Here is a 141,679-nt window from a genome sequence, read left to right on the forward strand (position 1 = left end):
ATGATACCTTAAAATGAGATAATGTATGTGAAGAGTCTAGCACAATATCTAACACATAGTAAGTGTGTTAGGTTAAAAAAATGTTCAATAGGGGCCGGCCCAGTGGCATAGTGGTTAAGATCATGTGCTCCGCTTTGTTGGCCCGGGGTTCGCAGGTTCGGATCCCAAGTGCGGACGGATGCACCACTTGTCGAGCCATGCTGTGGCGGCATCCCATATAAAGTAGAGGAAGATGGGCAGGGATACTAGCCCAGGGCCAATCTTCCTCAGCAAAAAAAGAGGATTGGCAATGAATGATAGCTCAGGGCTAATCTTCCTCCCAGAAAAAAAAAAAATGTTCAATAACTGTTACTTTTCCTTGCCTCCAATGGTTCCAAGTGTCATGTCTCCCAAGCTCTTTGTTTATGGACTGTACCACACAATTTAGTACCCAAGTACACACTGGCTGATTTGCTTCAATTGAGTTTTTTGTGGTTTTATTTCTTCTACTAAATTGGAAGCTCTTTGAAAGCAAGTATCATTTCTTATAATTCTCCATTCCACATAGCAGAACTAGTTCATATTTATAAGTCGGTTGATATTGAGATGCTCAATACTTATTGGCTGGTTAATTTGCAGGAAAGAGTGAAATGATGACAAGGGTAGGAAATATGAGGTTAGGTGCCCACAGTCAGTGGCACAAGGGTCAAAGATCACCTTCCCTATTTGTGGATGCATGCCTCTGCGTTCTTCCAGCCACCAAAAGTAGGAGCTTCAGATATCTCCAATCCTAACATGTTCAGTAACTAAAAGGATACAGGTTCAAATGATCAAGTAATGTTTATGCAAAAGCATAGTGTCTTTTGGAACTAGGGGAGGACTGAAAACTATGCATAGTGTTGAGATTTTACTTTGGAATAATGAGACCTGGGCTTGAATTCCTAAACCGGATAACCTCCCTAAACCTGTTTTCCCATCTGTAAAATCAGGATTATACATGTGCCTCTGGGGTGGTTGTAAGAAAAGTAAAAGAGAAATATATGTAAAATGCTTAGCATAGGGCCTGACTCATTGCAAGCCTCAATAAACAATAGCTATTTTTATAGTGGGCAATCTAGGCAGCTTCAAAGCCTGTTTCAATGCTAAAGGTGGGGTAGCTAAAAATATAATTGTTATCAAATTTTTAGTTAAATCTTGTTTCTAGTGTCAATGACGAGCTATAATTCTTTATTTGTTCTTTCATTCAACCATTTATTCTTTTGTTCATTCATTCATTTATTCTATGCCGGGCACACATTAAATGCTCATTAAATGTTGTTGAATGATTAATAGAGTAGTAATAAGTAACTTGGGGGAGATTAAGACATTTTTGGGGGTATGCCCTCAATGATATCTCTGGATGAACATGAAATGCCCTGTGACTAGAGCCAGGAGATCATGCTGAATGCTGACGCTGCAAATCCAGCTGCCTCATCTATGGAGAACACAGCCAAGAATATATAGCATTCCTTCAAGACTTCTAACCTATTACCTACTCGCAGCAGCTGACTGCCTCATACTTCATGGACAAAGTCAAGGTCATAGAGCTCAGTGTTCCTCAATTTCCCTTCTCCATCTCTAGACTCATCTTCCACAGAGCCTAGCCTTATGTCCTTCCCTGACATCTGTTCCCTCCAGTACCCCAGGCAGGGTGAAGCACCCCCACCTCTGTGCCACCATTGTGTAAATTTCTATTGCTGTGCAAATCACTCGGTATCAGAGTTAATTTGGTCGTAGATGTGCCCTCCACAAGGACTGAATCTATGCCTTATTCATCTTTGTATGTCCAGCACCTAGCACATGGCCTGGTATTTGGTCTGTGCTCAGTAAATGTTTATTGAATGGGCTCTTGAGTCAACTGCACATTCCCTTTAGACTCTCCTTTAAAAAGAATTCTTTCTGGGGCTGTCCCAGTGGCATAGTGGTTAAGTTTGCGTGCTGCGCTTCAGCAGCCGGGGGTTTGCTGGTTCAGATCCTGGGCGTGGACCTATGCACTGCTCATCAAGCCATGCTGTGGTGGTGTCCCACATACAAAATAGAGGAAGATGGGCACAGATGTTAGCTCAGGGCCAATCTTCCTCAAGCAAAAAGAGGAAGATTGGCAACGGATCTTAGATCAGGGCCAATAGTCCTCACCAGGAAAAAAAAAAGAAGGATTCTTCCAAAAGACCTGCACATTATCTCAATCTCTGCTTCCTCACCCTAGATCTTTCCCTCATCTTCCATATCCAACCCATCACCAAGTCCTATGAGTTCAACCTCTAAAATATTTTCTGCATCTGTCCACTCTTTATTACCCCATTGCCTCCACCCTCATCCAAACAGAACTATCTTTTGTTGGCCTGTTTACTGCTGTAGTATCCTAACTTAGGCTCCCTATGTGCTCCTTCTTGCTTTGCCCCAACCTATTTTCCACACAGCCTTAGTGATATTTTTTAATGTAAATGAGAGCATCACTTCCCTGCATTTTCACTAGCTTCCCAATGAGCTGAGAATATGCTCCAAATTCCCTGCCGTGGTCTACAAGAACCTACATGATCTGAGTCTTCCCTACCCCTCCTACTTCAGCACATGCCACTCTCCTAGTGGCTCCTTCTGTTCTAGCCACAGTGGCCCTTGGAAGTTCTTGGATCAGCTAAACTCTTTTCCACCTCAGGACCTTTGATCTTACTGTTTCCTCTATCTGAAGCACTCCTCTCCTCCCCTCACACAGCTGGCTCCTTCTCATTCTTCACATCTCCAAGAAAATGTCATTTCTCAAAGACCCCCCCCCTTCCCCCCCACACACACCCTGTCCTTTATCACAGGATCTGGTTTATTTTCTTCATAATCCTTATCAGAGCTCTAATTACTTTATTTCTTTGTTTGCTAATTTGTTTACTGTTTGTCATCCCTGTTAGAATACAAGCGTCAAGAGAGCAGGGACCATGTGTATTGTGTTCCTCATTGAATCCCAAGTGCCAGTACAGTCCTTAGAGCAAAGAATATACCAAAGAAACATTTACAAGTGAATACATGAATGAGTACCCTCACTATCTTTAATTGCAAACTGTCTAGCTCTTCTCATCCCTTCCTTTTAACTTGCAAATAGGTATAAGACTCCCCAGACTAAAGACAGCCTTCCCTAGACTTTGTCTTCCCCCCCTGCAGCTGCTGCCCTGTTTCTTCTTCCCTCACACTACCAAAGAGTAGGTTGTCTGGCTAGACTTCATCAACTCCCACTCTATGAAACAGCTCTCACTAGTATCGTCAATGACCTCTTTATTGTTAAATCCGAGGACATATGCTCCAGTTCTCAGCCTACTTGACCTTTCCACAGGCACAATTCCTCAATTTTGTTGTGCAGAACACTAGACCCTTGAGCTGCTTTGGTGAAAAAGTGTGTTCATGTTCCTCCTGTTAGACACTGTTGTAGTACCCTGTGCTTCAATGCTGTAGCATTTCGCACAATTGCAGTTAATTTGTTTAATTAGTTAATGTTTGACTTCCCTGAGAAATGTAAGATCTTGAAGGCAGGAACCCTCTCAGTTTTGTTACTAAATCGCCCCATAATTCCAGCACGTAAAAGATGTTTAATATGTGTTGAACTGAATGAACGAATGCATGTTTCCCTCTGGGAAACTCACAATGTGGACATATTAAATGTAAAATCCTACACAAAAGAAATTTGTTCAAATTTGTTTAGCGCAGGATTCTCCAAACTTGATTGCTTGTAGCTCTCTTTGTTCTCTCACTCCCAGCAGAATACTACCAAACATCCTGAGGGGTTTTATAAAACACACATTAGAACATTTTTCTCTCCAGCATTTGATTTTGTTGAGTATTTCTCCATATTTTTTCTTCCTTGGCTCCTAGGAGTCCACTTTTCCTGGTTCTCTTTCTTCCTTTGAAGATTATCTCACCCATAATAATGGGGTCACCAGCCATTAGTGTGTTGACAACCATCAAGTCGCATAGCTACCAGGCTTGTTTCCCCATATAGTGACTAGTGACTATCTGTTCTGGCTGTCTCACTAGCCCTTCATTCTGACCATGTCCAAACCCTCTTACCCTGCTGCCCTTCTTGTATTGTGTATCCTGGTTAATGGTGTCACCAGCCATCTAAGCCAGAAACCAAGAGGTCTTATCCTTGATTCCTCTCATTATCTTACCCCTCTGAATTAAATTGATCAACTTTATTTCAGAAATATTATTTACAGGGCCGGCCCCGTGGCTTAGCGGTTAAGTGCGCGCCCTCCGCTGCTGGCGGCCCGGGTTTGGATCCCGGGCGGGCACCGATGCACCACTTCTCTGGCCATGCTGAGGCCGCGTCCCACATGCAGCAGCTGGAGGGATGTGCAGCTATGACATGCAACTGTCTACTGGGGCTTTGGGGGAAAAATAAATAAATAAAATCTTTAAAAAAAAAAAAAGAAATATTATTTACAGCTTGGCTCTTTTGTCTATATCCACTACCATTTTCTTGATGTACACATTTTTTATCTATTCCCTGCATTATTACAACAGCCCTCAGAATGTTCTCTCACACACTAGTCTTCTCCCCATTCCAATCTACTCTTCGTATGGCTATTAGAACTGGCTTCTTAGAACAAATTTTTCCATATCATTCCCCAGCTTGAAGACCCTGTTGGTTCCAGTTTTTCATAGGGTAAAATCTAAGCTTCATAGATTGGCATACATGGTGCCTTCTCCCAACCTCTCCAACCTTAGATCCTGCCTCCCTTCTCTCTAATCTCCTCTCTCCCTCCCTCCCTCATGCCTCACTTGTACAGAACTTCAGTCGAGTTTAATAAATATTAACTGGGTACCAAACTTATAGAAAAAGAGATCAGATTTGTGGTTACCAGAGGCGGGGGGTGAGGAGAGGGGGAATTGGAGGATGGTGGTCAAAAGGTACAAACTTCCAGTTATAAGGTAAATAAGTACTAGGGATGTGATGTACAAGATGATGACTATAGTTAACACTGCTGTATGGTATATATGAAAGTTGTTACGCGAGTAAATCCTAAGGGTTCTCATCACAAGGAAAAGTTTCTTTTTCTTTTCCTTTTTTTTGTACCTATATGAGATGATGGATGTTAACTAAACTTATTGTGGTAATCATTTCATGACATTTGTAAGTCAAATCATTGTGCTGTACACCTTAAACTTATGCAGTACTGTATGTCATTTATATCTCAATAAAACTGGGGGGAAAAAACCCCCAAAACACATTAACTGGACATCCACTGTGTGCCAGGCATCATATTTGACTCTAGGGGAGCAAATATGAATGAAAACAGATTGCTGACCTCAAGGAGCTAACACTCCAGTAGTAGCAAAGGTAGCCATGTAAACAAATATAACATAATAATGCATTCTATAATAAAAATATGTATTAAACTTTTTTTTTTAAAGAAAGTATGTACTAAGCCTAGAAAGAGTACTGAGGAGGGAGTAATTAATTCTGCAGAGGGCAGGGGTTCTGTGTTTCAGGGAAGGTATCCAGATGAAATTCTGAGCAGGATTTTGGGTGAGGAAGATCAGCCCTGAGCTAACATCTGCCAATCCTCCTCTTTTTTTTTTTTTTTTTTTTTGCTGAGGAAGACTGGCCCTGGGCTAACATCCGTGCCCATCTTCCTCCACTTTATATGGGACACCGCCACAGCATGGCTTGACAAGCAATGTGTCGGTGCATGCCCGGGATCCGAACCGGCGAACCCTGGGCTGCCGCAGCGGAGCATGCGCACTTAACCACCTCTGAGCAGGATTTTGAAGGTTGAGTGGGAATTGATCAGGTGGACCAAGGACGGAAGAGCATTACTGGCAGAGTCAACAGCAGGCTGACTAGGATGAGGAGTAGGGTCCTACAAGTAGCCTAGGTGTGTCTGTGTGTGTTGGGGAGAGAAGTGGCAATAGCTGAGGTTGGAGAGCCAGTCAGGAGTCATTCTACAAGCGGCTTGTGTGTTAGGCATTGAAGTTTGTATATTACCCTATAGGTGAGGGGGAACCATTGAAGATTTTGGAGATGAGGGTAACTTAATGGGACTTTAGGAATATCACTCTGACCGCTGAAAAGAGATGGATTTTAGAATGGCCAAGGAGATCAGTTTGGAGATCCCTCATCATCTCTCACTTAGACTATTGAAAACACCTTCTTTCTTTCTTTCTTTCTTTCTTTCTTTCTTTTTTTCTTTTCCCCCAAAGCCCCAGTAGATAGTTGTATGTCATAGTTGCACAGCCTTCTAGTTGCTGTATGTGGGACGCCGCCTCAGCATGGCTGGAGAAGTGGTGCATCAGTGCACGCCCTGGATCCGAACCCGGGCCACCAGCAGCGGAGCGTGTGCACTTAACTGCTAAGCCACGGGGCCGGCCCATGAAAACACCTTCTAACTGATCTCCTTGGTCCCTTTAATGCATTCTCTACCCAGCATGAAGGTTGAAGAAGAGAGAGCAGATGTAGGAGATCACCAGTAAGTTAAATGACAGGACATGGGATAGATTGGATTTGGGCAGGAAAGGTGAAGAAGGTGGAAAGAATGATGTCTAGGTTTTTAGGCCTGTGGAGTTGGTGACTGGAGGCAACGGCAACTGTCAGAGAGACTCTAAGAGGAAGATCAGGTTTCATGGTGTGGATGGTAAGTAATACTTTCAGAGATGGATAAGTTGAGTACTGAGTTTGAGATGCCTCGTGGGCGTTGTCTTAATCAGTTCAGGCTACTATAACAAAATAGCATAGACCAGGGGGCTCATCAACAACAGAAATTTATTTCTCACATTTTTGGAGACTGGAGGAGTCTGAGATTAGGGTGCCAGCATGGTCAGGTTCTGGTGAGGGCCCTCTTCTGGGTTGCAGATGGTTGACTTCTCATTGTATCTTCACATGGTGGAAAAGAGAGCTAGCTAGCTCCCTGGCATCTTCTTATAAGGGCACTAATCCCATTCATGAGAGCTCCACCTTCATGACCTAATCACCTCCCAAAGGCCCCACCTCCTAACACCATCACATTAGTAGTAGAGTTTCAACACATGAATTTTGTGGGGACACGAACATTCAGTCTATTGTAAGCATCCAGTTGGAGACATGGGGCAGAAGTGGAGATAGGAAAGATGTTCTCTTCATAGAGATGACAGTTAAAACAACAGGAGTGGAGATAATCTCCCAGGAAAGGTGGGTGGAACTGAGGCAGGAGGAGAAAGGATGAAGTCAAGGAAGAGCACATCAAGGGAGTCAGGCAGAGGAAGAGGATGTGGCAAAAGAGGCTGAGAAGGAAGAGACAGGCTGAGGATAACAAGAAGAAAGGGGGGATCTAGCAGCTAAAGGGAGAAGGAACTTTAAGGAAGAAGTAGTGTCAAGTGTCACAAGAGTCCAGTAAGATGAAGACTGAAAACTACCCTTGGATGTGGCAACTATAAGGTCATTGATAATCTTGGTTAGAGCATTTTCAGTAGAGTCTGCGCAGAATATAGATTTAGTGGGATGATACTAATGTTTTTTGAATGCTTATTATGTACCAGGCATATGCTAAGTGTTTTCTATGAATAATCTAATCTAATCTTCACAGCAATCCTCCAAAGGGAGGCAGGCACAGTTATCTCCTTTTACAGGCAAGGAAATTGATGCTTAAAGAGATCAAGCACTTTGGGTTACTGATAGCAAGAGTCAGTTTGGATGTACACTCAGGTACGTCTGACAACAAAATCCATACTCTTTTTGTTTTGTTTTGTTTATCGTGGTAACATTGGTTTATAACGTTGTATAAATTTCAGGTGTACATCATTATACTTCTATTTCTGCATGGATTACATCATGTTCTCATGTTCACCACCCAAATACTAATGACAATCCATCACCACACACATGTGCCTAATTATCCCTTTCACCCTCCTCCCTCTCCCCTTCCTCTCTGGTAACCACCAATCCAATCTCTGTCTCTATGTGTTTGTTTGTTGTTGTTGTTATCTACTACTTAATGAGTGAGATCATATGGTATTTGACCTTCTCCCTTTGACTTATTTCACTTTGCATAATACCCTCAATGTCCATCCATGTTGTCACAAATGGCTGGATTTCATCATTTCTTATGGCTGAGTAGTATTCCATTGTGTATATATACCACATCTTCTTTATCCATTCATCCCTTGATGGGCACTTAGGTTGCTTCCAAGTCTTGGCTATTGTGAATAACGCTGCAATGCAGGGGTGCATGTATCTTTACGCATTAGTGTTTTCAAGTTCTTTGGATAAATACCCAGCAGTGGAATAACTGGATCGTATAGTAGTTCTATCCTTAATTTTTTGAGGAATCTCCATACTGTTTTCCATAGTGGCTGCACCAGTTTGCACTCCCACCAGCAGTGTATGAGAGTTCCCTTCTCTCCACATCCTCTCCAAAAATCCATACTCTTAATCACTGTTCTTTATCTCATCTTTCAAATGAATGGAAGATGAGGAAGTAGGGACAAACTCTTTTAAGAATTGGCTGAGTAGAGGAGAAAAATGGGGTGATTCTGAGAAGCGAGAATAGTGTCGACAATAGTTTTAAAGCCATGGAAGGCTAGAGCATGTTTTTGTGCTCCGAGTAGTGTGTATAAAAAAATTATAAGAGGACTAAGTACTTATAAGGAAACGATTTCTCTGTATTCCCTGTAGGGAATGTGTTGTATCACAGCACATCGCTTAGTACCTGGCCTTTTACTATGCGTTGAATGAATAATCAACAGATGGCAGCAAGCAGGATGGTTTGAAAGTAGAGGGCCTTTCAGAGACGGTAGAAGGGCAATGGTACAGAGTGGCCAGATAAAATACGGGACACACAGTTAAATTAGAACTTCAGATAAACAAAGAATAACTTTTTAGTATAAATATGTCTCAAATATTGCATTGGGGCATACTTACACACAAAAAAATTTGTTGTTCACCGGAAATTCAAATTTAACTGGGCTTCCTGTATTTTTATTTGCTAAATCTGACAAGCTACCTGAGAGAAGCTGTGGGATGCTACAAGAATGCTGCCCAGCCTCCAGGCCTTGTGCACAACAGGGCATGAAAGAATGAGTGGTCTTCTTGCAAGGGGCCAGGGAGAGAGCAAGTGCCTGGGGCAGGCCAGGTCTCGGTCCAGGAAGGAGAGGATGGTTGTTTCCTGAACTAGATTAAAGCAGCTGTAACCTAAATGGTTGGGAGCACAGCTTTCAGGGTCAGACAGACTTCTATTTGAATCCTGGATCTGTTGCTTAATAGCTATCTGATTTGGGTCAAGTTGCTTTATATTTCTGTGACTTGATTTTCTCACATAGGAAATGTATATTATAATAATAGTACCTATGTCCAGAGTTATCGTGAGGACAAAAGGAGATAATGTATTTGTGTAAAGCTTATGCCAGGGTCTGACCTATCATAAGCTATTTAATAAATGTATTTACTAATTCAAAAATATTTATTGAGGGTCTCCTATGTGTCCAATTCTGAGGTATGTTCTGGGGATATAGTAATAAAACAGTAATCAGGTAATTATAATATTGTGTGATAAGCACTACTACAGAGGAAGTATAAAGAGTACCCAAGGTGAGCCAGCAGGAGGGGCACAGAACTGTCATGGCTTCCCAAAGGAAACTGTGCTCAACTGAGACCTGCAGAGTGAGTCAGAATTAGCCAGATGAATGGGAGGGGGAGAATGAGAATAGCAACACAAAAAGCCCTGAGGTGAGATGGAGTTTGGTAAATTTGAAGTAAAACTAGTTCAGGTTGGCTGGAGAACAGTTATGGGGAAAGATGAGGCTGAAGAGAGGTGAGCAGGTGCCAGATCATGAAGGCTGTGGTGGGTGAGTTAAGGAGTTTGTACTTTACCCTATGGCAATGGAAAGTCACTAATGCAGGCAGTCAAAAGCTCAGATGCCTTCAGGGGCAAGGCAAGTAACCTAAATGAATGTAATACAAGAGGGAGTGGTGGCCCTGCAAAGACTGCAAGAGTACACACTCTCTTGAAAGCATTCAAATTCAAATTTTAAAACCAGGACCCTGGGAGAAGGGTTTTAAGCAGTAGAGCGTCAGGATCACATTTGTATTTTAGAAAAACAAATTAGAATGCACAGAATAGAGCTAGACTAGGGGCAGGAAGACCAGAAGGTAATCTAGGTGAGAAATGAAGGTTTGAGCTAGGATCAAGTGTGGAGAGAAGTGGCCGATTCTAGAGATATTAAGGAGGAAGTATCAATAGGCCTTGGAGATAAATTTGATGTGAGGCTAAGGAAGAAGTCAAGATTTCCTTATAATTGTTGTTATCGTTGTCATTGCAATGAGGATTCTACAGGACACAGTGAAAGAGATGGCTAAGAGGTTAATGATAAGAGGAGCCAAATAGAAGGAAACACAAAGTAAAAGGATGAGGGATTAAAAGAATACGTGACTCAAAAGAATTGCATTTGGGTCCTTGACCCTGGATGCTGAGAGCCATGGAGGCAAATTAAAAACCTGAAAGTTCAAATTGGAGTTCTAGTAAGAGATATCAGATTAAATACACATTTAATTCTACTCCCTTTCAAAACTCCACTAAAATGACCAAAAAGAGACTTTTCAGAAACATTTAAAGACAAAGAGAACAGGAGAGGGGAATGAATGGTAACCCAGTTTGCAGAACCAGGAAATCTCCATCCTACGCTGACAGAGAGAAAGCCAAGAAGCAACTTGATTTTCACCATGGAACTTCCACAGGCTCAGGAACTGATGGCACAGGTACCTCTGGAAGTCATGGTGAGAAGGGACTACAAAAAGGAGATTGGTTGAAAGTCTGCTTAATATGCAGTTAGATGCCCAGACCCCCTCACTGGCTCCAAGCAGCTGGGCAACTGCTCCTCCCGCTTCCCTCATTCCAGCAGAAAACTGGAGGTCTAGTTTCTGGAGAAGGTAAAACAGATGAAGTACCTAAAGATACTGCTGTTGGATGTTCTTCGATGAAATAGCCCAGCCAGATCAGTAAAGTGCCCAAACGATAAGCAAACACCCCACTCCATGCAGTCACCCACACACAGACAACAAGCAATCACTAGGAATCTGAAGAAATCCTCTTATATGAAGGAGACATGAAAACAAAAAGAAAAAGGCTATTTAAAGAAAGACTAGGTAGAAACCTACTTGCTGTCTTCCTTCCTCCTTTCCCTTCCTCTTGCCTAATTTAGTCCCAAAGCCGTAAAGTGGATATGGAGCAAGGTAGGTCTCTATGTAGGGGTGGGTGGGGGTTATCAGAGCAGGGTGAGCAGGACTTCTGTGGGGTGGGGGTAGGGGTTAGTGACACTGGCAGCCAGGTGTGGAGGGTTGGAGACTAAGGAGGGTGACTAGGAATCCACACAGCTATTGAGCCCAAATGGAGTAAAGAGGGCATGTGCTGAGGGAGTGGGGCTGGTAACAGGAGCCGCCTGGCAAGGTATTCTAGTCCAGATGAGTCAAAGGGGCCATCGAGCACTGAGGGGTGTGTGGCAATAGCCCTAAGCTTGGTGTCAGAAGCTGAGCAGGGCAAGGAGGGTGTTGGTCCAGAGGAGACAGAGGCAGCCATAGCTTGGGAGGTAAGACTATGAGCAGAGTAAGGAGTCATCCCTACAGCCAACGTGGTATATTGGAGCCCAATGGAGGGAAGATAGCATCTGTGTGGGGTGGGGGCCAGTATGTGACAGTGGCTCCAAACAGGTCACGGGTGCCTAAGCAGAATGAGAAAAGCGACTGGGGTGAAGGGGAGGCAAGTGTCTGCAAGTGGGGTTTTGGAGCTTAATGAGGTGAGGCAGTCATCAGTGTCAGGCCAGGTTGAGGCAGCAAAAGCAGGAGATTGGTAAAATACAGGGGGATTGATCAAATAAATACATATATTGAGGGCAATGGGAGCCAGGTTTCTCACTGAACAAGAAGGAATTTGCAAACGTGGAAAGGGGGGAAATTGTGGTGTTGGGTAGATAAAGAAATAAATATAGATGTAAATGTGTGTGTATGTACGTACAAATGTATCCACATACACATATTACCTAGATTTCTTCATCGAGAAAGCTTGGAAACAACAACACTCCAATATCAATTAACATCCCTAGTGCCCACATCTTGGTCTCTAAATATCATTCTCCTCTAAAAGAAACCAGGGATCCTTAGAGAAATAATTGGTTCCAGGGCTGAGATATGGAAAGTACAAGATAAACCTGGACCATTTTTCTCTGCCAGAAAGTAAAGAAGTGCTTAAAGAAAGATGAAGACATGTCAAAAGGATGTAGAAGGGCCTTGAATAGGGCTCCCACTAATCAAATCTGAGCATCAAAATAATGAGAGTCATTGAATAAAATAGGAATCTATATGTCCACACTGATATAAATAAATGAATAAATAAATGAAGAGAAGAGAAAATTCTTCCTTACAGTAGAATGACAACTAATAAATTTAGAAGGAAAAATGAATTGGAAAATCACCATTTGGCAATCATCATAGTAATAATTCATTCAGCCAAAAAAACTAAAATTAGTGAGTAAAAGTTTGATAAGGAACAGGATACATACATAGTCTCAAAGTATCTCCCCACAAAATACTTACTAATTACAAAAGGCAAAAGAATGACTTCACAATAGAGAAACCCAGCAGACACCACCTTAATCAAGCAATCAAAGTTAACATTCTCAATAACGGGACAAATTGAAATCAGGTACCACCCAACAGGAGGCAACAGAAAGAACACAGCATCACTTCTGTGCTATTCCTGCCAAAAAATGCTTAACCTGAATTCAATCATGAGGAAACTCAAACTAAGGGACATTCTTCAAAATAACTGGCCTGTAAAAAATTGTCAAGGTCATGAAAGTCAAAAAAACACTGAGAAATCATTGTTCCAGATTGAAAGAGACCAAAGAGACATGACAATAAGTGCAACCTATGGTCCCGAATTGGATCCCTAAATTATAAAGTACAGTATCGGGACAATTGGAGAAATTTGATTGGGATCTGTGGATTAGATGGAAGTCATGTATCAGTATTAATTTGTTGATTTTAATGATTTTGTTAAGTAAAAGAATGTCCCCATTTGAGGAAATACACACCAGTATTGGGGATGATGGGTATCATGTTGGCAATTTACTCTCAATGATTCAGGAAAAGATTTCTTTAAACTATTCTTGCAATTTTTTTGAAATTTAAACTTCTTTCATAATAAAAAGAAAAATTAAATTAAAAATCTATCACTAATATCCTCAGAGAAATAAGAGAAGCTATCAAATTAATGAAACAAGGACAGCACACTATAAAAAGATACATTCTTAAATGTTCATAAACAAATAATTGCAAAATAAAAATATGACAGCAGAAATTTAAAAAAAATATTCAACAGAAAGTTTGCAGGATAAAGTTGAGGAAATCTTACAGAGTAAAAGACAAAGATAGAAAAGAAAGGAGAGGGGCCGGCTCTGTGGCTTGGCGGTTAAGTGCGCGCGCTCTGATGCTGGCGGCCCGGGTTCGGATCCCGGGAGCGCCCGGAGGCACCACTTCTCCGTCCAACGCGAGGCCGAGTCCCGCGTACAGCAACTAGAAGGATGTGAACCTATGACATACAACTGTCTACTGGGGCTTTGGGGGGAAAAAGCTGAATAAATAAAATCTTTAAAAAAAAAAAAAAAAAAAGAAAAGAAAGGAGAAAACAGAAAGAAAAACAAAATAAGCCCCAAGATGATTAGATTAGACCGGGAGATTCAGCATCTAAATAGGTACTCAAGAGAAAGAGAACAGAGAAATGAGAGATGAGGAAATCACCAAATGAGTAATTAAAGAACATCCCAGAATTGAAGGACAGAAGTTTCCAGATTGAAATGTCGCATCTAGTGCCAGCACAGTGAATGAAAACACACCCACAACAAGGCACATCATCAAGATACATCAGAAAATTAGCGATAAAGAGAAAAAGAGGCCCCCAAAAGGAATAAACAAAGGGCTTAGGAATCAAAATGACTTCCAAGCTATTAGCAGTCACACTGGAAGCTGGAAGACAATGAAGGGACACCTTGGAGATTCTGAGGGAAAATTATTTACACCTAGAATCCCAAGTATAGCCAAACTATCAATGAAGTATGAAAGCAAAGACATTTTCAAGCATACAAGATCTCCAAAAATTTATTTCCCAACTATACTTTATTCAGGAAGCTACTGAGAGATATACTTCACCAAAACGAAGAAGTAAACCAAGGAGGAAAATGTGGGATGAGAAGATGCAACAGGGAAAAAGGCCAAGGGAATCTCAGGATCATGGTGAAAGGAGATCCTGGGAAGATAGCTGTGCACCAGGGGTCATAGCAACCAGTCCAGATGGGAGCGGGTCAGATGGCTCCTGGAGAGATGGTTCCAAAATGAAAACACTAGAAAACCCAAAGCACTTAATGTATTGAGTGAGGATTTCATAGTTGGGCGAGAGTTGGGGCTGAATTAATAAGTACGTAGAAAACTAAGCATTAAAACAAACAAACAAAAAGAATCATTATTAACATCGGGGAAGCAAAAAGTTTTGCAAGAAAGGAAAAGTAATCATAGTATACTATATGACTTACTTGTGAAGAGCATTTACACAGCCTTAATGACATAATAACCTTAATAAGACTAGATAACCAAAATTATGATAAAATTATATTGAGGCCTGGGGGCTGGGACATAAAAATGTGTGGTGGTGGCGGTGGCGGTGGTGTGTAGGAAGGAGAGATAAATCTTCATCTCCCGTAATCGGGAAGCCAATAGATAATATCTAAAACAGAAAACTCAGTAAGTAGTAATTAACTACGTTATCCAAGATATGCTAAAAAATGCAAAGGAATCAGTTAAAAGAGTAGAAAGTGAAGCAGGAAAGTGAGGTGCAGAGAGCAAGAGACTACTATTTTTGCTTTTTGTAATAAGTCTTGTAGACTCTTCAAACATAGAAGGAAAACCGAAAAAAGAAAAAGAAAGATAGAAAGAAAAATTTTACCCGTTGGGAAAAATGTTCACATTCAAACTCTGTTGAAAACTTGTTTTGAGGGTCTTTGTTTTAGAAAATCTGTCCCCCAGGCTGTCCTGGGGCCCCTACTGGCTGTAATCTTTCACTGAGTGTTGAAAGTTTCCGGCATGCTATGGGGTGAAGAGGATGCAGGCTGGCCCCAGCAAATCTGTTCCCCAAGTGTTCACAAAGCATTGAGTATTTAGACCCCATGATGTCTTACCTGTCGACCCTTTCTCAGAGCACAATTTCTCTTGTTTTATGAGCAATTTTAACACATTTGGTTATTTGAAAAGCAATGTAGTATAGTTCTAGATTAAGAAATGTGAGACCTGGGTTGAAGTTCTTTTTCTATTTACAACGGAGGGTATTCAGTCATTACTTTCTCAATCTGTAAAACCAATAATAATATCCCTGTTATCGCAAAGATGTGAAGTTTGTATTTGTCAGAACTCTTTTGGTTACAAATGACAGAAACACAACTCAAACTCGATTAAGCACAATAAAAATATAAACAAAAAAATTGATGTTTGTGGTGGGGTGAGTGCAGGAGCTCATTCAAGCTGAAAGGTCCAGGATTCAGATATTCAAATGATGTTGTCAGGTGTGTCTCCATTTCTCAGCTGTTTTCCTGTATGTTAGACTCTTTTCCTGTGGCAGTAGGATGGACTTGGGCAGCTCCAGGTTTATCTGTTTTTATAGCATTAAGATAAACTGCAGAAGAACTGCTTTCCTGATCACTCTGACAAAAATCCTAGGATACATTCTGATAGGCCCAGCTTGGGTCATGTGCCCATCCCTGAACCAGTCTTTGGTAAGGGAGATGGGATATTCTGATTGGTCAGCCCAGGCCCTAGGACTATGACTGACAGACAAAGATGTCACCTGTAAAGGTCAGATGAGCACTTTATAACTGGTGAAGTGTGGTGCAAATGTAAGTAACAATTATCATCTGCCCCTAGTAGATTAGAAACTGTATTAGAAGGGAAGAGGGTCTGTAATAAGTAAGCTCTACCCTAAGAGCAAAGAGGAGTAGGAACTGATAAAGGGAAAAGTGATGAGAAAAACTATAAAAATCCTAGATAAAAACTTTAGAAGTGCGGCATTCTGCGATTTTTGGTGTGTAGACAAGTAGTTTTACAAATTTTATTACATCCTATTGTTATCAATTTAGAAAAATTTTAAAAAATTAGTGCTTGCCTATGTGTTTAACTTGTCTACCCAGAATGATGTTTCTCAAAGTTCCCAGACAGCTGGTAATTTAACATGGACTCTGTCCTAGTGGAAAGTTAATCTAACAGGGCAGATGGTGTAGATTTATTACAAGAAAGTGTATAATGAGAACTAAATTAGTCGTTTATATGATAAGATCTACATAATTAAGTTTTCAGTTCCACTCTCAAAGACAGAATAATGAACTGGGTGGGTCTGTTGAAGTAGAGCAATACTCATGTTTTCATGTTAAGCTTGCTTGGCCAGAACTTGCTACCCTAAAAATATACTCACTCTACCTTCATATAGGATGTAAACACATCTCTCACTGTAGATCTGTGTTTAATCTTCTGAATTCTCTTTTGCAGTTTCCTCATTAACAGGGCGTGTGTTGGTGAAACTTGCTCCTGGCAACACAAACACAAACAGGTACTTAACACATGGATTTTTGTGCTGATAGTGCTTATTACAGAAGACGAAATGTTTCACCCATTTCCCATCTCACAAACAGCACTGACATTAGATCTACCTGTTACTTCAGGACATTCCAGGGGCTTCTGTTCAGAGAGTCAGTCTCCTCCTCAGCTGATCTGTGTTGCACCCCGTTAAGAATGTCACCACACTTCATGCAGTGTGTGTGAAAACACCTTGTCCCAAGTTATGACTATATTAGGAAGAAGACAGAGAAGGAGGAGAAAGAAAGAGAAAGAATGGTTAATACATAGTTCATGTATGAACTTTCCAGGATTTGATTGTTCCCCCTAATCCATTTCCTTTGTATTTGAGTTGTAAGGTAACCTAATTCTTAATTTTACCTAGGTCACTCATTGTTTTGGATCACTATTTTCTACCAATTTGTATACATCTCACTACTTCCTTGAAGGTCTGTGCTGTTTATATTCCTACTCATAAAAATTAATTACTATTTCCTTATACAGCTATTTAATAGGAAACAAAATGTCAATAATTCTAATTATTGACAAGGTAGTCCTAATTCTAATGATCAATCAATATAGTTCCATTAAAAAAATGGAGTCTTTGCAAGAGTTACTCCCACTGGTGGAAGGTTAGTTTGCACACAGGATTTATAAGTTGCAAGGCAAATACCCAAAGCTATCCACACACTCAAGTGTGCTACCACACCAGGAGAGGGAGACTGGTGAGAAAATTGGGAGTGAAGGGAGTAGGTAAGCTAAGTGGAAAAAAGCAAAGATTGATTAAGGTGTAGTGGGGAGTTGCCATGAGAGAGAAAGCAGAGGGGCAGAGCTCAGGGTGAAATTCATCAGTCCAATTAGAGGAAACTAGTTGTATGTGTTTATGTTTCCATGGCAACCAAAGTACCTTAGAAACAGGAAATAGGCCAGGTGGCGAAATAAAGAGAAGTGCAAATCCCCAAATTACAACATCCTTAACTGGGCCTTAGGAGAGCCGGTTGCAGAGTTTCTTTGAATTAGCTTTATAGAAATCACTTGTTTTTAGATTTAATACTTTAAATCTTTTTTTTTTCCCCTGCAAAACATACATTTGTTTGGGAGAAGTTGAGAACTATCTCTGAAGGAAGGTGCCTCTACAGTGACTCCATTTCCACCCAGTCTTGGAATACTAGAAAATAGATATAACTCAAAATGGAGATACCCGGAACACCCTTCTTCATCTTTTTTACTTCCATCTTGTAACAGGTCAGGATCTACCTCCTCTAACAAGTGTATCCAGACCAGAGAAAAGTTGGTCATAGCCATGTTACTGCTGACATGTTAATATGAATACACCCTTATCAACTCAGGATTAAACTGTAATCTCCTAATAACCAACCATATATTTTCACTGGGCCTGCACCCTTTCTGTGTCATCCCTCCTTCACACTGCCACTGGAGTTATCTTATACAAGCTCTTAAACAGCACTCTTTCACCTGCCAAATAAGGGACCAAACTCTTTAAATGCATCCAGAACCCTCCTCAATCTACCTTTATGTTCTCATCTGCCATTATATTCTTCATCCTTCTTCTCCATCTACTTATCCTCAAAGCCTCAGCTCAAAGCCACCACCTCCATGAGGTCTTCCGTTTAGTTGTTTGTGTGCCTGTTTCCCTCATTAGAATGGAAGTTCCATGAAGGCTGCTTCCTGTGTGACCCAATTTTTAAACCTATCCCTCTTCCATCTTTTCCCTGTTTCTATCATTCATTCAATGAATATTTATTGATTGCTTACTCTATGCCAGGCAAAGAAGGTAAATGAGTAATTCTCTTGTTAGAATAATAATAATGACAATAATTAAAAAGAGAATAATGGTTGATGTTTATTGAGTACTTACTATGTATCACATGCTGTGAGAAGTATTTTACATTTTTAAAACATTTTCTTTTGAAATAATTATAGACTCACAGAAAGCTGAAACAATAGGACATAGAGTCCTGTTTGCCCTTCACCCAGCTTCCCCTTAGTGACATCTTATGTAATTATAGTACAATACGAAAACCAGGAAACTGACGTGGAACAATACTTTTAACTAGACTACAGACCTTATTCAGTTTTTGCCATTTTTTCTATGCATTCATTTTTGTGTGTGTAGTTCTATGCAATTGTAAACCATGTATAGATTTGTGGAACCACTGCCACATCAAGATAAAGAACTGTTCTGGGCTGGCCCCGTGGCTTAGCAGTTAATTGCGCGTGCTCTGCTACTGGCGGCCTGGGTTCGGATCCCGGGCGCGCACCGACGCACTGCTTCTCCGGCCATGCTGAGGCCGCGTCCCACATACAGCAACTAGAAGGACGTGCAGCTATAACACACAACTATCTACTGGGGCTTTGGGGGAAAAATAAATTAAAAAAAAAAATTAAAAAAAAAAAAGATAAAAAACTGTTCTGTCACCACAACAGAATTCCTTTGTGCTATCCCTTTACATTTGTGAGCAACGCACACTCACACACACGTGCACACATAGTTCCTGTCCCCTAACAACCACTGATTACTTCTCCATTGCTACAGTTTTGTCATTTCAAGAATGTCATATAAATGGAATCATCAGTGATTGACTTTTTTCGCATTTTATGTTTAAATTCATGGTCCATTTTGAATTAAGCTTTGTGTAAGATGTGAGGTTTAGGTCAAGGTACTTTTTTTTTCTTTTGCCTATGGCTGTCTGATTTCTCTAGTACCATTTATTGAAAAGACTACCATTCCTCTGTTGAATTGCTTTTTTTCCTTTGTGAAAATTCAGTTGGGTATATTTGGGTGAGTCTATTCCTGGGTTCTGTGGTGTGATCCATTGATCTATGTGTCTATCAGTTCTTATTGTCCTTTTTTTTTTTTTTTTTGCTAAATGGATTCACAAAAATTTATTTCCCATAGATTAAAATACTGACATTATTGTATTTTATTTCTCATTTATTTTATAATCTATTTCTGGATTTTTATTTTGTTTCACAGAACTTTTCATTTGCATTTATGCTAATAACACATTAATTTGTTTTTAGGGATCTTATGGTATGTTGTGATATTTGGTAAGGCAAGTGCTCACTCAACTGTTTCCTTTTTTGTGTGTGTGTGTGAGGAAGATTAGCCCTGAGCTAACATCCGTTGCCAATCCTCCTCTTTTTGCTGAGGAAGATTGGCCCTGGGCTAACATCCGTGCCCATCTTCCTCTGCTTTATATGGGACACCACCACAGCATGGCTTTGATAAGCAGTGCATAGGTCTGTGCCTGGGATCCAAACCTACGAACCCTGGGCTGCTGAAGTGGAGCAAGCGAACTTAACCACTATGCCACCAGGCTGACCCCGCTGTTTCCTTTTTAAAAATATCTTGTCTAATCTCAGACATTTATTTTTTAATATAAAGCGTAAGACCATTTTATCCTGTTCAAATAATCCTATTGGGATTCAAATTGGAATTACATTACTTACTGTCTCGATTACTGTAGCTTCATAGTGAGTCCGTAGGTATATTGTAAGCCTTAACATGAAATAGAGTGGCTCCTCCCACTTTACTCTTCTTTTTCAAAATTATTTTAGCTATTCTAGCTCCTTTGCCTTTTCATATAAATTTTAGAATAAGCTTGTCTACCCTAATAGCCAAAGGAATCCTGAGAAGAAAGGCAAAGCTGGCGTCACAGTCCCTGATTTCAAAATATACTACAAAGCTTTGGTAATCAAAACAGCATGGTACTGGCACAAAAACAGACACACAGATCAATGAAATAGAATCAAGAGCCCAGAAATAAACCCACACATCTATGGACAGCTAATTTTTGACAAGGGAGCCAAGAACATACAATGGAGAAAGGAAAGTCTCTTCAATAAATGGAGTTGGGAAAACTGGACAGCCACAGGCAAAAAAATGAAAGTAGACTATTATCTTACACCATACACAAAAATTAATTCAAAATGGATTAAAGACTTGAAAGACACGAAACTTCTAAAAGAAAACATAGGCAGTATGCTCTTCAACATCGGTCTTAGCAGCATATTTTCAAGTACTGTGACTGGGCAAGGGAAACAATAGAAAAAATAAACAAATGGGACTACATCAGACTAAAAAGCTTTTGCACAGCAAAGGAAACCATCAACAAAATGAAAAGACAACCTAACAACTGGAAGAATATTTGCAAACCATATATCTGACAAGGGGTTAATACCCAAAATTTACAAAGAACTCATACATCTCAACAATGAAAAAAACTAACAACCCAATTAAAAAACGGGCAAAAGATCTGAACAGACACTTTTCCAAAGAAGATATACAGATGGCCAACAGGCACATGAAAAGATGTTCAACATCACTAATTATTAGGGAGATGCAAATCAAAACTACAATGAGATATCATCTCACTCCCGTCAGGATGGCTATAATTAACAAGACAGGAAATAACAAGTGTTGGAGAGCATGTGGAGAAAAGGGAACTCTCATACACTGCTGGTAGGAGTGCAAACTAGTGTAGCTACTATGCAAAACAGTATAGAGATTCCTCAGAAAATTAAGAATAGAACTACATACAATCCAGCTATTCAACTGTTGGGTATTTATCCAAAGAACATGAAAACACAAATGTGTAAAGATATATGCACCCCTATGTTCCTTGCAGCATTATTCACAATAGCCTAGACTTGGAAGCAACCTAGATGCCCATCAAGGGATGAATGGATAAAGAAGATGTGGTATATATACACAATGGAAACTACTCAGCCATAAAAAAGGATGAAATCTGGGCATTTGTGACAACATGGGTGGACCTTGAGGGTATTATGCTAAGTGAAATAAGTCGGAGGGTTAAAGTCAAATACCACACGATCTCATTCATAAATAGAAGATAAAAACAACAACAAACAAACACATAAAGGCAGAGATTGGATTGGTGCTTACCAGAGGCAAAGAGGGGAGGGAGGAGAGTGAAAGGGATGACTGGGCACATGTGTATGGTGATGGATGGTAATTAGTTTTTGTGTGGTGAACATGATGTAATCTGCACAGAAATCGAAATATAACGATGTACACCTGACATTTATATAATGTTATAAACTAACGTTACCTCAACAAAAAAAAAAAAAAAGGAAAAAATATCTACTCATATGACCAAACAAACAAACAAACAAACAAAAAGAATAAGCTTGTCTATACCTACAAAAATTCTTTCCGGGATCTTGAATTTTAATAATTTTAAAGGTTTTTTTCATTTCATTTATTTTCTCTTTATTAACATTTATTTTTATTATTTATTCTATTGTATGTCACAGAGATGGTCAGAAGACTTCCATTTTCCTGCATTTCTAAGAGATAGGACAAGCCCACTTTTGGCATGGTAGTCACCAACCTGTTCCATGCATTACCTTTACAAGTGTTCTTTAAACTTCAGAGTAACCCTAAGAGGAAGATACTAGTATTATCTCCATTTTACAGATGAGGAAACTGAGGCATGGGTAGATCAAATAATTTATCCAGCATCTCATAGGTAGCAGGTGGCAGAGCTGGGATTTGAACCTAAGCAGTCTAACTCCAGAACACACACTCTTATCCTCCATGCTGTGCTGTTTTTCTTTGAAAATAATTATTTCATTCAAGAAATATTTATTGAGTGCCTATTATGTGCCAGGGACTGTTCTAGGTGTGGGGCCTATAGTGGCCCTGAGAAAAATAAAATAAAGCAATGAATAAAACAAAACCCCTCTTCTTGTGGAGCTTATGTTATAAAAGGGGGGAGAACTTATGGAATGAGTGCAATAATTATTGTTTTGTTTAAGTATTATTTTATTACTGGGTTTATATCAGGGGCATAGTCACTCTAAGATACAAGGGCTAGGATCTCACCCAAAAGATATGCCTATTCACTGAATCATTCACCAATGATACCGATCTTCTGGGATGTGGAAAATCTCTCAGTTGGGAGACAGGAACTGGCTGGGAGACCCAGGGAGGTGGTGAGCTAAGTCACCGAGGGGACAAAGCTCTCTTGACGTTTGCTCTTATGTGGTGGAAGATAAGATTACACCTGCTCCCACTATGTGTTCAAGGGCCTGGGACCACAGGCACATAGGCAAAGTGCTTGGGCATTTGTTCAGTCTGGAGAGTGGGCTGCAGATCATTCAAACCAAGATCACAAGTGAGTGAGTTAGAGAAAGATCAGGAAATCAGACCATTCCACACTATTTTCTAGAAAATATTTTATTGAAGTATACTATCCATGTAGAAAAGTGTATATCTCAATGAATTTTCTCCCGTATAACCAGCACCCAAATCAAAGAAACAGAACATTACTAGCCCCCAGAAGTGCCAGTGCCCCTTTTAGTCATTAGCCCCAATGACAATCACTATCTTGACTTCAAACACCACAGATTAGTTTTGCCTGCTTTGAAACTTTAGATAAGTAGAACTGTACAGTATATCACCTTTTGTGTCTGTCTGGTTTCCTTCATTCAACGTTACATTGGAGAGACTCACTCATTTGTTGCCTGTAGTTGTAGTTTGTTCATTGTTGTGCTGTGTAGTACTCTGTTATGTGAAGCTACCCTAATTTGACCATTCTATTGGACAAGGACATTTAGGTTGTTTCCAATACAAATAGTACCACCATTAACATCCTAGTATATGGTTTTAGTGAACAAATGTACACAAAAAAATTCACGTTCCTAGAAATGAAATGCCTGGGTCATTGCATATATATATGATTATGATCATTTATAGTAAATACTGCCAAAGAATTTTCCAAAGTCATATCATTGTTTCATACTGCTTTCAAGAATGTTCTTTTGCTCTCCCTTAATATTTGGTAAAGTATTTTGTTGAGGACTCCAACCCATTTCATCTACAAACAAAAGTTTGAAAATCTATGCTTGGGCCAGAGGGCTAGAAAGGGGACAGCAAAGACATAGGAAACCTGAGGGAGGGGGAACTGGGACGGAGTAAGACCCTTTGGTCAGTCATTTCTTCCTATCTTGATATTCTCCTTCAAGAGCTATGCTTTGGAGGTTCTGGTTTTGTTTAATAAAGCACAATGTTCCCTTATGTAGTTAAATTGCTTTCCAATGAATATTAATTAAATTCTCATTATTTCTTTAGGTTAAATAATTAAATTGTAAACTTAGGTGGAAAGAGACCTTGTACGTTTTTCAACATGGTAGCCTCAGGTATAATAGATGTTCAATAAATGTTTGGGTGAATAAAGGAATAAATAAATGAATTGAGTTTCCTAAAACTTCACAGCTACGTATCACGGCCTGATGTAGCATGCTTGGTTCATTATGCGGATATTAGTCCTGTGTCTCAAAATCAGTGACGAGGCCTTTCTCCTGAGTCTACCCTAATACCATGAGACTGTAGCTGAGCTCTTCTTGGTATCATGCACATAGGATCAGTCAGCTGGACAACTCCACTCCCTCAGGTGGGACAGCCTGGCACTGCCCTCATACAGATCACAAAAAAAGCAGAGGCGCACAGAGAGAACATGCGAAAGAATATGGACGCAGGGAATGACCCCTAACTGTTCGTGAGCGTGAGCAGGGGGCTCATTTACATAACCCCCTCAAGAGCCCTGTGAAGCATGTTATTATGATCCTTTTAAGATAAGGTGGTTTAGAAAAGTGAAGTGAATTGTTCAAGGTCACAGCTAACAAGTGGTAAAACCTAGAGTTAAACTTAGGTCTGTCTAAATCAAGACCCTGAGATTTTAATAATTGTGCGTGCATAAATAATTTAAAAATTAAAATTGCTTTGGCTTTCAAGTACATGTGGTGTTTCGCACCTGATTTCAATTAAGTTAAATACATTCGGTGCCCACTATGTACTGAAAACATATGTGTAACTTAAGCTAATATTAAAATTAATTTACTTTCTCTAAACACTCCTTCAGCTTCCCTGGTTAGGAGGAAGCTGGGCCTAGACTGAAAAATTCTTTTTTGATGATCACAGCAGAGATGAACAGGAGTTGAGTAAGTCTTAGTTAGGGTTAAGAAAGGCTTTCCAGCAGGGGAGTGTAAGAGAAGCGAGGAAGATGACTTAGCAGAAAAAAGGCAGGAAAGTTACTTCAAGCAGGAAGCCTGAGTTTTTTCCCATCAGAGCTTTCTTTGCTTTGTTTTCATGACAGCTATTCACTTCTTGAGGGCCCAAGAAAGCAGAACAAGCTTGAGGATCATTGGCAGATCCTTACATCGCCAGACTGCAGAGAACACAAGCACTCTGGATTGCAGATGACGTGGCGGGCCACCTCAGCCACAATTCTGCCCTCTGGATCTGGGTAATGCCAGCTCCTTGGCAACGCCACAGGCTGCTGTGACCCTGGGCTGGGATGGGGGAGGGGCAGAGCACCAGGTGATGTGGCAACACTGCAGTACAAGGGAAAGCAGTGCTAAAAGCCGGCTGTCCTGAAGTCCTGCGGCAGGCCAAGGGACTGCAGGAATCCTGGGGCACAGGGGAGACAGAGAGAGAAAGAGAGAGAAAATATTACTGTTGCGTGGCTCTAGCCAGGAAGAAAATGCTGTAAAATTCTGCTTCTTGGCCCGGCTCCCAGCACAGCTAATGCTTGGAACTGTCCAGTGCCCTGGAGAGTTTCAATTTTTTTATCATATGCAGCTCATGCCTTGGTGTTCGGTTTTCTTTTGCCCCTTAGTTTCAGACGGCCCACTGTGGGCCCTGCTCATGATTCAGACTGAAATAGCGGCCTGCTTTGCATGCCAGTTCAAGCTACATTTCAGTTCTTGTTTCTTTGAAAAGGTCCTGCCAGGGAAGCAATATGAAATGTCAGGTCTGGTCTGGTATTCCCCGCTTACCTTCAACCTTGTAGCGTGACTTTTGTGGGATTCCCACTCATGCCCATATCCCTGCATGTTAATGGACTTCTTTAATTCAGAAATGGCTGGATGATGTGATGCTGTCATGGCCTGATGAGATCATACTTTCACCTTACATCATCTTCCATGGACCAGCTGGAATCCAAATTAGTTAGCCCATCCCATTCTCTATTAGGACATGCCTATTATATACAAAGAGTTATCAAGGAATTATCAATTTCTTTCTACAAAGTAACTGAAGAAACCTGTATAGATTTTACAATTATCTGTTCTGGAGAGTCACACCTCCCACAGTTGGTTAGTCCTTATTGATGTCTAACCCATATCTGTCCTAAGACAGTTCAACGACAGTCTTTCTTTTCCTGTCTTGGGCATAAAGAGATAATGGCTTCACATCACCTTTGCAGTGCTCCCCTGACCCAAAGGTTTTTCCAAATACAAGACCACTTAGATCTTTATCACAATCCTGAGGAGCTTAAGTTAAGGTTATATGTAAGACATTGGGAACTTAAACTTGGGGATTTTTAAGTATGGAAATTCTTAAGACCTTCGTGCTTTGCCCAGGGCTACAGTTGTCAATTTTTCTGGCTATTGGAGCTGGTCAGAGAGGGTTAATATCCCTTTCAGAAATGGATAGTTTTACTCTAACCCCATTTTTTCATCCCTCCACTTTCTGAAGAAAAGCCTCTTTCCAGATTTCTACATGTTCTTTAATATCTATCCTCTTTATTCAGAAAGCCCTTTTCTGTATGTTCTGACCAAACTATCCAGGTGTGTTAAGAGTTGGTTAGTGACAGGAAAGCTAGGATATAGAGTAATTAGTCAGAATTGATCAAGGACCCCACTGAAAAATAAATGAACTTGAACAGTTCATAAAAGAGGAAATATATAGGGCTAAAAGACACGTGGGAAAATGTTCAACTTCACTAATAACAAGAGAAATGCAAATTTAAAAAACCAGGTACCATTTTTCATCTATCAAACCTGCAAAAGTTAAAAAAAGAAAAAAAAAAAAGACTATCCAGTGCTGGCAAGCATGCAGTTCGGTGGCTATTCTTATGCCCTGCCAGTGGTCGTATAAATGGATACCACTTTTAGAGGAAATCTAGTGATGCATATCAATTATATTTCTGTTAAGATATCCTAATAAAATTATCCAAAATATATACAAAGATTTATTCACAAAGATGCAGTGTTATACATAAGACTGAAAAAAACGGAAATAACTTGGATGTCAAAAAATAAGAGACTGGTTAAATAAATTTTAGTATGTTCCCACAGTAGACCATTAATGCCACATTAGAAAAGATGTTTTCAAAAGTTTCTAGTAACATGAGGAAATGCTTTTATTTCAATGTTAAGTAAAAAGAGCAAAATGCAAAATTGTATATACATTATAATCTCAGATACATGAAGAAATAAAATCCAAAAACATAGAAACAAGGAAAGGATAAAATATACTAATTTATTAAATTTAGGAAAAGTGGTTGTCTTAGGGTATTGGAATCATTGGTAATTTTTCTCTTTTCCCCTTTTTCCTCTAATTTTCTATAATGATAATATATTGTGTGTATAATAAAAACTTTATTTAGGAATAATAAGTGGCTACAGTAATAAAGACCATGAAATACTGGCATAAGAATAGACATATCGATGGAACAGATTGAGAGTCCAGATATAAACTGTTACCTTTATGGTCAATTAATTTTCAACAAGGGTGCTAAGACAATTCAATGGCGAAAGAATAGTCCTTTCAATAAATGGTTCTGAGACAATTGGATATCCACAGGCAAAAGAATGAAAGTTGAATCCCTTCCTTACACGAGACACAAAAATTAACTAAACTGGATCGTAGACCTAAATGTAAAAGCTAAAACTATAAAATTCTTAGAAGAAAACATAGGAGTAAATCTTCATGACCTTAGGTTAGACAAAACCTTCTTAAATATGACACCAAAAGCACAAATAACAAAAGAGAAATGCATACATTGGATTTCATCAAAATTAAATATTTTTGTGCCTCAAAGGACATGACCAAGAAAGCAAAAAGCCAACCCAACAATGTGGGAAAATACTTGCAAGTCATGTATCTGATAAGAGACTTGTATCAAGAAAATGTAAAGAACTCTTACAACTCAACAATAAAAAGGTAAATAATCCAATTGAAAAATGAGCAAAGATTTGAATAGAAATTCTCCAAAGGAGATATACAAATGTCTAATAAGCACCTGTTTATTCATTTCCTATTACTGCCATAATTAAATTACCACAAACTTAGTGGCTTAAAACGATACAAATTTATTATCTTAGAGTTCTGAAACTCAGAAGTCCAACATGGGTAGAAATGAATAGTGACTGCTAATGGGTACAGGGTTTCTTTTTGGGGTGATGAAAATATTCTAAAATTGATTTTGGTGATGGTTGCACAACTCTGTGAATATACTAAAAATCATTGATTTGTATGTATACTTTAAATGGACGGATTGTATGTATGTAAATTATATTTCAACAAAGCGGTTAAAAAATGATAAATGGATCCTAAGTAGGGTCCCATATCCGTTTAACAAAAAATCCAACTCAAACTGGCTTAAAGAACAAAAGAAACTTATTGGCTCATTTAGCTGAAAAGCACAGAAAAAGTAAAGATTTCGAGTGCAGCTTAGTCAGAACCTCTCCTCCCCAGGATCTGGAGCTCCAACTAGACATGTTGCTACCTAAGTGGGGGAGAGCGGGATGGATTTGTGGAGACAAAATCCACTATATTCCTAAAGAAAGCAAAGAAGGGCAAGTTTAAAGCTATGTATCAGAGAATGTACGCACCAGCCATAGGAGCAGTTGTGGGGAGACTGAAGCTAGGGATGAAGACCCTCCCTGGACTGAGCCTTGAGAAAAGCAGGTAAGGACAGTAATAAAGACACTAACAGTGTTTAGGATTAACTGCCAATGGGTATGGGATTTCTTTATTGGGGGACAAAAATGTTCTAAAACTAGATTGTCATGAAGGTTGCACGACTCTGTAGATATACTAAAAAACATTGAATTATACACTTTAAATAAGTGAACACTGTAAATGGTATGTGAATTATATTTCAATAAAATTGTTTTAAAAAAAGAAGTGTTTAGAGCATGAAGATAATTGTTAATCTAGCGCTTGGGCCTATGGTGCCAAATTTACAAGTGACAGAGAAAACCATGCCTCTCCCCTTCAGGGCTCCATTAGAGAACGGAGTTAAATGTGAATTGAAGTCCAAGATGTGAGAGAGAGAATAAGTGAGCCTCTGTGTATTTTAAAGGGGTCCAAGACTCCAGAGCCCAAATAAATGACCTCCTAGGGCACTGAAAGAACTTGTAGGTACAGTCGTTATTTACCCTGTAATCTGTGAGAAATTATGGAGAATTGGGGGAGAGAAGTTCTGAAGGCAGGCACGTGTATAGATTTATCAAAAGTGGCCTGGGTAGGAAGACAGTGCAAGGAATCCTCCCAGAACACTCAATAAAATCAAACCTATTTCCAAAAATGTAGCTTCTGTAAGACAGAGGCCTCATCTACTTGTTCGCAACTGTATCCTCAGCTCCTAGAACATTGTCTAACCCATTATATGCACTCAAATATTGGTTTAAGGTTGAGTGTTGACTCCTTCAGGATTGGCGACGGAGGGAGAACCTTGGTGCACAGTGAAAGGCATGGAAGTTAGGCGAATCTTGAACAAAAAAATCTTGGTGAGAGTTTTGTTGTTTTTGTTGTTATAAACTGGTTTTGAATTAGGTCAAATGCTTTTTCCACATCTATTGAGATAATCATATGGTTTTTCTCCTTTATTCCATTAAGATGGTAAATTACATTAATTGATTTTCAAATGTGAAACTTATCTTGCATTCCTGCGATAAACCCACTTGGGAATGCTGTGTTATGCTTTTTACATATTACTGAATTCAACTTGCTAATATTTTGTTAACAATGAAGCCATCTGGGCCTAAGGGAAGACTTTTCATTACAAATACAATTTATTTAATTGATATAGAACTAGTCAGGTATTTTATTTCTTCTTGAGTCAGTTGTGATAATTTGTGTTTTTCAAGGAATGTATCCATTCATCCATCATTCATCTAAGTTAAATTTTTATTGGTATAGAGTTTTTCATGATGTCTCGCTGTTGTCTTTTTAACTTCTGTAGGATCTGTAGGGAAGTCTTCTCTTTTATTTGCACCAAAAACTAAATCTTGAGCCAGACTTTGCATTCTAGGCAAACAAGTTCCGCACGTTGCAATTGGTTGCTACGTCTCTTGAGTCTCCTATGCTTGTTTTCCTTCCATTGCCAACCTTGGAGGATCAATTTAGATTTAATTAAAGTTGTGAAGAAGAAAGGTGGACTCCAGAAACAACAAATAGCAAGCTCAATGTTGATCTTGGATGAGGTTCTAGATTAGGTTTATGAGCAATACAAAAACACTGGTGGTCACTGAGAGCCGTCATATAATCACTAAGAACAATTTTGCTTTCGTTGCTAATTGTTGTATTACCTATCTCCCTTGCACGGTCAGGATTATTTAAACTAGCATTTACTGAGAGCCTTTTTTGTACCAAGTATTGTGCGAGGTACACACAAAACAGGGGTGAGAAAAGCAGACACACTCTCTGCCCTTACCATATGGTGAAGGAGATAGTCATTAAACCCATAAGTAATGAATAAATATGTAACTACAAACTGTGTTAAGTGCTGTAAAGTAATAGTGTGAGATGATCATGGGGAAACCTAATTTAGATTTGGTGGCAGGAGGTGGGAGGAGGTTGATTCAAGCAAAGCCTCTAAGAGGAACTCATATTTAGAGACGAGTAGGAGTCAGCCAGGGAAATATTGAAGGCAGAGTATTCTAAGCACAGTGACAGCATGGGCAAGGACCTTGAGTCAGGAAAGTGTTTGGTGAGTTTGAGGAACTGAAAGAAGGCTAGTGGTGCTGGAAAGTAGTGGGAGAGTGAGAGAAGTTGGGGCTGGAGAGGTGAAAGGGTCAAAATTAAGCAATCTTTAAAGTGCATGGTAAAGCCACTGGCTTTTGTACTAAGCGGACTAGAAAGCCATTGAAGTTTAGACAGGAATGTAGCGTGACCCAGTTTTGTTTTACTTTTTATTATGGAAAAATCTAAACATAGGTGACAGCAGGTAGAGTAGTATTATGACTCCCCATGTGCGTATAACCAGCTTCAAAAATTATCAATTTACAGACAATCTTCAGGATTTTGCAATAAGAAACAGAAATTCCCGGGAATTCTTGATATTGTAAGCTATTCTGGAGGCCGGCCCTGTGGCTTAGCGGTTAAGTGTGCGCGCTCCGCTGCTGGCGGCCCAGGTTCGGATCCTGGGCGTGCACTGGCGCACTGTTTGCCAGACCATGCTGAGGCGGCGTCCCATGTACAACAGCTAGAAGGATGTGCAACTATGACATACAACTATCTACTGGGGCTTTGGGGAGAAAAAGGGGAAAAAAATAAGCTATTCTGTATTTTTCATAACACTTTGTTTACATGTTTTAAATAACAATGAGTGATCATAGTAAGAGTGAATCAGTTTTCTGTGATAATGTTATACTAAAAGTTTCAGAGGTTTGCTATAAAAAAGCAGTGTAATAATAAATGTGCATTTATTATTATTATAAACCAACATATTGTGACAAGATTATATATTTCAATAACACGTAAACATGCTCTCTACCTGATACAGACATTTGATAATACACAACACTAAGAGACAATTTAAAAAGTTAACACAAAATAAATGCCAAATGAAAGCCATTTTAAAAATTGAAAGATAACGCTACCAATATTTGCTATTTAAAAGTTAGCATTCTTAAAATGAAAAACTTAAACACACAAAGTATTAATTGCCCTGTCTAGTAGTATTAATTTTTGGTTCGTGACAGATAGTCTAGATATAAAAAAATGTCTTTCATTTGCATTGACATCAGTCGAACTGCTAAAAATACATCCAAAAGCATCTTTAAGTTAGGCGTTAGAGTACATGTTGCTTCACGCAAGCTCATTTCCCTTTATAACGATGAAATATTTTGTCTGCTTGCCGTGATTTTAGTTTTACTGTTGAAATTGGTATTACTTTTACAAATTCAGGTTTTAGATCAGTTTCTGATTTCATGTCAGTGTATTTACAACATTCACCTCTCTTTACATTTCTTCTGTTAAAGTATTTACAAATGACTGTAACCCACAGCAAATATTCAAATGCTAAAAAATACCAATGAACAGGGGCCGGCCTGGTGGCGCAAGCGGTTAAGCGCATGTGCTCTGCTGCGGCGGCCTGGGGCTCGCCGGTTGGGATCCCGGGCCTGCACCGACGCACTGCTTGGCAGGCCATGCTGTGTCGGCATCCCATATAAAGTGGAGGAAGATGGGCATGGATGTTAGCCCAGGGCCAGTCTTCCTCAGCAAAAAAAGAGGAGGATTGGCAGATGTTAGCACAGGGCTGATCTCCTCACACACACAAAAAAAATAAATTAAAAAAGACATTAAAAAAATACCAATGAACATTATTGAGTAGCATTTGAATAATGGAATATTTAGGTTTCCTAGCATTGCACAGAATCCCAGACTGAAATTGCCAATTCAACGATTCACTTTGCCTCCAAATCTTATTTCTCGAATTACCACTCATTAGATTTCTATAAAGTAAATTAGGCATCTAAACTTACTAATATTTATTTTATTTGCGAGAATACTTGCCATTAGCAGCAGACAGAGCCACAAGCACGCACTCATAATGTGGCAGTGAAGGTAAATTGATGCGGATGGGTTCATGCTATGCTTTGGAATAGGTCAACACCATCAAGATAGGACAGCTCATTTGCATAGTCTCAATGCAGTCCATCATCTTTTTGTTGACACAGTGACAGTCTGAGTGGAACACCAGGTGGATATTAGAAATATAGAGGGCAATAAGATTGGATAGTTAGGGTGGGTGAGGACTCAGAAAGGAGAGAGGGCTACAGGGCAAAAGAGCTTGTTTTTGTGTGTGAGAAATGGATAGGGAAAGTGAAAGCGTTGGAAGTACCAACGGTGAGAGGGAACAGCCCTCAAGCCATTAGTCTTCTGGTAGGATTTCATCAACACTTGCTTGGGTAACTTTCTGTTGTCACCAGGAAACCTGTGGGACTTTCTCTTCCAAGATGAACCAGGCCCACACTCTTGCCACTTTCACTTGTTCTCTGGTGGCTGTGGCTGTGTGAAATCTGCAATTGGCTGCTTCAGGGCGCTCCGACTATGTTGATCTAGTGGGAGGATATCAGTGCACACAGGTTATGTGCTTACACAGTCTCACATTTGTCAGTGAGCTTGATTCAGTTTCATGTGTGGATCATCCTCCTTTATGTTCTCTATTTGATTCCTTGAATAGGCCAAGACTTTCTGTAAACTGAGACTTTGGTAAAGTCCCTTCTTTGCCAGTTTACCCTGACTTTGTATCCACAGTTCAAGGCTGAGCTATTCTTACTCCTTTGATTACTGGAGTTGCCAAATCCCTTTTTGTCCAGGCTATTGGTGTCATGTAGAAACTGTTCCTCAACTTACATGCTCATCCTAATGTGCACACCCGTACAATGAATCACGATGTAGACTGTAAAGAATGATGTAGATCTATTTATACACTGATGTGGAAAACTCCATGATACATTATTAGGTTAAAAAAAAAGTAAGTCACCTAACAACATTTGTGGTATGTGTGCTCATGTGTGTGTGCGTGTGTGTGTGTATTTATAATTGCATAGAAATAGTTCTGGAAGGATACATTCTAAACTCTTGACTCCAGGGATTGCAGTGTGTATATGACAGAATTGAATTAATAATGTTATTTTTTGCTTTGATTCTATATTATTTTAATTTGCACGTATAACTTTTGTAATTTGAAACAAAAATTGTAAAAACCCTAAAACTTGCTCTCCTTAGAGTCACTTGAATCCTAATTTGGTGGTATCTCTGAAGAAAATTCCTCAATTAGACTTTCTTCTGCTCTCGATTGAACACAGATTAATGGAGCGCCAACTCTGTACCAGGTACAGGAATAAGCACTAAAGAATCAGAGATGAGAGACACCTGTGTTGTTTAAAGACTTCAAAGTTTAGAGGGGGAGAGAGACCGAAAAGGACAAATTACAGTGTGATAAATGCCACAGAGCCACACCTGGGAGCCTGGAGAGTAAAAGGATGAACATAACCAACGTGGAGGAGGAGAGAGGGGGTGGGCAGGAAAGGCCTCCAGAGGAGGTGATAAGAGCAGTCTCCTGTTTTCTCTATTATTTTATTACTAAAAATTTCAAACATATGGAAAAGTTGAAACATCTGCAGATCCACCACCTAGATTCCACAATAGTTAACATTTTACCATACTCACTTAATAAGTAATAAAAATAAATAAATGCTAAACTATTTGAAACTTCACCTCTAAATATTTAAGCACCTAACTCCTAAGAATGACATTCTCTTACGTAACTACAATGCCACTTTCAAGCATAAAAATTAACATTAATCTCTTTTAATCATCTAATAGCTAGCTCATTTAAAAATCATCCCAATTTCCCCAAAACGTCTTTCATGGGTTGTTTTTCTTCCAATCCAGGATCCAGTCCAGATTCACACATTGCACATTACTGTGGTGGTTTGTACTATGAGAACTTGGTTAAGCTGGAACTATGTTTGCCAGAATCCCCTTCCCGGGTGGTTTCAGATTAAAGTTGGTCAAAAGAGGAATGTGTATGAGATTTGGAAGACAGAAGTGAAACAGCAAGTATTATTCTCCGAAGGTCGTTATTGTTAGATGTGGTGACAGTTGGGAACAGAAGTGTTAGTGAACTCAAGATTGTCCTTGCTTTGCTCCAATCAGTGTCCAGAAATTTTTCCGAACTGCTGACCCTCTTGACCAACAGTGACCCCAGGCTTACCTCCAGAAACTTAGTGGGGGACCCATAGAGGTGGCAGCTCCATGAGCTTTCTCATCATCTCATGTCAGCTAGATGTGCTTGACTTCCCATAATTGGTGACTCCTTTTCTGATCCTGACTTTTCTGCCGGTCCTTCATTTCCTCAGCTCCTTCCCAAAACTGTGGAAGGTCTGATTCCTATAGTAAAGTCCTTTTCTCATAATTCATAGTGGTTCTGCTTCCCTGACTGATATGCTTATTGGTACTGGTCGTGGTCTCAGGGAAATAGAATCTTGAGGATGGGAATCTGGAATTGGTTCTCCGATCTGGTTAAATTTAAACACATTAATGATTATTGCCGGTGGTAAAGGAGACATTGGTATTCCATGACATTCGGTGGCAAAACAGTTGCTTAAATTCTCACCTGAAGTCACCTGTGATCAATGCATATAGAGGGAAAGCCCTTGAGTAACCAAATATTTGTTGCCATAGAACATTTTAGTAGAAATAAGAGTATAATGAGCTTTGTTGGTGGCTTCTAAGTATGCTGGAGAGTTTGGAGAAAGAAAATGATGAGTTTAGGGCTTTAAATTCCCAGCTCAAGATCTGGGAAAGGAACCAAAAACTTCTATGACTGCCCTAAAAGAAACTCTTATCTCTTGTTGCCTCAGGGTCAAGATTTCTGATAACCCAACTCTAAACTTCTGCTTGCAGGTAACTGAATTTCAATACAAATGGAATTCACAATCTGGCAGGCTGTCATGTTGAAAATAAGACATTGATTGGGAAGGAGTGAGCCCTAAATCTTAGGCTGGGGACATATGGACAGATTCTGATGAAGCTGAAGACCTTAAACTCTAAATTCTGCCGACCCTCCTTCTGCAGTAAAAGCAAGTTAATCTTCCCTTAACTGAAGAACCCATATGGCCTCCCCTGAGGTAGCTGCCTTGTAGGGGACTGCTGAACCATCCTCCTAGGAACCTAACCCTACGACCTCTTTTAGATCTATAACCAGATTCAAGTAACACCAGGCCCCAGTGTGACCCGTGAGGAACCCCATACACCAAAAGAATATGGAGAGTTTGTCAGTTTACATATTGTTTCACTTTTTGTTTTGACAAAATATTACCCTTACTGAAAGTTACAAGAATAGTACAATTTTCTTTACCTTTCATCAAGATCCCTCAAATGCCAATATATATTGACAGAAACCCAGGGAATATGTATGAGAATGGATCCTAAAGGTGTTGGATCAGGATGGAGGGAATATAATTTTGGATTGGGCTGAATGCATTGATATGAGTGCACTAAGCAGAGATTCTGGATTCAATGTATTTGCTCAAGTTGGTTGGGAATGGCTCTAATAGTTTGCTATTAAACCCAAAAATGGTTTGCACTGAATGAAGCTGAGATGTCAGAACTTCCAGTACTGAAGAGGAAGGTATCCAGAATGCTAGAGTGAATATATAATGTAAAACCAGCTAATTATATTCCTTGGTAGGATCCAGAGGACACTCCCTTCACCGAGGTTTTGAGAAATGCATTGGTGAAGAGAACATCAGCATCCTTGAAGAGCTCTGTGGTGGCTATTTTCTAAGAGCAAGGCATGATAGTGGGAAATGCAGTCATCAAAATGGGCTCCTTGAATTAATGCAATGGGAATAATGGGTGTCAGGAGCCAAGTGGAGGCATTTAGTAACCAAGACAAAGTTAGTGTAGTTACTGTAATGAGCAGCAGAGCCAAAGCAGGCATCAAAGTGGTTTGGTCTGCAGAGCTTTGGCAGTGGCTGATGGATCATAGGGTCCCTAGGACAGAAATGGATAGGCAGCTTACTAAAGTCTTACTTGGTTTATATAAGCGGAAAAGCTCTAGTTGTGGTGAACAGAAATCTGACTTCTGACAATAGAGTAAGAGCCGTTCAATCAGTTCTTAGATTGGAGCCAATTCATAAACCCTGATCCCCTAGAATGCAGGGAAGACTGGGACCGCTTGAGGAAGGACTCTGCTATACTGCCAAAAAGTCATACTGCAAATCTTCCTCCTACTCTTTCCCCAAAGGGACCTGCAGCCATTTACCAGGGTGACTATGCATTAGGAAGGGGAAATAACCAGATTTTTAGGGGATTACTGAACCTTAGCTCTGAACTGATGCTAATCCCTGGAGACTCAAAAAACCACAGCGGTCCACTGTCAGAGTAGCTGCTTGTGAAAGTCAGATGATCTTTGGACTTTTGGCTTGGCTCCATCTCACAGCAAGCCCAGTGATTCTCAGAACCCATCCATTATTATTTCCTCAGTTGCAGAATGCATAGGTGGATATATAGTGCAGCTTAGATGTACTCAGTAGGTATCTGAGTGGATATATTCAGCAACCTGTAGACTCCTCACGCTCGTTCTCTGACCCATGGAGTAAAGGCTATCACGGTAGAAAAGGCCAAGTGGAGGGCACCAGAACTAGGTCTACATACTACAATTGTAAACCAAAAGCAGTATTGCATTTCTGGAAGGATTGAAGATATTAGTGCCACCAACAAAGTCTTGAAAGATACAAGAGTGGTGATTCCTACCATATCCCCACTCAAATCACCTATTTGTCAGAAATCAGAAGATTGATGGACTTTGGAGAATGACAATGGACTATCCAAAACTTGGTGTCTCCAATAGCAGCTGCCGATCCAGGTATGATTTCTTTGGTTTGCTGTTGATCTGGCTAGTACTTTTTACTCTCTACCTTTTAGCAAAGAGACCAGATACAGTTTTCTTTTAGTTGGCAGGGCCAGCAACACATCTTTACTGCTCTACCAACTCTCCACTTCTGTTATAATCTAGTCTGCGAGGACCTTGGATCCCCTTTGCCTTCCACATGAATGTAAGTTGGTGCTACTTGCTGGTAGGATGCCTCAGTTCCTCGACACACATGACTCTCCACAGGGACACTTGCATGTCCTCAAAACATTGTGGCTGGTTTTCCCCAGAGCAATCTAAGAAAGGTGGAAGCTACAATGTCTTTTATGACGTAGTCTCAAAGTCACCCACTGTCACTTCAACATACTGACCAATATCCTATTGGTCACACAGGTCAGCACTATTGAATGTGGGTGGAAACTACCCAAGGCCATGAATACCAGGAGGCAAGGATTATTTGGGGCCATCTTGGAGGCTGGCTACCATAGTCACAAAAATTATGAAAGTTCTTTTTTCTGTCTGTCCAGAACAAGTTTAGAGGGGTTTCGAATTACAAATTTATTTTTTTAATGCTATGTAATTTTTAAATGTAAATACTATTATTATTAATATTATCCATTGAGTGGATCAAGTCTTAAACCAAAAGACAAGGACCCTGGCTTCGGTTGCTACATCTGATGCTGACTCAGGACATGTCCTTGAGCATTTCTTCTTCTTAACATCTTTGGACTTTAAGTTCCCTGTTGGTAAAATAAAGAACAAATTCCTGCCCTTTCTTTCCTCCCCTAAAGAAGGTTGTAAGAGTGCTTTTAGTTCTTTAAAAATTGAATATTTACTTTAGAAGGAATCCCATAAAGCCTTTGATTTTACAAATACAGAGACTGGTGTCTAGAGAAGTGAAGAGGTTTACCCAGGATCACACAGCTAGTTAGTGACAGAGCCAGGATTAGAGCCCTGGTCTCTTAACCCTCCAGTGTCTGCCCTGCTCTGCTGCCTCTATCTTGGAAGAAAAGTGCTAGAGAAATTCTGAAAAGGATTTTCACATGATTTGTGACAACTCATAGAGTAAAGACTAGGTACCAGCCTGAAGGAATATCTCTAATGTTGTGGTTCTTGAACTTTGTGGTCTCAGGATCCCTTTACACGCCTGTGAATTATTGAGGACCCTGAAGAACTTTTGTTTACGTAGGTTATATCTATTAATATTCATTGTATTAGAAATTAAAATTAATAAAAAATGTTAAATGTTTTATTTATTAATTGCTTTAAAAATAACAATAATAAACATATTGCATGTTAACATGAACTTTTTATGAAAAATAATTATATTTTCCAAGAGGAAAAAAATAATGAGAAACGAGTGGCTGTGTTTTATATTTTTGCAAATCTCTTTAATGCCCGGCTCGTAGAAGACAGCTAGATTCTCATAACTGTTTCTACATAGTCTATTGCAATATCACACATCATGTAGCCTCTGGATAACTCCATAGTTCGTGATAGAATGAGAGTGAAAAAGACATTTTAGCGTTATTATGAAAATAATTTTGATCTCACAGGCCCTCTGAAAAGGTCTCAGCGAACTCCAGGATTCCCAGACCACACTTTGAGAACCCCATTGTAATGTTATGCCACAAGACTCTATTTTGTCCTATTTGGCATTTTCATTAACAACTAATGACCTTTTTGTAGTTGATTTTCATTAACTACAAAGTAATTAGTGCTCATCAGTTTTGCAGATGATACAAAGCCGGGAAAGAGATTATTACAAAAGGTGACAGAATAAAAAATTTACATTATTTCAGCAGACTGGAATCAAACAAAATTAAATGTGGAATGTCCTGCATTTACATTTTGCTTTATTTTTAATCAGTTGCACGTGTACTAGAAGCATACGCTGGGAAGAACTGGCCTTTTCTTTTGTATGAAAAAGATCTGGCGGTTTAGGTCAACCACAAGCTAAATATGAACCAACAGCTTATAACATCACGCTAAGAAGCATCAATAGAAGCGTAACCGTTGAGCTGGGGCAGACAGGCAGGGTTACTTACTTGGAGGAGTGGTGGGAAAGGATGCAGTCGTGACACTTTCTTTGCTCCAGCCCCCGCCTGGATTCCCAGAAAGTGCAAGCGGGGCAGATAGGAGGCATGCAGCATTTGTGCTCTGCCAACAATGTGGTTTCAAAAGTTTAAATAAAAGAAAGCTAAATCCACAAAGAAAAGTTCCCTTGAGTCATACAGGCTTACACAGCCAAAGGGCAAGGACGTCCTTCCATGTTGGATCCGCAGGTCTCCCCCACAGTGTCCAGCGCCCAGTCTGCACCACGGGGCAGCTTTGTCTGGGGAGGGGCTCCAGGCTGCCAGTGGGGGCTGTTCTCAGATTTCCTCTGGCTCTCCCCACGTGGCTCACCCCAGCAGTACACCCTGGCCAGAGGCCCCTGTCCATTGGGCTGTGTGCTTGTAGAGATACCCTGGCCATCTCAGCATCACCTTGCAGCCTTCTTCAGCATCACCCTTCTGAACTTAGCTTGGTCACCCGGGGCTTAGCTCTTCCTGGCCTGGCTCAGAGGGAGAAAGGGCCTTGGCTCCTTCCTGCCTGTTGCATCTTCATGCCCTTGTGGTGAAGTGGTTCCACCCTCTCCCTCCTGGGTCAAGGAACAAGTTCCTCCAAAAGTCAGCAAGGATGGCCCTGATTGGCATACATGTCACAGAAGGTGGTGGTTTCTCCTACTCTTCTCCAGTCTGAGTCAACCTCGAGAACAGCCTTCTAGTCTGGGCACTCCACGTTAGGAGATCATTAATGACCTGGAAAAATTCCAGAGGATGATAAAGGTGGATACAGGCTCTGGAGTCAGCTGTAGGTTCAAGTCCCAGCTCTGCCACTTGCTAATTGCATGAGCTTTGCACAAGTTACTTACACTCTATGAACCTCAGTTTCCCCATTTATAAAATGAAAATGATAATACTGGGTATTATGAAGACTGAATGAGTTAATCCATGTAAAGTGTATCATAGTACATATCTGGCACATGATTATTGTTCATTAAATATTATTGTATAAATTGTATTTTATATCAGAATTTTTTTAAAGGGAAACAAGATCTGAAGAAATACTCTGCCTGCAACATAGGCTACTTCCATGATGTGACCAGAGGAGTGGTGCTCCTGGGCCACAGGGCCACAGGCATCTCCATTTCAGAAGAGGAGCTCTGCTCTACATTTGCATAACTAAAAGTCCCCTTAAGTGGTTTTCCTAGAATGAAAATAGATTAACGTCAGCTTTGAAATGACAGTGTTTTAAGTCCTCCCCATTCCTATCAAGGCTTCAAAGATTTTAGGGTCCAGTTTCAATGGCAGCTCTAAGTCCAAGGGTCTGTGTGTGTCCCCACACCCCATCCATAGGAAGGAGAGCTCAGCCCCAGGAAGCACATGTCCATCTATTCATCCAGGCCTGTCCCTCACATAGCCAGGCCTGGGGCAAGAGTGCAGATGGAGGCCCATAGCCCATATATCTAATATTTAAAAGTTATAAGTCAAGTTAGCAGGCTATTAGATAAAATATTGTCTATCCTCTTACCTTAGACAAATACACCTTCAGAACAGTCAGGAAGCTCTAGCTCTAATTTACAATTTTTGGACTTCTCAGAGTGAAGCCAGGTACCTGAGGGGTGCTGTAGATATTAAACCAATTTGCTGTTTTTCCTGTTTAACTCGAGGGGTGACTCAGGGGTCTCGAGGATTTGTGAGCTTGTTTCCTAGAAGATTTGTGAGCTTGTTTTGCAGGAGAAAGAGAATGGCCGGCTCTCAGCAGCTGTTGAAGCCCAGAAGTCAGATTGCCCAGGGGCTTATTGGGAGTGACCCCTTCGTTTCCCTGAAGCTCCTCCTGCCAAGCCCCTTAGCTCTATAAAACCTCCCTGCTTTCTGTTCCTGGGGAGGTGGATTTGAGTGAACCCAGGCTCCCGCCTACTTGTTTTGGCCAATTTGAATAAATCTTTCTCCATCTCCAAGCACTGATGTCTCAGTGTTTGGCTTCAAGTGCATCAGGCACACAAATTTAAGATTAAGAGGTTCGGTATCAAGGGTTTGTCTCCAGAATGTGGAGGTTCAGGGAGGGCTGGCCTGTCCCCCTTCTAATCCCACACCTCCACCCTGTCCCACACAAGGCCTCTTGGGCATGCGTGTGGACACCTCAACCAGCACATCCAAGTTCCACCACACACCCACCTTCTCACCTTGGCCACCTTTCTGGCATAGGAATGGACGCATAAGCGACTTAGTCTGTCCTTGGGGTGATGGGTCTATGGAAGAGGCCCACGCAGGCCTGAAGGAGGGCCGAGGGCAGTTGGGAAAGGAATTTCAAGATCCCAAGTGGTGGGGGAGGAGGCTCCTGGAGGGCACATTGTCTCTCCTCCCCAGAGGGAGGGTCAGAAGTACGGAAGGCCAGAGCAGGGCACTGTAAAGCACAGGCCCAAAGTAGAGGACGATCTTGCTTTGGTTTGAGGATGTACTACATTCAGCAAGTATTTACTGAGCACTTACCATGTGCTAGACACAGTGCCAAGTATTGAGGATGCTGCCATCAAGAAGACTGGTCCATGCACTCAAGGAACTTACAGTCTGGTGGGGGGAGATAGACAACAAAGAGGTGAGCAAACAAATAGCAAATATTTACACATTTTGAAAAAATGCTATGAAAGGGGGACCTACTTTGGTTTGGGTGGAGGTAACTCTGAAGCTGAGTTACGGAGGATGAGAAGAAGCCAGAGGAGCAGGTAGTTGAAGAAAGTGTGTTCCATATAGTTGGAGCTGAGAAAAGGCCCATGGAAGAGGAGGGTGGGGAGAAACTGAGGATGAGGTGAGAGGTGGGCAGGGGCCAGGCTGTGTTGGGCTTTGAGGCCACATCCAAGAATTTGAATTGTACGTAAAGAGTGTTAAGAAGCGAGTGATTTAATTTATTCTTTAAAAAGATCAGTCTCACTGCTGTGAGGAGAAAGGGTTGTGGGGTGCAGAGTGGAAGCAGGGAGACAGTTAGGAGGCAGTGGCAGCAGTTCAGGTGAGAGATAATGATGGTCTGGGTTAAGATTGGGTTGTGGAAATGGAGAAAAGCACACAAGTGGGGGCGGCATCCACGGGACTTGTTTATGGGTTAGATGTGGGCGGGTATGAGGAAGAAAGAAGTGTCAGGAACAACTGGCCTCTTCCCCGGCCCATCATGGCCACATCCTATTTCAGTCATTGCTGCCTCTTTCATATGTAAACCCTGTAACAGACATTTAAAATGTTTATGTAGTCAAACCTTTTGACGTTTGCTTCTGTGACTTTTCTCCCATTGTGTATATCAAGATCTTTCTCATCTCAAGACTTCACATTGTTTATCTTTCTTTTTTTAATTGGAAATTAATTCTGGTATAAGATGGTATTCTTCCAAGTGCTGATAGCAATTCATTAGTGTTGCAAGATCAATTTACTGGGTAGGGACCAGAATTTTCTTTTTAATAGTATAGGAGTGGAGTGAAGTGAAGTGGAATGGCATGGAACAGAACAGAACACAATAGAATACATCAAAGTCCATCTGACATAATAAGAATAAATATTGTTTTATGAACTTGTTGCCTTAATTATGAATTTATATTTATGAGCATATTTACTAGGATGAGATGTCTTACGTATTTCTTACTGTTGGTCATGGTCAAAAAAGTGTAAAAGGCCCTTTATAGGATGAAATGATAAAATCTAATTATTTTATTGCAAATCAGCTATTTTTCCCAGTATCATTCAAAGAATAGTCATTTCTTTCACCACTGATTTATGAGTCCTTCTTTAGCATGTATTAAATTCTAATTCAGGCAGTCAACAAATACTTCTACTGTGTGCCAAAAACATCTACTGTGTGCCATACATATGCTGCACGGGGGAAATGACACAATGGTGAATAAAAAAGTGGTCCCTCTCCTCACTCCTGGAGCTTATACAAAGGCCAAGGTGCTTTTCTGGTTGTCTATTCTGCTCCATTGGTCTTTCTCTGAATTTTTGTCCCAGTGCCACAGTTGTTGTCATTGTATTTGTCATTTACTGAGCAGCTGTTAAGGGCTAGGCATTGTGCTAAGTGCTTTCCATACAGTACTTCATTTCATACTCATAACAATGCTATAAATGGTATTCTTATTCCCGCTCTACTGGGTGGGGAAACTGAGGCTACGAGATGTTAAGAATCTTCCCCAAGGTGACTGTATTAGTCCACTCAGGCTGCTATAACAAAAGTACCACAGACTGTGTGGCTTATACAACAGAAATTTATTTTCTCACAGTTCTGAGGCTGGGAAGTCCAAGATTAAGTTTCCAGCAAGGTTTGGTTTCTAGCAAGAGCTTTCTCTCTGGCTTGTAGATGGCCATTTTCTCTCTGTGTCCTCACATGGCCTTTCCTCTGTGCTCACCCAGGAGAGAGAGAGAGAGAGAGAGAGAGAGAGAGAGATCGATCTATTTCCAAATACAGTCACACTGGGGGTTAAGACTTCAACACGTGAATTTTGGAAGGACACAATTCAGTCTATGATAGTGACATGTCCAGGAAGTGGTGGAGCCAGATTCAAACCCAGGTCTGCTTCCTCCGGAATCTGAATTCTTATTTCACACCATTTCTGTCCAATAGGGCAAATCCCATCTCAATATTTTTATTTTCTTAAAAAAAAATAAAGCTATTCTCGTCCATTTATTCTTTCAGATGAATGTCATAAATCACTTTGACATGTTCCACGCTGGTGAGAATTGACACCTTCACACCACTGAGTCGCCCCATCCAGGAACATGCTCTATGCTGTCTCTTGGGGAAGTCATGTGCTTTCCCGAATATGGTCTTACACGCATTTCTTGTCAAGGGTTTTCCGAGTCTATATTTTCTTAGTTTAGTGCTTCTCAAACTTTAATGTGCATACAGTCACCTGGGGATCTTCTTAAAAAGCAGACTGCGTCAGCAGGCCTGGGGTGGCGCCTAGGATTCGGCATTTCTAGCAAGCTCTCAGGCAATGCCGCTGCAGTGCTAGGGGCCATACTTTGAACAGTAAAGCCATAGCTGTGCTATTCTGAATGGGATGGTTTAACCTAATATTTTAGAACTGGTTATTGTGATTATCTAGAAGAGCCAATGATTTTTATTTGACCAGTTTTGCATATCATTCCCTTCCTGAACCCAGCAGGTTTGCTTGTTGCTGTGGAGACAAGCTGGAGCTGCCAGAGCCAGGGAGAGGGGACCATCACATTGGTGCTAAAAAAGGATCTGTGGCATCCATGCCTGGAAGTCTAGGCAACCAGGAGTGGTTGCCTGGCAGCAGCCCCCCTCCCACTCTTACCCCTTACGATGTCACCCTTCTGCATGACTTAGACTCAGACCCAGTGAATCGTAGAGCCTGGTGTATAGTAGAGTGGGCGCTCAATAAATACTTGCTGGGTGAATGAATCTAGGGCAACTCCCCCCAACAAACTCTCCTTGCAGATGAGGAAACTGAGGTCCAGAGAGAGGAAGTGACCTGTTGGAGCTAAGCTACAGGTCTTGCTGGAATAAGACCTCAGGTGTGCTGCCTTCTACTCAGAGTTCCACCTTGCTCTGGTCCTGAGAGGGACATCAGAGAAGCACAGTCCAAGATGAGGGAGGCCCCAGAACCACAGAACATAGAACTGAGAAGAGACCTTCAAGGTCATCTTACCCAGGGCTTCTTAACCAGGGGTGTGTCAGAACCACCGTATACGAGCCTGGGCCTCACCCTGAAGAGTCTGATTCAGTAGGTCTGTTGTGGGCAATACAGGCTCTGAACAATCCCCAGGTGGGTGATACAGGTACATAGCCAGCTTTGAGAACCACTGTCCTGACCCAGTCTCCTTGCTTTATTAAAGAGGACACTGAGTCTGGGAAGGGTAGCAACTTGCAAATGGCCACGCAGAACCATTCCATAGGACCTTCCTAAGACCTGAGCTTCAGGAAGTCAGGAACCACGTCCAGCCATGGGCTTCCTTTTTTTTTTTTTAATAATTTTATTTATTTACTTTTTTCCCCCAAAGCCCCAGTAGATAGTTGTATGTCATAGTTGCACATCCTTCTAGTTGCTGTATGTGGGACGCAGCCTCAGCATGGCCAGAGAAGCGGTGCGTCGGTGCGTGCCCGGGATCCGAAGCCGGGCCGCCAGCAGTGGAGCGTGCGCACTTAACAGCTAAGCAAGCCATGGGGCCGGCCCCAGCCATGGGCTTCCTGACCAGGAGAGAGGAAGAGGAAGGGTACTAGGGTCTGAGGCTGCCTTGGCAGCCAGACCTGGCATCCCATTTCTCCAAGCTCAGTAACAAGTCAGAAAAGTCTTGTGTGTGAGTAGGAGAGGCAGTCATTAAGGGCTGTAATCTGAGAGATGCAGAAGGCTTTCACCTCATCTTTTAAAATGTTGTGCAGGTCATATGGCAGAATTCTTAAAAAAGCAGAGATCTCTCAAAGCAGAGAGTCAGTGAGAGAGTTCATATCCCACCTCTGCCACCAGTGTTAGCAAATTACTTAACCTAACACTCAGTTTCCCCACCAGTAAAATGTGGTCATTAACAGAACCCACCCGTATAACCTAGAGGTTAAGTGTATGATACTTCAAGCCAGACTGGCTGGTTTAAATCCCAGTTCTGTTGCTTATTGGCAAGTTTTTTGGCAAGTTATTTAACCTCTTTATGCCTCAATTTCATCACTTGTAAAGTGGTGACAATAATAGTAATTTCCTCAAAGGGTTGTTGTGAGGATTAAATGAATGAGTACATTTCCCTAACCTCTGAGCCTCAGCGTGCCTTAGGCCACAGTCCTTTATCTCTTCTCCGCCTACACTCACTTCTTTGGCTTTAAATACCATCTGGCTAGTTCCAAATTTCCATCTTGAGCTCCTTTCTTTCCTCTGAACTCTACATCTGAATATCCAACTGCCCGATGAACAACTCCTCTTGGACGTCTAGTAGATATCTTAAGCCTAACATGCCCCAAACTGAACTCTTCATCTCCTTCCCTAAACCTGCTCTGTCAAGATCTTCCCTATCTCAGTTAATGGCAATTCCATCCTTCTAGCTGCTCAGGCCAAAGTCCTTGGAGTCATCTGTTAGCAAATTATGTTGGCTCTACCTTCAAAATAGACCTGGAATCTGATCACTTCTCATCACCTCCACTGTAACCACACTGGTCCACGTCACCATCATCTCTTACCTGTGCTAATGAAATAGCTTCTTTATTTCCCTGCTTCCATTTTTATTCCCCTCTAGTCTGTTCTTTTTTTGCTGGGGAAGATTTGCCCTGAGCTAACTTCTGTTGCCAATCTTCCTCTTTTTGCTTGAGGAAAATCGGCCCTGAGCTAACATCTCTGCCAATCTTCCTCTATTTTGTACGACGGTCGCTGCCACAGCATGGCCCCTGGCAAGTGGTATATGTCCTCGCCCGGGAACCGAACCCAGGTCGGTGGAGCAGAGCATGCTGAACTTAACCACTAGGCTACAGGGCCGGCCCCATCCTCTAGTCTATTCTTTATGCAGCATCCAGAGGGAGCCTATTTAAACAAAGGCCCCTTCTAAATGTTAGGTCTTTTTTTTTTTTTTTTGGTGAGGAAGATTGTCCCTGAGCTAACATCCATGCCCATCTTCCTCTACTTTATATGTGGGACACCTACCACAGCATGGCTTGCTGAGTGGTGTGTAGGTCCGTGCCCAGGATCCAAACCCATGAACCCTGGGCCTCTGAAGCGGAGCACATGAACTTAACTACTACACCATTGGGTCGGCCCCTAAATGTTAGGTTTTTCCTGACACCTCCAGCCCTCCCTATACTCCTTTCCTGCTTTACCTTCTTTAATAGCACATATGCCCTTCTCAGATACTATTTATCTAATATACTATTTAATTTACTTACTTATTTTGCTGATTATCTGTTTTTCCCCTTTAGAGAGTAAGCTCCGTGAAGACTTGAGGATGCTCATTGCTACGTCCTCAGAGCCTGGGACAAAACCTGGCACTTAGTAGGTTCCTTCAACATAGTAGGTTGAATAAATTTAATGAATACCTGTTAGCTCTAATTATTCTTTTGACACTTTGGAAACAGTAAGAGTCATGAGAACAATTTTAAGCATTGACAATTCATGCCAAAAACCTCTAAACAATGTCTGTAAGCTCACACTAAATGAAAAGGCAGGCTACAGAATCACACGTCTACTCTGATTACAAATTTGCAAGATGTGTATAAGAGCAAAGATGGTGCACAAAAGTTATATCAGCTCTCGTCATAGCGTCAGGACCAATTTTATCTGCTATTTTCCAATTACGTGTAATGTGGATTTTAAAATAAAATAGGGTTTTAACTTACTGAAATATGAACGCCATGACATCCTTTATGGAAAAACAAAGCAAAACAACACCTTACCTTTTCTACGTGCCTAGAACAGGTCTGGAGCGATACACTGACCTTGCTGCTGTGGTCATTCCTGGGGAGAAGGAGGGGCACGTTGTCAGTATTGATTAAATATTTTTCTATAATGTTTAAATCATTTACAAAAATAATGGGTTCGGGCCGGCCCCGTGGCTTAGCGGTTACGTGTGCGCGCTCCACTGCTGGCGGCCCGGGTTCGGATCCCGGAGCGCACCGACGCACCGCTTCTCCGGCCATGCTGAGGCCGCGTCCCACATACAGCAACTAGAAGGAGGTACAGCTATGACATACAGCTATCTACTGGGGCTTTGGGTGGAAAAAATAAATAAATAAAATTATTTAAAAAAATAATGGGTTCTTATATCGTGTAATTAGATTTTTTAAAAAAACAAGGCTAGAAGAAACCACTTAAAAATCCTTAAAGAAAACGAAGTGTGGTCTATAACTAAAGGCTCCCCAAAGCAGCAAAATTCCTCTTTCTTTTCCTGATCACGCTCCAGCTGCTTCTCTTAAGGACAGATGTTGGGGCTGGAGAGAGACCTGGAGAGCTCCCCCTGCCCGCTGAGGAAGTGGCTCCGGGTGACACACCCCAAAGTCCTCGGCCAGTTTGAGGGTTTATGGGGTGAGGGGAACACCCTCTCCCCTTCTCTCTGCTTCCAGCAGGGCTGCAAAAAACTCCTGTCCGAGGTCCCCATCACAGGGAGGAAAGAGTGGATGGGCCCTGAAAGCAGGTTCCACACAGATTTAGTCTGCCCGGAGCAAAAAAGACTGGAGAGAGACTGTGGCTTCCCAAGGGTCCTCCAATTCCACAAATTCCTCCAGCTCAGCCACTTCTGGGCAGCAGCGAAGCCAGTTTCTCTCAAGGCTACACCCACACACGCTGTGTCACTGTGCAGTAGCCTCAGATTACAGAGAGGAGCCCTTCGGAAGCCCTTTGTGCTGCTGTTCTGAGGACCTCTCTATGATGTGTTCCAAACTCTGCTCATCTCAGAGGAGAAATTGGGTACATGGGAAGTTGTCAAGGCCAGTTTGGGGCTCCTTCTTCCCTATCCTCAGGCACCTCCCCAATTACTCCCTTTCCCCACTGCCCAGCCCAAGGAGTCCTCTCTTTGTAGCTGACGAGGGCTCAGCCTCCCGCGCCCATCTCCAGGATGGTGAGTTCCATAGCCATAAAGCCTGGGCCAACGTCCATTTTCTTTTTTTTTTTTTTCTTTTTTTTTTATTTTTTTTAAAGATTTTATTTATTTTATTTTTTCCCCCCAAAGCCCCAGTGGATAGTTGTGTGTCGTAGCTGCACATCCTTCTAGTTGCTGCATGTGGGACTCGGCCTCAGGATGAACGGAGAAGTGGTGCCTCGATGCGCACCCGGGATCCGAACCCGGGCCGCCAGCATCGCAGCGCGCGCACTTAACCACCAAGCCACAGGGCCGGCCCCCCAACGTCCATTTTCCACACACTGGGCTGCTTTGTAGGGCTCAGTGTATTGTGGCCTTCTCTTCCTCACCTCCTCACCCCAGACCTGACAAGGGCAAAAAGTATCAGTTTGTTTCTGGATCAGCCATCAAGCAAAGGATGATTGCCTTTGTGGACAAGCCAAGCCTCTCTCTTAGCTCTGCCTAGATGGCACACCGCCCCCCCCCCCCCCCCCCGCCCCAGCAAGCAGCGGGAGGCCCTGGAGGATCGCTGGACTGGATCACCCACCCAGAGGACAAGAATTCCTCTGCCTGAGGCAGAACATCAGTGACATCAACAGCTTGTGTTCATTTAGTTTCCAGAGCACCTTGCTTAATTGGAAGTAGACTCCAGAGGCTATTGATTCAGCTGTCACGCGTGTTCATCCATCCATTCATCACACCTCGGTGGCCTTCAGACTCCACCCTCTGTGCCTGGCGCTGTGCTAGGTTATAATCTACCAGGACAGAATCGATAAGTACACAGATGTCTCTACTACCAAGAGGAGTAAGGCAAATGCCCACCCCACCCTAGCCCCTACCTAAAAAAAGAGGTTAAAAATTACTCTCACTCGGATAACTGGTCAACAATCTTTATTGAACACTTACTAGGTATTGAGTGGTTTCATGTATTGATTACATATTGATCTTCACAATAACCTTTGGAAGTAGGTGTTGTATCGTTTACACATGAGAAAGAAGACAGAGACTTGCCCAAGGTCACACCGCTACTGAGAACCAAGCTGAGATTTAAAGCCTGTGTCCTTTCTCCTGACCTTGCTGGCAGCCCCAGGATAAGCACTGCAGGCTCAGGCCACAGAAAGCCACCAGGGAGAGCCCAACTCCCTGGGGCCCCACCTGACTTCCCACCACTCCTCCACAGGCCCCCCCATTCCCTCTTCACTCATTCATTCATTCAGTGTGTCAGTCAAAGACAATTATTGAGCACCTGCTAGGTGCAAAGCTCTTGGGGCAAGGGGAGAAAGGATGAATCATAAATGACTTTGTTACCAAAGGCTCTCATAGCCTAATAGGAGAGAATAGTATATAAATAGTATAGTATATAATTAACTACAATGCATGGTAAAAAGTAAGAAATATAAGGGCCGGCCCCGCGGCGCAGACAGTTAAGTGCGCGAGCTCTGCTGTGGCGGCCCGGGGTTCAGATCCCGGCAGTGCACCGACACACCGTTTGTCAAGCCATGCTGTGGCGGCGTCCCATATAAAGTAGAGGAAGATGGGCACAGATGTTAGCCCAGGGCCAATCTTCCTCAGCAAAAAAAGAGGAGGATTGGCATAGGATATTAGCTCAGGGCTATTTCTTCCTCACAAAAAAAAAAAAAGTAAGAAATATAGGTAAAGTGCTAGATCAAGTTCAAGGGAGGGAAAAATTACTTTGATTTGGGAGAATCCTTTTGGAGGAAGTGGCTCTGAGATGGGTCTTGAGAACATGTAGGTTTTGGTCCCACAGAGATGTGGGCAAGGGCTGCTGAGATTCAGGAAACAGCTTAAGGAAAGGTGTGGAGGCAGGAAGGGATCGAGGGAGCGGGAAGAGGGAAGACTCTAGGAGTCTGTGTGGTTGGAGGACCGTGCACCTGAAGGGGAGTAGCAGGATATAAGTTTGGAAACACACAGTGGACGTTCCGTAAATGTTTATTACCTGAAAAACAAAAACAGTACATTTGGGCCAGATCACAGGGACCTAAAATGCCAAGCTGCCTAGTCCGGCGCTTGTTTCCTTGCTAACAGCGAGCTGTTGATGGGATTTTCCAATGTTCCCCCTTGGTGGGTAAGGCCAGGTGGCTGCTCCATCTCGGCCTCTCCCAGCCTCCTCCCCAGAGCCGGTACCACAGTGTCAGCAGCCCTGTCCTCCACTGCTGTGTCATCATTTACTGTCTTTCAAGTGCCTGGCCCACACCCAGCAGCCCCCACACTGCAGCCCAGAAAGCTTCCTTCCTGGGGCAGCAGGCCGAGTCATTTGGAAACCTCTCTCTGATGAGCTCCGTGATCAAGGTGCTGATACGGCAGGTGGGCCGGCCTCACCATGTCCCCAGTCGAGGAGGTGAAGGCAGTGGTGAGTTTCGTTGGCCCATCACCTCCGCCTTGAGCCTGGTTCACTTTCACTGCCGGAGACGGTGCGGATGCCTTTGACGATGCGTTTCTTGATCCTGCTTCAGCCGTTTCCTGCCGTTGCCTTTCAAGGTTGCTCGGTCCTGCCGGGCCCCACTCTGGGCCACCAAGACCAGACCTCTAACCTACTCCCTTACTGACCACAGTTCCTCTCTCTAGCCTCACATGGAGGATCTGAGGACACGGCCACTGGGAAGATGAACTTTTTGCCACTTTACGTCTCCTCTAGAACACGCAGGCTAACTGCCCCACTAGGGGCCAGTTCATCTCTTGCTCCTTGGAGAGCAGAGTGCTGGATCCAGAGTCAGAAGAACTGGCTGGGCTTCGATTCCAAATCGTTAGACTTATCCAACTCCTGAGAACTGCTGAGCCTTGGTGTTCTCACAAATAAAAGAGGCTAAGAACTCTTGGCTGGCTTTCTCCACAGACTTGAGATGCAGCCCTCCTGAGACAAAGAATGTGAAAGGGCTTCATAAACTGTAAATTAATCTGGAAGTGTTATGATTGTGGTTATTTGCGAAGATTGAGTTCATGTTATTCTCTCTCTTGGCACCTTGTTCCTTTTCTTTGTAGCACTTACAGATTTTTGTAATCATAAGTTGTCATTATTACTAAGTGAAGTGTTTGTTTCATGGCTACCTCCTGTCCGTAGTGTAAGCTACGATAGGGCAGGAGTCATGTTCAGTTTTGTTTCTCATACTTTCCCAACATCTAGTTCAGTGCCTGGAATGTAATAGAGGCTTAAGGAATAATTAACTGATAAGTTATTTGAGGACCCACCACCCATCCTCACTAGAGACATCTACTAGGCTAGTCTGCCTCGTTCACTGCTAAAGTGAACATACTAGGTGATTAATAAATGTTTTTTGGAAGTTGAAATGAACAAACCTCCTTCATTTTTTTTTTTTTTTTTTGTGAGGAGATCACCCCTGTGCTAACATCTGCCAATCCTCCTCTTTTTTTGCTGAAGAAGACTGGCCCTGGGCTAACATCCGTGCCCATCTTCCTCTACCTTATATGGGACACTGCCACAGCATGGCTTGCCAAGCAGTGCGCTTGTGCACGCCTGGGATCCGAACTGGTGAACCCCGGGCCGCCGCAGCAGAGCGCGCGCACTTAACTGCTTGCGCCACTGGGCCGGCCCCCAAACCTCCCTCAATCTCAGCTTCAGGGGGCCGGCCCCGTGGCTTAGCGGTTAAGCGCTCGCGCTCTGCTGCTGGTAGCCCGGGTTCGGATCTCGGGCGTACACCGACGCACCGCTTCTCCGGCCATGCTGAGACCGCATCCTGCATACAGCAACTAGAAGGATGTGCAGCTATGACATACAACTATCTACTGGGGCTTTGGGGGGAAAAAAATAAATAAAATTAAAAATAAAATAAAATAAATTAAAAAAAAAAATACCAGCTTCATTGTGAAGTTCTGTTGCTGAAGAATCTGCTGTATTTCCCAGTTGCCCCGTCTGCGATCCAAATGCCCAGACAGGCTCTCTGTGCCTCTCAGCACCCACCTTCCTTGCCTCTTGTCCTTCTCCCACATCTTCCTCTGCTCCAGTCCAGACAAACTGCCCACCATCTTCTCCCCAAGATATGCTTGTACCACCTGCAGACCTCTGCTGGGGCTCAGGCATTCCCTTTTCCCTTCCCCCCAAGTTCTGCCTAAACTTCCTTCCTTTCCCTTTAAAAAAGCATGTGTGTGTGTGTTTACTAGCTCTTTGTACCTATGGGGGATTTCTGTTTGGAAAAAAGACTTTTACATACATGATATTATTTAAGACAAACAACAGCAAGATCGGCCGTGAGGGCATTTCACAAGAGTACAGTTTAGGAAAGTAGGACTCAGAGAAGTTTTATTTGTAATTTATATACCTGGGGATTGCGACTTATTTATGGATCCATGAAAGCAATTTGTTTGAGTGATTTCCATTAAAGAAAGAAACAGAGAGACAGAGACTTGGAAGGAGGGAGAAAGAAAGGAAGGGTAGAAAATATGAGCATATCATACATACTAAGAATAAGTATTATTTGTTAAATATATGTGTGTGTGTGTATGTGTGTGTGTGTACATGCCAACTAGGTTGTGATGTAAACCCTATTTCTTACTACCAGCCATGGTCAGAGTGACTGGGTTATTGCATGCTGAAGGTTAACTAAAAGAGCTTAACCTCCACCAGTTAGAGTGGAGGCTGAGATGGACCAGAGAAGTGCCAGAGCAGGGAGCCAGCCAGGGTCTGGGGAGGCATGATCTAAATCTCAGCAGTGCCAGCTTGCGCCCCAGGGAAGCCGGGCGTTCTGGGGGAAACCAGCTGTGGGTTGTGGTGCCAGTTGCGTGAGGTGCTATCAGCTGTTCTAGACAGGCCTCAGCTACGGCAGCATTTGTGTGGAGAGGCTGACAGCAGTGCTGGGGGGTGTTGGGAGCTCCAGTTTGGGACACCAGCTGTGTCAGGGCAAGCCATCTCCATGTACCAATCCTGTGTAGCTTAAGGCAGTGGTTCTCAAAGTGTGGTTCCCAGGCAGTCAACATCAGTATCACCTGGACACTTGTTAGGAATGCAGATTCTCAGGTTCCCACCCCAAACCTCTGGACTCAGAGACTCTGAGGGAAGGCCCAGCAATCTGTGTTTAACAAGCCCTCCAGGGTGATTCTGAGGCCTATAGGTTGAGAACCGCCTTCCTAGGAGTGCCTTGTTTCGCATTCTATCTTTGATGCATCTTAGAATATTTAGGCAGGGTCTGGTCTAAAAGCAGCCTTGTTGGAAAATAAAAGTGCTGGGCCTCCAATCCAGGCCTTTTGATATAAAATCCAGCGTTTTCTCCACAGTTTACACAGCACATTCACGCACAGCACTTATGTGTGAAGAACTCTGGGTTTATCCTCCTTACTCTGTATGCCTTCCACACTGCTGGACTCGGCCGCACTGGGTTCATTGATGCAGTACATTCATATATGTACTGCATTGAAAATGTTCTCAAGTCGCATGTATATATGAGTGTACAAACTTGCGGACATATGTCTGTTCGGCCTTCTCTGTAAGACAAAAGGCTCCCAGGGCAGAGCCTGAATCCCGCCTCCCTTGATCTTCACATCTCCCATCTGGCTGGGGCTCAGCTCCTACTCAGTATGAAAACACCTGATCGAGCACCTGACTCACTCTCTAACCCTGGCCACCACACAGCCCACCCCCAGGCCAAGGTTCCCAGACACACTCATGGCCCCTATAACCTTGAGGTAACCTTGATGCGCCTACCTAGCACCTGCAGCCCATTTCCTCCCCACAGGACTCCTACCTGTTACCTAATGAGAGAGGAGCTATGCGTGGGTGCTGGCTCCCGGCACTGAGAACATTTACCACCTCGCTTCCTGTGTTGATTTGTATTGTGCTTTTAGGTCACTGGTGCCTCAGCGAGGTGTTAACACTCACAACTACTTCCTACTACTGCCTGAAGCTCAGTTTCCACATGTGATAATGTGATAAAAATACCTACCACTTAAAGACTGTTCAGAGGATGAAAGGAAATGATGTGTGTGAAGAGCTTAGCACAGTTCATGGCACATGGTAAGTACCTGATAAACAACCCATAAAGGCTTTAAGCAGAGTTTTTCCTTTAGGTAGCCAGGTAAGTGCCTGTCCTTTGCAAAACTGAATCTCTGAGAGAAGGTTATGTGGTCCGGTGGAGAGAGCCCCAGGTATTGGTGTCCACAGAGCTGGCTTCAGACCCTGACTCTGCCAATTACTCTCCCAGCAATCATGAGTGAGGATCTGAGCCTCTGTTTTCTCACCCCTCCCCCCCAGAAATATGGCTAGAGATGATGCCAATACCTCCCACACAAGGTGTTCTGAGGAGTAAATATAATTAAATGTGAAATTAACTTAAACATGAAGATTAGGTAAATTAAATTTAAAAATTGTAGGGCTTTGTAGATTGGTAAATGCTATGCAAATGTTATTGTTATTCTCTTTGGGTGCCTAGAGGGATGACCAACTCTTTGCAGGCTGACTCACTAGGTAGGGACTTGTGGAGCTCTGTTCTGAACGGTTGGGAAGCACCCAGAGAAAGAAGAGAAGATCTCTGCCCAGGTCAGAGAGATAGAGTGTCCCAGGTCAGTGGAAGTAATAAGGGGATAAAACCCAACCCATACCCTGCACCCCAACACTCTGCGGAACAACTTAATGTTTCTGTGGAATCTGGGAAATGAACTCCAAGACAAGTGATTGTATCTAGTATTTGGAATAAATACAAATTTAATATAATCCATGAACTGTGAAGTAAAAGTACCGAGAAAATCCACCTGAGCTGACGCTAAGCAGCCATCCACCTAAGGCAGACACAAGCCCACTCTTGGCAGACCCACCAGCAGTCATTTTGATAAGAAGCCTGGAAAACAATCCAGCCTCCTGTAGGCTGCCCATGAGGTGGGGACTGGGATTCCACACAGAAATATAAACAAGTTGCATATTGAAATAAAATTTGGGCTGCCTCACTTAGAAGCATCCCCTCCATCTGATCATCACACACAGATGGGACCCCTGCCATCTCATCTTTAAAGTCAAGGGATCACAGCCTAGGCATTGCCCCTGCTATCCTGGGGGGCTAGTCTGGCTTATGGGTTTGAAGATCATAAGATCATCTTTTCTACCAGAGGCAGTTACTCTCTGAACCTTCTAAGGCAACACTGGAACTCACGGTCAGAAGGTATTTACCCATTTAGGGCAAACTGAGTTGACCATCAAAGGTCAGTGGCTCAGTCAAGTGAGCCCTGGGAACGTGTAGTATGTGCCAGCATCTGGAGAGACAGGAAGGGATATCTGAATGGGTCCACGGTGCAAGAAGCACCAGGAAGTCAAGGGACTGGAGAGGAGATCAGGTGAGATTCACAGGTTCCTCTGCTCCATAAAACCCAGGTCAGCCACTGAGAAGCTAGTAGATGACTCACTGCCCCACACCATCACAGCTGAAACTACTGCCACAGCCTGCTGCTGCCCCTGAGAAGTAGTCCTGAGCCTCCTCCCAAACCCTTTTTCTGGGCTTGCAACACATCAATGGGAATGGACAACTGTGCATTCCCAGTTGTGGAAGAACAGGAGAGGAGAAGGCCACAAGAGCAATTCCACCTTGTCCAGTGTACACTCCAACCTCCTCCTGCCTCCTCTCTCAGCCCCCACCAACATCATCATCATCATCATCACTACCATAACCGCACCATTCACATCTTGAATAATTCTGTCCATGTATTTTTTTTTTTTTTTTTTGTAAAGAAGGTCAGCCCTGAGCTAACATCCATGCCAATCCTCCTCTTTTTGCTGAGGAAGACCGGCCCTGAGCTAACATCTGTGCCTATCTTCCTCCACTTTATATGGGATGCTGTCACAGCATGGCCTGACAAGCAGTGCATCGGTGCGCACCTGGGATCCGAACCCGGGCCACCAGCAGTGGAGCGCGCGAGCTTAACCACTATGCCACAGGGCCGGCCCCCTCGCCACATATTTTTTCATGCAGTCCTCATCATCTCCCATGCCCCCTACCATGCACTCTCCCCTCCAGGCACATCAGGCCTTCACTCTATTCAAACCTTCAATGTCCAGCTCATGTCCTACTTCTTCCATGAAGTCTTCCCCGTCCTTTGAGAATAGTAGATCTCTAAAGGCATGAAGCAGGGTTCTGTTTTTGGCAGTGTTCTGTCAATATTTTCCAGCAGGACTTGGATAGACCTAAGGATGGCATGCTTACCTAAGTTGTCATCACATCAACAGATGACTGAATCAGGATTTCAAAAGTTTCCCCTTATAGGCTGAGATGATGGACTAGAACCATCAAAATGAAATTTGTTAGGCATGTTGTCAAGGAGAGTGGGAGCCCACAGGAAAAACCATTTTAATTGCAGTTATATAACTATGGAGTCTTAAACAAGGAAACTTTTATCTTCCTATATTTTGTCCTAGTCAGATAATATCTGAATTATTAGCCAGAAATCACCCAGAGGTCAAAGAACAGGCTGGCAAGGGGCCCAGAAACTACATCCTTTGAAGAATAGCTGAAGACACCGGGGATGTGTATTCTGGAGAAGGGAAGACTAATGGGGATGTGCTATCTGTCTTCAGAGGATACTTATTGGAAGAGGAGCGTGACAGTCTAGACAGAAGGCAGAGCCAGGACCTCTGGGGATGAGTTACAGGGAGACATATTTTGACTCAGCATGAGGAATAAGTTTCTAATGATTAAATCATCCTACATTGAAACATGATCTCCTGAAAGGAACAAGTTTTTCATTCCTGGCGATGTTTGACCAATGCTGGGTGCCCATCTGATGAAGATGTAGTGACAAGAATCTTAACATTTGCTGGGGGCGGGGGAGGGGGGATGAGGATGGATTGGTTTATCTCCCAAATTCCCTTCCAATTCCTATGTGATTCTATATACTATATTCCTTCCTGATCAATGTCCTTAGAGCAGCAAAAGCTAAGTTGAATATTTCAGTGGATTGGAGGGACAGGGATACTGGGGGGTGGGGCTGGAAGAATGGTGAATACACTGCAAACTTGGGACACAGGAGACATTGGGCAGCTTCTTCCTGAAAGTTTCAGGACTAGAAGTGCAAGAGAGGAACTTAGACCTCTTGTCCTCGGATTCTTCCTCCTTAAAAGCAGTTGCTGAAGGCAGTGAGTGAAGAGAGGAAAGAAAGACCTCAATAGCACAAATAGAGGCTGCAAACTCCTCAAGTTGTTGAAACCCAAGAAAGATGTATCTGTTGGGGGTGAAGTGGGGATGCTAAGCAAGGTGTTTGGAGAAAAAGGGGAAGATGAATACGGAGGAAAATGTGAAGGAGGGCACTAGAAAGGGTAGAATCCCAGGGAATGGTAATTTGGCCAGAAGAGGAGGATGATAACAAGGGTTGAGGTGGGGTAGAGAAACAGCACATCATGTGTGGGTGCATCTGTGTGTGCAGTCATTGTTTCACATCATTGTGGGCCAAGAGAGGAAATGACCTCTCCTGGAAGATGCAGCACAGAGATGAGACTTGGGGGTAAATTGATCCATGCCTACAAAGGGGCTTCTTAAAGAGCAGAGTCCTCAGATAGGGCACAGTGAGGGAAAGGAAAGGGGTTCCATGAGCCTGTAAGAGTGGCAGCCTGGTATAGTAGAGAAAACACTGAATACAGAGTCAGGAAACCTGGATTCAGGGCCCAGCTCTGCCGCTGGTGAGCTGTGGATCCTGGGGATATTACTCTCCCTCTCTGGTCCTCAGGGTCCTCCAGGGTGAAAATCTACTCGAGCTGGGTAGTCTATGATGTTAATAATTTACATACTGGCCAAGTTAATTTGTAGCTAGAACATCGTTATTTTTGAATCAGAAAATGACTCTGTGACTTTATCTTTTTGTGCTTGGTAATTTGAGAAATTTCATTTTTGACTTCCAGTAATGTTTTAGTGTTGTTCCTTCTGAAAATTTTTTACTTATCTCTTCTGAACTTGAGCTGGAAAGAGAAGGGGTTTTGCCCTTGCCTGGGCAAAAGGATGGTGGCAAGTGGGTGGCCAAGTGTCCCAATTTGCCTGGGACTGAGGGGTTTCCCAGGACAAGGGACTTTCAGTGCTGGGCAAACTGGATGATTGGTTGCCCTAGTGGTGAGAAAGATGAAGGTTTGGAGGTGGCTTGGAGCAGAGGTCCTAGAAGCGCTGTCCACCTGTTCTCTTTCTATATGGAGATTCTCTCTGGGCCCCGCTGACTGGTGTGGTGGTTTTTATTATAAGGTGCGACTCCTTATTGGGAAGCTGGTGGAGGTCCAGGGAAGAGAAGTGAGGGGCAGCCTTCATACCAGTCACAAGCCCCAACCGAGACAACTATTGCCGGGAAAGAGGCTGAAATGCTTGACTAGCACTGATGCTGTGGGGATTTTCCCTTTTTCTTCAAAAAAAAAAAACAGAAAAGACCCAGTGGAAAAAAAAAAAGTGATGAGTTGTAAGGCAGACAGCGGGTCCTACGCAGACCCAGGAGACAGTGCGCAGCTCATTTGTTTAAATTTGCAGCTGACGGCTGCCGCCTCTCTATAGGCACCAGGGAAAGAACCTCTCAACATCAGACGGTGACCAGTCTGGTGACGTACAGCTACAACCATGAACTACCCCCTAACCCTGGACATGGACCTCACGAACTACAATCTGGAGGACCTGGTGAGTAGGGACAGATGGCTTGTGGTTGCCCAGGCCCTACTTGGAATTCTAAATAGCCTGTGCCCAGGGCCAAGGAAAAGGGGATAGCTGTGGAGTCTCCTCCCACTATGGATTAGCAGGATCTAGACAGGCCCATTGGCATCTGCCTTTTAACATTTTATTTCCCATTCCACGGAAGAAGCAGGTGAATGGAGCTGCTGCCTTAAATAGACAGCCTTTAGAGGGGGTTGGAAGTATGGGTTCAGGTCCTGCATCATCCCTGACTGCTGTGTAACCTGGAACAAGTCACTTTGCCTCTCCATTCTTCAATAGGGGATCCTCTTCTTGCCTCTTAGAGCTGGAACAAGGGGCTAGATGGGACAGTACTCTGGAGATTTTCTGCATGTCAGGAGGCTGGCATTGCTAGTCAATCAATCAGTGTATATTTATACATCTCTTGCTCTGTGATTATATTATCAGAGCGCTACATTCTCTGTTAGATGGAGAAGTTGAGGGATTGGTCTTGGCCCTCCAATACTTTATAGTCTAGCCAAGAAGAAAAAAATCGCTCACCAGAAGCTCTCAGACAATGATTATGTGCTAAACCGAGGAAGCGTGAGACCAGGTGGTCAGCAAGGGAGAGGACCCAGTGGGCTAGAGTTGGGGGCGGGGGGTGCCCAGTTGGTGAGAGAATGCTGTGTTAATCCTAGAAAGGTTTTAGAGCATGTTGTTGCCTCCCTCAAAGGACTGGAATCTCTCGACATAAGGTGTTCTTGGGTGGGCTGAGAAAATGGTTCCCCGCTTCAATCTCTGCCACCCACCTGAGACTCTCTGGTGAAGCAGAGTGGTTCAGTTGGCTTGGTTGTCACTGGGCTCCAAAAGGACCTGTGTGGGGAGCAGCTCAACCAGAGACCCCAGGGCTTCTGTGTGCGGGCAGCAGAGCGCTGTTTGTAAGGATCTTTTGGAAATTTCTTTGTGGTTTTTTCTCCCTTTCCCCCATGGCCAACGGCACTTGTAGGAAAGGACTTCTCTGAGCTGCACTCTGGGCTGGATCATGAAGGATCCAAACCCTTTCTTTTATACCCACCAGCTCTCCTGACCCTAAACTCACCCTGAGATGTTCTCTACTCCCTCTTACTCCCCCAGTACAGTCTGTACTGTAACTCCACCAACCATGTTCCCAGACTTGCTTGGAAAAGTCTGCCTCTCACTTGCCCAGATCCCAAGGCTTGGAAGTATAAGTAGAACATGGGGGTAAGGCGAGGGGAAGGGCTAACTACTCAAAGTCTAGCCTCTCAGATTCAATCCCCAGGTACAAGCAGAGGCAGAACCATCAGTCTAATCAGACCAGCTGCATAATTGTGGCACCTGACGCAAAATGAAAATGCAGGGCCCCTTGTTCAAAAATTGTTAATAATTTCAAGATAGCAATGGCTGAGTACTAAACCAAGCCCTGGGCTCTTCTAAGTGCAGAGTCCTGTGTGACTGCATGGGTCGCACACCCATGAAGCTGGCCCTGAGTCCAATCACAGAGTCTGGGCCATGCCCCACATCAGACTAAAACTCCACTGCCCTGACAAGGCAATGTGCTCCCACCCTGGCCCCCAGTCCTGGCTCCTGGCCTCACCTGATTAGGTTACTGGGTGTCTTTCTCTGCCCGCAGCTTCAAGCTGACCACGAGCCCTGACCCAGTTGGATATTGTAGTAACCAACTCAAGACCTGGCTAGTCCTGGCTTCTGAGAAACCTCAAGAGTTTCCCCTAATTGCACGCCTCACTCCACTGCATGACCTACTAGAGACAGGTGGTGGCGAGGGACAGCAGGGTATGTCCCATATATCAAAGAAAACCTACAGCCCAGGGAGAGAGACCTGGTGACTTGCTTCATGTCATACCTCAAATGAGTGGTGTTGGGCCAGGCATCCCAGCAAGCCGGAATCCCTTCAGTCAGGGTCTAGCCAGGAGCCCAGGAGTCCTTGGACCATCCAGTCTCCGGAGCTCCTCTTCAACCAGCTCCCAGTGCCTCGTCCCACCTTTACTTACCTCCTATACACTCTTTCTAGGGCTGTTGCCCCCTCAGAAGCACAGACACTCTCCCTCTACCCTTGCCCACTCACAGCAGGGCCTTGAGCAGTTGTGACGGTCTCCCTGACAGTGTCTTACAGCACACGGGCCCTGGGATGGCGGAGTAGCAGAAGAGTCTTGCAAGTAGTAGCTTCTCAATAAGCATTTATTGATTTGTGATGTATTGAAGGTCTCAGTTCATCATTTCTCTCTGAAGTTGGTCTAGCTTCTATTTCTTTTGCTTCCTACTCCCAACCTTGTCCTTGTCAAAACAAAGTACTGGTTCACTTTCCTAGAACACTGGGTTCTACACTCCAATGTTGAGTTAATATCTGGGCGCTCTTGGCCAGAAGCCACGTGTTGGTCATCCTGCCTTCCCCTCCTCCTCTTGAATTCTAAGATCAACTCTAGCCACTTAAAATGGTCATTTTCTTAAGACCGGCTGGTAACTCCCATGAATGGAGGATCCAAACAGAAAAATCCAGATGGCTAGGTACCAGGAACAAGGGGTCAGGTCGCTGGGGTGGGCATGCCTGGGACAACCCTGCCGCGAAGGCAGATCTAGGCAGACCTAGAAAAGTCTCATCTACAGGAATCCATCTGAGTGCGTGGAGTCTCCTCTTGACAGAACCGGGGCCTGGGCTGGGACACCTACAGGGGCCAATCATAAACTGCACCTCCAGCTGCACCCCGCACACCAGCCAGGAGGGGAAGCTGCTGTAGAGCAGGGTGAAGACGGTCCAGCCTCAGGGCCTGGCTTCCCCTAACCTCTCTCCAGTGACGGCCCCCAAAGAACCGTGACTTCAGTGTGATCAGAGCATCACAGGCTGCAAAACCTGTCCGCCTGATCACACTGTCTCATTGCATCAAAGAGGTGTAAAGAAGAGGAACCAAAACCAGCTCAGGCTGTTTCTGGGCTTTACCTTGGGCGAGGGGAGGATCCACCTCCCCCTACCCCAACCAGGTCAAAAGTCCCAGAGGAACCCCAGTGGAGAAGGCCCCAAGTGGGGGTTAGTGGGGGGGGATCCAGGATCAGGGAGAGACCCAGGGCCAGCCTGGGGAGGGGGCAGTGTTGGGGTGAATCTGGGTTCAGGCACACAGACCACAGTCTACTATTGTCTTCCTTGAGGATACAGACTGGCTGATCCCACTCCTCTGGCAAAATGGCATTAAAAATGGCCATGGATTTGGCCTGAGAATCAGGACATAAGAATGAGTTTTCTTTCAGGAATAATGGGACAAAATATTTCAAATCAGTACTGACCCAGGAGATGGTTTCAAGAGGTTGCTGTACACACCTAGGAGGCATGTCTACCTGTCCCTCGGACTGTGTCACTCTGTCCCCCAAGTGCAAATTGATTTGGGGTGCCAAGTGGGGACCCCCTTAAACTTAAATACTCAGTGCAGAGGAAAGGATAGCTTAAAGTCTCCCCCAGAGAACCACATCCAGAATAGTACCATGTTTCTAAAGGCCAAAATTCTTGGATAGAGATAGAAGAGGAGACTGGGAGGCTTGCTCCCGAAGGGGAGGGGAGGAGACAGGAGGGAGATGTGACAAATGGCAAGCCAGAGTCTCATGTGGTCTTTAGGGAGTGTGGGCTCTCTAAAGGAAGAATGAGGTAAGGGATACAGACCTCTGCCCTCACCCCCTGGCCCAATCTCATTCCTCTAGAGCCCCGCACTCCTCAAGTCACTGAAGGCTGGAATGAGAGACACCCTGGCTGGCCCCACTTACAGCTCCTGACTCTTGGTTGGGAATATCCAGACAGGGACATACAGGAGACGGAGCCTGTCTGTGCTCCCAGTGGCCAGAGTGATGACCCACATCTGTGTGCAGACGCCTCCTGCAGCCAATATGACTCAGGCCCCTGAGTCCTGGAGTTGAGTTTGGCCTGAACGAGCCATGCACTCCGAAGCCCTGCCCCCTTCCTGGCGGCTGAGAAGCAAGATCAGGCTGGGCCATTCACTGGTTACAGGACAGACAGGCTAGAGAAGCAGGAGGCGCCCACCTAGGCGCTGAGCTAGATGAAGATCCTGCTGAGAACCAGCTCAGCCCTGGGCAGGGCGTGACAGCCAGAGAATCCGAGCATCTGGGAGCTGTGAGCGAGGGGCATTTGAGGGCAGGGCCCAGCCTCCTTCCCAGCCTCCTTCCCACACACTTGGGCTCAAACATTCCTCTTCCTCCCAAGGGCCTCAACCCATTGTTGGACAGTTCTGCCTGTTAAGAGGTTTTTTGGGGCGGCCCGGTGTCGCAGCGGTTAAGAGTGCGTGCTCCGCTTCGGCGGCCCAAGGGTTCACAGGTTGGGATCCCGGGCACGCCCCGATGCACCGCTTGTCAAGCCATGCTGTGGTGGTGTCCCATATAAAGTGGAGGAAGATGGGCACAGATGTTAGCCCAGGGCCAATCTTCCTCAGCAAAAAGAGGAGGATTGGCATTGGATGTTAGCTCAGGGCTGATCTTCCTCACACACACAAAAAATGTTTAAAAAAATTAAAAAAGAGGTTTTTCTCCTATGAGAAAGACCCATTCCTCCTGCCCTGCCCTCTAGAACCTCACACAATAAGCCCATCTTGCCCTGTTGCTCAGGGGGGCTCTTTCCAATCCTTGAAGAAAGCTCTCTCAGACTCAAGTCTTCTCTTCCTTAGACTCTACACCCCAGTACCTGAAGACTTCCTCCCACCGCGGGGATTTCCACACCCCTCAGCAAACTGGTCACCCTTGTCCAGACCAAACAAACTGGGTTGGTGCCAGCTGCCCACCTACAGGTTTCTGTTCACCTAGAATAAGGTAACAGCAGCCCTTCTGGCAGCCACGTCACCCTGTTGACTCATCTTAAGCTTGCAGTCAACAAACTCTTCGGGTCTTTTTCTCATAAATCGTCGTTAAGCCAGGTCTTCCCTAACTTGTCTCTGGACAGTTGAAGTTTTAAACCAAGTGTAGGTCTCTGTATTTTTCCCTATCAAATCCATCTGGTCAGTTCGGGCCCATAGTTCCAGGTTGTGGAGAACTCTGCATTGTCTGAAAGTGTCCCCTAGCTGTGTCATCCAAGACAGGGCCGAGAGTGTAAAAGAGGAGAGGATCCAGGACAGACCCCTGAGGAAGTCCCTGGACACCCCCTGCCCAACCTGCTGACACAGAATACCAGTCAGCAAATGTTTGCTGAGCTTCTCACTGGCCAGAGCAGGGCTGGGAGGCAGCCTCACCATTTGGAGAAGTCAGATGGGGCTCGGAGACCTTAATTATCCAGGGAGGGGCCTGGGTCTTACAGTGGCTCCTGAGAAAGCAAAGAAGAGACAGGCAGAAGGAGGAAGGGAGGGAAGGAGAAGAAGAACATTTGTAATCCCACCACGGGCCAAGCACTTTGATCTCCTCCTCCGTCTTCCCTTCTCCTGGGACCTCAATACCAGGACACAGAATGTTCTAGCCCCTACTGCCCCATCCCCAGTGCTCACAGCAATTTTCTACTAGATTCCTGGCTCTGTGCTCAGCTTCATCTGGTCGTTGTGTTTTCTTGCTTCTTTGGGGCGTGAGTCCCTGGGCCCTGTGGAGGCTGTTGTCCACTGGGTCCCTACCTATGCCACACACTGTCATGGCCCCACCTGGGCACACGTCTGTGTCTATACAGAGTGCATGCTGCCGTCAGAGTGTGTGCATGCTGAGGGCCTTGGGTTCCCGCAGCTTTTTATGTCAAAGAATGAGTGAGCACTCGGCCAGACTCCTGCACTGTGCTCCCTCTGGGCGTGGGTTTTAGAGGGCTCCCTTCTGCGCCCCCCTCCCCACAGTATTCAGGATTCCTGATTCCTCAGCTTCGCTCCAGACCAGAGCTGACCTTGCTTGATTACCTCTCTCCATGGTTTGGGGAAGGGTGGGGGTGCCTGATCTCCTGGGTGTGGGAAGTGGCTTTAACAGGTGCCACTCCCGAGCCCCCAAAATGTCTGTTTGACACCTCCCTCTGAGATGTAGTGCCAACTCCCAGCACCCCTCAGACCAGCTTCCTCCTATGTTCCCCTCTCTGCCTGACCACTTTGTCAAACAAATAGCTCTTGGCAAGAAGGAAGAAACAGTCCTCCCACCCAACCCTCCTCTAAACCTGGGTTCTCAGGAGATGGGGGCTCTGCGGTCCTGGGGACATGTCCCACTGTGTTGACTTTAAATGAGCAATAAACCAATCAACTTGGATGCTTTAGAGGCTGAGGACTTGAGTGTTTCTCATAAAGGGCCTTCTGGGCCAGAAAGGCTGGGTGCACCTAAGCCCTCCACTGCACCGTGGGACAGCCAGGCCCCCAACACTGCCAAGGTAAAGTGGAGTCCAGCCCCAGTGACTGCCCCAAGCCCTGCATCTCTCCTTCCTCTGTCTGAATTGCTTTGCTCTGCATGAAGGCTGCTTATCTCACTGTTTTACCCTTTAACTCCTGCTGAATTCCAGGATGGAGCAAATGGTTGTCTTCAGTGACAATAGTGGAAATAGCTCCCAGTACAGACAGAGAACCCAAGATAAGCTCTAGGCTGTCAAGGGCATTGGGAGGAGGCAGGAACTGAAGAAGGGTAAAAAGCAGTGTCTGAGTCTCCGCTGAGCACAGAGAAGGACTTGCCTAAAGTCCCGGACTACAAGCGCCCCTGGCCTTCCCTGGGAAATTGCTCTCAGAGCAGGTCAGCACACATCTGTCTCATGTCCATCATGTGTAAAGCACATGGTCTTGTAGGGAGACACAGAAGGCCTGCCTCCAGGAGCTCACCATCTAGTGAGGAAACGGACATCTCAACCCTGCGTGCTGTAACAAAGGCACACGTAATGTACGAAGAGAGAATGTAATTCCAAGTGGAAGGGCTAGGAAGGAGGTAGGAAGGTGGGTTTGAGTGGGGCCTTGAAGGAGACATAGGAATTAGATAGTAAACTTGGAAAGAAAGGACTGCTCAGCAAAAGGAAGGGTTTGAGCAAAGTTTTGGAGAGAGGAAGGTGTCGGGGTGTTGGGGGCAGGCAGCCAGTGGAATGATGAACCTGGAGGGTAGGGTGTCTAAAGTGATAAAGTAGAAGATGAGGTTTGAAGGTCAGAGGAATATACATTTTATAGAAATTTAAAGGTTCTGTTGGGATTTTGGTTGAGGTCTAATGGGGAGTTTAGACCTCACCCTGCAAGTCCATGGTTTTCAAATGAAAGTAGAACCATTTTCTTAAACAAAAGCTTATGTGTGAAATACCACATGAGACAAAAGTGGAGAGCTCTGGTTTAAAGGAAAGGAGGGGGGACTGGAGGCTGCCTCCCCCTCCCCGGCCCTGGCCCCAGGAGAACCCTGTGACGAAAGTCTATGGAATCATGCTGTATAGGACGCCCTGCAACTGGCTCTGAAATTTAGCAATATGTGTTAAACATCTCTCCCTAAGAGAACATGCAGATGAACCTCATTTCTTTCTGAGCACTGCATTGCCTTCTGTTGTGTGAAGGCACTGGAGTTGGCTTACTCCAATCGTCTACTGATGAACTTTATCACAAACGTCACTTTTTCTTATAATTGGCTTTGCGATTCAATGTGAAATTGAAGGAAAAAAAAGCTAAAGACAGAAAAAAAAGAAAACCACTGTTTATAAGTAACAGGGAACCAGTCAAGGACTTTAAGCAGGAAACTGATGTGATGGGATTGGAGGGTCCTCTGTGTAAGAGATGGACAAGAGTACAAAAGTTGGTGGGAATGGGACCTGTGGAGAGACAGTAGTCCTGAGCGTTAGGGTGAGGAAGGGGTGGACTGAGGTGATGGCGGAGGGATGTTGGGGGTGGGAGGTGGGCAGACGGCTCTCCCATTGCACTAATGTATACCCCCATCTCCTTCTCCCAAAGCCACTTACCCCAGGGACCAGAAAGAAAGATCCAGATTGGGGAATGGGTCTGCCCACCACTGAAAGTGAGTGTAGGACCCACAACTGGGGCCTCTGGGTGGTGGTGCAACTCCCTGCTTGCGAGGGACCCTCACTCTCCTGGAAGGAGGGCAGCATGAGACGACCCAGAGCCTGGGGGCAGAGTACCCTCTCCCATCCTCTCCCTCCCTGGGCCTCATCATTTGTAGAAGTGTCTTTTTGAACCCACATAAGTTGGTTATAATTGGTTTTGAAATGCGGTGGGGAGGGATCTGGTTTGGGGAGGGGTGGGAAGAACAGAGCTGGGAAATGAGGAGGAACAGGTGCATGGGGACAGCTGTGAGTGAAAGGTATGAAAACAGGCACCGTGTCTTCCTTTGTGGTTAGCTGGGTAAACAACCTGAGTGCTGGGGGGTGGGGGGGTGGGGAGGAGGAGGCTGGGGAGGAGGAAGCTTCCGGAGACAAAGTTGGCACATCCCCTTCACTTGGAACAGCCTCCCCCTACACTTCCTTCTGCCTCTGGGCTTTCCACTTCTGAAGCTCTCCTTGCTGTCAGCAGAGAAGGGAGTTTGCCAGTGGTGGGAAGTAGCAGGGAGGGAAGCCTAGGCAGGGCTGCATAGTGGTGGAAGCACTGGCTCTGCAGTGAGATCAACGTGGGTTCAAACAGACCTGATCTTTAGCTGGACACATCAGTAAAATAGAAATATTACATACCTTGAGCCTGTTGTGCTGATTAAACAAAATAGGAGGCTATTACCACAATTTCAGTTATAATGAAGACAGTCAGGAATAGGGAACAAATCAAGAGGAAGCCAGCGGGCCACCGCAGCATCCGCCCCCTCAGCGGGATCCTAGGTTTTAGTGCCCACTGTTCTGTTCAGAATTGGAACAGATGGCTTCTTGTCCCAACCAGCTCCATTCCCAAAATTGAAGTCTTGATTCCAGCCCCCAAGCCTGCAGCCTTCCATACCAGAGGACACATAAACACAAAATAACCCACAGGTGCACAGCCCTTCAGAGTTTATGAAGCATGTCCTCACCATCTATCTCCCTTCATCTTCGTCACTACCCTGTGAGGAATTAGTCCCTTTTACAGACGAAAACTGCAGTTGGAAAAGGCAAAGTGACTTGTTCAAGGACACACGAAGGGAAACTGGGATTGGGTCAGTGGGACATATTGGGAGTGCAGGGACAAAAGCAGTTAGCCTTTTGAGTGAGCCTAGGTCCTCAATTCCCTGCCCTTCTGTCTCCTTGCCCCTGCAGTACAAGGAATTAGGCAGCTTCAATGACAGCGCGGAGCCCCCCACGGTGGAAAATCACCTCTGCTCCACAGTTGAGGGGCCCCTCCTGAGCTCCTTCAAGGCCGTGTTCATGCCCATGGCCTATGGCCTCATCTTCCTCCTGGGTATGATGGGGAACATCCTGGTGCTGGTGATCCTGGAGCGGCACCGGCAAACACGCAGCTCCACTGAGACCTTCCTGTTCCACCTGGCGGTGGCCGACCTCCTACTGGTCTTCATCCTGCCCTTTGCTGTGGCCGAGGGCTCTGTAGGCTGGGTCCTGGGCACCTTCCTCTGCAAAACTGTGATTGCTCTGCACAAGATCAACTTCTACTGCAGCAGCCTGCTCCTGGCCTGCATTGCTGTGGACCGCTACCTGGCCATCGTCCATGCCGTCCACGCCTACCGCCACCGCCGCCTCCTCTCCATCCACATCACCTGTGCAACCATTTGGCTGGCGGGCTTCTTCTTCGCTTTGCCAGAGCTTCTCTTCGCCAAGGTCAGCCAACCCCATCACAATGACTCTCTGCCACGCTGTACCTTCTCCCAGGAGAACCAAGCCGAAACCAATGCCTGGTTCACCTCCCGCTTCCTCTACCATGTTGGAGGATTCCTGCTGCCAATGTTGGTGATGGGGTGGTGCTATGTAGGGGTGGTGAACAGGCTGTGCCAGGCCCAGCGACGCCCTCAGCGACAGAAGGCAGTCAGGGTGGCCATCCTGGTGACGAGTGTCTTCTTTCTCTGCTGGTCACCCTACCATGTCGTCATCTTCCTGGACACCCTGGCGAGGCTGAAGGCCATGGGCAATAGCTGTGAGCTGAATGGCTATCTCTCTGTGGCCATCACCATGAGTGAGTTCCTGGGCCTGGCCCACTGCTGCCTCAATCCCATGCTCTACACTTTCGCCGGCGTGAAGTTCCGGAGTGACCTGTCACGGCTTCTGACCAAGCTGGGCTGTGCCGGCCCCGCCTCCCTCTGCCAGTTTTTGCCTAGTTGGCGCAAGAGCAGTAACTCTGAGTCAGAGAATGCCACCTCCCTCACCACCTTCTAGCTCCCAGCTCCCCTGTTTCTGTTTTCTTTGGGGGGATGCAGTGATGCTAGAACCCCTTCCAACAGGAGCTGGGATCCTAAGAGCTCATCTTGGCCAGTGTCCTCATATGGGGCAGCTAGATGAACCAACCCCTCTTTCCAGGACATCCCTGCCAGCTCTTCTCCCAGCACCTAAGAGTAAGTGCTAGGCTAGAGTCCAGGGAGGAGAAAGCAGCCCAAAGGCAAAGCAAAGGATACCTGTACCTGTCTGCATCACCTTGGGCCAAGAGGACGCCTCACACCTTCTCTCATGTTAACCATCCAAAGCTCAAGAAACAACTTTTACTTCTGCCCTTGCCAATAGGGAAAGTCAGTCCCCTCCCAGAACGTACTCCATCCCCTTTTGGGCCACTGACCTCCACAACTACCCACGTCTCCTCCTACCCCACCTGCTGAAAGAAGCTAAAAGCTGAGGACCAGGGGACAGATGGAGGTTAAGGCTGAGGTAAGGCCAGCGGGCAACAGAGTGTGGCCTTAACTTGTGTCAGTCCCTAACAAACACAGCCAGGCCACCAGCCCTGCAGCACCTTGACCAAGCAGGAAGCTCAGACTGACCCGGTCCAGGCAGCTGCCTCCGGCTCTGACCAAAACAGCACTGGGCCAGCCCCTTGTCACTGGGCCCTGAGAGGACCACAGACTCCAGGTGCCCTCAGAGACCAGGCAGTGTCCTCAGGAATAACTAAGACGGAGCCAGCAGAGAGGAGCCCAACCGGGGAAAGAAAAGATTCTCCTTCCCCAGCCCTAAGGAGGGACAAGTACAAACCGAAGCCAGCTGTCTTCTCTGCCCAGGGTGCCGAGCTCCCAGAATGGGCCAGGGGAGGCAAGACCAGGGCCCTGGTGGTCTGGGCACTGATGGGGAAGGAGGCAGACTCGTTCCTCCCGGTACCACTCCCTGCACACAGCCACGGGAAACTCCTCGAGCAGCAGAGGGGGTCTTGACCACAGCACACAGAGCACTTAGACAAAAGTCAGAAGGAGATGGAGAACTCCTGAGGAGAAAGACAGACTGAAAGGGGCGTCTGGGGGTCATCTCATCCAGCCACCTGCCTGCAGGCCAAGCCCAGAGCATGCAGTCTCTCCAGGCCTCAGCAAGAGCTGCTACATCCCTTTAGGCTGGACAGTTTGAAAAGCAGGCCTGGGCAGGGAAGTCCCCAGGCCCCAGGAAGCCAGGCCCTGCCCCGAGAGGATAGCACTCAGATGGAACCAGAGGAAGCGGCTCTGCGCTCGCCCGCCTGCCTGGGGAGGGCTCTCCTCCCTCCTTCCCAGCCTCTGTGTGTCTAGGGTGGGACATCAGGGACCCTTGCACTTGCTGAGGGCACATCTGGGCTGCACAGTCCCACTCAAGCCAGCCAGCCAAGCTCCCTGGGAGGCCCCCACAGGGGAAGTCAGAGCTGTGACCAGGGATTGTGTCTTCACACCAGAACAATGGGGAAGCCCTGGAGCCCCCGTTTTCTCCAAGCATCCAATGGTAAGCTAGGCAGTGGGGGAGCCAGACATGGAAGCAAAAAGGCAAAAGGCTGGATTTTTAATTTTCTCTTTTTAATAAAAAGGCACCTATAAAACAGGTCAATACAGTACAGGCAGCACAGAGACCCCCGGAACAAGCCTAAAAATTGTTTCAAAATAAAAACCAAAAAGATGTTTTCACATATTGTATTTATATATTTATATTTATATATATATATTTATATAATGGTACAAAATGGCTGGGGGTATGGCCATGGATGGAGGGAAGAAGTAGGCTGGCCTGTGGAGTTCACCTTGGAAAGCTAGTCTGATGGCGGAGGTGGGAGAAGAGAAGGGGAGGCCATTGGGCCCTTGGCGGTCTGACCCCTCTCTCCTCTGGGCAGGAAACAGTCAGTTTGGGGAGTCTGGGGTTAGGGGTGGGGGCTCACAGGCACAGGGCCCAGGTTGAGGCAGGGCAGGCAAAGCCTGGCAGGATGGAGGGCAGGCGGCCCGTGAACAGAGGCTGGGCCCTGGCCCCTGGGAGGTGCTGGGGAGGCAGGCGCCTGCGGCCAGCCCCGGAGGAAGCACTGGACCTGGCTGACGGTGGACTGAGGACAGACAGCACCAGACTGGGAGAAGTGGGGGCAAAGTCCCTTTGTTTCACAGCTGCCAACGTGAGACCAGGCCCTGAAGGTCAGGAAGGCTGGGGACCGGGCCATGGCAGAAGACACCTTGTCTAGAAATGGCCCTGGGCCCTGGAGGCGGGGCACAAAAGGCCTCAGCCAGGGAACTGCCCTGCCACCTCACAAGGCAGGAAAGGAAGTGAGAAAAGGAGAAGTGTTTACTCCTGGGGCCAAGGGGGGCAAAACACGCAGTCGGGTATGGCTTCAGCTCTGACCAGAGGCATTGGGGAGCTCTTCTGGGGAAGAGCAGGGGACTGAGGGGGAGGCAGTGGCTGTGCCTGGGTGGGCACAGAGCCCTGAGCCCTGGGCAGAGGGACCTTGCCAGTAAGTGGCAGGCAGAGAGGAGGCGGTAGGATGCTCCCCTGCTCTCCGTCCAACACTTTCTCTATTCCATCCTCAGGGGGGGAGGTTGGAGGGAGACAGACTGACTGGGCCAAACCCTCCTTTGGGGAGAAGTAGGTGGCAGCCTCTGGAAGAGTCAGGGCCCCAGGGGTTACCTGGCCCAGGGCTACTGCAGCAGGCACAGGGCCATCTGGGCCACGTCGCTGCTCCATGGCTCCACTCAAGGGGGCCACACAGCCTCCGTCTCTTCCTCCTTTCCTTCATCCCAGACTGGAAACCAAGGACTTCAAGTTATGGCTAAGATGTAGCAGCAGGGGACCCCAGACATCCACAGCTGGGAAGCCAAGGCCCCGTGTCACCTGTGTGGGGCAAATGCACACATGTGCACCTGTTCTCCTGATCACTCAGCAGCAGACAGGCTGCCGGCCTGGGGGTCTCAGCATGCTGGGGCTCTCCAGGTAGAAGCCTAGGTGGTCTGACCTCAGTTTAGGGGTGGGGTATCTTTGTCATTTCACCATTTGGGGAGGGGACTGGAATGGTATCCTTTATGAACCCTGAGACACAGCAAACAGTGGGTAGGTGTGCTGCATGGCATGTCCCTGGGTCCAGGGGAATGGAAGGGGCAATAATTTGAAAAGCGGGGGAAGGGTTTCTTTTATCCTTTTTTTGTGTGACTTCTATCAAAACACAGAAATACAGCACACGCACAAACCGGCACAAAAGCGCAGCGCTCTATTTACAGCTACGGCTGGCACCTGCCCACCTGGCCAGCCGCCTGCAGGGAAGGGTGGGAGAGGGGTCAGCCACATCAGCAAGGAGAGGAACGGAGGCAGGAAGAGACAGAAGGAAGAACAGGCAGGAGCAGAAAAACCAAGAGGAGCAATGAAGAGACAGGAGACGCAGCAGAAAGGAAAGGGATGGGCGGGGAGCCGTCTCCGCTCCTTCCTCTCTCCCCCAAGGATTCCATACAGGACTCCTAAAGCACAGCTGAATGAGGGTGGGAGCAGAGAAAGAGGGAAAAGAGGCTCCATAGGACTGGGAGGAGTGGGGGAGGGGGAAGTCCTGGTGGCCAAAATGGAACAAACCCCAATCCAAAATCCCCCACCCCACTCTGCCACTTCCCCCGAAGCTGCCAGCACATCTGGTTTCCACAAATGCCACTCCCCCACACAAGCCCCCTCCCACCCCCTCCACCCCACCCCTTGACCCAGGCCATCCCAACACTGGAGGGGAAGAAACTTTTTTAAGGTTATCATATTTGCAATATTGCCCCAGCTCCAGCCCCCAAGGGGGACTGCTAGAAGGGCAGGTTGGCCATGCTGCCCGGCGCCGGGAGGTAGCCCATCTGGCTGTCCAGAGACACACTGCGCTGCCGCAGGGGGTGGGACACCATGAGGTTCTGCTGGGGCGGGGGGCCCATGAGGGAGCCCTGTGGGGAGAGCATATGGGGGGGCTGGCTGTAGACCTCGCCCCCCACGCCCCGTTGCTTCATCAGCATGAAATTCTGCTGGGTCATGAGGCCTTGTGGAGGGGACATGACCCCCTGGTGCAGGCCGTGGGGCACCATGCCCTGCTGTGGGGGCACACCTGTCCTGCCCAGCAAGGACATCTGTCCCGGGTGGCACATGGACATGTTGAGCCCCCGTTGGACACCCTGCTGGCCCGGGAGGTTGGGGGGCCGGGAGGGAGTCTGCTCCGCCATCATGTTTTGCAGGTTCATGAGATGCAGATTGGGGGGCTGGGCCTTGGGGGGCTGGTTCTCACTCTTGGGGAAGTACTGAAGGGTGCTGCTTGGCTTCTCAGAGGGAATGATCCTCGACAAGTCGAACTCAGGGATCCCCGTCGGGGTGGGCCGGATCACCTCGCTCAGCTCGGGGTCGTTCAGCACTGAAGCCACCCCAGGGAGCACACCTGGCGGGTATGCATCGCCCATGCGCCCAGCCATGCTTTTGCCCATCAGGTGCTGCTGGGGGGGCAAGGGGCCTGGCGGCTGGCTGGGCAGGTCCTCTGGGGGCAAGGGCATGCCTGCAGGGTAGTGCTGCTGCAGGCCAGGCCCCCCGCCCCCACTGGGGGCCATGGCACCATGGGGCTGCTGCAGCCGAGGGGGGAAGGGCATCATCTGGGAGGAGCTGGGCACAGGACCACAGGGGGCATTCAGGGAGTCTGGGCCCCCTGGTGCCATCATCATCGAGTTTTGAGGGGGCCCTCCTGTCCCCTGTGCATTGGGGTGCAGTGGAATGTTGGAGCCCAGAGGGGTGGGGGAGGGCAACATGGTAGGCGGGGGCTCATGGGACAGGGGCTGCTGGCCTGGCAGGTTCATGCCCATGGGGCTCTGGGCAGCAGCTGAGTTCAGGTGCATCTGGTTGGGCTGGTTATTGCTGATCCCTGCAGGGAAAGAGGGAAAGGGAGTCAGGAATTGTGTGCACCCAGCTGGGGGAGGGTGCAGAACTGAGTCCTTCCCCATTCCCCAGCCAGGCTGGTGCCAGGGGTGAGGGCTTTCACCAGTGGCCTCTTCTGGCTGCAAGGGAAGGGACTTGAGGCACTTAGGTTAGAAATCAAGAGACCCAAGTTCTGGCCCAGTTTGCCATGGACACATCATTGGATGTTCAAAAGACCACTCGAGTGCCCTGGGCTGGGTTTCACTCAATGACTACAGGTGGGAACTGTGTCCCGGGATATCACACCCCCACTCCCAGGGCCCTTTGGAAGCATATAAACGCCAGCATGACCACAGGGGCAATTGCTGGCCATGGCAACTCTTCCCATTCCCGGTGCGCACATCAGCTCTTCTCCCTGTGGCCCCCTTCCTGTCCTCGCACCTGGCCCGGAGCCCTGCGGTGGTGGTGGTGGGGCGAGCAGGGGCCGGTCGGGCAGCAGCTCGTCGTCTGAGGTGGCGATGGTCTTGATGGCATTGTGGTAGAGCGGGGTGGAGCTGGGCATGGCGTACTTGGACATCTGGGACATCATCAGTGACAGGGGGTTCTGGGAAGGCGTGGGGTCTGGGGAGGAAGTGAATGGCAGGCTGGGGTTCATGAGGCTGCTGGGAGGGTTGGCGGGAGGTGCTGAGGAGCTGCTCCGGGGGCCGCTAGGCGGCAGGGCACCTACAGAACGGGGGAGACAGAGAAAGCAGGGGGTGACTGGGTGGGGAAGATGAATTGGGCTGGTCACATTGGGGGTTTAGGAAAAGGTCAGCCCCCAAATCTCCATCTGACTCCTCCAGACACACCTCTACTCAGATGTCCCACTCAGCACAGGCCCCTCATTATCACTACAGCCCACCCATCTTCAAGCAACTTCTGCAACCTCAGGGCCCTGGGCAGTGAGGAGACCCCAAGTGTGCCCCCTTAAAATGCCTGGGAGATTAACATGGTGATCCAGTGAGAGCCCACTCACAGCTGCCAACATCTGCCCCTCAAGCAGAGCCATCCACCTCTGGGTCCCAGTACCGATGCCTTAACTCACGCCCCTGCCCCAGCATGAACACACCCACCTGGCAGGCTCCCAGTGCCAGAATCCAATGCCCCCTTGCCCGGCCCAGCTGACTCACCCTGTTCCATATTGCCCAGGGTGGTGGAAGAGTTCATGTTGAGAGGCGGCTGTTTGTTCTGGGGGACCCCAGGGCTGGGCATGGCTGTCTTGGGTGAGGCAACCCAACCTGGAGAAGGCACCGCCATAGAGGGAGACTTGAGCCTGCTGGGTGAGCCAGTGGGCGAACGGACACTGAGGGAGGAGCTGAGGACCTGGGGCGACTTGAGAGGTCCTGGTGGGTTGGCCGAAGGCAAGGGCACCATCTGTGAGGGAGTCTGGGGTGACTTGAGGTTGGCGGAGGGCGAGGTGACCAGGGGTGAATGCACCTGGCTAAGGGTGGGCGACTTCAGGTGCCCCATGCCTGGCGAGCCCATCTGATTAATACTGATGGTGAGGTCTGAAGGCCGTCTGCCCAGCCCCCGGCTTGGGGCCGAATGCACAGACCCGGGAGGAGGATTGGATGCAGGGGGCAGAGGCATGTGGCTGAGCCGAGTGGTACCCACACTGCCCATGGGCATTGAGCTCTGGTCAGGGCTGAACATGTCCTGGGTATTGCCCATGTCCTGGGGCATGGCTTGGTAGGGTCCCTGGCCCCCAGAGAATCCCTGCTGGCCCTGGTTAGGAAACTGTGAAGGCATAAGCATCTTCTGCTGGCCGCCCATCATGCCACTGCTGTTCTGGGCCCGCACCCGGGCCATCTCCTCAGGACTGAGGCCCTGCGGCCCCATCATGTCCCCAGGGCCCCGCATCTTCTGTGACATCAGCATCTGCTGCTGCGGGGTCATCTGCACATTCAGGTTCATGTTCATGTTCATGTTCACATTCATGTTCATGTTGAGGTTGCCTGGTCCCATGGGTGGGTCCACCTCCCTCAGCCCAGACTGCCCCATTGGGGGACTCAGGAGGCCCCGACCTCCACCAAACTCCATGCCCATAGGAGTGCCTGCCAGGCCCTCGCCACTAGCTATTTGCCCGGAGAACATGGCCGGATCTATCTGCCGGTGCGCCTGCATCATCCGTTCCATCTCCATGCCCTGCCCCAGGCCACTGCCTGCCATGCTGAGGGGGCGCTGCATGCCCATCGACCGCTTCTCCAGCAGCTGGTGCCGCAGCAGCTCTTCTCGAACCCGAGGAGTCATGAACCGCTCTGCTTCACCCTGCCCACCTGGGTAGGGCACGGCATTCTGGGCAAAATTGCTGGGCCCTCCCATGGGGGGCAAGTCTTCGGTCCAGCCTATGCCTGGCCTCACAGGCCTCTGCATGGCATTCATGGGTACCTCCATGGGCATACCCTGCATGCCTCCAAACCCAGGCACCCGCTGCATCTGGCTGCCTGGGAAACGAGGGCCAGGGAAGGGAGGTCCACCCCGAAGCTGCATGGGATCTTGGACATCCATGGGCCCCCGCAGCTGTGCACCCATTCCAGGTGGCCACTGATCCCCAGGCTTGCTATGGTAGGGAGGGGGTGGCCCCCTCACCATCATGCCCCCCATGCCCATCATGTCCTGCAGAGGGCGGCCCCCATGCAGCCCAATCTGCTCCTCCTTCCGCCGTTTCTCCTCATAGTACTCTTCCTGTAGCTTGCGCCAGGCCACCTGCTCAGGCGTCAGGCTGTCCTGGCCCAGCCTCTGCATCATCAGGTTCATCTGCTGTCCCATGTCCCCGCCCGGGGGGTGCCCAGGCACTTCATGCTCCAGCGGGGGGCCCCCTAGGCTCTGTGTCTGCGAAATCATGGACTGCAAGGGCTCCTCGTACTTCTTCAGCCCGCCAGGAGGGGGTGCGGGTGGCTGCTGGGGGGCAGGAGGGGCTTGTGCTGGTGGTCCCCCCTCACCTGCTCCTCCCGGGGGCCCCTTGAGGAAGGGCTCGGTCTCCCCGCTGCGGAGCAACAGCCGCTCAATGTCTCGCAGGGTCTGGAGGGAACGCTCCCGATGCTCCAGCTGCTCCTTAGACAGACCCTCAGAGCCCACCAGGCTCCGCTGCCCATTTCCTGAGAGGGCTGTCTCTCCCAGCAGGGCAGGGCCAGGGGCACTGCTGGGGTCTCCTCCAGGAGGCAGTGGGTTGGTGGTGGTGGCAGCCGTAGGGGTGTTAGGGTGGGTGCCCCCCGTCCCACCACCTGTGCTGGCAGCTCCCACTGAGTTGGGGGTCAGGTCCTGATTGGCGTCCTCAGGAGGCCCCTCGGAAGGCAGAGCAGGGGGGGCACTGCCAGGGGCAGGGGGTGGTGGCGGCGGCAGTGGAGCTGGCTGGGACTGCGGGGTGCCTGCTGATGGTGTGCTCAGGGGTAGCGGTTCTGGGGTGGGTGGCACTTTAGGGGCCTACAAGAGAACACAGGCAGAGAGTGAGACAGGTAAGGGGACGCACCAGCCAACTCAGCCGTTCACAGAGGCACCACGCCTGGGCCGGGCTCCACACTCACCTGGTCAAGCTTGGCCCGGGGCACATTCTGCTGATGGTAGGCAAGGATGGAGTCGGCCCGGCCCTGCAGCACTGCCTCTGCGGCCCTGCACCAGAGGATTAGGCACAAACAGCTCAGAGAGGTGGGCGGGAGGGAGCCCTCGCCCTCGCCCTCACCCAATCCAACCCAACCCTGGCCCCCTGCACACGCTCACTCAGGACCCCAGGCTGAGCGATGCTGGGTAGAGGAGCAGGCTTGGCCTCCCCTGAGGCACTTACGTGTTGGCCAGGTGGGTGGTGAAGACATAGACGAACTGTGAAGGAGGCTTTCCAGGGACACCTCCGCCCCCACCTCCGGGGGCATCAGGCCGAAGGCCTGGTGGAGGCCCGTGCGGGGGGCCTGGTGCACTGCTCTCACTGAGGGGCAGTTGGGCGGCTTGGCTGGGACCCAGCTGTGGGGCCGCCATGGCTGGGTCTGCTACATTACAATCTGCATGAGAGAAGGGAGGAAAAGAGCTTAAGCAGCCCAGATTCAGAAAGGAGAACCAGGCACCCCCTACGGCCCCCTCCCAGAGACGCCCAGGGACAGAGAGCCTCACTGCTTTACAGTTCGTGCCCACAGGGCCACTTGCCGCCACAATCTGGTGTTTTCAGTAGCATGGTTTCCACACTTACTTGCCCTAAACAGTCTCTGACCAGGATGGAAATCATGGTGGCTATGTGGAGAGGAGGGAGAGGGAAAATGTGATCGTGACAAACAGGGTCCCACGTGCCTGGCATTCCGATGGACACTTATGGATGCAATTTCATCTGATCACCGCATCCCTGGGAGGAGGTGTCATACACTCCATTTTACAGGGGAGGAAACCAAGCCTCAGAGGGATGAGGTTACTCACCCAAGGTGACACAGCCAGTCAGTGCAGAGCCAGCGCTTGAACCCAGGCAGGGACTGCAAAGCCCTGCTCTGACCCCTCGCACTACGGTCTGTGTGTGTGTGTGTTCACACACTGACCAGGTGAGGGGAGATGGCAAAGAGGTTTCACAAATTGATGATTCAAACGATGAGTGGTTTTCATTCTAGCCCCATCACTAACTGATTTTGTGACCTTATGAACAAGACACTGTGTCCCTCTATGCTTCAGTTCCTTCACCTGTAAAATGGAAACACGAACTCCCGCCCGGCACAGCGGGCAGGTCAGGGAAATCTATTTTCACAGCAAGTTCAGAATTATCTTACAAACTAAAAAACTGTTTGGAAAACAGAGAGAATTAGAAAAGGCTGACATACTAGGTTCACTCCCAGGGTAGACTGGCCACCCTCAGCACCAAGACAGGTTTTTTTCTACAGTCACAAACCTGACTCTAAGTCCTCCCCTAGAAAAGATCTACAATTGGTTATTAATGCGTTTAGGGGAGTGGATGGACCCATTCCCATGTCAGGAAAACCAAGTCTAAGTGCCTGGCCTGCAGACAGTAGGTGTATGAGGTGAACTGCCTGAAGTTGCCTGCCTTGAGCCAGGGCAGCGGCCACCTTCCCCCGGGGCCCAGGATGAGGCTCCCCTCCTCGCATAAATCTTCTCTCACACTCCTACCTCCTAGTGTCCCTGCTCTGGCCCCTGTATCTCCAATTGTACATAGAATAACAGAGCCAAAAGTTTGACGGGGACTTGAGAGCCAACCTCAATGTGTGAGGGCTGCCCTGGGGAAGAGGAGGGAGCATCCTCAGCACACAGAGTTAGGACTCCTGGGTACAAGTTATGGGGAGGGAGGCAGGCTTTATTTCAATGAGGAACTTTCTAGTACAATAAGAACGATAATAAAAGCTAACACTGTTCTAAGTGTGTTACATGTATTAACTCATTTACTCCTCACACAGGTAAATATTATTTTTATAGATAAGGAAACCGAGGCCCTTCCCCAAATTTACACAAATAATAAGCGGAAGACCCAGGATACAAACCAAGGTGGTCTGACCACAGAGTCTGTGCTATTCACCTCTGTTATACTGCCCCACAATTGAGGACTCTTTGAGAAGCTACGGCAGGACAACCAACACAATCACAATGATTGCCTTCGTATTGAGTATGGGAAGTTAGCAATTTCTTTTTTGTATTTCCCCACGTCTTCCAATGTTTCTACAATGGTGCAGTCTAATGTTATAAAAGTATACGGGGGTGGGGGGTCTGTCCTGGGAGGCAGTGAGCACCCCCAACTATCACTCAAGGGTTCAGCCAGGGGCTCATGGATGGCCAGTCAGTCCCCTGGCAGGGACCTGGGACGAGATGACCTTTAAAGTCCCAGCCAGCTGCAGAGGCTTCAGTATTTGATCCCATGCACCACCTCCACGGACATGGTGCGCTCATTCCACAAACATCTGCTGAGTCTGTTTCCTCCTCCCCACTGGGCATCGCAATAATACCTACCTCACAGGGTTGTTGTAAGGATTAAATAAAACAAAGTAGCAAAGTAGCCAGCATATTTTTTTATTCCTTCTTTTAATGGTCCCGCCTTCAAGAAGTTCCCAACTTAACATTCTTTGGCTAGTTCCTTATGCATTAAGTTGTTTCTCCCCCCCAGACATATGTAAGCTTTGAGGGAAAGCACCAAATAAATGTGTATGGGCTTCCCAAGGGCAAGGGCGTATCTGGTTCTCCCCATCACTTGTGCAAGGCCCACATGCACGCTGATCAAAAAAAGGAGAGGAGTGGGTGTCCACACACACCCACTCCTCGTCCTGGTGATGGCCTCCTGGCACTTGCCAGGAGTCAATTTGAGGTTAGGGGAAGGGCGCCAGAGACAGCCAGTGTCAGCTCACACCCAGGCTTAGCATGGCTTTGCACTGCAGAGCCAACTGTCAGGCTCCCAGTGATGCTGGATCCTCGCCGCCCTCCCTCCACTGGCCAGTAGGTGGCAGCATAGGCCAGGAATTCATGGGAGGAGGTGTAGCTGGTGTGGCCAGGAAAGGCCACCTGAGGTTCACCCACCCCACCTGGGTCCCTAGGGAGAGGGGGGGGCCACTGAGCACCTGAAAGGCAAGGGCTGGCTGTCACAGTGCAGGGAGGGCCTGAGTCTGAGAGGTGGGATGGGAGAGAAGGAGCCTGGGCTCCTGACCCTTGCTCCTTGCCCAGGCTCAGCCCTCTAAGGCCCTAGGCAAGGAGTAGGAGGCTCCCTCAGGGCAGCCATCCCCTGGGGACACCATGGGCCACAGCATCCTGGCATCGATGGGCACTCACTGTGGGTGGCCCCAATGGGCTTGTCGTCCTCCTCGCTGTCCGGTCCTGAGCACCATTCGTCCCCACTGTATGGCTGCTTCCGCTCCAGCACACAACGCCGCTTACTCCGGGGTGCCACCTCTGCCCAGGCAGGACGGAGGCAGGCAAGGGTCAGAGCGAGTATCCAGAGGCCTTGTCCTCCCACACCCAGGGTTCCTCCCAGGACCATTCTCCCAGATGTCCCACCCCAGAGGGCACTGCCCAGGCCACTGTGGGCACTTTGCCAGCCCTTGGCCCCCACCACACCACCATTTGTTTCTGATTTCTCTCTATAGCCCTGCTGCCTGTCTCCCCTCCCCCACCCAGCACCAAGTACAGCATAATCCCCAACCACAACTGGTTCTAATTAGGGCTGGGGGGGGCGGGTGGGGGAAGCCGCTGCTACTCTTCCAGGCCCCAGTGCCTGCTCAACAGCTCCCACCAGCCCGGATACCAGGAGGTTCCTGGGAGGTGTGTGGGTCTGCTCCTTACCCCAGAGCACCTCCCTCTCCGGCTCTGGGGGCTCTGGTGGGAAAGCAGGAGAGGAATGAGACTGACCGTAAGCCCCATCACTCTGTGTGGCCCCTCCATGGGTGGCACCTAAGGATGAGAAATCCCTACCCTGGCCAACCCCAACCAATCCTGAGAGAATGACCAGGTTGGCAGAGAGAATGGGAGTAAGAGAAAGGGCTCCTGCGACAAATGCTGGAGAGGAGCAAGGGAAGATGATTAGGCAAGGGGGACACAAAGATGGTCTCCCAGTAAGTTTGAGCCTTGGACTGTGGAAGATGCTGGGGTCGTGGGGATCAGGAAACGGGGTACCTTTGGCCTCTGAATCCAGGGACGGGGTCCCAGCCTCTCGCTGCTCTCCAGAGTCCACAGAGACGCTCCGCTCCCTCTTCACTTTGCCCTTGAGCGAGCTGAAAGGGGGCACCCCTGCCTGGGGGTTCTTCAGACTTGAGTTGCTAGGTGAGATCTGGTTGGCCTTGGCCCCATGGTTCCCCGCCCCCACGCCCTTCGAGCCCAGGTTGCAGGTGGGTCCTTGGTTCACATTCTGGTGCTGGGATTGGGCCCCGCCATTCCCTGTCTTGCCATGATTGGTCAACTTATTTTCTGGGTGCATTGGCTTGGCTGGGGCAGGGGGGCAGTGGCCGCGAGGGGACAGCGGCGGGCTCCCTGGAGCTTCTCTCCTCCTGGGGTGGGGTAACCTGGGAGAAGGTGGAAGAGACATGAAAAGTTATTCTTGCTAGGGGCTTAGCATGCCTGGATTTTAACTGCCCCATCCAGCTTCACCTAATGGTGGGGGAGGTGGGGGTTGAGCGGCATCTTAAGACCACCAACTATTCCCTACCTCCCGCCACGGCTCCTCAGACAAGAGCTGATGCCCTTCTCTACCTTGGGGAGCAAAGATGAGGCAACCCCCTTCACTCCCCAGTCCCCACAATTCAAATGAAAACCAGGGGCCTTGTTTTGGCAGAATCCACCAACCCCCAAACCCCAGCATCCTTCAGACTGCAAGCCTCCATGGCAACCCCCCTCTACTAGCACCTGACCAACACTTAGGCATCCTCTCTTCTAGGGTTTTCTGTCTCCAAACTCCTTCCAAGGTCCCCAACCTCAACTTCCATGTGTCCCAACACCAGTAGGGAAGGGGCACAGGACCTGAGGGTCTCTGCTCATGTCCCAGCCCCATTCCCTTGTGGAAGTGCGGAAAAGCACATCAGAGTGGTACCCACTGGTCCAGACAACTCCCAGAGCAGGGGCGGCAAGCCTGGAAAGGGTCCACCGGCAGGCCTGGCGGGCAGGCAGGAGCAGGAGGAAGGGGGAGGGGAGTGGTGTGTTGAACAAACGAGTGCAGCTCGAAGCCAAGGATTCCGGCAGCCCAGGCTGCGGGCCCTTTAAGCTCCAGCCCGCTCCCCCCACCGCCTCCCCCTCCCCGGAGACCTATTAATAGCCGCTGGAAAGATCACATCACGGGAGAGGATATTTATCCCCCCTCATTCCACACCAGCTCAGATTTATTTCAGCTCTGCTGTCCTGCTGCTGCTGCCTGGCCCTGTCTGCCAGCTTCTCCTGGGGAAGGGGAGGGAGTCAGGCACCGCCCCTCTCTCCAGCTCCCACCCTCAGCTAGACTGAGCCCAGAGGGCAGCAGTGGGCCAGACGGTGGGCCTGACAGAGGGCTGACAGTAAGGTGGGCCAGGGTCTGCTCAAGCTGTTTTTAAGAGGAAAGGGCTGGAAGGGACTAGAATAGCAGGCATAGCTGGTTGCCATTCCCCTCTGTCCTCAGGCACTAAGGCTGGGGCAGGCCTTCCCATTCTGACACCCCTTTAGCCCACCGGTGGCCTGGAAGCCAGGTGCCCAGAGAGGCTCGCTCTCCAAGCCAGCACAGCTCAGCCCCATCACCACGGGGCCCTTCCCTTCCCCGCACTCCACACACACACATCCCGCCCTCCACGACACCCACACACCTTGTCTTGTTAGCCAGGATCCTCATGGCTCCCACACACAGTGGGGCTACGGCCCCTGTGCGTGCCCAGGGCCCAGCCAGGTACTCGGTACTGGAGCACGGACTGCAGCAACAAGCCCCAAAGAGAAAACTTGTGACTTGGGGAGGGGGTGTAGGAAGGGGAGGGGAGAAGGGATGACCCGACAGCCCTGGGACTAGGGAACTGGATAGGGTAGGGTGGGAATGGAAAGGAAGGACTACTAGGTGGGGTCTCATCTGAGAGGCCGGTCCTATCGCCATCCCTCCCGCACCTTACCCTCAGGGAGCTTGCAGTCTCTAGCGAGGCCCCCGGGCCGCAGAGGCAGAGTTCACTAAAAGGATAGTTGCAAAGGCGCCCGCGGGGGGCGGCCGTGAGGTCTGCTCTGGCCCCCTGGGGGACTCCCGCTCCCAGGCACGCCCCTCACCCAGGGTGGGGAACCCTCACGCCCGCTCCCATTGCTGCGCCCCGCCCCGGGGCGCCCCCGGCGTGGAGGGGCCCGGGGGTGGGGGCCATGCCTCGCCCCGCCCCCAGCTCGAGGCCTAGCCCGTGCCCATCCCAGCAGGCCCGGGCGGGCAGGGAGAGGCCTGGCGGGGCCCCGGGGCTGCAGCTGGGCTCTTCTGGAGACCAGTAACGCTGGCTCGGATTCCTCCCCGACCGCAAGAATGCAGGAGCCTCCCCTCCCCCGCCCCTGCACCCCACCCCGCCCCCCTCGGCAGAGCCCAAGCGGAGAGGCAGAGCGAGCGAGCGAGAGAGCCACCGAGCTGGCAGGCGAGGGAGCGGGAGCCGGGGGGACCGCGGCGCGCCGCCCGACACACACACCGCTCAGGGCGCGAGGGGCTGGGCGCGCCGCGGGGGGCCGCCGGGCCGGGCTCGGAGACCCCCAGCCCCCGAGCTCGGACTCACACACACTCACAGCCCACACGTGGACGGGGAGACAAAGACACGCACGGAGCCCAGGAAACTGGAGGCGCGCTCACGGCGGCCCCGCGGAGGTGCGCTGGCGGGCCCGGCAGGCGCTGGCCCGAGCCGGAGCGACGGAAACAGCCCGGGGCACCCGCGGACACCGGGGCTGCCAGAGGGCAGAGAGGGAGCGCGCGGACTCATTGAACAGATGAAAAGACTGAGGCCTGGCCACTAGGGAGCCATAGAAAGTTGAGCCTGGTAGTCACAGAGAAACACACACACAGGGCCATAGATAGACCACCACCAACAGACTTAAACACAGAAGCCTCGCCCAACCGCCCCCTGCCCTACCCACCCCCCCAGCCGATCCCGGTAAGGCGTGGAGGAGGAGAGGAGTCTTGGGGCAAGAGCCTTGTCCTGGTGACAGGCCCAGCCTGACACCGGTGCACACCCCGCTGCTCCCTGCCGGCTGCTGGAGGCTGGGCTGGGACCTGCGGGTGAAGGGGCCCCCACCAGTGACCCTGTGGGAGTCTAGCCCTAACTTAACCCCGGGGAACATTGGCCTTCCCTGCTCCAGCTCTGTCTCTGGGGAGGGAGGCTCCTCAGGGGAAGGTTCCAAAGTCCAGGGCCTGGCTGGGAAGCAGCCTACTGCCAGCCCCCATCTCTGCATCACAAGGGCTGGAGCTGAGGCGGGAAGAGCTGGAGGCGCCCCTGGGCTTAGGGGCAGGCCTGTGGCTGACAGGGGTCTTAGGCTCGCACCTTCACCACCTCACTGATCCTCAAAACTACCTACCACCTACCCGGACAGTATTATTACCCCCATTTCATAATGAGGAAACTGAGGCCTGGGAAAAGAAAGTGACTTGCCCTGGGTCATGTGACCAGTACATGGCAGCACCAACACCCCATTCCTGCCTGTAGAAGAAATCTACACTGCAGTGTCCTCCCCTCCGAGTTACCACTGCTCATCCAAGCCTGCACTAGATAGGTGGGCTACCCACGTGCCTGCCTTGGAGCCTAGCCCCCTGTAGGGGGCAGGGGCAGGGCAATGGCCACCCACTACCTCCTATGTTTACAGCTTCAAATATTGGCATCTGTGATAATTTGGGAAGGGGAAAATGAGTCCTCCTGAGTGTCCCCAGTCAGGCCAAGATTCCTCCACAGAAGAATCTTGGAGTTGCCCTCCCCTCAAGGACTCCACCCCCCTTGCTCCCACCCAGCCGCAGGGCAAGCTGAGTCAAGCACGGATGAGTCAGAACTTTCCCATCTCACACCTCCCCCCATCTACCCCTCAGGAATTGGCCCCAGCTCCCAGAGACCCCTCCTCCTCTACACACAGCCCCAGAAGAGACCTGGAAGGGATGGGAGGCAGGAGGGCTGAGTCCTGGTGGGTGCAGTTTCTAAACAAACAGTGGGTGAAGAGGGCTTCCCAGCACCAGGCTAGGAGCCCCTGAGATGGGTGAAAGGAAAGGGGTTCTGGGAACACGTGGCTGTGGCTCCCTCTTAGGGGGTAGGGTGGGGAGTGGTGACATGTGCTCACAAACAGGGAGCAGGTGCGAGTCACCTAAAAGAAAGGCCAGGAGCATACCGGAGAGAATAGAGCCCAGGAGGCTGTGGAGACAATTAGCCTGAGATCTTTTGCCCTCCCCATGCAACTTGGGGGTGGGAGAGCTAGTGGCCTAAGGGTGACAGTGGGCCTGACCCCAGCTGGGAGGGAGACCAACAAGGCTTCCATGGATGTCCAGGGCCTCCAGGTGTGACATACTAGCTCCTTGCTCAACACAGAACTGCCACAGATACAATGGGCATTCACACACCAGTGGCAACCTGCCTATTTCCAGTTGCCCCCACCTTCGGAGCCTCTGCTTGGTTCACCAGCCTGTCCACCAGTCTCCTTGCCTAGCTCAGAACCACCTAAAAGAGGCAATGAGAAAACTGCTGGGAGGGCTGGCACTTCCACATGCAGTGGGCAGACACCTTTGGAGAGGAAATGGGCTGCTAGGACCCTCTGTAATGGCTGAAAGGACAGGACCTGCTGGAAGCAATAGGGGTGGGGTCCTTGGCCTCTGGCTCAGGGAAACACAGCTCCCAAGACAACAGGCTCCCAAGTCCCCTTTCTCCCAAGTCAGGACTCCTCGGTCCCCAGAAACTCTCCTCTACCACCCAGGTCACTTCCTCTTCCTGAGGTGGTGACTCAGCCGGGTGGGGAGGTCAAGGATTCATAGCCCAGCAGGAAGTCTGTTCAAGAAACAAGGTATTGCTCTAGGACCCTCTGTGTGGGGACTTCCAGGCTTGGGGGCCTTCCCCTCTCAGCCTGGTTCCTAGCAGCTCACCCCACTTCCCCCCACCTCCTGCTAAAGGAGACCATGCAAATCAACCATTTTTGTCTGGGAGTTTCCAGCCCCACCCCACCTGCAGCCCCAGGATAATGTCAGGCAACCCCAACTCTGCAGGGACATGGAAACTCCTGGCCCCAGACCTTTCTAGTCTGGGGTCTTTGAACAGGGTGCTTCTGGGGGAGATTCTGCCCATTCTAGGGCCCACTGTCCCTTCTGAAGGCTAAAGGGACAAGTGGCATTGGCTGGACAAGCCTGAGGTCACCTCACTTGGCTCCTTCAGCCAGTGCCAGTGTGGCCAGGCCTTGGGAAGTGGTCATCTCCTGGCAGTGGGGTGCCCCCAAGGTGCTGCCCAATCCCTGGCTACTCCCTCCCACAGGAGGGAGGGGAGAAGAGGGTGGGGGGCACAAGGAAACAAGACAGGGCAGGAAGCCAGGCAGGCGGCGGGCACTCTGGGCCAGGCACAAACAGCCAACACAGGAAACCACAGCCCACCCCCGCCCACCCCACCCGCCCAAAGCTCTGGGAGAGAGGAGTGCCAAGTGCCTGGTACCCCCACTGGAACAAGGGGCAGGGGTTAGCCCAGGGCAGGGGAGGAGCAAGAAGCTTTCCAGTCCTCTCTCTGCCCCAGACCCTACCTGGGGAGGGGGAGAGGAAGAGGGGCTGGCAGGGATGGTGCTGCCTCTTTAAATCCACCGAAATCCTGAGCTAGGCCCAACCCAGCTCTGGTTTCACAGGAAGGAAAGGAGCTCAGGAGCCAGTAGGGCAGGCGGCGGTGGCTGGAATTAGCCCCACCGGCCCAAATATATCTGTCTCCGCCTGCCACCCCACTGGCACTTCCTGGCCCCTGGCACCTGCACCACGGTGGGGGTGGGAGAGGGTCTAGATGCTACTGCCTACCCTGTGGGAGACCCCAATCTCTGGAGGTGCCCTGTTGCTGGGTACACGTGGGTAGAAGGTGATTTCCCAAGCCTGGATTCCCAAAAGGGAGGAATGGGCAGGGAGCGCCCTGTGGGCCCTCACCTGGCCTCTGTCCTCTAAGGGGTTAATCTGGCCCCTGTTTGGGTGGGGGGCGGGTTAGGGGTGGCCTAGGAACCTCCTCCAAACTGCCTGGCGGCTGGGAACAATGGGGCCATTGTGGGAGGAGTGGAGTGCGGGCAGACTGCTGGCACAGCCAGCGCACCACGGGGCGGGACCTCACCCAACGCCGCCTGCCCTCCGCTCTGCTCTCTCCCCCAGGTACTGCCAGCAGCGGAGACATCCTCCCAGCCCCCTCACCTCGCCTGCCTGGCCCAAACTCTTGGCACCAACAGCACCTGGAGGGCCTCGAGCTCTGCCCACGTTGACACCCAGACTGCCATGACCCTACAGGAAGCAGGGGCATGTAGGCCAGGACAGGGTGGGGGTGGGGGCTGACGAGACAGGATGTATGCCTGTGATCCTCCTGCAGGGAAGACAGGAAGGCCAAATGGGGTTTCTGGTGTCAGTCCTGGCACCCTCAGGCAAGAAGGGCTTAGGGGATTGTGAGAGCAATGACAGGCAGGGTCCCCTGCCCCCAGGCCTCCATTCCTACACTCCTTCCAAAAACCTGCTCCCCAAGGAGGTCTGGTGCCCTGGCAGCCTTGCCCTGTGGGGTTGGGACACTGGCAGGCAATGTGTGAGTGATGCAGTAGAATGAGAAATGGGTTTGCAGTCAGGCAGACAGGGTGCCAATCACATCCTGCCCCTTCTGAGCCACAGGACCTTGTCCATCCCTTCGTCCCTCTGGGCCTCAGTTTCCTCATCTGCAAAATGAGGATAAATTTATAGAGTGAGATACTTCAGTGAAACTATCTAACAGAATGCCTATGACATACTCAGCCCTCAACATACCACCTCTGGCCATGATGTCCCCTTCTTTACTCCCTGCATGGCACCCAAATACATAGGCATTTGGTAAAGGTGGGCATTGTCCAGATATTTGCCCTTGGAGTATCCAAGGGAATGATGATAATAGATATCCATGGGCATCATATTAGTGGTACCAAGCACAACGACTTGGCTCTCCCTCTGCTCTCCTCCCTCGGCTCGCACTCCCCTGGGCATCACTGGGTTTCCCAACATACACAAACCCAGAGCGTGAACTCAGGGGAGAGCGGTTCTCTACTCTCTTAGCCTCAGGTCTGTGTCTCAAAACCCCAAGAGGCAAGTGAAGTGGGGTTTCCCTTCAACAGTGGCCTGCAGGCACCCCTCCACCAGGCACCCCTCCCTGCCTGACCTCTGGGCAGTCTCCCTGCAGGGTTTGGGATAGAAGGAAACTGGAGCCCACTTTCCTGCCACAGACCTCTTTAAAGAGTAGAGGGTCTGAGAGGGGAAAAAGAGCAAATGGGACACGCAGTTCTGGAAAGTAGAGGTCCGGGGAGAAGACCTGTTCTCTTCTCAACCAGAGAGGGCTTCCCCCTCAGGGTGGCTCCACTGGCCCCAAAAGGGTTAATAAGGCCCTAAAAATAACCTGCTCCCAGCAGGACCCGCTGATTGGAACCCTCCAGCCATCTGTTCCCATTTTCTCCTGTTCACATTGGAACATCTGAAACCAGCCCCAGAGCCCCAGCCCAATCCCAAAAATAGCCCCAGCCTGCCCAAGGAACAGGCCCCAGGGGCTGGGCACAGGCGGCATGGCCAGCCCAGCAGGGGGGCATGGCCCAGGCCAACTCTGAGCCCTCACTCCCAGACCCATGGAAGGGAGGGGTCCCCTCTGGTTCCAGAAGGAAGTGGCGAGTAGAGCCAGGTGCTCCAGCCCTCCCCTCCTGGTACCAGGCCAGAGAAGGTATGTGTTAGCCAAGCCCAGGCCTCAGACCTAGGAGCTCTGGTGTCCCAGGCACTTCTGCCACATCGAATCAACTTTCTCCTGAGATCCGGACATTCATTCACTCCCCAGAAGATCCAAACCACCCGTCTGCAGAGCTCCCTCATTGTGGACATCCTATCCCTGCTGCCCACTCCTGGGCTCCTCACCCAGAAGTTCCAAGCCTCAGCCCCTCCCCCATCCCACTCTGATCCCAGGGCCTTTAGGAGCCCTGCTCACCTGCCTCACTCAGCATTCTCCCCTGCCCTGCCCCAGGGCACGCAGGGCTGAAGCAGAACTTTTTCCAGCACTGCCCACTGTCACCCAGGTGGCCCAGGAAAGGATTCTGGGGGTGTCCTCTGGACGCCATGGATGCTAATATGACCCCACCCCTCCTCTGGGCTTCAGGATGCCTCCTCCCTGCCCATCTGTGTGCAGCAGGTGCCAAGCATGCCCATGTGGGTTTCTATACATATCACACGCCTGGGCACGGCCCTGCCACACTCAGGGAAAATGCCCAGGCAAAGTGTAGGGAATCCAGCGGACCCTGGGCCCTGAGGCAGGTCTAACAGCTGCCATCCACGTCACAGCTCCACACTGCCACTTTTCTCCCCAAGGAAGGTCCCTGACCCCTCAGGCCAGGAAGGAGAGGAGGAGGCCATTGAAGATCTTTAAGGACAGAATGTCTTGTTCAGCCTGGCGAAGGAACAGAGCAGCAGGGGATGAGATGGTGGGAGGGCGCTGAAGCTGATCTGAGCTAACAGCCTGGGGGAGGGAGGACTCAGCCCTGAGAAGTGCTGGGAGACAGGGAGGGAGACACATCCTAAGTCCTCCAGGTCCCTTGCCAGGCCCATGGCTATTTGGCAAACTTGCAATCGAGATGTCAGCCAGCACCAACAGCAGGAACACTGAGGCAGCAAGAAGGTGGGCCTGGAAGGGTATTAGAATCTAGGAGTCTGTAGTGCTGGAAAGATTGTCTCTTCCCGACCCCCACACTCCTCCCACCCCCATCATTCTTCCCCTGCTAAAGCCCCTGGGAGGTCAAGAGTTCCTGTGAAGAGCTATGACTAATAATAATGAGGAGGAACTCTAACATTTATTGAGCATTTACTCTGTACCATGAGCTGTCCTGGATGCTTCACAGGCATTATCTAATTTAATCCTCAGAACAACTCTACAAGAAAGTACTTTTATTCTCCCCACATTACAGATAAGAAAACCGAGGCTTGGGGGCCAGCCCGGTGGCATAGAGCGTAAGTGCGTGCACTCTGCTTCAGCGGCCCCGGGGTTTGCGGGTTCAGATCCCGGGCGCATACCAACGCACCGCTTGTCAAGCCATGCTGTGGCGGCGTCCCATATAAAGTGGAGGAAGATGGGCACAAGATGGGCACAGGAAGATGTTAGCCCAGGGCCAATCTTCCTCAGCAAAAAAGAGGAAGATTGGCATTGGATGTTAGCTCAGGGTGGATCTCCTCACAAAAAAAAAAAAAAAAAAAAAAAACAGAAAAAAAAAGAAAACTGAGGCACAGGGAAGTTAAGTAACTTGCCTAAGGCACACACAGTCCATAATTAGAAGACTCAGGATTTGGACCTAGACGCTCCAGCAATTGGATTCTCAACCATTTCACAAGACAGATTCACCCTGGTATCAGCCCTCTGCGCTATGACAAAAGGGGTGCTTCCCTCACTCATTCTGCACACAGTCTCTCCGTGCCTGATGTGTACCAGGTCCTAGCTAGAGGCCATAGTTCCTGCCCAGGGAAGAGATCAAAAAGAGGGCACCATGCCCCACCCCCTCAACATGGGTGTCCCCAGCCAGGCTGGTGCTCTGGGAGCAAAGTTATGGGGCCGCGCCCCCCGGCCCCGCCCACCCCAATCCGTTATATCCTCACCCATCCTAGTCCCTAAGAGTCAGGAGAGGGAGTAAGGCAAGTTACCATGACAGCAGCACAGGGCCCCTGCTGAGAGAGGCCCAAGGGCTGGAGAGGAGTCTGCTGCCCCTCCCACTTCCCAGGTGGGGGTCAAAGGTCAAGTGGGACTCACTAGTGAGGGGTGGAGTCAAGCCCTGCCCCCCTACCTGCTCAGCGACACCTGTCACTGGTCCCCACTTTTTTCATTGTCTGAGTTGAAAGCATGACCACTTCTACCCTGTCCCTGAGGGGTAGTGGCCTCCAGCGGGGGAGGGGGATTAGAAGCCCCTCTCCCCTGAGGACAGTCTAGAAGTGCCTCCTCCCTGTCCTCAGCTTTCTCTAGCTTTCCCTAGTCAGACCAGGAGCCTACGGGTGTGTTTGTTGTGAATTCAGGGAGCTGTTGCTAAGTAAGTAAGGAGGGGAGGGAGGGAAGGAGGGGGGTGGCAGTAGGGAGAGAGCCTGTGTGTTTGGGTGGGTGGGTGTGTGTGTGTGTGTGTGTGTGTTTAGGGGCCAGGGCAGAAACCACAGCTGAGGCCAAAGCCCCTGTCAAGGGGGAGCAAGCACTTGGGATGACCAGGAAATCGTACTTGTCCTCCAGGGGTAACTGGGCAGGAGCTCCCCACCTCCCACCCCAGGGAAAGGATCCACTAAGAAGGCTGGGACTTTCACTTGAGTGGCCCTTTAACCCTTCTCACCCCGCCCCGCCCCCACTCCCTACCAGGTTCCAGGTTGTAAGGCTGTTAGCCCTCCCTCTTGGGGGGGAGGAGAATGAAAAGAGGAATGGGGGCAGAAAGCCAGGAGGAGGGGCCCCAAGACAAAAAGGCAAGCAGGAGCTACGGCAGACAGATCAGCAAGGAGGCTGTGGAGACACACACAAGCACACAGACCTCTCACCTCAGGAATAATGTGTGTCGGGCTCAGGCTCAAGGGTGTGGTCTGGGATGGGGGTTCCCTGTGGAGAGAGGGTCACAACTAGAAGCCCCAGGCCAGCAATCTATGCCCCTGTCCCTCCCATAGTCCCAGCCCCACCCCCAACAGGCACACCACATAAACATGGACACACATACACACAGCTTGCAGCTCCAGGAAGTCTCTGAGCTACTGGGACACCACCCCCCCTCCAGGACTTCTGTGGATTGGCTGGGAGCCAGGCCTGACCCAGCTGCCCCACCACACTGCTCCCCCTCCCTATCCTGGAAGCAGGAAAGGAGAAGGCACTGGAAGATGCCTAGAGCTCCCTCAGAGCTGGGCCCCACAGGGAGAGAGGAGGGGCAGATGACTCCCACGACCTGGCCTGAGGACCTTGGGGGGAGGGTTACATGGGGAGGCCTGAGGACCCCAGCTTCCAGCACCAGCCACCCCCAGGGTTATACTGTCAGGGAAAAGAATGGTGTGGGTCCTATGTACCTGTGTGGTCTCCTTGGCTACACCCTTGGTCCCCTCAAAGACGCAAAGCCCTGGGGGCACAGCCTGGTTGGGAAGGCCTGGGGTGAGAGAATCAGGCTTAGCAGTTCAGTAGAAGGGGGCTGGGGGACGCTCCCACAGGCAGGCAGGCGGGAGGGAGGCTGGTGGCTGGGCTCAGTTTGTACTGGGGGTCAAAGGGGAGTTCTTTTCCGAAGAATTCTGGGAGAGACGCCAACTAGAGCAAGCTGCTAACCACCCCTCCCTCTCTCGCTCACTGCACTTGGGGGGGGGGGTGTCCCTGCCAACCAGACTTAACCCTCTCCAGCCTGTGTTGCTCCCAGGCCCAGGATGGGGGAGTTGGGAAGGGGACCTCCGGTTAGGCTCAACTTTCAGTTCTAGGGGGCAAGCACTGGGCGTCTGCCAGAATGAGACTGGTTTCACATGGCCCCATCTGGTACTGCCCTGCCCTACCGCCACCTGGGTGACTTTTCTAGGCTCATCTCCTGAAGGTGTCTGCAGTGACGTGTGTGTGCGTGTCTCAGACACAGAGATTGAGAAACAAACTGAAAATTCCTTGCCAAGGCCTTCCCCCTGCTGGGTCACTGAGCGCTGTACCAACCTGTGCCTCTACCCTTCCCTCCCTCCCTCCCACTGCATCCTGGGACCAGAGGCCATTGGGGGGAGGGGATGTAAAAGGGACAGCTTATCCTTCTGCCCATCTCCTGCTGCTGTCTCCTCAGGCCCTTGACTGAAACAAACAGCCCCTGCCCCAGCCATTTTCTTCCTCACTGATTGCCAAAAGTGCTTCTAGAGGAAAGCATTCAATTATAGCCTAAGATCCCAGGATGGGAAATTGAGTCATAGGAAGATATCAGGGGTTCCAATGCCCACACCCCATGCAGACATAACTTTGCTATCACCACGTTTGCTTTGGCCAAAAAAAAAAAGCCCCCTTGGCAACCTCCCCTCCTGTAGAACATCGTCTAACTGCAGAAGGAAGGAATGAGATTAAACATCAAGGACTTCCCAGGATCAAGGCTACAATGGCAGCTGGCCCCACTCCAAACGCCTCATGTTTCTGGGGTGGTACATCACCCCCTTAGGATTCCAGGCCCCTCTGTCTTCTACTCAGGCTGGAAATATGACAGTCTTGTCTGGTTTTGCTGTCTAGAGAAGTCAACATTTCTGAATCTTAAATGAGCCATCAAGCTCCCAGGTCTAATGTGGCTGGCTGTTTCTCGTTCCCAATGAAGCAAGTGTCCCCAGGGGCGGAGGGTTGACTCCCTTTCCCCAGCCCTTTCCTTTAGAGCGAGCTGGGCCTCCCTATGACAGCCACCATTGTATCATCAGGACAAGAAGAGGGTGGACTGGTAGTGTTGGGATCTCTCAAGGTGCTGGGTGTCCATGAGGGGCAGAAGAAGAGAGCCGACCCTGGGGACTGTTTATCCCCAAGTCTCCCCACTCCACCACTTTCTCTCCAAGGACCACAGAACTGCCAGAAGCCTTGGCCTCACTCCAGGAAACCTCCCTATCAAAGGACAAAGGACTCCATGTCCCAGGGAGCTGCGGAGAGACCTGTGACTACACACCCAGACATGTTCCGAGGGAGGAGGAGAGAGGCGGGAACAGAAGCGGAGCGCACGCATGTGCACACACAGGCACAAGTACTCATCAAAGAGACACAACTCAGGGCACACACACTCCTCAGAGATACTCCCAGACACGTGCAACTGAGACACAAACCAACAAAGCTCCCAAAGACACACATCCAAGATACCCCCTAAAAATAACCCCAAACTCCCCAAGAATGGCTCCTTAAGACCCATAGAGGCTCCCAAACTCGCAGAGGCGGCCCAGGAAAGCTCAGGAAATACAAAGAACATCGGCCAGTCACACAGAACTGCTGACAGACAGAAGATACACCCACACTGGGATACACACACACATACACATACACTCTCACAGTAGTACGCACATGGCCACGTGCTAGCACACAAACTTATACACACACACACTCTGGCAACGCACAGCATCAATTCTGGGCTAGTGGGGAGGAGGGGAGTCAGAGGGGGGTGGAGAAGTACTCAGGGATTTCAAAACAATCCTGGTTTCGAAATGCTGGAAATGCTGGATTCAAGGGCCATTCCCAGTTGAGGCTAGGGGGTGCAGAGTGAGGGGGAGGGCGAAGACAGGGCAGTGTAGGGCCACCAGCCCACTGGAGGAGGGGGTTGGACAGAGGGAGTCCCAGCCCCTGGGGAAGGGGAACTAGAAGAGACACCAAGGTTAGGAGGGGCAGGCGGCCCAGGGCCAAGCAGGGAGGGCCTGGGGTGGAAAGGAGGCAAAGAAGGAGAGGCCTCTGCTTCTGCCCCAGACTGGAAAAGTGAGAAGGCAGGGGAGACCGCCCTTCCCTTCAGGACAGAGAGGAAGGGGGACCCTGCCTGTGCCCCCTCGCCCCACTTATGGGCAGTGGTGATCACCTTTTTCCCTACAGAGTGGCACCCTGGCTCCCCTTCCCCACGTGCTAGCAGAGCACCAAGGTGGACCTAAAGCTAAAGGGTCAGAGGGTATAGGAGGACAGCAAAGGCCTGCAGGGGTCAGGGATCTTCCATGGGACCCAGGACTCCCTACACTAGGAGCAGAGTGCAGGACATCTTCCTGGGACCCCAGGACATCCCCCTCTCCATGGGGAGCGGGGGCCCTTGGGGAGACTGAGACAGTACAACATAACCCCACACCCAGGAAGTCACCCGTCTCCTCCCAGGGCAGCAGAATGCCCTTACTGCCCCTCCCCCAACCTCCAGGGAAAGTCGGCAGTTCTCTCCCAGGGAGGGGAGGTCAGGCCAGGCTGGGGGTGGGGCTCTGGAGGCCTGGCCCTGGCACCCAGCAGAGGAAATTCCAGGCTGTAACTCCAGGCTGCTTCCAGGGCTGCACATCCAAGTGACTTGCAGCACCTCAAGAGCTCTAAAGCTGTGGCCTTCTTCACCTAGCCCCTCCTAGCCTCTGGCTACCTGGCCCTCCAACTAGCTCTAGCTCCAGCTCTGGTAGTTAGAGGATGGGACCTGGGGAAACTTAGCCTTCCCTGGAGGAGCCTCTACCAGCCCCATCCTGGCCCCTTGGCCAGTCAGAGCCTCCTTTTCCCAGATCCCTGGGGGAAGCCCCCATAGTGTGGCTAAAGATGGGCAGCTGGCAGGGCTGGCAGGCAGGGGTACAGATGCCAAGCTAGAGCAGCCAGGTGCTCAACAGGTTGAGCCAGTCCCTGGAACAGCCAGCCCCACCCCAGGGAGAGCGGGCCTGGCAGAGGCTCCCTGCCCGCGGCACCCAGCCTGTACCCGCTTGGCTCCCACGGCTGCCCACTTTCCCACGGTGCCATCCCCCTCTGCCTCCTCCCCCAGGTCAGCACCAGGGCAGTGCCCAGGGCTCCTGGCACAAGAAAGGGATGCCATTTCTCCATCACCCCTGGGTGCCCAGGCTCTTGGGGTGCCTCACTACCAGCAACTAGGAGTCCCAGGAAGAGGACACAGAGCCTCAGGGCAACAAGAACCCCAAAGTGCCCCCACCTCCTTGCAGGCCTCTTCCAGTCCTGGAATACTGAACACGCAGACACCCTGGCTCCCCGAAGCTGCCCCCCTGGGCGCTGGGACAGAACTTCAGCCTGTGGCGCCAGAGGCAGTGTGGGGGTGCCCCCCGCTCCTGTCTTAGACTCCCTGGAGGAGGGGCTGCAGAGCTAGATGACTGCTGGCTCCCTCCACTCCTGCCAGAGCTGCTGCTGCCCGCAACCCTGGTTCTTTCCTTCCACCCTACTCCTGGGCTCCACGGAGCTCTATCCCAGCCACTCCCCCCACAGGCAGGCAGCCCTCCTTTGCAGGCATCTCCTTTAATCTAAAGCAGGTGCCAGGCATTCCAGCCCTTGCTGAGTCGACACTGCCACCCACTAGGCCTCTGCCCAGAAGGCTACTGCCCTGTCTGTTCGTGGAAGTAGAGTTCCCAACCCAGGGCTCTCAGGTACCCAGAAGTTGGGAGGCAGGAACTACCCAAACAGAGTCGTGGATGCCCAACACAGATTCAGTAAGCAAGTTCCCTAGGTCTCTCATCACCACTGTTGTGCTAGTCCTCGATTTCCACGAACCACTGATCCTGTTCGGGATGCTGTAATCTCTTCCCACGTTGACCCTCAGCCCCGGTAATTAGAGACTCATTTTGAACCTCCATATGGACCTCCAGAACCTATCTTCAGCCATGGGCCCCTGCTACCCCAAGCACAAGAGTTACTCTGGATCCAAGATTAGAGGTATTCTACCTCTCCGCAGCACCCTTTCCAACATTAACTCCCTCCTGTCCCCAATCAGAAGCAACACAGGTAAGCAGAGAACCTCTAGAGGGAGGTGGCCAGAAGGCTGGCCTTCAGGCCTGGTTCTCCAAGGCCAAGGAGCCTGATCACCTCGGGGAGGAAGCACCTTCCTTCCTGGCACCAGACTCCCCCTGCCCCTCACCTTCCTCTCCCATTCTCACCCTGTCCTGAGGCTTCTATCAGCAGGCACCTCAGGCTGACACCAGAAAGACAGGGCCTGAACGTGCTTTTCCCCTGGGGCCATGAAATTGTGGTCCTGACCCAGAGAAGGCAGTCAAGCCCGAGCTGGGGAGGCAGCAGACGAGCCAGGCAGCCCCAGCCAAAAGAAGTGGCTGCTCCCTGGAGAGGCTGAGGAGGAGGGAGAAGAAGAGGAGTGGAAGCCCACCCACCCTGGAAGTCTCACTCGGAGAGCTGCCCAAAGGCATCTGTAGGGTTACAGCAGATACAGTGCGAAGACAGCTTTCCTATGTAAAACAGGAAACCCAGGCCAAAGATCAAGGGGGCCTCCAAGCCCCTTTCCCAGGGCTCAGTCACATGCCCAGCTCACCTCTCCCAGAGCAACACTTTTCCTGCCGCAGCAGAGGCTCCCCCAGACACAGACACACACCCCAAGCAGCAGACAGACAGAAGGAGGAGGGAGGAGGGGGTGTCAGAAAAACCCGGAAGGAAGGAAGCTGGACAGACAGACAGAAGCTGATCCTGGCTTCACTGCTCCAGAGAGACACCCTCCAGATTCCCAGACTGTGAGGGACACTCTCCTTCTCAGCTCCCAAGAGGGAGAAAGGAAGAGTACACCTCAGGCTCTCCTGAAACCAAATTTCAGCAACCCTGGGATAGGACATACCCCAGCCAAGCAAGAAGCCCTAAGCCTCACTTCCCTTCTCCACATTCCTCCCCAATGGGCTCCTTCAGACCAAGACAGGGGCCATGTCCCCTGAGCAGTGCAGGGACACCTCCAAGGAACTGTGTGACTGCCCCACCCCCCAGCCAAGCCCACACCATTAAGAATCCTTGGCAGGGGAGACTCCTCCAGTCACAGCCCCTGCTGCTTCTAGGCAGTGCCTGGGAGCAGAGGGTGACCCCCAGCAATCCTCAATCCCAATGCACCTCCTTCTGGAGGCTCCCATCAGCCAGGGGAGGAGTGCTAGGGTGCTGAGACCCAAGGGGTTGGCGAGCCTGGGAGGGGGACTACATTTCCCAGAAGCCCCCAGGGCAGGGTTGCTGCTCCAGCTGGCCCAAGGCCGGCCTTGTTCTCTGTGCTAAGGTGGCAGGGTCCCCAGGCTGCCCCTAAGCCCTTCCCCCTGTGCTCTGGGGCTGCCAACCTGATTGGGAGCCCGAGAGTAGCCTCCACTAACCCTGGGGGCGCCCCCACCCCTTAAACAGCCTGGGGGTGCGTGCCAGAGGGCAAGAGACAGACTGTTCCCCCTCCCAATTCAAACTGGATCTCCCTCCTCGCGCCTCTGCTGGCCTTGGCATGACTTTCGCCCTCAGCCCCAGCCCACCCCTCACCTCGCGCCGGTCGGGGGTCCTCACGCCAGGCCGGAGCTGGACGCCATGACCAGGTCAGGGTCGGTGGGTGGATTAGGGTCCTCCTGCTCGCCAGTTGGAGGTGCGGAGGGGGGCGGGCAGGCGGTGATCTTTTGATCCTGGACGCCTTGATCTCAACACCAGCCCGGCCCGGGAGGTATCCGGGGATCGCTGGGCGCCTGGGTTCCTGCCTCCCAACCGCGGAGCATGGTCGTGGGTGCCGGGCAGCGGCGGGAGAGAGCGCACACCCGCCGGGCCCGGGGCTCGGGGCTGGGGTCTCGGCCCCGAACCTCACGGCTCGAGCTCCTGCTCCTCCTCCCTTCCTTCCTTCCTTCCTTCCTTCCTTCTTTCCTTCCTTCCTTCCTTCCTTCCTTCCTTCCTTCCTTCCTTCCTTCCTTCGCCTCCTCCTTTCACTTTCCCCGAGGTCCGCGGGGACGGCGGGCGCGGGGCGGGGAGGGGGCTGTCTGGGCGCTTATTGTTGGTTGGACGCCAAGGGTCCGGGTCGCAGCCCTCGGGTGGCGCGGCGCCGGGGGACCCAGGCGTGTGGGCGTCCGGCCGGCTGGCTCCGGGCGGCGGCTGTGGTGCAGCGGCCCCGGGTCCGGGGCATGTCCGGCCACTGGCTCCGCCGCGCGCCGCCGCCTCCCCGGGCTCCCCTGCCCTGCCGGAGCCTCGCTCGCCCCTCCACTCGGCTCCTCTCCCCAGCCTGAATAAGCATCGGGGCTCTCTGGCTGCCTCCTTCTGCCTTCATACCAGAGCCCGGAGAGGCCCCTGTCAAAATAAGAGCTCCCCCATCTCGCTCGCCTCCTCGCCCAGCCCGGCTCCCCCCAGCCTCCCAGTGGTCTGACTCGGTAAGGCGCCCGGCCGGCTAGCAGGAGGCAGGTTGGCCCGGGGGCGGGGAGGGGGCTTCTATCCTTCTCTCCTCCCCATTCCTGAAGACTTGGGAGCAGACGCGCCAACAACATCCCAGGCTAGGGAGAGGTTTGACAACCTACCCTCCTGTCTACACTGATTGGAAGGAGTGGGAGTTGCCTGGATTCCCTCAACCCTCAACACACACACACACACACACACACACACACACACACACAGCACTGGGTCTCCTCTTCAGTGTACCCATCCACATTCATTATGCACTGAGCATCTGTTTATTCATCTCTCTTTCCTAGGAGACCATGAGGTCCTCGACATAGACTGAATTTTTTCATCTCAACCTTCAGCAGTGCAAAGTGGATGCTAAGAAAATGTTTGTGGAAGTGAAACCTTTGTCTTCTCAAAAGAACTCTCTCCTAACCTCAGAGTGCTACACACGCACACACACACCGAAGACCCTATAGGAGGGTAGATGCAATGAAGAAGAAATTGTAAAGCACTTTAAAAGAATTTCACGTGTATTATTTCAATGTTTACCACAAAGCTATGAGAAAGATGTTATGGCCCCATGACACTGGTGAGAAAAGGGAGGCTTGCATTAGTTAAGGATGTACTTGGGGTTACACCGCTAGAAAGTGATAAGCCCAGGCCTAGAATTTGGGTCTCCTTATCCCAGGGCACTTTCCCCGTATTCCACTGTCCCCGCCCACCCAGAATTAATACCAACAGGTAATAAGCATTGACTGCTTCAGGAAGGAAGGGCACTAACCAGCCCATTTGCTCCTGCTATTTGGCTCCTCTGCTCTCTCCCCTGCCCCTCCTCACAGATGGTCCCCAGAGAGCTCTAGCCCTCACTGACCTCCCTCTCTTCTGACCACCTATTACATCTATGCCACTCAGCTGAGTACCTACTTACATGTTTTATCTTGTTTCTCCTGTATATGTCTGGTTGCCCCAAAAGATTCTTGAGGGCCCAGACCATGCCTCCTATGCCTCTGTATTCCCACAGCACTCAGTGCTGGGTTCAGAGTAGGGCTTCAGTACTGTAAATACTCACTTGATGGGTTGATGGTGCCAGCAGCTGGGCATGGGCAAGGTCTGGGGAGACACAGGTGGAGAGAGGGGGCAAACCCTGAAAAAAGATAACACAATAACCCCTGTGGGTGCCGCACATCAGTGTAGAAAGCATTTTCATACACAATATCTCTTGATCATGCTTTGATCCAATCAACAAAACTTCCCCAAGTGCCTACTAACAGCTGTGCCAAGCACCGAGCTGGGTTAGGGGTTGAATCTCCTCAACCCTATGAGGTACATATTATTCCCACTTAAAGGAAAAGAAAACTGAAGCCCAGAGAGGCTAAGCTCTAGTGTGAAAGATCTCAGAGCCTAGCACAGTACCCGACCCATGGAAGTAAGCTTTAATTTCCTCCCCCCTCTCTAGGGTGTTGCAGGTATAATATGAGTCACAAGGCAAGAGGGCCATCTCTCAAACAGGGTGCTTGTTAGAATGAAGAGTCCACCTCCTTTACGTGGATCAGTCTTCCCGTTACATACATGACAAGCCACACGGGCTTGTTATGATTCGTTTGGCACAATGCCCAGTTCATAGTAGGTCCAGAAAGCAATGTTTGTAAGAGTGAGTGGTGGCCGTGCTGCAAGGGGTCTCTTAGACGTGGTACACAGTAAGTTCAAGCGTGGACGGCATGTCCTGTGGAGCAGCCATGTAGCGCGCTCCCCTGGGTGGGGCTGTGACTCATTCCCCCAGAGTAGGTTCCAGGTTGGGATGCGGAGCTGAGCTCCGGGCAGCCACGAGTTCTGGGTGGAACCCCGGAGTGAACGAGGAGATGGGGAGAGAGGCCGGCGGCCAGTTGCTGGCATCGAGCGGCTCCCTCTACTGACGAACTCGGGGAACCACTGTGTTTCGTTTATCTGTGTGTCACCATGTCACGAGAAGTGTCACAGGTGTGAATGCCGGTGGAAGTGCTGGCATGGGTATAGGTGTGTGAGGGTGGCTGTTCGTGGCGTAGTGTGGGTGTGCCAGCGCCACGCGGACCTGTTTCTAGAACCGCAGGGTGTACACACACAACCACGTCTTGTAATACAATTTACTTTGGGGTTGGGTGGGGGTGGGGGTGCGGCACTAGGACTGCTGATAATCTGAGAGTACTTCCTGGGATGACTAGGACGAAAGGGTCCTCCAGCTGGTACTCCTCACCGACCTCGTGCTGGTGGGAGGGATTCAGAACTGGAGAAAGGTTTCTGGAAAAGGACTCAATCCCCTAAAGCAACTCAAGACCCAAGAAAGGGTTAACTGTGAGCCCCACAGTAACTTCAATCATTGGCTCAGGGCACTGTCAGTCAGAGTTCTGGGGGCGGGGTTTGCGGATCCGCTTTCGGACTGCCCAGCGCCCCTCACTTGCCCCTCGACCCCCACATCATTTCACTTCTGGGCTGCACCCACATCCCCCCATCTTGGTGGAGACGCCTTCAAGGGCCCTGAAGGAGGAGCGGATCCGGGCATCCTGGCTTCCCCACTCACTCCAACTGCCTGGCTTCCTGATAGATGGTGATTATTATATAATAGACCTGCTGGACAGAACCGTGCCAGCGCTCGGAACACTTTGCCCCCTCCTCGAAGCCTGCCCCACAGCCTGGCACCAGCCGCACAGAGCCTGCTGCCAAGCTCTGCCGGCGCCCCCCAGCACCGCCTCCATACCGAAGCGGGACACCCCTGGGCCATCTTCCCTGGTGGCCCTGGGGCCATGTCCTGGGATGGGGCGGGCGCCAGGCTGGGAGTCCGGCTGGCGCCCAGCAGGTCTCAGGGTCGGTCTGCGGAGTGTGGCTTCACCAGCGCCACTCCAGGATTGTGGGACCCACCTGCCCCTCCAATCTGAACTTGGAACTTGGGAGCCAATAAAGGTGGGGATAGGGGGCGCTGGGGCCACGGTCGGAAAGGGAAAGGAGTTTGGAAAAGGTGCGAGGGCAAGAAAAGGGAGGCTGGGCGAGGGGACCGGCAAGGGCAGTGGGGGAGGGACTCTTATCCTGACAGGGCTCCCGCCTTCCCCGACTGGAGGGTTTGGAAAAACTGAGCAGGCAGCCAAGGCTTGGCTGGAAATCCTGCAGCCCACCCTCCTGGGGACACAAAGCTGGAGGGCGGGGGCAGGGCGGGGGAAGAGAGCACGACCCCGGGGAGGGCAGGGCCTCTTTTGGGGCTGGGGGCCCAGGGGCCAGGTCCCTGGGGAGGGGGTTCCTGGCGCTGTCTCCCTGCAGTCTACTTCCCCCTTCTCCTTCTCTACCCCCTCCTCTTCCCCCTCCTTCCCCTCCCTGGCTCCAGTCTTGCAGATTGCGGGCAGACTTAACTCCTTGCTTGCCAGCCGGGTGGACTCCGAGGTGGTGACGCTGTGAGGGAGGGAAGAAGGGAGGGACTCCCGACCCCACTCCCACCCACAGCTTAACACCTTGTGGTCCGGAACGCAATCTCGGAACTTGGGCTGGTCAGAGCTCTGGAAGGCTGCCTGGTACTCGAGGAGGGACACACAAACCCGGGCACCTAAGAGCTGTGTAATCCAGTCCCCTCTCTTGCCAAGTCTTAACTGTCTACCCTCCCCCCAGCCCCAATCCTCCGTGTCTCCCCCTCCACTCTTTAGCCACCCTCCCCCACTACCCGACCCACTAGTTGTTGCAAAGGCCCTTGACAGATACAAGGCTGCAGGGAACCCGGAAGTCTGGGTTCTGTGGTGGCCTCAGCAGTCTCCTCTACATCCCGCCTGTGAGGCCCAGTGCAGGTGACCACTGCCCATGCCTCTCTTGCCTCCAGGCTGCTCCTTCACCCATCAGTGGGGGTAGCTACCCAACTGAGACAGGGAATGCTAGCCTCCCCCAGCTCCAGCTAGGACAAGGGCCTGAGTAACAGGAAACTCTGACTTCACTTCCACCGTAGCCCCTCTCCTAGGCAACACACCCTCCACCATCAGATTTGACCCGCAATTCTGCTATGAATGACTGCCTGAGGGAAGAACCTCAGACTAGGCAGGAAGGGGTTAACGGAGCTACCAGGCTCTAGAGCCAGGTGAGGCACCGCCCATCTTGGCCTTCAGGTGTGCGTGGGTGGGGAAGTGGAGGGACGCCGACCTGCTTTTTCGCCCCCTGGTGGCTGGATCTGGCTTAGCGGTCTGCTGGCAAACGCTGTGCTCTGGTGGGGATTGGTGGAAGACGGACTTGGGAGACAGCTAGAGTACTCCTCCTTCAGGAATAGCACCTTTGGAGGGAAAGAGAATCCTCTGGGAAGGCTGGAGGTGGAACGAGGGAGCTCCCACAATCCCTGCCATGCCATCCCCACTCAGCAGGCTGCCTCAGCCACTTCCAGATCCTTGCCCTGGGGACTCTGCTTGTGGGTCCCAGGTGCTCAGACACTTGGAGGAGGAAAGGAAAGAACAGAAGACAAAGGCCCTGTCCTCTCTGGCTCTTAACCTCATAGAGAGAGTCAGTATGGGGCTGGCCCGGTGGCACAGCGGTTAAGCGCGCGCACTCTGCGCACTCTGCTTCGGTGGCCCGGGGTCGCAGGTTTGGATCCTGAGGGGGCACCCGACCCACCGCTTGTCAAGCCATGCTCTGGTGGCATCCCATATAAGATGGGCACAGATGTTAGCCCAGGGCCAGTCTTCCTCAGCAAAAAGAGGAGGATTGGCAACAGATGTTAGCTCAGGGCTAGTCTTCCTCACAAAAAAAAAAAAAAGAGAGAGGGGCCGGCCGGTGGCGCAAGCGGTTAAGTGCGCGCGCTCCGCTGCGGCGGCCCGGGGTTCGCTGGTTCGGATCCTGGACGCGCACCGACGCACTGCTTGGCAAGCCATGCTGTGGCGGCGTCCCATATAAAGTGGAGGAAGATGGGCACAGATGTTAGCCCAGGGCCGTCTTCCTCAGCAAAAAAAGAGGAGGATTGGCGGATGTTAGCACAGGGCTGATCTCCTCACAAAAAAAAAAAAAAAAGAGAGAGAGAGGGTCAGTAGAAAGAAGCTGCTCCTCACCTTCTTTCCTTTCTGTGCCCCAGGCCTTCACAGAACTCCCACTCCCTCCAGACCCCAGCAGCAAATTCAAACCTCTAGCCAGACTTAAAGCTCCTACTAGCTACCCCGTTCCCCTTCAGCTTCCCTCTCCTCCAGCCAAACTGCCCTCTGGGTTTCTCCTCATAAAAAGACCCCTCTTGAGGGATCCTAGGTGCTCACAACCACTTCTTCTTATCCCCAGCAGGGCTGAGACCCTTCCTCCCCTCTACCCAGAAGCCCTCCCAGGTTAGCAAAGGCCATGACCTTTCTTTTTTTCAATTGCCTTACTTCCCTCCATCACCTCGTTTCCCATTATCCTCTAGCAAAGACTTCCTTGTGCACAGGCAGTTCACCCAACCAGGGATGACTGAGTCCTCCTGGCAGGCTGTGATGCGATTCAACATTTGCCTTTTCCTCCAGGAATCCTCTGACCAACCCCACCACTTCTTCATTCAACAAATATTTATTGAGGACCTACTATGTGCCACTTGCTGGACTAAACAATAGGTATATGTTGGTGAGCAAGACAGGTGTGGTCTTGCCCTCACAGATAACAAGTGAACAGGTGATTTCAAGCCAGTGTCATGAAGGCTTGGGAAGCACATGAGAGACACCTACCCTGGACTTGGGCCCCTGGAGAAGTTTCCTGCAGGGAGCAACATCTGAGCTGAGACTCACTGCAGCCTGAGGTGTGGTTCTGTCCAGGCAGACAGTTTATCTCACTGGAGGTCTAATGATAGAACAAGATCCCAGCAAGGGATCTCACCAGATGTTATGAGAGATCTCTAAGGCTGCATTCCCAAACCACTCATTTCTAATAAATTCTCCAAGTCCCCCAAAGAAGGAAGACTGGCCTGAGAGTCAAGAGTATGTGACCTTGGCCTAGTCACACCCTGTCTCTGAGCCTTAGTTTCTTCAAATGTAAAACAAGAGGGTTGGACGAGTTTATCTCCAGGCTCTTCTTTATCAGGAAAGATAACAATTACATAGCAGGCTTGATTTACTGAGAGAAAAACACTCACAGAGCTCTGGTCTGCTTGGGGAGGGAGGACAGAGTTCATAAGCCCAGGAGAGGCTATCAGAGGCCCCAGAGAAAGGCATACAAGTCGCTCCCTACTCCCCACTGCCCAAGTTGCCTGGCAGTTCTGAGTCCTGGGAACGTTGAATTCTTGCCATCAACTGAAGGCAAGAGCCTTTCCAAGATTGTGCTGGGAGGGGCAAGGCTTGGGGGACAACACTCAACAGAATATATTTAGTTACTGCATTAATTTACTCTTATATGTAGCACTATAGGGCTTTGATTTTTTAAGAGATGGAATATTCACAGGTGAGGAAACTGAGGCCCAGAGTGGTGAAAGGACTTGCCTGAAATCACGTGGCTGGTGAGTGATAGCTGGAAGAGGTGCCCAGGTCTCCTAATTCCCTGTCCAGACTCCACGACACCACGGCAGCACTTGCTTCCAACTTTCCATTGGACTTCTTCCTGTGTCTGGCTCATTTCCCTGTGAGGCCATAAGATCTGGGAAGGCAGGCTTGGCCTCCTTATCTGGATGTCACCCAAAGCCTGGTGCAGGCCTCCAAAGAGAGGGAGGGGTGCTCAGAACTCCCAGTCTCCAGACCCCCCTTTTTTCTCACATCATGACCCTGTTTATATGCATGTAGCTCTCTGGGCCAATCTGAAAAGGCATCTCTGAATTGTGGACAAAGCCCTGGGCCAGGCATATTCCCATTCCCAGCCAGGCCTAAAACCTGCTCTGTGACTTCGAACAGCTGATGAACTTCCCTGGGCCTCATTTCTCCATCTGTCAAGACCTGTAACAGATTCTAATTCCTAGGGCATTTGTAACTTGAAATCCCAGATTAGGAGGTTTTTTAAAAAGATAGAACTCTGAGGTAAGGGAAGAAGCTTAATGTTTCAGTCTTTTTGCAGGATCCCATATCCTCAGGACCACATCTGCTCTATCTGTAGGGAGTGGGGTGCTGCCTAATGGGGCACCTACACCCTGGCACCATGCTGGATCCTATGAAAGTTACAGAATATGTTACCTGAATACATTCTGGGGTCCCACACCCCAAATACCAAATACCAAAAATAATTTCAAAAAGGAATCCCAATTTTTACTTGTATCTCTTGAAGGTGATCCAATTCATAACCTACAGCACCTTGTTAAATTCCCTTTCCTCTTCTATTCTGCTACTCCTTGCAGGAGTCACTCTCTGCAAATCCTAAACCTGCCCCTCTCTCTGCCTCTCTCTGTCCTCTGTAGTCAACAGACCTTTTCTGTCTTGCTTAGCCCACTGTCATCTCCTCATTACATGGATTGGCTTAGCCTCTCAGGCTTCATTGTTTTCCTTCACCTGTTACCCAGGTTCTCCCTAACACACAAGAAAGTTGCCCTTCTCCTGCCTCTCTAGTCCTATCTCTCACCTCCTATTCTCCCAGTTCTGTATCACAAAAGTCCTTGAACTGAGCAGGCCAAGACAAGCTTTCCAACAACAGGTGAGGGATAAAATTATCTTGGGAGTGAGGGGAGGCGGGGCAGAGGGAGGCTGAGAACAGTCAATGATTAATAAGTTTTTAGTAGCAGATAATACAGGCACCTGCCCTCAAGGAGCTTATAAGATGGAGACAATTAAAGAACAAAAAAGATGCTAAATAATTAAAAGACATGGGCCGGCCCCGTGGCTTAGCAGTTAAGTGCGCGCGCTCCACTACTGGCGGCCCCGGGTTCGGATCCCGGGTGCGCACCGACGCACCACTTCTCCGGCCATGCTGAGGCCGCGTCCCACATACAGCAACCAGAAGGCTGTGCAACTATGACATACAACTATCTACTGGGGCTTTGGGGAAAAAAAGGAGGAGGATTGGCAATAGATGCTAGCTCAGAGCCGGTCTTCCTCAGCAAAAAGAGGAGGATTAGCACGGATGTTAGCTCAGGGCTGATCTTCCTCACAAAAAAAAAAAAAAAATTAAAAGACATGGACTCGATGCAATCACTGTATGTTGCATCCTTAGGTAGACCTGGTGGAGAAAGAGGAAACTGACCTCAGATATAAGGGAGCACAGAGGGCTCGGTGAGGGGCACAAAAAGAACAAAAGCAGGAGGAATCAGATCTTGGTGGGAAAGGGTTTCAAAGACCAAATACCTAGTTCAGATTTTTGTGGTGCTCAACTCCCTGCCAACATCCCTGGCGAGCAGTTGGGGAGCTTACTGCCTTCCAAGGCAGCCCATTCCATTTATGAACATCTGTTTTTTCCTTCCTTTGAGTTCATTTCCGTCACCCAGTGGTCTCCATTTATTAGTCCATGCACAACCTCCTGGGGTCACACAATGTAAATTCTAATTCTTCCTCCCCATGATAGTTCTTCATGTATTTGAGCTTTAATAACTCCTGACTCTTCTCCTCCTGTCTAGCCTAAACATTCCCAGTTCACCAACAGTTACTCTCATGATGACACCTGGCCAACTTAGAGTAAAGCAGGACTATCAATCCTCTCCTTTCTTCCAAATGCTATATCTCTATTAATATGGCTTAAGATTGGATTCATTTTTGGCAACCATATTACGCTGATGACTCAGACTGAACTTACTAAACCTTACTGAACAGACTAAACTTACCAAACTTACTAAACAGGGGTGATGGTTTGGGGAAGGCGGGTTCACGTTGAGAGTTGTAGAGTTAGGCGTGAGAATAGGACATCCTAGTGGCTGTGACCAGTGAGCAGGTGGAGAGATTTGACTGGAACTTTGGAGAGACAGAAGTCAGAGCCAAAGTTAGGTGTCTGCGAAGCACCCATGCCAGTGGTAGTTGTAGGTACTGGGTGAGGTCTCTGAGGGTGAGTTGGGAAGTAAACCAAGGACAGTGCCCTGCAGGACCCCCCCAGAGCCACACGAATTCTGACTGAGGACTGGAGAAGAAACTGGCCAATACTGTGTTCTCTCCCCACTGTTCCCTGCCCCCTGGTCAGAGCTGAACAGATGAAGGTGACCTTACATCCACCTTTACATCACTGACCTCTGTCCAGGGCCCACTAGGACCCAAATCCTGTCCCTCCAGGACTCTCCACTTCTCGGCCCTGATATCAGAAGGAACACAAGTTCTTGTGTAGCCAACAGACTCTAGCTTGTTGCCACAATCATGGACTTGAAACGGGAGAGACAGGAGGGAAGCTGCAGAAAGACAGATGTGAATAGAAGCAGGCAGGGACAAACGGAGAACAAGAAAGAAACAGAGAAGCCGGGAGATAAAGAGAAAGGTGAACACCATGAGTTTGTAGAAATGCAGACTGTTGGAGGAGAAAAAGAGAAATTGAAGGAGGGGGCAGAAAAAAAAGATTTGCTGAGAAACTGATGAAGTGCAACTGAGAAAACTGTTGCCATGGTGACGAGTCCAGAGGAGGGAGTAGGAATATAAATCGGATTATGAGTTGGGGGAGTGGGGAGGGGGTTGTTCCGGACCCAGAGGCAGTCCCCCCACACCAGGCCCTCCCCACCAGACCTCCTTCTACCCAAGAGGAATACCTTTCCCAGAGGTCTCCCCAAAGCCAGACCAAGCGGTGCTCTGAGAACAGAAGCACTGGAGAGGCCCGGGGCTCTGGCTCTCCCTCCCCTCCTCCCCACCCTGGGTGGAACAGAACAGAGCTGTACCCCCACCCACAATGTGCCTCCTGGGCTCTGGGAGAGCTCTCTCCATCCGCCCTAGTTTCTCTCCTTCCACCTCTCCGTCAGAGCCCCAAAGTGAAGAGAGGGAAGGGCACTTGTTTTAAGAAGCTACTATGTGTCAAACACTGCGTTGGGCACCTCATGCCTTGTTCATTTAGTCCTCACACAACCCGGGGAGGTAGGTTTACCACCCCCATTTACAGACAGGAAACCGCTTCTAAGGTCCTCAGAAGATCAAGGTCCCAAGCTGGAGAGCAGCAGTCAGAGCTGGGTATCGCCCTGGCCCAGCTTCTCCAAATCCATTACTCGCCTCCGAGCCCTCTGCCTACCTTGCAGAGCCTGTTTCCCACTCCCCGGCTTCTCCTGCGCCTTTAGGACAGGTTGCGCAGGATGGGGGCTGCTGGGCGACGGACTAGTTCGAGTTCCCTACTCCATTCTTAGAGATAGAGAATCAGGGAGACTCGAGGCAAAGAGGCCATAGCCAGCGAGACTCAGGGCTAAGTGTGAGGTGCAGGGGTGCTCTGAGCTCAGGGCTGCGGGAGTGGGGAAGAAGGGCTGAGGTGCAGAGACCGTGGGGGTGGGGGGAAGCTCAGAGGCCGGGCCATTTCCGGGAGAGGGAGGAGAAACTCCTAGCACCGCCACGTGGGCAGCTGGGGAACCGCCAGTGCTCAGTTCACAAGTCTCAGAGCTAGTGAGTGAGAAGGACCGGGGTTGGTATTTGATTGCAGGCCCCTGCAAGTGGAAGTGGCTGGAGGGGGGAGAGAGGAGGGAGCGGCTCCCCTCCTCCTCCCTCGGGCTTCTGTACAAATAACAGTTTTGCAAAGGGCACCGGATCTGATGTGCATCTCAAACAGGGCCTGAGGAGGTGGGAGAAGGCAGGGTTCAGGGCTGTGGCCTGGGCAGCTGTGCCAGGATGACCCCTCCCCGCCTGGAGGATGCGATGGGATTTCAAAGGATTCTGACCCTTTCCCATCATACTTTGCTGTTCCTCCAAGCGGCTACCTTAAAACATCTGCCTGTTCTCTCTGGGGACTGGCTTGAGCTACGTGCTAACCCGGAAGTTCTTGTGGGTGGGGGTGGGGGTGTCAGAAATGGCTGGTCCCCAAGAGAGGCTAAAGGTCACAATTCTGTTGGATCCCTTGTCTGCTGGGCTTGATATCCCAGGTCTCTGCCCCACACCCCTGTAAAGGGTGAGAGAGGGGAATAGAGCTGCTTTCTCCTCAGGCCTGAAGGGAAGGCTGATCCAGATCAGCTCACTTCAGTTGCTTCAGTTCACACCTTCTCCTCCACATTCCACCCATATCCCAGGAAGCGCCTCCTGACCCTCCTTCTCTGTGCCCATCAGAGGTTCCTACAAACAACTGAGGGGCGGGGGGGCCCAGTCTGAGGCAAAATGGTGTAAGGAACTGTAAGGCTTGGGGGGTGGGGAGCAGGAAAGACCCTTCCCTTTCCTTCTCCTTCACACCTGCCCTCCCCAGGCTGTTGGGTCTCTTAGTCCTTCACTGCATCCTAGAGCCAACTCCACGCAGACCTTCAGTCCTTCAACTCCCACTTGCCCAGCTCAGTGCTCTCATTTACATGTTCTCCCAGTTTGAAGAGATCTCCAGTGATTCCTTTTTTTTTTTTTTGTGAGGAGACCAGGCCTGAGCTAACATCTGCCAATCCTCCTCTTTTTTTTTTGCTGAGGAAGACTGGCCCTGGGCTAACATCCGTACCCATCTTCCTCCACTTTATATGGGATGCCGCCACAGCATGGCTTGCCAAGCAGTGCGTTGGTGAGCGCCCGGGATCCGAACCGGCGAACCCCGGGCCGCCGCAGTGGAGTGCGCGCACTTAACCGCTTGTGCCACCAGGCCGGCCCCCTCCAGTGATTCCTAATTGCCAAATCCAAGGAGCACATTTTACATCTCTTCAATTCCCTGAGGACCAGTTTGCTGCAAAACGTGCCTCCTGGAAGTGTTCTTCTTTGGGTACCTGGGATACCACTCCCAGCTGGTTCTTTTCTTTTTTCTTTCCGGAAAGCTTCTCCGTCTACTTTGCAGGCTCCTCTTTTTCTTTGCCCATCTATGTTGGTGTGTCCCAGGTGCTGTCCTTGACCTTGTCTTCTTACTCTCCAGGCCTCTCCAAGCCTGCAGCTGTCACCCCTGTGCGGACAACCTTCCGAGCTCCAGAACCGCCAACATCCGACCACCTTCCACACACCTCCACCTGGGTGTCCTTCAGGCACCTCAACTCAGCAAGTTCACAACTGAGACAGCTCCACCTTCTCCCCACAAATCTGCTCCTCCCACCCCTGCTGCACACCTCAGCTAGTGCCAGCACCATCGTCCACCCAGCTGCCCAAGCCAGGACCTGGGAAGCATCCTTAACTCTGCTCTCCACCCGTGTCCGAAATCCTCCCAGCCAAACCATCACCCCAGAATCTCCTCTTTTATCATCTTTTGCTTAGATCTTATCTCAACAGCATGTCAAGAGACATCTAAAATGTCTCCCAGCTATTTACTTACCCCAATCTCTACATTGCAGCTAAGATCACCTTTATAAGATACAAATTTGATCATGACACTCGCCAGTTTAAAACTCTTCAGGGATAACTCGGCACACGTGTGTGGTGATGGGTTGTAATTAGTATTTTGGGTGGTGAACATGACGTAATCTATGCAGAAATAGAAGTATAATGATGTACACCTGAAATTTAGACAATGTTATAAACCAATGTTAATGCAATAAACAAAAAATTTTAAAAAAAACCTCTTCAAGGGCTTCCTTTTATCCTTAGGATAAAAATTTCAGTTCCTTAGAGGGGCTTGCAAAGCTCTTCATCTGGTCCCAGCTAGTTCTCCAGTGATTTCCCCAAATTCCTCTCCAAACCTCCAGTGGGCCCATTCTCTACCCTTGGTCCCTTGCAGTTGTCTCAGTCTAGAACAATCTCCCCTCTCCACCTCTCTCTCTGCCTTCACCCTGCTAACTCCTCCTCAACTTTCAGGTCTTTGCTTGTTCACCACTTCCTCCAGGAAGCCCTTTGGGACTGCCCAAGCCCATGTAAGTTGCCCCTTTGGTGAGGAGCCTCTTTGGCAAATCATTTAACTTCTCTGAGCTTCATTTCCTCAATAATAAAATGAAGATAATAACAGTACTCACTTCACAGATATTATTATGAGGATGAAACAAGAAAAAATAGGGCCAGACCTGGTGGCCAGCGGTTAAGTTCAGTGCGCTTTGCTTCGGCAGCCTGGATTCAGTTCCCAGGCGCAGACCTACATTGCTCTGTTAGCGGTCATGCTGTGCTGGCAGCCCACATACTAAAAAAAATAGAGGAAGATTGGCACAGATGTTAGCTCGGGGCAAATCTTCCTCAGCAAAAAAAAAAAAAAAATATATATATATATATACACAAAGGACTTAGCACAATGCCTGGTATGCAGTAAGCTCTCAACAAGTAATCGCTGTTATTATTACTTCTACTAAAATTCTAATGCAGTGTAGTAGTGGACTCTTTAGTATCTCCCACCAGACCATAATTTCAGGGAGAGCAGCATCTTCCCTGAATGTCCAGCACCTCTGAAGGTCCAGCAGTTAGCACAGTGACTGGTGCAAAGGCATTTAATAAGCATTTATTGAATAAATTAACTCATGTGAATTCGGCCCATCATGGTTTCTTGTATGGATTCTTCAGGCCTAAGGAGAGGCTTAATGACCCCACAATCAAGCCTCCACCTACTCTTTCTGTAATCTTTCTACAACCAAACCAAATTATGCCACTTCCCTGTTTAAACCCTGTCAGAAGTTCCTCCTGTCTGTGGGAAACAGGTCTGTGCAGGGCAACTGCTCCTTCACTTGGGCACCCACCCTTTCCACTGCAATCCCTCCCTCCCAGGGCTCCACTCTCTGGCTGCACTGAACCCCTTGCTGCTTCTACAGCTCTCCCGGCTCTCTCCCCTCAGCTTCAAATATCCTTCCTCTCTGCTCGCTAGCAAAACACCTACTCCCCTTCCAACACCCTGTCCCAGAAGACACAACCTGGGGACCCTGATGGCAAAGCTGGCCTTGAAGGTGTATATTGTGTGGCTTCAAAGTGCATTTTTATAATGTATATTAGTTTAAATTTTGAAAATAAGAACATTTTACCTAAAAATTCAGATTTCTGGCTTCTTTTGAAAAAACAAGGTCCCTCTTTCCACAACACAGCTCCTCCAGAGCTGCATGGGTGGCCACTTTAGACAGAGCTCATGCTGCTACACTCTCTCCAGTTGGTTCCAGTTTCACCCACCTTGTTTTACTACTTTTTTTTAAGGTTTTTTTTTCCTTTTTTTTCCTAATGAAGATTGGCCCCGACCTAACATCTGTTGTTAATCTTCCTCTTTTTGCTGAGGAAGATTGTCCCTGAGCTAACATCTGTGCCAATCTTCCTCTATTTTGTATGTGGGATGCTGCCCACATACTGGGTGCTGGGTGATGAGCTTGATGAGTGGTGTGTAGGTCCACACCTGGGATCTGAACCAGCGAACCCCAGGCCACCAAAGCTGAGCACGTGAACTTAACCACTATGCCACCACTACTTTTGTTATCTGCCTGGGCCCTGGAGACACCTGGGTCTGCAGCTCCCGTCTGGCCTCGCAACATTTGCCTCCATCCAGCTGCAGTGAGGACCTTGGCTTTCTCTCTCAGCAGCCCCTAGAAGGCCGCCACTCCATGTCCTGCCCCGTCCACACTCCCCTGCTTGCCCACTGCTCTCACATCTTTGTTTTACCTGGACCTCACTCAACACCCCCACTCCTCAGTGCTCCCCTCACGTCTATCACTCCTTTTCATGTCTAGCCTAGATCTTATTCTCCATCCCTTCACTCTTGCCAACATCCTCAACTTTCCTCGCCTTAAAAACCCTAACCCTGTGTCGGTACAACCTGACAATTTTATCACTTCTACACGGAAGCTGTTGAGTAATTTGAAAAACTCCCCAAATGTCAAGGTCAGTGTGATGGTTAATTTTATGCATCAACTTGACTGGGCCATGGTGCCCAGATATTTGGTCAAACATTATCCTGGATATTTCTGTGATGGTGTTTTTTAGATGAGATTAATGTTTACATCAGTGGACTTTGAGTAAAGCAGATTACCTCATAATACGGGTGGGCCTCATCCAATCAGTTGAAGGCCCTAATAGAACAAAGACTGACCTTCCCCCTCTCCCCACCAAGAAAGAAGGAATTCTGCCAGCAGACCACCTTTCGACTCAAGCGGCAACTCTTTTCCTGTGTCTCCAGCCTGCTGGCCTCCTCCATTAGATTTTTGGACTTGCCAAGCCTCCACAATCACATGAGCCAATTCCTTAAAATAAATCTCTCTATATATACACATCCTGTTGGTTCTGTGTCTCTGGAGAACGCTGACTACTACAGTCAGTGCCCCTGAAGAGACCAGTGATCCCCAAGCTCAGCTGGGCCGTCATCACCACACACAGCCTTCCTCAAGGCTCTTTGCAGCTGCATCCTCCTCTCCCCACAACAGCTGCTTCAAGCTCTCACCCCTCTTCAGCCCCAAACCCTTCTCCCTCGTGGGTTTCCTACTTCCCAGAGAAAGCAGAGGCCTTCAGGAGGAAGCTCTCTTAACTTACTTCTTCCATCCCCCAGCCTTTCCTACCCAACCCCACCCGCCCAAAAGCATGGCATTTCTCTGCATCACTGCCCAATTCTTCTCTCTGCTGGAAAGTATGGTTCCTATGGCCAAAAGCTATTGCCTCCACCTCTGATCTGAATCCCATTTTATCCCTCCTCCAGAAGCCTCTCCCTCAATTATACCTCCCTCTCTCCTGCATCTTTAACTTTAAAAACAAAACAGAGGAGCCTTTCCTCTACCCCAAATTCCCCTCCAGTTATCTAACCGTCTCCTTCCCTTCCCAGCCAAGCTTCTTCAAAGAGCAGTCTACACAGTTCTAACTCTTCTTTCTCCCAGTTATCTCTGCTCTCTTACAGTCTGGCTTCTGCCTTCCTCACCTGCAGGAAGCTGCTCCTAAGGATATGCATAACCCTCAAGATGCTAAGCCCAGTGGACATTTTTTAGTCCTTACTTTCAATTCTGACCTTTATACCATTTGACACCTCCTTTTTGAAACTCCGTCTACTCCCTCCTGGTTTTCCTTCCAATCCTCATTCCTCCCTTCATCAGCTCCTCTCCCTCCATCTGTCATTTAAATACTGTGTGTCCCAGTATCCTGTCCTTGGCTGTCTTCTTCCCTTCTACTACTCTCTTCGAGGACTCTCTTCCACATTCGTGATTTTAACCATTGCCCACCTTCCCTCTCTTTATCCCATACCTCTACTCTGTGCTCTAGACTCATATACTCAATATCATTTTCATCTGAATTTTTCAAGATATTTGTATTAGTTATCTATTTTTGTATAACAACTTGCCCGAAAACTTCGTGGTTTATAAAAACAAACATTTATTCTGAGAATCAGGAATCTGGAAAAGACTTAGCTGGGTGGTTCTGGCTCAAATGTCTCATGAAGTTGCAGTGGAGATGTTGACCTGGGCCACAGTCATCTGGAGGCTTGACTGGGGCTGAAGGATCTGCTTCCAAACTTGCTCATTCACATGGCTATTGGGTGGAGGCCTCAGTTCTTCTCTGGATGTTGGCAGAGGGCCTCAATCCCTTGCCATGTGGACCTCTCCATAGAGGTGTTCCCATGTCCTCCAGAGGGAGCAATTCAAGAGAGAGCAAGGAGGAAGGCGCAATGCCTTTTATGACATTGCTTCTGCTATATTCTATTGGTCACATAGACCAACCCTGATACAATGTGCCAATACATTACCTGCTGCCAATCCATTCACACTGTTTCTAGAATGACATTTACACAATTAAAACTCTTCAAAAGCTTTCTGTTATCTTCAGGGCAAAAACCAAGCTCCGTAGCACAGCCTACAAAGCCCCTGGTGACCCGGCTGGTAGCTAGAGCTCTCATCATGCCCATCTTTGAATACTTCGTTCTAGCCAAGATGTACCATTTGTAGTTCCCAGAAGGTATCAGGATAGTTCACATCTCTGAGCCTTTTAATATGCTGCTCCCTCTTTTTGGAATATCTCCTTCCATATTTCAGCCAGGTTAACTCTGATTCATTCTTCAAAACTCAGCAACTTGAGAGCAGGAATCGTGTCTTGTCATCTCTGTACACCACCTACACATGGTACCCACCACAGAGGAGTTGTTCAACAAATGTTTACTGAATGAATAAATGAGTGAGCAGGCAGGGGCCACCCAGTGGCGTAGTGGTTAATTTCGCTTGTTGCACTTCGGCGGCCTGGAGTGCGCCGGTTCAGATCCTGGACGTGGGCCTACTCACCGCTCATCAAGCCATGCTGAGGCAGCATCCCATATAGAAGAGCTACAACTCTACAACTGTGGTACACATCTATGTACTGGGGCTTTGGGGAGAAGAAAGAAAAAAGAGGAAGATTGGCAACTTCTTAGTGCCCAGCCAATCTTCCTCAAAAAAAAAAAAAAAAAACAGTGAGCAGGCAGTTCCTGTGTGCCTGGTACACCCGTGGCATGCTTGCTATACAGGGAACAGCTGGGCCAATCCAGGTCACTTTTCCCCCTTGGACTGCCTTTCCTGCCCAACCATCTCCCTTTGCCTCAATGACACAGCTGGAAAAGCAAATTCTGAATTCTATCCCACCTCATTCCCTACTAGCTCTGTGACCTTGGGAAAGTCATTTATTGCCTCTGAGTCTCTAGTTTTCATCTACACTAAGGGTTAATAAAAAGGAGAGGATAAGATGGATTGCTTAAATTAATATTTATTGAGCCAAATACCATGTTAGGCACTCTTAAATAAATTAGTTTGAGTGATAGTCACAATATCCCAGGGAGACAGATTTTATACTCTTTCTACGGAAGAGGAAACTACAGCTCAGAGTAGTTAGGTAGGTAACTTGGCCAAGGTCACACCGCTGGAAGCACATTTGGGGTAAGTGATTATATCACAGGCAACATTAGGGAAAACAATGGAGCATGTAGGTCTTTTCCAACCCTAAATGACTGAGATTCTTATTTTAACAGTCTTTTCCAGCCTCAGATTTCAAGGATAGAGCCTCTTCCATCTCCTATCAGACCATCATCTTGTGAGCTCTAGGTCCAAGGCCCCAGAGTTTCCCCCAGTTTTCTCCTACAGATTATGACAATGATCTCCAGCATTCCTTCTGCACCTTTATTATAAAGCATTTTTATACCTGTCATATCTTGCTAGATAAATGGGAAGGAGTGAGTCTTCCCATTTTATAGGTGAGAAAATTGAGGTTCGAAGTGACTCACCTAAAGTCATATGGTATCACTCATCAATGGGAGGACAAGAGTCCCCGTCAGAGGTTGACATGCCCATGGAGCCAAGTGGACATGTTTTTCAGATTGACTGGGAAGCAGAAGAGTGGCACTGTGGAAAGAGAACGATAGGTGTATCAGATAGACCTGGGTTTTGATCCGAGCTCTTCTGCTTGCAAAACTACCATAGTTAAAGGGAAAAAAAAAGTACCATAGTTCAGAAAGAGTGGGTCTGTTTTAGGAGCTAATCTTCTAGTCTGGGCAGAACAGAGAGATTAGGAGCTCCTTGACGGCAGAAACTTATTTTACCTTTATATCCCTGATCAATAGTGCGGTTCCGTGGACAGCTGGTACTTAAATGTCTGTTGACTTGAATAGGGGATTTAGAAGGAAGGAGGCAGTGGAGGGAACTTGAGAGAGTTTAGAATCGAGAATCCAAAGGGGAGACAGTCTAGAAGAGTGGGCCCAAGAAAGAGACTCAAGGCATTTGTGGCTCTGGTTCCCTTACTCCAAGCCATGAGGAAATCTTGCAGAGGAACAGGGTGCTGTGGCTTTAAATGACTTCAGCGTTGTCAATGAATCTGCTCTGCTAAAAGAGTTATCCTCTTGCTCCTGTGCTCGGCCTCCCCCTCCTCTCAGCTCCCCAAACCCTTCTCAGCCGCTGTGATGGGATAATTAGATGCGAGAGCTCAGCACAGATGATGCTCCAGTTGCTTAGCAACTAATGGTTTCCATGGAGACCGCAAAGCACAGCCTCCAGAGCAGCCACTGAGCAGCTCGGCAGGGCAGGGAGGGAGAAGACGCAACTCTTAGCTCCTCCAGAAACCTGGGGAGGGCCAAGGGTGGGGAAGGGGGGGCATTGGAGGGAGAAGGGAGGGCTTAAAGGCACAGGGCCCTCTTATCCCTTTAAAATCTGGTCAGAGCTCTGCCTTCCCCTACTCCGCTCTGTCCCACTCAAATTTCAAACGGGATTGGGGGCTTAGGTGTGGACCCAACACAATCCGCCCTGTAATAAACCTAACCTCTTCTCCTTTCTGCTTTCTGATTTGTGACTGAAATGGGAAGACATACCTCCCAAGCCCAAGTGTAAACATCCTCTGGGTTAGTGATGGAATTTGAAGAGCACCAGGAAGATCCCCTCACCCCTGGAATTCCACCATTTAATCTGCTCCCTCTCTCCAAAGTTCTCCTCAATGTGAAAAAGATTCTCTTTCAGTTTGTAGAATGATGGTAGGATCTGATCTAAAAGGGGACAAAAGCCAAGGGACAGGAAAGACAGAATTCAATTCTTCACCCAAAGGCAGCCTGTCCTGGGAGACTGGGGAAACACCTGTCCCTGGTCTCCAGCAAAGAGAAGCCAGTGGGGGGCGGGGGGGGGAGAACATCTGGCAACTCAAAGTGTGGGCCTCTCCGACTAGCATCAATCAACATTACCTGGAAGCTCATTAGAAATGCAGAATTTCAGGCTTCACCTCAGACCCACTGAATCAGAAACCACAACTTAACCAGATCCCTGATGATTCATATGCACATTAAATTTGGAGAAGCACTGGTCTGAGACCCTCCTACTCTCTGCTTGGCTCCATGAGTTCCATCTTTACTCTCACCTCCTGCTCGCACCCCAGGCTTTGAGCCTACCCTTCCCACCATGGGGGTAAGGACATGACCCCACTAGCCCCTCACTTCCCTACCAGGACCCTGGACCTTCTCTGGGACTGGGGAAGATAGAATGATTCATGGAGCAAAAGACATATGTGACATTCTATGGGGCCCTCAGGCCCCTGTAGAGGTTATGACCTCCCTTGACAAGGCGTTTCACTTTCCACAAGTGACTCTACCTCTCAGAGTCTCAGTTTCCATATCTATAAAAGGGAGCCAATAATATCTGCCACCTAGGACGGCTGTAAGAAGTATGTAAGAGCCTGTGAAGCCCCTGCCCAGAGCCCGGGGGAGGTGCTTTCTCCTCATCTCTCCGCTCTGGTTCACAGCATCTCCTCTACTTGGGTCTGACTGAGCACAGGGGTGAGGATGCAGTCAGAGAGCTTGTGTCTCTTTTTCATTTTCTCCTACCAGGTGTCTTTCTATTCTTTATTCTCAAACAGTTCAGTGGCTGCTGACCAAGGCTGACTGCCCAATCCCCAACCCCTGGACAGGGTCAGTGCCCACCTCTCTGGTCTCTCCAGAAGTCTTTCCTGGCATCCCTTGGCCCCACTCTCCAGAAGAATCCAAATCCCTATAGACTCCCTGGCACAACTCCCTTCTGCCTCTCCCACAGCAGCATTACCTGGGCCTCAGTGGACGCCAAGAATTGGAACCACTGACTCTGCTGCCCCCGCCCCCTACTACCCGTGTCAGTTTGTCTCCCATTCTTGCCCAGCCCCTCAGGGTCTCTCCTCTTCCTACACACCAGGGCAACCTCAGAACTTGCTGCCCTCCTGGGAAGACCTCCACCAGCTGGGGGGAGCCATCCTCTATGGGCTGGGCTCCAGATGCACGACGTGCAGGCAGGACCACTCCTGCCCTTACACGTGGAAGTCCCAGAAGAAGGGGGGATTTTCACCCCCCACCTTAGTTACCCTGACCCTCTGCAGCTGACTAAGCCACTAAGATCCAGCCAGAGCATCCCTGTCCTGGCCTGAGGCCAGTTCTCCATCCTGAAAAACCTGTCTAGGGGCCACCCCTAAGGCTATAGGGCCCGAGGGGCAGGTTGGACAGGATTCCCCTCCGGTCCCTCCCACCCTCAGGACAAAACCAGCCACCCCACGAGCAGAGCCTCACTTGCCTCAGGAAGCCACATCCTGCTATCATCTGTTCCTGCTCCCAGCCCAGCTATGGCAGCCCCGCTGCCCATCCGGACCTTGCCCTTGATCCTGGTTCTGCTGGCTCTCCTGGCCCCAGGAGCTGCAGGTCTCTGCCATTTCTGGCAAGGGTGGGTAAGGGCTCGGGGGCCTGGAAAGGAGGCACTGTGTCTTCCAGGGCTCTGAAAGAGGACCTGGTCTGGCCAGTTGGGGGGTTGGGGGACAGGTGATAACAGTGACCAGGCATCAGTCACTGAGCCCAGGGCACACTCCTGGTCCTCTCCCAGACCCAGGAGGCAGAGAGGTGTGGGGAAGGTCCCAAAGCTGCAGGTAGGGATGCGGTTGGGCTCTGCCCCCTTTTGGCACCCAGGGTCTGGCGGCTTGGTGGAGTATCTGGCTTCTGCAGCCCAAGCCTGCCACCTGGTGGTCAGATCGGCAAAGTCCTGTTTTCTGCCAACGGACTACAGAGGGGAAGGGGAGAAGGACTCTGCATCCTTAGAAATGGCCCCTGGGGGCTGGGCCAGATCTGACCGCAGGAGGGGGATTGATCCTTCTCTGTACTCCCTCCTGGCCCCACAGCAGACTTCAACATCTCAAGCATCTCTGGTCTACTGTCCCCGGCGCTAACAGAGAGCCTGCTAGTTGCCTTGCCCCCCTGTCACCTCACAGGGGGCAACGCCACACTGATGGTCCGGAGAGCTAATGACAGCAAAGGTCTGCAACCCACTCCCAAGTCATCCCCCAATCCCCAGAGACCCCTTCCCAGGACACCTCCAACTTCCCTTCTCCCATGCATGCCTTCCTATCCACCCTTTCCTGGGCTGTCCACACTCTAAATGCTGCCCTTTCTCCTTGAGGCTTCCAGAAACTGAACCCTGCCTTTTATCCCCAATTTCCTGCCCAGTGGTGAAATCTAGCTTTGTGGTGCCTCCATGCCGTGGGCGCAGGGAGCTGGTGAATGTGGTGGACAGTGGGGCTGGCTTCACGGTCACCCGGCTCAGTGCATACCAGGTGACAAACCTGGTGCCAGGAACCAAATACTAGTAGGTACCAGATCCAGGCCCGGGGCCCCCACGGGAGCGAGGACAGGAAGAGAAGCTGGGTCCTGACCTTTGGTGGTGGTGGGATGTGGTTAGCAGGGTGGAGAAAGGAGGGCACAGCTACAGGGGTCAAGGATGGGCCTCCTGGAGGAGGGCACAATGGGAGGCACAGCTGCCAAGGGGGAGGCCTGGGCGCCCTCTTCTCCCAAGGCCCAGATACTCACTGAGGATTCTCTCCTCCCTTTCTCCCAAACCCCACCTCAAAAGCATTTCCTACCTAGTGACAAAGGGGGCATCCACTGAGTCCAGCAGAGAGATCCCAATGTCCACACTCCCTCGTAAGTAACATCTCAGGGCCCCTGAAACCTTCCTTGGCCCCTCCCCCCCATCCCCCAGCTGCCCCCCAGCTCTTTGCTGACCTCTCTCCTAGCGCTTTAACTGCCTGTTGACTCATCTGCCCGCACTGCTAAACTAAAGGTTGTTTGTGGGCAAGGAGAGTGTCCGATTAATTTCTGTATCCTCGGGGAGTGATGTAGGAGATGCTTCATAAATGTTTATTGGATGGATGTTTGGATCCCTCGGATGATGCGTTGGTTGGATGGATGAATAAATGGATGAAGGGTTGGCTGGTTGGATGGCTGGACGAGGGGCTAGGCTGAGAGCCTTGGGCAGGATAGGGGCCCCTCATGCCCACAAAGCCCTCCCCCTCTCTCTTCTGACAGGAAGGAAGATGGAATCCATTGGGCTGGAAATGGCCCGGACAGGGGGCATGGTGGTCATCACAGTGCTGCTCTCTGTTGCCATGTTCCTGCTGGTCGTGGGCTTCATCATCGCCCTGGCACTGGGTGCCCGAAAGTGAGGAGGTCTGCACCGGGCAGTGGGCTCCTCCAGGAAGTCTAGGGCACTGTCCATGTCCCCGGCCCACGGCTTCACCTTTTGCTCCTGCCTCCTCTCCTGAAAAGACTGTCTGCTCCCAGGCCTCAGTCACCGGGCTTTGGCTCCTTCGGTGCCTTCACGTCCTCTCCCTGCCTGCTCTCCCCTGAAGCCCTTTCCGCCCTCTGTCTCTCTCTTTGTCCCCTAACCCTCCCCTTCCCCCAACACTCTCTGTTATTCCCTTCACCCACTCCTGTCAGAACTGATTCTCCTCCCATTTCACCTCTTTAACCACCCGCCCCCAACAACAATTCAGCCCTCCCTCGGTGAACTAAGTCCCTACAATAAAGTCTGATGCCGTGTTGCTGTGTGTGTTTCGCTTCAGTGGGCTCCACTGTGGCGTGGACCTATAGAGTCTATGTCCAGGCTGCAGGTCCCTTCTCTGCCCCAGAACCCTAGACTTGCTTTTCCCAGGAGGCAGGAAGGGGCCGGATGAGATAAGAACCCAGGAGTCAGAGTTCTCAGACACCTGGGCTGTGGGTTTTGCACCGTCCACAGCAGGCCGCCGGGGGGAGGGGGAGGGGGGCGAGGGGCGGGGGTGGGGAGGTGGGGGTTGCTGAGGCTGAGGCTGGTGCACCATGTGGGGCTGGCAGAGCAAGAGGAAGTGCTGGGGAAAAGAGCAGAGGCTCTGACCAGGAAAAGACAGAGGCCTACTAGGGTGAGACCCACAGACAGGGTGCTGGGAGGTGGGGGGAATGGAGAATAGGCTAAAGGGGCCCTGGGAGGAAAGAGTAGAAGGGAAGAACTCTGGGTGGAGGGGGACAAGAGTGGTGCATTCTGGTAAAGGGAAAAGAGCAGGAGTGGTCAACTTCATTCACTTTTGTCCTCTCCAGTATATATTCCTTACAAGGATCAGGGATCTTTGCATTGCTATTAGGATAAAGCCCAAAATCTTTAAGGCGACCTTGAGGCCAGCCCTGGTCTCTCCCCTAACTGCCCCTCAGTTCTCACCACGTTCCCTCCCAGGTCCTGTGTTCCCTCTTGCCTCAGGGCCTTTGCCCAGACTATTCCATAAGCCCAGGCTGCTCTTGCAACTGCCCCCACTGCCACTCCCCTCCGCTTTGCATAGTTAACCCAGTTTATCCAGGGAAGCCTTCTCTAATCTCCATCCCATTAAGTTGGGTTCCTCTATCCCTTCACAGTATTTCATAGTATTACTATGGTTTATAATCATATGTTTATGTGACTATTCAATTGTCTCCCCCACCAGACTGTATGTTCCCTGAGAACAGTCGCTTTGCTCCCAAGGGCCTACAGTACCTTTGCTCTGCAGTGCCTGGGACACAGTAGGTACTCAATAAATACTTGAATAAGTGAGTGAACGAACAAACGAACAAGCCCCTGAACAGAAAGAGGGGGCTGGGAAAGTGCCAAAAACTCTGCAAAAACAATAAAAAACGACTCAGAGTTAGAAGATGCTAGAACAATGGTCTTAATGATCCCTTTCTAGAGTAACCCAAGAGCTGGGGAGAGGGAGGCAATGGAAGAGAAGGACAACAATATTTATTCATTCCACAAACATTAACTAAGCATTTATGATGTGCCAGGTGTTAGGAATAAACTTGAAAAGACATTGCTCCTCCCTTATGGAACTTAGTGGAAGAAACAGACTCCCAAAACTGTGAACAAGTAAATAAATTAAATTAGAAAAGTGAAAAATGCTATGAAAAATGAAAGCGGAGGTGAACACTGGGACCCTCCTTTGCTTGGGTGGGCCTGACTGAGCTGAGGCCCCAAGTCAGGAGAGAGGGTCAGGGAGAACATGCCCTGCAGAGAGAATGGTTTGGACTATACTCCACTCCCCCTTGCCAACTGTACCAGCCAAGAAAGGTTTAGGAGCCCAACCTTCTTGTGCTGTTGGAAGAGCATCTAACTGGGAGCCCAACTGTGCTGTACATTGGAGTCATCTAGGGAGCTATTAAAAACCCCAACCTCCAGGCCATACCCCATATCAGAATCAGAATGACTGGGGGTAGGAGCCAGGCATTAATATTTTTTAAAGATCCCCAGGAGATTCCATTGTGCAGCAACATTTGGAGATTATTGACATAAACATCTTTTTAATTGTGGTAAAATAAACATAACATAAAATTTACTTTTAACCATTTTCAAGTGTACGTTCAGTGGCATTAAGTTCATTGACATTGTTGTGCAACCACCACCACTATCCATCTCCAGAACTTTTTCATCATCCCAAACAGAAATTCTGTACCCATTAAACAATAACTCCCTATTCCCCTCACCCGCCTTGGCAACCATCATTCTACTTTCTGTCTCTATGAATTTGGCTATTCTAGGTATCTCATAAAAGTACAATTGTACAAAATTTGTCCTTTTGTGTCTGGCTTATTTCACTTAGCATAATGTTTTTAAGATTCATCCATGGTGTAGCATGTATTAGAATTTCATTCCTTTTTAAGGCTAAATAATATTCCATTGTATGTATAGACCACATTTTGTTTATCCATACACCCACTAATGGACATTTGGATTGTTTCCACTTTTTAGCTATTATGAATAATGCTGCTATGAATGTAGGTGTACAAATATCTGTTCAAGTCTCTGACTTCAGTTCTTTTGGGTATTTGCCCAGAAGTGGGATGGCTAGGTCATACGGTAATTCTACGTTTAATTTTTTGAGGGGCTGCACCATTTTACATTCCCACCAGCAATGCACGAGGCTTCCAATTTCTCCGCGTCCTAGTCACCACTTGTTACTTTCTTTTCTTTTTTTTTTTTGTGAAGAAGATCAGCCCTGAGATAACACTCTCTTTTTGCTGAGGAAGACCGGCTCTGAGCTAACATCTATTGCCAATCCTACTCCTTTTTTTTTCCCCCAAAGCCCCAGCAGATAGTTGTATGTCATAGTTGCACATTCTTCTAGTTGCTGTATGTGGGACACGGCCTCAGCACGGCCAGAGATGCAGTGCATCGGTGCGCGCCCGGGATCCGAACCCGGGCCACCAGTAGTGGAGAGCGCGCACTTAACCGCTAAGCCACAGGGCTGGCCCAACACTTGGTACTTTCTGTGTTTTGTTTGTTTGTTTTTATAATAACCATCCCAATGGATATGAAGTGGTATCTCATTGTGGTTTTGATTTGCACTTTAATGATTAATAATGTTGAGCATCTTTTCATGTGCTTATTGGACATTTGTATATCTTCTTTGGAGAAATGTCTATGCAAGTCCTTTGTCCATTTTTAAATTGGGTTGTTTGGTTTTTTTGATGGGTTGTAGGAGTTCTTTATATATTCTGGATGTTAATCCCTTATCAGATACATGATTTATATGATATAAACATTCTTAAATGGTACACTAATTTGAAAGGGGTGGTTGCATTACAGTAACTTTTTTTTTACAAAACAAAAATGAAACACTCATAAGGAAAAAGACTGGAAGGATATACATCAAAATGTAATCAATTATCTCTGGTTAATACAAAGAATGATTTTTTTTATTGTTTTTTCCTTTGTGCTTTCTATACTTTCAAGTTTTCTGCGTCAAACATGTATTATTATTATTATTTTGGTGAGGCAGATTGGCTCTGAGCTAATATCTGTTGCCAATCCTCCTCTTTTTGCTGAGGAAGATTAGCCCTGAGCTAATATCTATGCCCATCTTCCTCTATTTTTTATGTGGGACACCGCCACACCTGGCTTGATGAGTGGTGCATATGTCCGTACCTGGGATTCGAACCTGTGAATGCCAGGCCACTGAGCATGCTAACTTAACCACTGTGCCCCCAGGGCTGGCCCCAAATGTGTATTATTTTTACAATTAGGGAAATTATCATCAAAATTATTGGTATTAAAGGTAGAGTCCCAGCAAACTTTTAAAAAGGAGGCTGTTGTTTTCAATGTAGTTACAACATTTATCGGGGGTCTCCTATGCACCAAGTATTCTCCAAGTTTCTGGTCTAGTAGATAAGCACCAGGCAACACAGTACAGTGTGGATGGGCTCTAATGGGGAACTCAGGACGCACAAAGGAACCAGAGGGAGCTGCCTCACCCACTGGCCAAATCTGGGACAATTTGAGGATTAAAACAAATAATGATAGTAATGAATTATAATCCACTCTACAAAATAAGAATCCTTTGAGTCCATACTGATAATAAACAAACAAACAAGTATGGGATAAGGAAATGCTCTTCCTCACAATAGAACGCCAACGAAATAAATGGAAAAGTAATGATCAATTTAGAAAAATCATTTTACTACCATCATAGTAATGATTGATTCAGGCAAGAATCATAAATAGATGCTAGAATTAGTGGGTCCAAATTTGATGAGGAACAGGATTTCAGATCAAAGTATCTCCCTACAGATTGCTTACTAATTACAAAAGAAAAATAAAGGTAACTTTACAATAGAGAAACCTGGTGGACACCACTAAACCAAGTGATTGAAGTTAACATCACTAATAATGAGACAAATTGACATCATGTGCCTCTTGAGGCGATGTGCTAAGAAGGACTAATAACATCATATCTGTAGTATTTTTGCCAAAAATGCATAATCTAAGTCTAATTATAAGGAAACATCAGACAAATCTAAACTAAAACACATTCTACAAAATAAATGGCCTGTACTCTTCAAAAAATGTTAAATGTTATGAAAGATTACAAAGGCTGAGAAACTCTCCAGATTAAAAGAGATATGAAAATTAAATACACTGCATTGGCGCCAGCCCAGTGCCCCACAGTGGTTATGTTTGTCAGCTTCAGCAGCCTAGGGTTCGCGGGTTCAGATCCCAGGTGTGGACCAAGATACCACTCATCAAGCCGTGCTGTGGTGGCATCCCACATACAAAATAGAGGAAGATGGGCACAGATGTTAGCTCAGCGCCAATCTTCCTCAGCAAAAAAGAGGAAGATTGGCAACAAATGTTAGTTCAGGGCCAGTCTTCCTCATACACACACAAAAATAATAAAATATATAAATATGCTGCATGATCCCGAATTGGATCCTAGACCAGAAAACAAATTTATATGAACAACATTATTGGGACAATTGATGAAATCTGAATAGGATCTGTACGTTAAATATAGTATTGAATCAATGTTAAATTTTTTATTTTAATGATTTTCCCATTTCTGATTTTCTGGTTATCTAAGCCAATATCCTTCTTTTTAGGAAATACACACTTAAGTATTTATGGGTAAAGAGACATGATGTCTGCAAACTACTCTCAAATAGTTCAGGAAAAAGAATACATGTTTTATACATATGGAGAAAAAAATTAAAATGTGATAAAATGTTAATAATTGGTGTAATTGGTGAATTACAGGATTTAGGTATACAGGAATTCTTTATAGTATCCTTGGGATTTTTCTGTAAATTTGAAATCATTAAAAACAAAATTTAAAAATCACCCTTCAATCGTATCTCCAGCATGTACCACCACAGATGCGATCTTAGATAAACCGTAAAATCGATCAGAACTTCTAGAAAGTAGCTATTAATACTCTCAGGGGATCATTCTTAAAAGGTAGACTAATTGACTACCTAAAAGAAGAGCTTTGTGCAAATATAGAGGGGCAAGAGGAGCTGGGATACCCCCTTCCGGACCCCCAAGGTCCCCAGACCTCAAAATGAAAGCGCAGGAAGGGGGTTGAGGAAAGACGTCGTCGTATAGAGTACTCAGCCGAGGCCAGAGGAGCTTCAAGGCGTCAAATAGGGACTCTCCACACCTGAGCTGCCTCCAACTAAGTCAATCAGACCCGGGTATTTGAGGACGTGCCTCCGAGGCCTCAGCCTCAGTCTCTCCGACTCTCCCACCCCCTGCCGGGCTCTCCTCCCCCTAAAGGTGGACCTGAAACTTCGACACCTCGACTTCTGGGCCAGCCTCCATGGCCAGGTCCCGGGACTGCTGGACTGGGACATGGAGAAAGAGTCCTTTCTGGCCTTCACCACAGCGCACCTGCCCTTAGTGCAGCAGAACCGTGAGTCCCGGGGAAGGAGGGGGGCCGGAGGGGGGGGGCGTGCCGGCGCGGTGGGGGGTGGGGGAGCTCGCGGGAGCGCCCAGGCCAGTGGGCCCCCCAGCCTTCGACCTCCTCCTTTCCCTGGCTGAGCCTGGTTGGCGGCGTAGAGCTTCGGCGTCCTGCGGCCCCTTTGCTGAGTCCCGGAGCCCCCTCCCCCACCCCCTCCTCGCCGAGTGGCAATTGGGCCGCCGGCTGGACTGCAAGCTCACAGAGGGCAGCGGTCCTGCCCAAACCCAGCGGCCTTCTTCTTGACCCAACCCGCCCAGCTCCGACCCAGAACTTTCTAGGCCTCTTCTCGGCTTTTCCTCCATGGTGCCTGGCGCTGTTTGGCACACTACATATTTTACTCATTTTTTAAAAATTTAGTTATCAATTTTGTTCGAGGCTCTATCCCCACCTGTTAATACATTGCCTGACACCTAGAGGTTCTCAATATTTGCTGACTGGATGGTTGACTTGTGGTCTTTAAAATTTTTTCTTTGGCCCTCAAGTGCAGAGAGCTGAGGTAATCACCTACATTCATGGTACTTCATTGCCATCTGTTCCGCAGGGTACTTGGATTAACTCATTTTTCCCCTTCCTCCTCCACCCTCACTTCCATCACCTCCCACACGCCCATGTATTTACCCTAATCCATGCAATGTCTTTAGCTGTGTGTATCTTTGAAAACTATTTAGCATTATTTTGTATTCAGAGGTGACCTTAATTTACATAATGCTCAGCTTTTTTCCCCTACTCACATTGTTTTTGAGAGCTATTCTGGTTGCTAAAGGCAGATCTGGTTCATCATTTCTGACTGATGTTTAGTATTCTATCATCTGCATATACTTCCTTTTGCCTTTTAATTCTCCTTACTAATGGAGACCTAGATTGCCTCCTGCTCTTTGCCACCATAAGTAATGCTGATGCACGTTCCTATATCTTCACTGATTCAAGAAATATTTATTGAGCACCTCCAATTTGCCAGGCACTGTTCTAGACACTCGTGAAGCATAATGAACAAAACAGAAAAGGCTGCGTGGAGCTTGCATTCTACTGGGGGCAGACAGACAACTCACATAAAAAATATGTTATAAGGTGATAACTGAGATAGGAGAAAGAGGAGACAGTAAGAGGTTTCTGGAATGGGTTGGGGGAGGAGGTGGTGGCAGCTATAGTTTTAAGTAGGGTCATCAGGTTGCACTTCACTGGGAACATATATTTGAGCAGAGGGTTGAAGGAGGTGAGATAGTGAGCCAAGAGGATATTTAGGGGAAATGTTTCCCAGGCAGAAGAAATAGCCAGTGCAAAAGCCCTAAGGAAGGAATATGCCTGGAGTGTTTGAGGAACAGTAAAGAGGCCAGTGAGGCTGGATTAAAGTAAATAAAGAGATTAGAGGGTGTGGAGCAGAGATCAGGAAGATCCACTTTAAGGATGTTGGGCTTGACTTTAAGTAAGAAGCAGCATGGTTAAAAGAGTTGGAGCAGAGGAGTGACATAATCTTCAGCGTCATGAGTATGCAGCCTGCTGTACAGTTGCATAGGGTGCCTATACTTGGTTTAATGCTCTACCATCACTGTCTTGAGACTTTTAATAACTTTTGAACAAAGAGCTCCACATTTTCATTTTGCACTGGGCCCTGAAATTTATGGAACCAATCCTGCATGATCTATATTCTGAAAAGATCACTGTGGCTGCTGTAAATGTAGAGAGACTAGGAGCCTAGAAGCTGAGAGACTAGTTAGGAGGCTGCTTACAATCCAGACAAGAGATGATGGTCCAGTGGACCTCTAGGGTGGTAGCAGAGGATGTAGTGAGAAGGTAGAACTAGCTGGATTTGCTGATGGGTTTGATGTGTGGTGTAAGAAAGAGAAATTAGAGGATGACTTCTCTGAGTTTTTGATCAAGTGGAAGGATGGAGTTGCCTTGTACTGAAATGGGGGAAGCTTCTAGTAGGACAAGTTTAGGGATGAAGATCAGGAATTCTGTTCTGGACATGCTGAGTTTGAGATAGTTTTTAGATATCCAAGTAGACATGTTGAGTAAACAAGTGGATATATAAGTCTGGAGTTCTGGAGTGAGGTGTGGATTGTAGATATAAATTTTGACAGTCTTTGGTATATAGATGGCATTTTAACGAGTGAGAATAGAGAAGACAGTGAAGGACTAAGGATGAGCCCTGGGGGCAGTCCATTGTAAAGAGATTAGAGCGAAGATAGATAAATGGCAAAAACTGAGGAAATGACCATTGAGCATGAAAACTAAGAGAGTGTGTTCTCCTGGAAACCAAATCAAGAAAGGGTTTCAAGGAAGGCGTGGTCAGATGAGAGGAATGCTGCTGAGAAAACCAGTAAGAGGTAGACTGACAATTGGATTCAGCAAAGCAGATGATAGTGGTTTTGGTGGAGTGGTGGAGGCAAAAGCCTGATTGGCAAGGGTTTAAGAGTAGAAGGAGGGGAAGTGGAGACAAAGTATAGACAATTCTTCCAAGAAGTTCTGCCTCAAAGGAAAGCAAAAATATGGAGTAGTGGCCTGGCACAGAAAGTGAGGCAAAAGAAGTTGGTGTTTTTAATAAGATGAGAGAATTAATGAATGCTAATGAGAGTGAACCAATAGAGACAAAATTAATAACACAGGAAAGAGAGGAGAGTATTATTGGAACATTGTCCTTGAGAAGGCAACTGTACCAGAGAGGGAGGGAGGGAGACAGACAGAGGCACTATCCTTTGATCCCACTGAGACCGTCAATCTGTTGATCCTGTCACCCTTTCACTGCTCTCAATCACTGGATGTCCTCTCTTCTTTAACTAACTTGCAATCCCATGGTCAGATATGCTCATGCACTTGCATTCACCATCAATTCCTTTGACCCTCTATAGCTTTGGAGCACTTGCTTGGCCAAACCACAACCCTGATTAAATCCAGCTCTACCAAGCAAGTGCTCCAAAGCCGTAGATCAATGGACTGGTGATATTGGTGGTATCAAAGGATAGTTGGTGTTGAGAGGGAGTTAGCTGGAAAGATGGGAGGTGATGCATTTTTATGTGGTGCAAAAATGAGAGAGGTTGGAGAGCACAAAATGGAGAGTTTGCATACTGGTTTCGGTTATGACAGTGAAAAAGACTGTCTAAAGTAGGATGGAAGATAAAATCTTTGGAGAAGAGTTCAAGAAACTGAGAACCCAGGTTATGAGGAGAATCATCTATGTATCTATTGAACTAGCCAAGATTTAAGGCAGGAGTAGTGTTAGTGACAGGAGCCAGGAGCTAAACTCCTCTAAATGAGGGGGAGTGACCGAGAGTTTGGGAGATGACAGTAACAATGAAGATTAGGATATAAGTCCCTATATTAACTTGAATATACACACTCAGGAGTAGACAGTAAGGTATAGTAAATTGTAGTCCTGCCTGATTATTCTTCATGATGGCAGCACCAGTTGCTATGCAGATCAGCAATGGGATAAAGGATTCTATTTCCCTGCTTCTTTGCCAGCACTTGGTATTATCTGTTTTTGTAATTCTTGTCAGTTTTATAAATCTTGTCAGATGTAAAGTGTTACCTCATTATTTTATTTTTTGTAGGGGAGGAAGACTACCCTCTACCCACTCTGGGTCCTTTCTGGCAGGGGTATGAATTAAATTGACATGAGACAGAATAACAGAGAAAATGAAACAAAGCTTTATAACATGTATATATGGGAGAGACCCAGAAACATTGGGTAACTCGACAAAATGGCAGAGGTTCTTGTCTTAAATACTATCTTCAGCTAAAGACGAAAGAGGATGTTGAGGGTGGGGAGAGTCAGTCATGGAAGTTTATCAGAAAAGCACAGTAAACAAGAGTAAGGTTATTATGCAGATCTAAAGCCTCGCCTTCCACATTGATAAGTTTCTAGAGATGAGGTCATCCCACCTTCTTCCAGGTACAGAGAGGGAGATACCTTTACAAATGGAGATTTCCCTTACAAATGTAAATGTTTGGTAAACAGAACTTTGATAAGAATGGGTTTAGCAAGGACCCTTCCAGTCATCCATACCCAGAGTTATCTATGGTGATGGCCTATCCTGGGGACAGGCTTTCTGTCTTAAATCCTTTTAGGCAGTTAGTAGAGGGGGAGGTCAAAGTTTCTTTCTGAGTCTTCTGAGCGTTTATTGTCTTCAGCTTGAAATAATCCGCATACCAGAGTGGCGCATCTTGGGGCGACCTGCCCTGGACCCCCTCATGTTCTTATTACTAGTAAGGCTGAGCATCTTGTCAGTCAGGTGTCCCTTCCTTGTGAATACTGATTCATATCTTTTGCCCATTTATAGGTTTGTGTTAGCCTTTTACTTATTGATTTGTAGGAGCTATCTATCTATTAGAAATGAGAACTTTATGAGTTAAAATTTTTTTCTGGCTTATTTTATTGTCTTGATTTTTTTTTTCCTGTGATTTTTACTATGCAGAAATTATTAAATTTTTTGTGCAGTAAAATATCTGCATAAAATGTATAGGTTAACCTGAAGGTAATTGGCATCTTTATAATATATATGTCTTTGTTTATTTAGATCTTTCTTTATGTCCTTAAGTAGTGATTACATCTTTTTTCCCTAAAGGTCTAGTCTGTTCTTTGGTGGGTTAACTCCTAGGTACTTTATAATTTTGGTTGGTATTGTGAACAGTACCGTTTTTAAAAAAAAAGTATTTTCCAGTTTCTTAATGCTGGCATAGAGGAACAGTGTTGATTAGTGTGTTGCTCTTATACCCAGCAAACTTGCTGGACTCTTACTGGTTTTAATAATTTTGTATATAGATTTTTTATGGTTTTTCTGTGTTAATCATTTTTCTCTGTAAATAATGAGTTTTGCTTTTTTCTTTCCAACTTTATGTCTTGTGTTCCTTTTTTCTTTTTCGAATACTGTTTTTTTTTTTTTTAAGATGATGCTCTCTCCACTCTTTTTTTTTTTTTTTTTACTCCAAAGCCCCAGTAGATAGTTGTATGTCATAGATGCACATCCCTCTAGTTGCTGTACGTGGGACGCGGCCTCAGCATGGCCGGAGAAGCAGTGCGTCGGTGCTCACCCGGGATCCGAACCCCGGCCACCAGCAGCGGAGCGCGAGCACTTAACCACCAAGCCACGGGGCCGGCCCTCGAATACTGTGTTGAACATTAGTGATGTAATGGACATCCTTTCTAATTACTGAGCTCTCCAATAAGTATATCATCATTTTCCAGACAAAATCCTAGATTCTTCTGTAATATGATGACACTCATGGGAACAATGAGGGGGACAGAAATAGTTCCCCTTAACCCCAAGGAGCCAGCATAGTACCAAGCAGATAACTCTTATACCTGATTTACTCTTAGCCCACCACGTATTCATTTGTCCAGTTAAGTTGATCTCCTCCCGTGTGCCAGGCAGTAAATAAGACAGACCTGCAAATGGACTTGAAGCAAGTAATTACAAAATGTGTGCTATGGGAGTGTTTAGACAGGTGGTCAGAGAAGGCCTGCTTTAGAAAGATGTTTAAACAGAGACCTGATGGGTGAGTAGCAATTAACTAGGCCAGCAGGAAGAGGGAAGAGTGTTTCTGGCAAAGGAAACAGCTTGTGAGAAGGCCTAGGATCTAGAGTGTGGTCTGTTGGAGATGGGTGGAGAGCCTGGGAGGAATGACTCAACACTGATGAGGAGCCAGGGCCTTGAAGACTGTCTCAAGGAATTTAGATTTGGCCCAAGGGCAATGGAAAGCCATCAAAGTTTTACACAGACTGTGACAAGATTGGATTAACATTTTAGGAAGATCACTCAAACTGCTATATGATAAAGAAAAGGGGATAAATAGACCATTTAGGTTATGGCTTGGACTAGGATAATAGGACTTGGTGACTGATTGGGTGTGGCTGGACGGGAAAGAGAAGAGTCAAGAAAGATTTCCAGGTTTCTGGCCTGAACAACTGGTTAGATGGTGGTGCCTCTTGCTGAGACAAGGAATCCAGGAGGAAGAGCAGGAAGATGGAGTTTAGTTTTAGAAATGTCGTTCATGGGCCAGCCCCGTGGCTTAGCGGTTAAGTGCACGTGCTCTGCTGCTGGCGGCCCGGGTTCGGATCCCAGGCGTGCACCTACGCACCGCTTCTGCGGCCACACTGAGGCCGTGTCCCACGTACAGCAACTAGAAGGATGTGTAGCTATGACATACAACTATCTACTGGGGCTTTGGGGGGAAAAGAAAGAAAGAAATAAAATTATAAAAAAAAAAAAAAAAATGTCGTTCAGAGTTCCTGTGGGTTATTCCAAGTAAACACACACAGTAAACACATCTCGTAGGCAGTTATCCTTAAGGGCTAGCAAAGAAGTCTGGGCAAGAGGTAAAGATTGGGAAGCCCTATGTTTATAGATGGGACTGAAGCCACAGGCATTCATGAGATCATTCAGGGACAGTATATGTGGAACAAGAAGAGAAGAATGCAGAGGAGAATGAAAAGGCCGGAGAGCTAAGGAGAAAATCAGTACAATATGGTGTCATAACTCCCCAGGCAGGGCCCACAGCCATCTCCCACAGAAGCTTCTAGGCCCAGGATCCTGAGGCCACATTGGAAATCCTAGGATGTTTTGACCCTCTTCTTTCTTTTTGCCAGTTGCCAGATATAGACTCCAAATAATTGAGCCACTAAAACTACCTCTGGAAAAAAAACCCAACCCTGATAAAGATGGTAAGTAGAAGGGCATGAGTTCTCTTATATGGCCCTGTGGCCTGGGCTGGACACCCAAAGCCAGTGAGCTATGGCACACAATCTCCTTTTTGTATGCACAGGTCCAAGTATTGAGCCCAACCTGTGGATGTGGGTAAACCCCAACATCGTGTTTCCCCCTGGAAAGCTGGAGGTCCCAGAACCTAGTAAGGGGGAAGATCTGACAAGCACACTCCCCTCCCCTCTGTCGCCCTCAAAAGAAGAAGACTTTACCAACTGCTCAGAGGCCACAGTGGCGGAGTCACTGCCACCTTCCTCCAGCGAGCAGTCGCCCCCTCGGAAACGGTTTGCTTCTTCCCCCAGCAACTGGGAGGTAGGGATTTCTGGGGTTGTGGGCCAGACTTGGGCTGCAGGCAGGGTGGGCACAGGGATGATACATCAGAGAGTTCTGTTTTCTTAGGAATAACAAAGGGTTAATGGGTTCAGAAATTCACTGTGACCTTGGGTTGGGGAGAAGCCCAGATGGTGGCCCTAGACCACTACCCCTTCCTGCCAGTTGCACCCCTGGAGTAGAGGCCGTGGAGTCAGGACCAGTTCCTACTCTGTGCTCCTCTAGCTCACAGAAGAGGAGGAGGCTGAGAACCAGGATGACAGCTCCTCTGTGGCTCTCCCGTCCCCTCACAAAAGGGCCCCCCTCCAGAGTCGGAGGCTTCGGCAAGCCAACAGCCAGGAGGGGAGGCTCTGGTCCCGGCCCCCTCTCAATTACTTCCACCTAATTGCACTGGCATTAAGAAACAGTTCCCCCTGTGGCCTCAACGTGCAACAGATCTACAGTTTCACGCGGTATGTGCCCAGGGGGCCCTATGGGGGGGGGAAGGGTGGGGGTCAGGGCCCTTGGTCTGACACCTTCCAGTCTGCCCCAGGCCCTGGGCTGCTGCCTCTGTTCCCCAATCTGGGTCTGAGAGGATAAGTGTATTCCCAGTTCTCCTTTCTCAGGCACTGGTTCTGGGTTGTCACCGAATGTGTGTCCACACATCACAAGTACAGGAAGATATCTACCCTCACCCCCTCTCACATCTAAACAACCCAACTGTTTTATATCTTAGTTCTTTAAGACACAAATCCACCTGGGTCATAAATTCTTCCCCCTTCACTCTGAAGATTATCCAGTATAGAATCTGGTTTCCCCAATAGTTTCTCACATGCTTTCCCTTTGGATTGTACCATGTGGCACAACTCCCTGTGCCCCCGGGGGCCAGGGGAGCCCAGTTGAGAAGGGATTTACATTTAGCTTTGATAGTCATATACATATGAGTTTGAGAGAGTTTCTCAGTCCTTCCCTATATCAGAAGAGTCTCAGAATATAAATCCTCAAGTGGTGTCCCTCCTTGACCAGGATTCCTCTTACAGGAGTTGGTTGTCCTGATTTCTCCTCTGTTCCTATTGCAAGTCAAAGTCCTGAGCCCTCAGAGGGAGGGAGGAAAATGAGCCTGGGAATGGGGGCAGTAAACTGGGTTTGAAAGACGAGGGTTTGTACAAGCAATGCACCAGCTGGAGGTTTTGCCATGTGCTCAATCAGCAAAGAGCAGTTCTAGGCCAGCTTGCCATTCTCCACCTTGAGAGAACGGCTGAGGCTCCTGGTCCCTGGGGGAGAACATTCTCAATGGTAGGGCATCTCTGAAAGAAATCATGCCTTTCCTTACCATTCCTCCCTGTCCACAGACAACATTTCCCCTTTTTTCGGACGGCTCCAGAAGGCTGGAAGAATACTGTCCGTCACAATCTCTGTTTCCGAGACAGCTTTGAGAAAGTGCCAGTCAGCATGCAGGGTGGGGCCTGCACACGGCCTCGATCCTGCCTCTGGAAGTTGACTGCAGAGGGACACCGACGCTTTGCAGAGGAGGCCCGTGCCTTGGCCTCCACTCGGCTGGAAAGTATCCAGCGGTGCATGAGCCAGCCAGGTGTGAGGCCCTGTCACGTGTGGGGCTGAGGAGAGGAGAACTGAAGATCCTGAGTGTGCAAGGAAGGGGGGACACCATGGGGGACACCTTCTGTAGGAAGGGGAGAGGATAGCAGTAATCTGAGACCTGGGGGTGGTGCCTGTCTGACGTGGGACCCCACACACATGAGCATGGGACTTGAGTACAGGGAGTTGATGGACAAACAACTAAGGTGCAATTGGCCCTACTCACAGCCCAGCAGCCTAGGGAAATTGTGACCACATGATGTGAGAAGCATGGTATGAGAGGTTATGTGCAAAGAGGGCTTTTTCTTTCCTGGAGACCAGGTGGCATTTGGGCCTTGAGAGAGGCGGGGAAGTAGATCATCTGCTGGGAGAGAGCTTTCCAGGCTTAGGGAACAGCAGCTGCAAAGGGCAGATAGATTCCTTTGACTCTCTTGTTTTCTTCCAGATGTGATGCCCTTCCTCTTTGACCTTTAAGTCCAAGAAGTCAGAGTCAGCCCATGCCTTATTAAAGTTACCTGCAGCAGCCTGGTGTGCGTGTGGTCTCTGAGGATGGGAGTAGGGGTGGAGGTGGTCAGCTCTGAGGTTGGAAATGGGATGGCCTCAGAGCTGATGGATGCTGTGGAGGCAATGGGGCAGTTGCCTGGTGTGCAGCAAAGGGGGGCCATAGTCTTCTTCATGCAGAGGAAGAAAATACCCAACCCTCTTCAGGATCCTGGAGCAATTCCCACTTTTCTGGGTTATGAGGATAGTCTTGAGAGATGCTAGCTTGTGGCAGCCAGCCCTGCAAAAGGCCCAGAGAAGCACCACCCACTCACAGGAGTAGATGTAATCATCTGGCGACAGTGAAGAGAAGAAGCCTAGGGAAACACATCATTTATGGGACAGTTGAAGGAAAGACAGACCCTCCTAGGGGACCACGAAGGAGCAGTGAGACAGGTGAGAGGAAAGAATTTTTTTTTTTTTTTTTAAATGTAAGCTTCATGAGTGTAGGGATCTTTTTTTTTTTTTTGCTGGGAAAGATTCACCCTGAGCTAACATCTGTTGCCAATCTTCCTCTTTTTTTTAAACTCCCCAAAACCCCAGTACATATTGTATATTCTAGTTGTAAGTCTTTCTAGTTCTTCTATGTGAGCTGCTGCCACAGCATAGCTACTGACAGACGAGTGGTGTGGTTCTGTGCCGGGGAGCCAAAGTCGGGCCACCAAAGCGGAGTGCACCAAACTTTAGCCACTAGGCCATCAGGGCTGGCTCAGGAAAGAATTTCTTGAAAGAGGGAGTCATTGGACTCAAGTCTCATTTCTCCCATTTAACCATGGGGGGTGAGGGGTGGGAACTCAGAGCCGAAATGCATGGCCCTTCCCTGTGCTGTTTGTCTCCAGCATACCCTCAGTAGAAGCCAGAGAACATGTAGATTGAGAGTCCTTAGAGGCTGCAGATCCCAGGTGGGCTGCTGTGGCTTTCCTGGTTGCAGGAGACTGTGTCCAGGGCAGGGCCAGCTGCCAGCCTCAGGTCTGAGGGAGAGAGGGAGTAAGCCTGGGGGATAAGGAAGGAATGAGGTTCAAAGCTGTGTCAGGATGCCACAGACATTCAGACGGTGCTTGAAGATAATACTGGATTTCCCACAGGGCTGAGATGACCATTCTCATTCCCTCTTCTGTTCTTCCCTCACCCTGCAACAGGCCTGCACAAAAACATGGCTCCATCCTCAGACATCCCCCCAGGGGAGTGGGTGTCACTCCTCTCCAGAGGTGGCAGTGACTGCTCCTTGTCTTGAGAATGGCTCCCCTTGTCCAGGAGGCTTCCAGGTCTCTGCAGTTGGTCAGAGTTGAGGTAGTCTCGCTTCATCTATCCTCCCTGTCCTCCTTGCTGGCTATCAGCTCTGATGTAGCCACTTGCCACTGCTCCTGCATCCTCATTCCAGAAGAATCTACCTCAGTCAGGCACTTTCTCTTTAAGCTTGAGTGTCCTGATCGGGAAAATGAGTTAATGATGCCTCTCTCTTAGCTCGAGAGTAGAAAACAAGTCGAATGGAGTAGAGTGCCTCCTACTGAACCTGGTTCGTAGTGGAAGCTAAGTAAATGGTAGCTATTTTATTGTTTATTTTGACATCTAGTTAGGAGTGTCCCTGTTCCAGGAGGATGGTGGACTAGTAATGGCCTGGATCTACTTTTAGCATTTGACGTAGTGGTAGCCTGGACTTTACTGTTACTAGCAACACTTTTGTTTTCCATCTTTGACTCCCAGCTCTGTTCCCTCTCAGCAGGTAACTTGTCTTCCTTTACTGGTATGTTCAGCACATGTTTTCTTAACATTTCTAAACTTAAGTTTCTTTTGTATGCAAAATGGGGATAATAAAAGTACACACAGGGGCTGGCCCCGTGGCGTAGTGGTTAAGTGTGCACGCTCTGCTGCTGGCGGCCGGGGTTTGGATCCCGGGCGCACACCGATGCACTGCTTGTCAGGCCATGCTGTGGTGGCATCCCGTGTAAAGTGGAGGAAGATGGGCACGGATGTTAGCCCAGGGCCAGTCTTCCTCAGCAAAAAGAGGAGGATTGGCATGGGTGTTAGCTCAGGGCCGATCTTCCTCACACACACACAAAAAAGTACACACAGATTTGATTTGAGAACTAAATAGGACAATGGAAAATGTGTAGTCCTTTGTTGGGCATATTAACATGGACTGCTTACAACTGGCCCAGACATCACTCTACATGCATTTGCAGATTTCCTCCATACAGCCACTTTAAGGAGTAGGTAGTATGGTTCTCCTCATGTTGTTGAATGCGATGGGCATTATCTTTGCTCTTTCATTTCCTGTCCACTTATTCACCCCTTAATCCCTTGCAGACTGTCTCACTGTGAAATCCGACTGCCTCCTCCCTGGTCTCTGAAATGTGGTATTCCTGAAAAGCACGACCCTTGCTCTACCAGACCAAAATCTCTACCTTTGAAGAAAGGCCCCAGTTCATTTGCTTGATTTGCACATTTCGGTCACAGACATGAAATCCTACCCTGGTCGCCTTTCCGTCACCACCACCGCCTCTGCTCTACCTGCTCCAGTTTGTGCATTCATTCCCAAACTGACACCAGAAACAGTAGTGCTAAACTGGGGGCTCTCACTGCCCCTAGGGGGCACTATGGTTGCCACAAGGATTTGAGGGTGATACGGGCATGGGTAGTCAGGCCCAGGAGTGTCAGATGTCCTCAGTGCAGGAGGCAGTCTCACCTTCAGGAGTTGACCATCAGGCCATTTATAATGAGCTGAGCCAAGAACCTATTTATTTTTTGTTTTTATTTTTTTGTGAGGAAGATCACCCCTGTGCTAACATCTGCCAATCCCCCTCTTTTTTTTGCTGAGGAAGACTGGCCCTGGGCTAACATCTGTGCCCACATTCCTCCACTTTATATGGGACGCCGCCACAGCATGGCTTGCCAAGAGATGCGTCGGTGCGTGCCCGGGATCCGAACCGGCGAACCCCAGGCTGCCGCAGCGGAGCACGTGCACTTAACCGCTTGCGGCACAGGGTTGGCCCCTCACATGGTTTTATACCTAAGCAGAAAGTATTTCTTCCATCATTTTAATATACACTGAATTTTCCAGGAATGCAACTATGATGGAAAATGAAAGAAGACTGTACTTTTTTTGGTTTGGAAGTTTACCAAGGCTTGTTTGCCATTTCGGAAAGTCACTTCACTGACAGCAAAGCTGCTCTGGTATTTAAGTCACCAATACCACATGCCTGTGTTGGGCTGTGTGTATATCTGTTGTACTCACAGGGATTGTACATTTATAAACATATTTAGCTATTTCAAGGTAGCCCATATAAAGAAAAAGTAGTAGTCATTTGAATATAGTCTCTTCAATAAACCATTATAAGTATGTGCAAATTTCTATCATGTTTTCAAGTATAGTTTATCCATTGAAATACATTTTATTGTAAACTTCTCTTTATTTTTCTGTTATATTACAGTTAGAGTGTTATAAATCTTTTAAAAATTGTATGGGTGGGTAGGTTATTTTATCAGTTAAGATTCATTTCAGAGTGGTAAAGACGGTCTTACAAAACGTTTGCTCTATTCCTAGGATGTTAAGGCTGATGGGGTAGAGAACCACCAAACCAAGCAATGTATAAAATATAGTCCCTGTCCCAGAGGTGCTCACCCACAGTGACATTGGCAACCAGTGAGAAGAATATAATGGAATGTCATTTTCATGTCCAAACCCCCAGAGCCTAGCATGGGGCCTGTTAGGTAGGAAGCACTGTAAGTAAGCACTGTTTGCTATGAATTGTCACTAGTAACTTCTCTAACTGGCAGATTCCATGTTCTCTGGAAGAACAGAGAAGAGAGCAATTAGCCCTGTCTGGAGGAGCTGGGGAAGACTTATCCCAGGAGACAATAGAACTGGGTCTTTCTTCCAGGCCTGGAAAACAACGGCTAGTACTTCTCCAGAAGTTCTCAAAGGCAGCCCTGCTCTGTAGGAGAGCTGCTGATGCTCCCAGGGGGCAGAGGTGGAGGCTGGGGAGGTGGGGAGG

General features: G+C 48.6%; 4 protein-coding genes and 1 long non-coding RNA gene across 11 annotated transcripts; 3 read left to right on the top strand and 2 right to left on the bottom strand.

Annotated features, from left to right (window-relative positions):
* Positions 1-15,386: 15,386 nt before the first annotated feature.
* LOC147916699 (uncharacterized) lies at positions 15,387-17,672 on the bottom strand. Its single transcript, XR_015552806.1, has 3 exons — positions 16,714-17,672; positions 16,484-16,591; positions 15,387-15,662 (listed from the first exon to the last, which is right to left on the bottom strand). It is a non-coding gene; the product is annotated as an uncharacterized LOC147916699 (long non-coding RNA).
* Positions 17,673-41,475: 23,803 nt separating this feature from the next.
* On the top strand, positions 41,476-71,125 carry CXCR5 (C-X-C motif chemokine receptor 5). Its single transcript, XM_004427245.3, has 4 exons — positions 41,476-41,709; positions 54,456-54,624; positions 59,117-59,236; positions 68,394-71,125. The coding sequence occupies exons 3-4, from the start codon at positions 59,180-59,182 to the stop codon at positions 69,459-69,461; spliced, it is 1,125 nt and encodes a 374-aa protein (XP_004427302.1). The 5' UTR covers positions 41,476-41,709; positions 54,456-54,624; positions 59,117-59,179; the 3' UTR covers positions 69,462-71,125.
* Positions 71,126-73,169: 2,044 nt separating this feature from the next.
* On the bottom strand, positions 73,170-99,685 carry BCL9L (BCL9 like). Of its 6 annotated transcripts, none has more exons than XM_014785073.2 (10): positions 98,861-99,685; positions 92,494-92,551; positions 83,609-83,710; positions 81,963-82,348; positions 81,123-81,242; positions 78,169-78,379; positions 77,912-77,996; positions 75,518-77,810; positions 74,790-75,071; positions 73,170-74,355 (listed from the first exon to the last, which is right to left on the bottom strand). In XM_014785073.2, exons 3-10 carry the CDS (start codon positions 83,632-83,634, stop codon positions 73,268-73,270), a joined length of 4,491 nt encoding a protein of 1,496 aa, XP_014640559.1. In that variant the 5' UTR covers positions 83,635-83,710; positions 92,494-92,551; positions 98,861-99,685; the 3' UTR covers positions 73,170-73,267. The 6 variants fall into 6 exon arrangements, with proteins under 6 accessions (XP_014640559.1, XP_014640560.1, XP_004427300.2 ...); XM_014785074.2 differs by lacking the exon at positions 98,861-99,685 and adding an exon at positions 93,007-98,647; XM_004427243.3 differs by lacking the exon at positions 92,494-92,551.
* A 20,883-nt stretch (positions 99,686-120,568) lies between these two features.
* Positions 120,569-122,848, top strand: UPK2 (uroplakin 2). 2 transcript variants are annotated; one of them, XM_014785251.2, is made up of 5 exons: positions 120,569-120,682; positions 121,153-121,287; positions 121,478-121,616; positions 121,881-121,951; positions 122,336-122,848. In XM_014785251.2, exons 1-5 carry the CDS (start codon positions 120,607-120,609, stop codon positions 122,470-122,472), a joined length of 558 nt encoding a protein of 185 aa, XP_014640737.1. In that variant the 5' UTR covers positions 120,569-120,606; the 3' UTR covers positions 122,473-122,848. The 2 variants fall into 2 exon arrangements, with proteins under 2 accessions (XP_014640737.1, XP_087290173.1); XM_087434047.1 differs by having other exon boundaries at positions 120,570-120,682; positions 121,156-121,287.
* A 5,566-nt stretch (positions 122,849-128,414) lies between these two features.
* Positions 128,415-137,618, top strand: FOXR1 (forkhead box R1). Its single transcript, XM_004427240.3, has 6 exons — positions 128,415-128,490; positions 135,125-135,199; positions 135,301-135,551; positions 135,795-136,021; positions 136,901-137,139; positions 137,590-137,618. The coding sequence occupies exons 1-6, from the start codon at positions 128,430-128,432 to the stop codon at positions 137,616-137,618; spliced, it is 882 nt and encodes a 293-aa protein (XP_004427297.1). The 5' UTR covers positions 128,415-128,429.
* Positions 137,619-141,679: the final 4,061 nt, after the last annotated feature.

Source organism: Ceratotherium simum, chromosome 7, assembly GCF_057802395.1.
Source record: "Ceratotherium simum simum isolate JZ-2026a chromosome 7, ASM5780239v1, whole genome shotgun sequence".
Lineage (NCBI taxonomy): Eukaryota > Metazoa > Chordata > Mammalia > Perissodactyla > Rhinocerotidae > Ceratotherium > Ceratotherium simum.

Excerpts from the sequence above, each read along its gene's own strand:
- CXCR5 (XM_004427245.3), top strand. The coding sequence starts at position 59,180 with ATGAACTACCCCCTAACCCTGGACATGGACCTCACGAACTACAATCTG. Across the intron at positions 59,237-68,393 it reads ACTACAATCTGGAGGACCTG|TACAAGGAATTAGGCAGCTT; the intron begins GTGAGTAGGGAC and ends TTGCCCCTGCAG.
- UPK2 (XM_014785251.2), top strand. The coding sequence starts at position 120,607 with ATGGCAGCCCCGCTGCCCATCCGGACCTTGCCCTTGATCCTGGTTCTG. Across the intron at positions 120,683-121,152 it reads CCTGGCCCCAGGAGCTGCAG|CAGACTTCAACATCTCAAGC; the intron begins GTCTCTGCCATT and ends CTGGCCCCACAG. Across the intron at positions 121,288-121,477 it reads GAGAGCTAATGACAGCAAAG|TGGTGAAATCTAGCTTTGTG; the intron begins GTCTGCAACCCA and ends TTTCCTGCCCAG.
- FOXR1 (XM_004427240.3), top strand. The coding sequence starts at position 128,430 with ATGGAGAAAGAGTCCTTTCTGGCCTTCACCACAGCGCACCTGCCCTTA. Across the intron at positions 135,552-135,794 it reads CTTCCCCCAGCAACTGGGAG|CTCACAGAAGAGGAGGAGGC; the intron begins GTAGGGATTTCT and ends GTGCTCCTCTAG. Across the intron at positions 137,140-137,589 it reads GCGGTGCATGAGCCAGCCAG|ATGTGATGCCCTTCCTCTTT; the intron begins GTGTGAGGCCCT and ends GTTTTCTTCCAG.
- BCL9L (XM_004427243.3), bottom strand. The coding sequence starts at position 83,634 with ATGAGGATCCTGGCTAACAAGACAAG. Across the intron at positions 81,243-81,962 it reads CCTGGATTCAGAGGCCAAAG|AGGTGGCACCCCGGAGTAAG; the intron begins GTACCCCGTTTC and ends CTGCCTGGGCAG. Across the intron at positions 78,380-81,122 it reads GCCCATTGGGGCCACCCACA|ATTGTAATGTAGCAGACCCA; the intron begins GTGAGTGCCCAT and ends TCTCTCATGCAG.